The 111,970-nt window shown below is 45.2% G+C and overlaps 11 protein-coding genes and 1 pseudogene across 20 annotated transcripts; 2 read left to right on the top strand and 10 right to left on the bottom strand.

The window, feature by feature from the left end:
• Nucleotides 1–9,189: 9,189 nt before the first annotated feature.
• LOC133902339 (beta-glucosidase 29-like) lies at nt 9,190–11,922 on the bottom strand. The gene is made up of 8 exons (XM_062343932.1): nt 11,684–11,922; nt 11,490–11,556; nt 11,317–11,375; nt 11,143–11,218; nt 10,967–11,044; nt 10,775–10,862; nt 9,958–10,682; nt 9,190–9,789 (listed from the first exon to the last, which is right to left on the bottom strand). Exons 1-8 carry the CDS (start codon nt 11,825–11,827, stop codon nt 9,512–9,514), a joined length of 1,515 nt encoding a protein of 504 aa, XP_062199916.1. The 5' UTR covers nt 11,828–11,922; the 3' UTR covers nt 9,190–9,511.
• A 21,002-nt stretch (nt 11,923–32,924) lies between these two features.
• LOC133902254 (squamosa promoter-binding-like protein 17) lies at nt 32,925–36,453 on the bottom strand. The gene is made up of 3 exons (XM_062343868.1): nt 35,720–36,453; nt 33,892–34,028; nt 32,925–33,801 (listed from the first exon to the last, which is right to left on the bottom strand). The coding sequence occupies exons 1-3, from the start codon at nt 36,052–36,054 to the stop codon at nt 33,197–33,199; spliced, it is 1,077 nt and encodes a 358-aa protein (XP_062199852.1). The 5' UTR covers nt 36,055–36,453; the 3' UTR covers nt 32,925–33,196.
• A 6,139-nt stretch (nt 36,454–42,592) lies between these two features.
• On the bottom strand, nt 42,593–44,333 carry LOC133902517 (uncharacterized). 3 transcript variants are annotated; one of them, XM_062344132.1, is made up of 3 exons: nt 43,844–44,333; nt 42,939–43,410; nt 42,593–42,846 (listed from the first exon to the last, which is right to left on the bottom strand). In XM_062344132.1, the coding sequence occupies exon 2, from the start codon at nt 43,329–43,331 to the stop codon at nt 42,942–42,944; it is 390 nt and encodes a 129-aa protein (XP_062200116.1). In that variant the 5' UTR covers nt 43,332–43,410; nt 43,844–44,333; the 3' UTR covers nt 42,593–42,846; nt 42,939–42,941. The 3 variants fall into 3 exon arrangements, with proteins under 3 accessions (XP_062200116.1, XP_062200115.1, XP_062200117.1); XM_062344131.1 differs by having other exon boundaries at nt 42,593–43,410; XM_062344133.1 differs by lacking the exon at nt 43,844–44,333 and adding an exon at nt 43,680–43,837 and having other exon boundaries at nt 42,593–43,410.
• A 10,622-nt stretch (nt 44,334–54,955) lies between these two features.
• Nucleotides 54,956–55,984, bottom strand: LOC133902364 (polygalacturonase inhibitor 1-like). Its single transcript, XM_062343951.1, has one exon. The coding sequence runs from the start codon at nt 55,973–55,975 to the stop codon at nt 54,956–54,958; it is 1,020 nt and encodes a 339-aa protein (XP_062199935.1). The 5' UTR covers nt 55,976–55,984.
• A 1,574-nt stretch (nt 55,985–57,558) lies between these two features.
• On the top strand, nt 57,559–61,911 carry LOC133901971 (protein EMSY-LIKE 3-like). Of its 5 annotated transcripts, none has more exons than XM_062343533.1 (10): nt 57,559–57,909; nt 58,588–58,787; nt 58,893–59,002; nt 59,099–59,312; nt 59,396–59,518; nt 59,608–59,676; nt 60,200–60,445; nt 60,524–60,586; nt 60,670–60,733; nt 61,777–61,911. In XM_062343533.1, the coding sequence occupies exons 1-10, from the start codon at nt 57,873–57,875 to the stop codon at nt 61,824–61,826; spliced, it is 1,176 nt and encodes a 391-aa protein (XP_062199517.1). In that variant the 5' UTR covers nt 57,559–57,872; the 3' UTR covers nt 61,827–61,911. The 5 variants fall into 5 exon arrangements, with proteins under 5 accessions (XP_062199517.1, XP_062199516.1, XP_062199515.1 ...); XM_062343532.1 differs by lacking the exon at nt 61,777–61,911 and adding an exon at nt 61,026–61,533 and having other exon boundaries at nt 58,594–58,787; XM_062343531.1 differs by lacking the exon at nt 61,777–61,911 and adding an exon at nt 61,029–61,533.
• Nucleotides 61,897–65,396, bottom strand: LOC133901970 (uncharacterized). Its single transcript, XM_062343529.1, has 3 exons — nt 64,828–65,396; nt 64,258–64,684; nt 61,897–63,050 (listed from the first exon to the last, which is right to left on the bottom strand). The coding sequence occupies exons 1-3, from the start codon at nt 65,202–65,204 to the stop codon at nt 62,076–62,078; spliced, it is 1,779 nt and encodes a 592-aa protein (XP_062199513.1). The 5' UTR covers nt 65,205–65,396; the 3' UTR covers nt 61,897–62,075.
• Nucleotides 65,397–66,393: 997 nt separating this feature from the next.
• LOC133902363 (uncharacterized) lies at nt 66,394–67,247 on the bottom strand (annotated as a pseudogene).
• Nucleotides 67,248–68,728: 1,481 nt separating this feature from the next.
• Nucleotides 68,729–69,583, bottom strand: LOC133901164 (uncharacterized). Its single transcript, XM_062342437.1, has one exon. It carries the CDS (start codon nt 69,237–69,239, stop codon nt 68,910–68,912), a length of 330 nt encoding a protein of 109 aa, XP_062198421.1. The 5' UTR covers nt 69,240–69,583; the 3' UTR covers nt 68,729–68,909.
• Nucleotides 69,584–70,570: 987 nt separating this feature from the next.
• Nucleotides 70,571–73,366, bottom strand: LOC133902435 (uncharacterized). Of its 2 annotated transcripts, XM_062344024.1 has the most exons (3): nt 72,943–73,366; nt 70,796–70,972; nt 70,571–70,683 (listed from the first exon to the last, which is right to left on the bottom strand). In XM_062344024.1, exons 1-2 carry the CDS (start codon nt 73,120–73,122, stop codon nt 70,799–70,801), a joined length of 354 nt encoding a protein of 117 aa, XP_062200008.1. In that variant the 5' UTR covers nt 73,123–73,366; the 3' UTR covers nt 70,571–70,683; nt 70,796–70,798. The 2 variants fall into 2 exon arrangements, with proteins under 2 accessions (XP_062200008.1, XP_062200007.1); XM_062344023.1 differs by having other exon boundaries at nt 70,571–70,972; nt 72,943–73,365.
• Nucleotides 73,367–73,826: 460 nt separating this feature from the next.
• Nucleotides 73,827–77,462, bottom strand: LOC133901694 (AT-hook motif nuclear-localized protein 10-like). Its single transcript, XM_062343145.1, has 5 exons — nt 76,188–77,462; nt 75,649–75,701; nt 74,895–75,026; nt 74,516–74,677; nt 73,827–74,365 (listed from the first exon to the last, which is right to left on the bottom strand). The coding sequence occupies exons 1-5, from the start codon at nt 76,708–76,710 to the stop codon at nt 74,108–74,110; spliced, it is 1,128 nt and encodes a 375-aa protein (XP_062199129.1). The 5' UTR covers nt 76,711–77,462; the 3' UTR covers nt 73,827–74,107.
• A 24,558-nt stretch (nt 77,463–102,020) lies between these two features.
• Nucleotides 102,021–106,882, bottom strand: LOC133902097 (protein PIN-LIKES 3-like). The gene is made up of 11 exons (XM_062343673.1): nt 106,654–106,882; nt 105,336–105,510; nt 105,064–105,143; nt 104,799–104,923; nt 103,596–103,717; nt 103,276–103,497; nt 103,084–103,176; nt 102,914–103,014; nt 102,691–102,743; nt 102,432–102,620; nt 102,021–102,315 (listed from the first exon to the last, which is right to left on the bottom strand). The coding sequence occupies exons 2-11, from the start codon at nt 105,468–105,470 to the stop codon at nt 102,188–102,190; spliced, it is 1,248 nt and encodes a 415-aa protein (XP_062199657.1). The 5' UTR covers nt 105,471–105,510; nt 106,654–106,882; the 3' UTR covers nt 102,021–102,187.
• Nucleotides 106,883–108,548: 1,666 nt separating this feature from the next.
• Nucleotides 108,549–110,255, top strand: LOC133902118 (splicing factor U2af small subunit A-like). Of its 3 annotated transcripts, none has more exons than XM_062343701.1 (3): nt 108,549–108,697; nt 108,856–109,040; nt 109,128–110,255. In XM_062343701.1, exon 3 carries the CDS (start codon nt 109,178–109,180, stop codon nt 110,030–110,032), a length of 855 nt encoding a protein of 284 aa, XP_062199685.1. In that variant the 5' UTR covers nt 108,549–108,697; nt 108,856–109,040; nt 109,128–109,177; the 3' UTR covers nt 110,033–110,255. The 3 variants fall into 3 exon arrangements, with proteins under 3 accessions (XP_062199685.1, XP_062199686.1, XP_062199687.1); XM_062343703.1 differs by having other exon boundaries at nt 108,614–108,697; nt 108,976–109,042; XM_062343702.1 differs by lacking the exon at nt 108,856–109,040 and having other exon boundaries at nt 108,550–108,697.
• Nucleotides 110,256–111,970: the final 1,715 nt, after the last annotated feature.

The following is a 111,970-nucleotide window of genomic DNA, read 5'->3' as shown; positions in this document are numbered from 1 at the left end:
CGTGACTTCTATGACTACTATTTATCCCTATCTTCACCTCCGGTGAAGTCAGAATTGGCTTCCTCATCTGAATGACAGCAAGAGTGAGTACAGAAGGTACTCATCAAGCCCTATACTATTTCAAGGTGTTTGATAGATGCATAAAGGGATAATTAAAGGATAGGGCTTTATGGTTTAGTTTTAAGCGTAAAATAGTTTATTCAGGTATCCAATTGTTTCATCTATGATTGACTTTGAAACAGTTTAAATAGTTAAAAACCAGGTAACAAGCTATATCTAGGGATTTCTCGGTCCTGGGAGGGGCTACACCTCACTCCATAGTCCCTATCATCTTCCATATATTAACAATAGATGACGCCTTGATATCTAGCATGCTTAGGATTGAATACATCTTCTCGGAGATGTCACTTTTAAAACACTTCTCTTCGGAGACAAGATTTACTATTATCAATGATAACTCATATACCATGATTCCTTGATGGTTGTGAGTTCCAAGATGGTCGGGAAATCCTTGATGTCATGTGGTACATGAAAGGTGACGTGTAAAAATAGATGAAAATTGTTTTGGCGCTGGCAGGTAGAGTAGTCCCCTAGGGAGGATGCTCTTGGTGGCTTGAGTTACATTATGGTATTCATTGCCCATGAAGATGCCTAGCCCGGCCGCTTAAGGACCGAGTTTTGTGTCGTCATGCTTAGCCACCCCGTGCAACCATGCGTCCTGTATGGGCAGGATTTGACTTTTTCTTCACTGGACTGAGTTGGGCATCATACCAGGAGGCTGAGAGCAACGAGCAGCCAAGGGTATATCTGTCCCACTGTTTGGAGGTTCACAGACCGGCTTAGGCTTAAAAAGGGAGGCTGGCCTTCGGAACATGCAGCTCTGGAACTTAGCGTGTCTCGTGGAAAAGCCCGGCAGGAAAGGTGTTTGGAGAGTCTCGGTATGATTCGCTCCTCCGCTAGCTATGGTTGGAGGCTGAGCATATCGTATGGGCAAAACTGTACAATCTCTGCAGAGTGTAAACCTATTCGAATAGCCGTATTCACGATCATGGATATGCGAAGGCATGGTCACGCTTGAATAGACTTCTGATGAGTGAGGTTTGATGAGTGAGTGTGTGTGGACTAGATGTCCGTGTGATATGGTTCCTGGCTCACTTCGTCAGAAGCTATGTGGTACTAGATGTACACTAGATGTGATAAAAAGGGACTGCGGAGTGAGGTGTAGCCCCTCCCAGGACTGAGAAACCCCAGAAATAGCTCGTCATTGGTTTCGAACTACTTAAAATATCTTGAAATCAATCATAATTGATACAATTGGTAATCTGCATAAAACCTGCTTCTCGCTTAAAACTATGCCGTAAAGCCTTATCCTTGAAATATCCAATATGCATCTATCAACCCCTTGAAGTAGTATAGAACTTGTTGAGTACCTTCCGTACTCACTCTTGCTATCGTCCAGATGAAGAACCTAATGCTGAATCCGCTGGAGTTGAAGCCGGGGATGAAGAATAGTCTCTGAGGTCGCGTTCGCTCCCTCGCTGCTTGTGGCTTGGGTTTTTGGCTTCCGTTATGTATTCTGCTGGTCGCTAGGCCAGGTGTGTAATATTCAGTATTATTTGTAAGTCTTTTGTACCTAGAACCTTGTTATTTACATACAAAGTTTGACTGTGATATTACAACTGTTGTACTGTGCGTATCAGCTACTTAATCCAGGGACTGATACAGAGGGCACAGGAGATCCCGGTGATTGGGGTCCTACAGGAGTGGTATCAGAGCCATGCTTGGCTGTAGGGCGTGACCTTAGAATAGACTAACACGTGTCTGTCTAATTGTTCAATATATATATTAAGCAAAATAAAATAATAATTCTATACTTACCTCCCGTCTTGTTGCCCTTGAAAGCTGGGTACTGGGTACTAAGCTATTCCCCTTTTTCTGGCAGATGGAAGATGAGAATTGGAACACAGTACGATGTCTACAAGTGAAGGGCTTTCCCAAGCTGTTGTGGGAAGCTTGTTGCCGCCTGGGGTACACCCGACGCCCAGAGTATACCGGGCGCGAGTACAACGACAATGGATCCCAGAAGTGCCAAGTTTATCTGCAGGTTTTCGATTGTCCAAGGCACCCCAGTTGGCGACCGTGGCACGTCAGCACCACTGGAGTGCGGTACCCTAACACATACTAGTTGGTGGCCTACGAGGCACTTCAGCACTTGTGTGGGAGGCGTGTCAGAGAGGTGGCACACACTCCTATGAGTTACTTTCCAGCTACTTAATCCAGGGACTGATACAGAGGGCACAAGAGATCCCGATGATTGGGGTCCTACACTGCTAGAGCTGTTGACCAACGCTGGTAAGCCTGATAGACCCTCTGCGGGCCGCGGAGGCAATCTGGCGGTTATCGATGGAAGAGATGACCACACTTTCTCCACCGCTGGGGGCTTAGGCGCTTCATCGCTGAAACTTCATCAACAGCTTGGTCGATGATCTCGTCAGGATCACCACCGACTTCATCCCTCTCTTGTGTCATTCACATTGCTTGTCGCGTGGCATAAGCGGAAATGAAGCGATGCATCCGTCAGGAGAGGGGTTGGCCATCCCTAGGAAGAAATGATGATGACGTTAGGTGGAACCATGGGGAGAGGCTTTGGGGAGAGAATTCCCTCTCCTCTAGTTTCTGAGCTCGACTTGGGAGACGGCGATGAAGTGGAGGCCATGGCTTCAAGCTCTACAAGTTCTACTAGGTAAGGCAAAGGAAGAAAGGGAGGAGACAGAGTGAAGATAAACGGCCTCAGGTTCCCTCTATTTATAGATGTGGAAACGGATCATACTATGTAAATGGAGCTGTCAAGATTTGAAATGATGGTGTGTTCAAGAATGCCTCGGTCGCGATGCACGCCCGACAGAAGTTGAGGCATCGTGGGAGTGTTATGACCCGTCTAATATCTGCAAAGAGGGATGGATGGTCATTATGACGCGTCAAATCAAAGGTTGCAGTGAAAACGAGCACGAATGGGAGTGGGTTTTTATTGCTCGCTTACCCGTCCGCTCGAGTTTACTCAGTGACCACATCATACTTGTAACCCAAAACTCAGGGGCTAAGGCCATCGAGTTTACGGTTGAGAACAGTGTGTTGATGCTTACACTCTACTCTCCACTCGATTTCCACATTGAGCAGAGAGTCAGAGGCTACATCACATACTTTTTATGCTTATGCTCTACTCTCCACTCGATTATCGCATCGAGTGCAGAGTGGGGGGCTATACATTTTTGATGCTTTTGCTTCACTTTTTGTCTATGGTTATCACACCATTGAAAAGGCTAGGAGTTACATCGTATAATATTAGCGCTTATGCTCCACTATCTAATCAAATCCAGTCATTAAGTAAGAGACATGAGACAAGTCAAGTATGACGCATATGCTCTACTCTCTGTTTTGATTATCACATCAAACAGAGGGTCGGGGCTACATCGCATACTTTCGATGATAAGACTTTACTCTTCATTATGTTCAATCATCGAGTAGAAAGTCGAGGGCTACGGTATATTCCTTCAATGTTACATGTATGTTATTTTCTTACTATCTACTCGAGAATTTTTCTCCTCGACCAGATAATCGAGGACTACATAATAATACCATATTCTTTTGTAAGTATTTTTCTTGTCTAATACGCTATATTCCTTCAAAGGCTTTTAACCGTGTGGTCATGGGTTCAAATCCCACAGACGGTTTCATAAGTTATCACCTAAGTAAGAAGGAACCTATATAGCAATTGAAGTTACTCGACCTGGATCAGTACGATTATCTACTCCAAACAGTGAGATACTCGAGAACTCGTGGAATATCGATCAACTCTGACAGTTTCATTCATAGATAAGGTAAGTTACATGTAAGTCAATTACATTCGATCATATTAACTAACCTATTACGTAATTCATTGATAAGGAAATAGTCGGCAGTATCATATTAGATAAGCAAAATAATAGCAGTATTTATAGACATATGTAGAGTACAGATCAAATCTAAATGTTTCGAGTCTCGCACTACAGACCATCAACTAGAAGGACTACCTTCGCTTTCGCTGTTGGAGAGGTTAAGCCTCAAAGACTTGACGAAAGCAGGGATCAGAGGTTTGACGCTTTCCATAATTTTTGCTGCCTCCTCTACAAGGCATCCGAAACCTGTCGTCACCATCGAGGGTCGAGATTGGGATCATAGATCTTGAGGAGACCAAGCATTGTTTTGGCATTGAGGGAGGCCGATTGGATCATGCGATCGAGGGTCTGCTCCTCTAGCTCTTGAAACACTATAACTGTAGCTCCCCGACTGGCAATCGTAGTGTCTTGTTCAACCTCTGATTTTTTTTTTTTGAAATTTTGACCATTGCGTCCTGATCCGCTTTCGCCTTCTTCAAAGCATTAGCCATGGCTTTTCGGTCAGTTCTGGCCTGCTTCAGGTCGCCTTGGAATTTTCCTAGATATTTGTCTTTGTTCTCGATGGTTTTTGATTGCTCATTAACGAGGGCATTTTTGTCCCTAATTACGGATTCGAGAACTGGAAAGAATAGACATGGATCGATTAGTAGCTACTCAATGAACAAATCACTTACTGGTGATCAAGGGGAGCACTATCGTTCGATTCTTGCCAAGTGAGAGGCGAGCTCCACACCCTTTTCCATTTAGCAGTTGTTGTGGTCAACTTCTAAATATCGGGCCTTGGCAGCAACTACCTGAGCGCTTGCAGCCTTAATGAGGTACTCTAAAGCCGCAAAAGGATCTTCCATTGAGGTTGATGCCAGTACTTTAGTCTTGTCGGTTTGTAGGCTTGACCCAGAAACATCCATTGAGGATTTCTTTGCTTGAGGAGACAATGGCAGAATAATTGTTGAGGCCGAAGCCGAGTCGATGACTGGGTCACTTGCGATTTGCTCCTTTGACTTCTCTAGAAGTGGCAAACTGAAACAATTCCGCTTTGGAACACGTCCTCGATCGGCATGAAAGGCGAAGTGATGATATCGTGCGAATCTATACACATATTGAATGCGCCTATACCCATTGATTCAAATTTCAAAAGATTTTTTTAACTCTACTCAGAATCATGTGTCAACTAATTGAGCTTTTAGTTCTTTCTTGAGCTTCGAGTGCGATCAACAACAGGGCGCTCGACTCAATTGTGTTTCCACTTAATACTCGGAATAGAATCCATTATTACTTGATTCTTTCGACTGCAAATCTGAACCACCTTACTCGACCAGGCTTAGACTTGACGGTACTCGAGTGAAAAATTGTAGAAACCCTTCCTCTCGAGCAGAGTTAGTAGGCTACTGTCGAATATCTAACTATATGGTATATACACATAAAGAGTATACTATATATGAATAAGATATGCCGTGTACATGTTTAATAACTCCAAATATTATGGAACCAAATCTGAATCTGCTGTACTTGATACTTTCAGAAATCTAGTAGGCATATACTAGGAAGATCTCGATTGATTACTCAACTTGAGAACAACTAGTATCCTAACCGGATTTATCTAATCTTTCTTAGCGTACAAGATGAAGAATTTCTTATCGACTATGACTAGATAAGAGATGTTACCGGACCCCTTATATAAAGCGGAGATCTAGACCCCAAAGGAGACTCTTTTTCCGAAAGAGTATAACTCATCTGTGACGCAAGCTAATTCAAAGGAAGAAAACATAGCATCTCACCGCAGGGCCACAAGAACTGCACCCTCGCATCTCTCCGCAGAAGGATCCTGTCCTGCGGTCAGCGATGATGCATCCGTACCGTGCTCACTGAACACGACCGGGGAGGCGCACCCTGCTGTGTCGTGCCGATTCTACTCACCCATCGTGCTCCGAGCCTTTCAAGTCCGTGCCCCGTGCGTGCGCAACCAAGTCACCGAGCACTCAGCGCAGCCGTTCTCTATTATGATTTCCTTGGCACGCAGCGACACGACAGTGCAAGTGACGGGCACTTCCGTACTGGTCACAACACGTACTTGTGTTGTGTCCGGACAGTACAGTCCGGCTGGTTCTTTTCCCTCTTCGGCTAAATTTTCCGTCTTCTGCAGTAAGCTCAACAGAGCTAAAAAACTAGTACTACTAGAATATTGAGGTGTAATTGTTTATCTATATGAGTTTTATAAGTATAAACCGTATATACATGTTACGGTGAAGAAGACTAAATAGAATTATATTTATTGAAAAGAAAAATATTTAATTGGTTAGATCTGACTAGATAGTCCGAGCTGAGTTTTTTAGTTAATCAAATATGAGATTTTATGAGTAGATGTAAGAGTTGAGACTATGATTGGTTACTCGTATGAAGATGTTTTTGTCATATTAATAAGTGAACCCGCTTGCAAGAGTAGATATAGGAGCATGCATTCGTCGTAACAGGCTATAGGCGTACATTTGCATCCATCGGTTCAAACTGAATCAATACATATGGATAACCAAACGTACTTCTCTGAGATTATATGTATCCGTCAGATCAGATTGCTCTCGTACCGACAGCCAATAATATCCTTAGTTTATGAGAGTTTCTTTTGGCGAAGAAGTTTATGGAATAATTAAGATGTTAATCCAAGACCCAATTGAGTAACCCAAGACTGCAGCGAAGAGGCGTAAGAGGCTATGGATGATACAGTTGCTGCTTGTTTGTCCATTCATGCGTGCATGTATGGTAGTGGTGGCCGGCCAGGTTCCCTGAACGAGCAGGTTCATTGAACGTGGACCTCGCCGTCAACGCCAAGAAAGCCGTCCAGTTCACGGTACAGATCACCAACTAATGCGTTGCTCGGCTGGGCCGAGAAGCGATTATGTTGTAGAAATCCTACGGGGCTAGCCAAGATCTGACCTAAACGGGGCGAGGATCAGCTCCCAATTCGGAGAACGCGCGGATTGGACCCGTTGTTGAGGCTGATTCGAAGGTGGCCCGGATCGTTTCTATCGAGCTGGCTGATCAAGTTGATATTGTCTATATTTTCTATTCTGTTTGCTGGTTTTTTTTAAGGCATTTTACCAGTCGATTTGCACCGAATCTAGCTAAATAATTTTTCCCTTAAAATATCCATGCGATTTTCAACATGTAATTAAATAAATTAAGCTGCAGCAGAAAGTTTGTAGTTTTCGTGTTGTGTTCCCTTGCTCTGTAAAATCTAATAGTTAAGGAGAAGCACTTAATAAATTCTAGGTGAATTCATAAGCTCCAAAAATGCACTGTTAACGGGAAATTATTCGGTGGAAACCTCTTCTCGGTGAAATCGTGAAAAAAAAACCCCACGAAAACAAGAGGTGCTGACATACAAGTATATAAAATTTCAAGACCATACTTAGCTTCGTTTGTGAGTTATGAAATTAACAAATCACAGAAGAAAAGACAAAAATTACAGCACATGTATTGTTTGTCTTTTTCTTCGCTCTTTCTCCCGGATTTTTCAATTCGAAATCAATCGGTTAAGATGCCTGATCACATAACAAGTAGCTTTATTTTGCTTAAGACAAATTCAACCGAATTACATTTTGAACCGGGAAACAGCTCGGCTGTGAGCTTTATTTTCCTTCCGCTAACCACACAACTACAGATCGGCTGTGAGCTTTATTTTCCTTCCGCTAACCACACAACTACAGCAATGCAACGACGAGCAAATTATACTTGGCATACACCGATCACTCTGGAAACAAATATCGTCCGGTCCCTCGGCAGATCGATCAAACACACTGCAGGCAGCCGTCCTTGAGCGATCAAACGTCCACGTGAAGTAGCCCTTCACGTTCACGCCGTTCCTGATGGCGTGCTTCACGAACTGCAGGTGCTTGGAGTGGAACTTGGCTGTGTCCTGCCAAACAGATCCCTTATTCTGTTGCTGTGAGTGTGACTATGCTGCTGCCGATCGACAAGGGCACGCATGCAGGACAGCTCTGCCGGGATCTGGATCGGGATCCGGACGCAGCAGGCCAGGCATCCATAAGGGATCACAATCTAACTTGTTATCGTTGGCAAATTTGTGTCAAAAAATTAATGGTGTCAAACTAGTCGAACCTGATAAACTGGGAGCACAATAAGGGATCTGTTTTGCCCAACAAAGAGCGTGACTAAATACTGAGTAAAGCCAAAGTTAGTTAATTTTAGCCCAAGCTCAATCAAGTGTATGGCTACCAATAGATTTTTGCCTGTGTAGCTCAATATTTGTATACCCCGTCCTGTCAATCTAGCAAACAAAAACACATCTGTCAAAATTGTTTGTGGTTCCTTTCCGGACATTACATGTAGAAACGTTCTAAATAGCCAAACAAAACTCTCATTTAGTATCTATTTGTTTCCTTGAAAATGTCTAAAATATAGCAAAGGTCATGCCAAAATTTTTCCTCATTTTTACAAATATTTCCCCTTATGTATGATATGTGTAAGGAGTAGATAGTATGATTAAACAAAACACAGCAAATCTCATGTTATATTTGTTTCTATTTTTTCTAACTTTTTTGATATTTTTAATGATTTTTTTGTGATTTTCCTTGAACTTCATGAAAATTCAAATAATGTGTTCGTAACCGCCAAAATTAGATCAGTTATCGTCAAAAAATACTCGAATTTTGACTAGTTCGGTTATCATCAAAATCGGTCGATAAATCGTAGAAACCGCTCGGTTACCGGTCCAATTCGCTCGGTAACCGACGGTCCAATTCGACCGGATTTTGGTACCAATTTGCAAATTTGCCCATTAAATTTGTACAAATTTTTATCAAATTTCGAGAGATTATCACGATAACTGCGGTTTTTCGGTAACCGTCAGGTCTCGGTTTTCGTCCGCTAAATGAATTTATAAACCTTGATTGTATCCCAAACTATAAGTACTCTTGTTGGTATGATTTGGTGGTCAAGGATCGTAACAGTGGTGCCGTGCGGTGCAGCGCAGCGGTTTTTCGGTAACCATCAACTATAAATGTACCCTATGCAAGGACTAACACAAGTCAAATCGTGAAAAAAAAAACCGCAAGAAAACAGGAGGTGCTGACATACAAGTATATAAAATTTCAAGACCACACTTAGCTTCGTTTGTGAGTTATGAAATTGACAAATCACAGAAGAAAAGACAAAAAATACAGCACATGTATTGTTTGTCCCTTTCTTCGCTCTTTCTCCCGGATTTTTCAATTCGAAATCAATCGGTTAAGATGCCTGATCACAAACAAGTAGCTTTATTTTGCTTATTAAGATAAATTCAACCGAATTACATTTTGAACCGGGAAACAGCTCGGCTGTGAGCTTTATTTCCCTTCCGCTAACCACACAACCACAGCAATGCAATGACGAGCAAATTATACTTGGCATACACCGATCACTCTGGAAACAAATATCGTCCGCTCCCTCGGCAGATCGATCAAACACACGCAGAAGATAGATATATCTTTATGTGCGCGCGCCCATCTCGTGGCAACGACGTAGCACCAGCTAATTAAAACCGGCGATATAATCGAGCGCGCGATGGGTCGACGATGCATCTATCGCTTGAGGAAGCTCTCGATCCAGTAGGTGGACTGCTTGCGGTAGCGCTTGAGGCCGTTGAGGCGGTCGATGTAGATGAGGCCGAAGCGGTCCAGGTAGCCGTCCCCCCACTCGAAGCAGTCCATGAACGTCCACGTGAAGTAGCCCTTCACGTTCACGCCGTTCCTGATGGCGTGCTTCACGAACTGCAGGTGCTTGGAGTGGAACTCGATCCTGTGCCCGTCCTTGAGCGCCTCCTTGATCGGGATGCTCTTGTTGTTCGCCTCGGCGATGCCTGCACAGCCACAGCACACCACAGGGTCGTTTCAATTTAATTCAAGCATGCGGCAGCTGCAGGTTAATTGTATATATATCATGCTTCCAAATGATGGATCATCCAACATTGAAGTCGTCGTAGTTAGCTAGTAGCCGCTGCATGCAGTGTCGAGCGAGGCAGTTTTACCGTTCTCTGTGACGTAGATGACCGGGTTGTTGTACCGCCGGTTGGTGTAGAGCAGGAGCTCGCGGAGCCCCGCCGGAGTGTTGAAGAAGATGGGCACGAACTCCGTCGGGCCGATGGGCACGCCGTTGCGGAACCCGGACGTGTTGGCGCGGATGTCGCCGTTGTAGGACTGCTCGAGCGCGTTCGGCGGCGGGATGTCGGTGGTGAAATAGGAGGTGTAGTAGTTGACGCCGATGAAGTCGTAGGAGCCCTTCAACATCTTCACCTGCTCGGGCGTGAACCTCGGCAGCCGCGCGCCGAGCCACGCCCTCATGGTGCCCGGGTAGTCGCCGTGCACGATGGGGTCTAGGAACCAGCCGAACATGAAGTCCAGGCTGCGCTGCACGGCGCGCCTGTCGGCGAGCGTGTCGCTGTTGGGCACGAACCAGTGCGACACCGCCGTGATGCCGATCTGCCCCCGCTGCGCATGCTGGTACTTGGCGCGGTACAGCCGCACGGCCTCGGCGTGGGCGAGGAGGATGTGGTGCGTGACGATGTAAGGCTCGCGGCCGGAGTCGCCGGGGGTGCAGGACTTGGAGACGTGCGGCGAGCACCGACCCGGGGCGTGGGCGCCCGTGCCGTACCCCAGCGACGCGTACGTCCATGGCTCGTTGAACGTGGTCCAGAACTTGACACGGTCGCCGAACTCCCGGAAGCACACCTCGGCGAAGTCCGCGTAGTCCTTACTGCGCTTGCACGTAAACGTGCCCATGCAAACGGTTAATCAACTAGAGTCTCTCGTGTAATCAGGCTAGTGATTAAGCAACTGATGACATACATGATGTTTTCACTGAGGAAGCCTCCATACTTGCTCTCCAGGGCCTGGGGCGTGTCCCAGTGGAATATTGTGACGAATGGTTTCAGCCCTACCATGAGTTTTTTTTTAAGGAGTATATATGTTATCATTGACGATGAATTTATATATCTGCTGCATGAATGCAAAGGACAATTGATTATATTATTCAAGTACCATTTGCTATGACCTCATTGATCAAGTTGTTGTAAAAAGCGACCCCTTCCTTGTTGATTCCTCCGCTCAGGGACCCAGCTACAGAAATCACGTGGTGACACACAGCACGAAGATAAGTTAGTGCTGGATCAAACTTCAGTCGTGAGCCTGTGAAAAAAAACTTCAGCAACACTAACTTGGCAGGATCCTGGTCCAGGCAATGGAGAACCGGAAGGCATCCAGGTTCATGTCCTTCAAGAGCTTCACATCCTCCTGCAATTCGGCCAGGTTTCATCAGTTAGTACATAGCTCCTCGACTCGATCAGCACAACTTCAAAATGCTCGAGCGGAGCTGGTAGTAATCCAGTCACCTTGTACCGATGATAAAAGTCATCTGCTACATCGCCAGTATCGTTGTTCAAAATTTTACCTGCAATCATACACAGTTTTTCTACCTGTCAGATCCCGGTCGCCGGTCGGTCACTGCAGTTCATCTTGCAGATACAGGGACAGGGAGACATATGCGTGTCGAGTTCATCCAGACCTGGAATGTGGCTGAAGGTGTCCCATACGCTAGGGCCTTTGCCTCCTTCCTTGTAGGCGCCCTCGTACTGCAAGTGATCAAAATGCAAGCCACGAACTTGCTCAGTTACAGGCCTCCCCAAGAATCAACAGTGACAGCATACAGATACTTGTGCATAGACAGATAGGAGATAGGATCAAAACGTGCAGAGTCACCTGGTACGACGCGGAGCCGGTGCCGAAGACGAAGTCCTTGGGGAAGCTGTGCCTGCTGAACGATGCGTGAGCGCCGTTGCACAATAGAGCTGCGAGAAGCAAAGCAGAGAGAATCCGCTTTCCCATTCCAGTTCCGAGACCCATTTCAGGACTGGAATTGGGATGGTTCCAGATTACTACCGGAGCTGGATCGACGCAACACTTTCAGTTCCAAGCGCTTAACTTATAGAGTGTGTTTGTTCCCCACATGAGGTTTTATATATCTATATTATATAAATATACTGAGCGGTTGGGTTGAGTTTTTTTCGGTTGATTGAATTTGAGGTCTGGATGTAATAATTAAGATTATGATTGTTTATTTGTATAAAAATAATTTTATAATACTGATAAGTAGATCTGTTTGTATAAGCAGATACAACATCTGCATCAACTAGATCAGACTGCAGAGTAAAACTCGAATTGATCATCACTCATGAGCCTTGATAGGGTCGTATAGTTACACCTACCGAATCGAGCTTTGTTTTGAAATTCTACTTATCCGCAAGATCAAAATAGGGACATCGGGGAACCAAAAGCATCTACAGAGGATAGGGTAGGAGTGCCCCTGTCTCTGTCCTCCATTCCCTGTCCCAAAGAGGCACTAGACGTCGAGACGGGTTGTTTATTTAGCATGAGGTTCACGTTGGCGCTGTTAATACCTTTTTATTCGCGCGCAAATTCGCATTCTTGATACGGCCCCAGATCATCAGAAGGCTACGCGCGAACTACTTCAATGATGAGCTAGCTTGTGGTGATGGGCGAGCCGTTCCGGATAGCGGCTACTCGAGCGATGAGTGAGTGGTGGGCGATGCTGAGATCGTACAGCGCTTGCGTGTTTCTCCTGTGTCCACTGCAGGTGGCACAGTGGCACACCAACGCCGACACCGTGCAGAGTGAACGCAGAGTTATGCGACGTCATTTCAGGGCAACTGGGCATTTGACTCGGATATTGTGTATTTGGAGGTTCAGATGTGCGCATCAGAATTGGAGCTTTAAAACGGAGGACAATGACTATGGGTTTGGTTTTGCGCGCATCTCGAAAGAGAGTTCAGTCGATCAAAGGCAGAGAGTTGGTATTCTCAAAAAAAGAAACTGTATTTCGACGGATGGTAATGGAATTCATTAAGTAGGAACAGTTCAAATTAAGCATCAAGACCGTACGTGCCCAACGCCGTACAGAGTGCGGTGCCGCCCCTGTTCAGGTCCTGAGCTCCACCGCGTCTCTCCGTAGCCGTCTAGCGGAACCGACGAGAGCAGAGCGCTACCAGCAAATAGACGGGCCAAGCCAAGCGACCTGCCGTGTTTCGCGGCCCGCTCAAATCACCCGTTTTCTGGGCTCAACATGCCCGAGTTTTCTTTATTTTTATATTTTATTTTTTATATTTGCAAAAATACACGGTTATTTTCAAAATATTGCACATCTAGATTACTGTCGCCCGTTGGATGGGCGACAGCAAGATGCCGCACTTGCTACAAGCGATACCTTTTAAAAAATAAAGATGTCGCCGATTCAAAGAGCGGCACCTTTAAAAAAATAAAAAAAAACATGACATTCTATTACTCTCAAAATTCAAAATAATATAGAAATAGTTATAAAAAAGTCTGAAAAAAATGTATATTGTATAGTATACTATGATCTAGCTTTTTAAAAAAAATCAGATAAAACTATGATTTGTACAATAAAAAATAAAAAAGACAAATTTTATTGTACGTAGTTTGACAAACTGCATACAATGAAATTTGTCTTTTTTTTCTCATTGTACAAATTATTGTTTGAATTGAATTTTTTTTAGAGATAGATTATAGAATCCTCTATAACATACTTTTTTAGAATTGTTAATGATAATTTCGATATTGTTTTGAATTTTGAGAGCAATGAAACACAGTATTTTTTGATTTTTTTAAAGGTATCGTCTATCCAACGAGCGACGGTAGCCTAGATGTACAATATTTTTAATAATAGTGTATTTTTCAAATATTAGAATATAAAAATATAAAAGTAAAGAAAATTCCACCATGCAGGTCGGGCATTTTCGTGGATCAATCGTCGCCGGTGCGGACGGCCCAAATATGGCTGGTTTTGAGCCCAAAACTGGTGAAAATTTTCTGGTCGGCAGAATCTTTCGTGCTGGGCTGTTAAAGATTAATTTGGTGAGCCTGTAAGGTAACTAAAAATCTACCTCCAAAGCCCATTTGCAACCCTAAAAAAGAGCAGATTTCTTAATCTGAGATTACCCTCTTGGTTTTCTCCTAGAGGTTAGACCTCTGCACGCGACACATGGGCACAAGATGGCCCAGATGAACGACACATGTTGCATCCTCCTTTCCCTTGGGGATGCAAGCGGGTGGGCCTGTGGGCTTTGAGGCCTGTTTAATCACAATTGTAACTATATTAGTTGAGTATCCGTGTATTGCGATAAAAATATAAAAATATTCATGATAGTACGTGTGCTTACTCTTTGTATTATATGAAAACTAAAGTTTATACAAAAATACATCAAACTGAAGATTATACCTCACTTCTCTACTTAGGAACTCTGACATTATGTAAAATACAAAATGATGATACATGCATAGCCATAATTCATTCTAGACATTTGATCTATTTGTGGAAGACAAATAGTGTTCCCAATTCTACGAGTCGACAAAACACTAGTCCCTTTCCCGTTACCATTAAGCTTGCGCAAACAAAAAAATGCACGAGCATCACATCAAAGATAAGCGAAGTATAGCCAACAGCCACAAATCGATAAATAAGTAATAAAATACCTGACTATGGTGTGAGAACCTCTCTATAGATGCTATTCTTAATGCACGTCATACTCTACTTTGAGCGCTTCTCCTTTTTCTTACCTTCATCCGGGGCTGCGAGGATCTTGATATTCCTTCTGACAGTGGCTCTAGATAGCACGATGTATAGCTGGCCATGAGAGAACACTGGCTGGGGAAGGTACACGTCGATGTTCGGGATGGTCTATACCTACGCCTTGTTGATTGTCATGGCGAAACTGAGCCTGACAGGAAACTACTTCCATTTGAACCGGAAAAAGAATATCTCATCATTAGAGGGACAAAGGGGGATACGAGGTAGGAAAATCCTCTTCCTAGCATGTTGTCCGAGCATGATCTCTGCGTCAATAATATTTCTTTGGAACCCCCGAACCACAAACCTTGTCCTGTTGCAAAGTCTATTGGTGGAATCAATGTTTCTGAGCAGTATGACAGGACAGTTAACCTTGAGCTGTAGCACATGCGGAGGCAGCTCATTTGGGATAAGAGAGTTAACGAATTCTAGAGGGTAGTAGCTGTGGGGGTCATCTTCAGTGCGATCAAAGCTATGGTACACCATCTTGTCCTCCCGAAAACAACCAATCATCTTCATGTTAATCGTATCCACGCACTCGTTTCGTGTGGATAGAATGGCTCTCGACGTGATGTAATTTGGGTTAGCCAGGTTAGAGTCGAGCATTGGAAACACGCTATCTATAAATTTATCGAGGTCTACATCCTTTCTTGTTTACAACACACATATATCATCAGGAAGTCGTATGTTGCCATCACCATCAGCCTCCTCGGTGTCATTACTGTTGCGCAGCAGGTATTCCACAAACCTTGGGTTGCTCGAAACCCTCATGTTACGCATGAGACTTAGGTGTTGCATGCGCTCCCACATGTAGGACCTGCATAGCGTCGAATCAACTATTTGAGACCTTGACTCCTTTCAGACAACAGGGAGGACCTGTCTAAAGTCACCACCAGACACAACCGTCTTCTCACCGAACAGGGCATCTGGCCAGCCCATTATGTCGTGCATGCTGTTGTCCAAGGCCCCCACCGCCTACCTCTTAGACATGGAGGCTTCATCCCACATAATCAATGACGCCGCTTGCAGAAGCTTAGCCGTCCCACTCTGCTTTGTGAAACTACAACCCCCCATCATCAATGCTCAGAGGTATCTTTAATCGTGAGTGCGGAGTTCTTCCTTTGGGCATTATAGAAGTGGCAACACTAGATGTAGCTGTCGCCATGGTGATCTTCCCCTGGTCGCGGACCATAGCAGCAGTGCCTTATAAAGAAAAGTCTTCCCCGTGCCTCCCGAGCCATCAACGAAGAACATGCCTCCTTCGTCATTGTCAACTGTTGCTAGAATCTCATCATAGGCAACCCTCTGCTCAATGTTGAGAGAGCCGGATAAGGTTATGTGCTCATGGTTCACACTAATCATAGACTACTCGAATATCTCTCTTGGCACACCATTTGCCATGTCAAGTGCCTCATCTATCTCAGGAAGAGGGAAAGATCTTATATCCTTCTCCATCGACTGCAGCATGTTCTTGACATCTATCAAAACCTTATGCTCGATTATGTGTGCACATTGATCGGTGCGGTGGTAGTCATCCGATATTGCCTCAATGTGTCTGTTCTAGAGGCCACACACGTTGTTGGGCTCATAAAATACCAATATTATTGCAAATAGCATTCAGAGCGATGATGGCATCTAGAACAACTTAGCCTCCGTGAGACACTCGTCTAACATATTGTCTGCCTCAATCAGACCCCTTCTCTCCACGACATCATGAAAGGACGGTAGGATCTCGCCATCAATTGTCCTCAGGTCCTCATAGGATGTGGCATCCGTCACGTGGTTCAGGAGAACCCAGAAGTAGTAGTGTTCCCCCTCGACTGGATGGGCCGGCACGATTCTACCAACTTGTCCACCTTGTTCCCTCGGTTTCCAAAACTTTTTGTTTTTCCCTATTTACCAAGTAAACCACTCGGAGAAGTCACAATAGAGGATGCCTCTTGCTTGCTCGTGTACTCTGTTTTCCTCGAAGTACTCTGTCAACATTGACTTCTCAGCATCATCACAGTCGAGCACCTCTTGTATGTCCTGCCCCCCTCGGTACAAAACCATGTGCTTGTTCGGGAGATAAAGTTGCAGTTACATCACAAGTGGAGAGTTCTTACTCAGGTCAAAGCCATATATCCTCCACAAGGCTTCTAGGGGTAACCCACCTTGCCTCCCTGTATTGCTTGATCTCGTCAATGTCATTGTTGTTGGCCTCATTCATAGATACGAACACTCGGTCATGGCCCTTGTATAGGTACTTGAACAGGCACTTGACAACCTTTATGCTCAAGTAGACCTCGACATTGATATGGTAGTTGAACAACCGTAAGAGGTAAGGGTTTAAGGGATGACCCACCTGTTGTCTAGCTGGTATTTTCAAACCATTGCATGGTGACTGTCATCGCATCTCCTGTACACCGGGTAGAAATCCTTGCCTTACATGGTAGCCGCATTGAAAGGACACGAATAATGGTTCTTGCATGATCCATGATCCTTTATGCACGGGTACTGGGAGTTCAGCACACCACAAGGACTATGCATCATGTGCTTGATGATAATCTTGTATAGCTCTAGGTACTTGTGCTTGTCCAGAAGCTTGGTAGAGATGATACAATTATACTGCTTGGGGCACACGAGCTTGTATTTGCCATGCATGATCAGCAAGAAGTGGGCATGTGACAATCCACTCTTCTGAAACTCCACAAAAGACATAGGCCTAGACCTTGCCGACAAAAGACATAGGCCTAGACCTTGCCGAGCATGTGCTTCTCAAACAACTGTTTCTTTAGTTCCTCGAGCTTCACCCTGAAAACACGCACAACAAGATCCGGACGATCCTAGGATATCTGGCCATACTCGAGCTCACGCATGATCTCTTCCCAGTTAGGGTTCCCGGTCATCGTAAGGAAGATAGTCAGCTTCCCGTACTTTCGCACCAATGCCATAACATCCATGCATCGACGCATCCTATCTTGAGGTCCTTCGATAAACGATGTTGCCAGTACGATCTGTTTACCGACCGTGTCCACTCTGCTCTCTCCAACATTAATGTTGTTCACCAAGCCTTGATAGATGTCCGCCCTTATCTCATTCTGATGATTCTATATGTAGTCTAACCAAAAACTCTTGATCTTGATGTAAGTATTGATTGAGAACTGCCAGAAAAGATGCTTGCCAAACAATATCAAGTTGAATATCCTTGACCTCATCTGGAATTTGTAGCAGTAATAATCCCTCACAGAGATGCACAACCTGCTATTTGAATTTGCGTGGAGCGTAGGACGACATATGTTAGTACGAGATATAAACGAATGAAAAGGCAAAACCTGTGCTAAAAATATTAATTGTGTGAGAATATCAACTCTGATCTTCGTTATTTATACCATGAGCCACACGAGCCGCCCTAACCGCATCCATGGAGATGCCAACCTTTGGGATATCGGGATGCCAACCAATTCTGCCTCTAGGGAAGAAGAGAGGGTATGACAGGGGGTCATAACACGCATGATACGGCCGGATGCCATACATCTCGTTGTTGTTCCCATGCAGGATAATGCTACAGTTGAAGTTTTTCCATTGCTCGCTGCCCTCGACCCACATGACTACCACCTCTGAAGTGAGCGGTACGTTATACGTCCTCTGGTCGAGCCTATTATTAAGATTTAGTATCACATGGTAATCCTCAAGGTCTTCGACCTGTGCCATACTCCTGAACTGCTGATAGCATGGGTTGTCACGAAGTATGCCAACCAGCCTCGCAATGATTTCTTGGTCTTGCCGATATTGCTTCTCGTGACATCGCTGATATCGGTGCTCTAGACTTGGGTCGTCATCATAGAAGTACATCTCTAGATGCTGGGGTCCAAGCCATTAGTTCCAAATGAATGTATGTTGTGATATATTTGTCCGTGAGCTCGAAACGTGTAGATACCACTGCTTGCCATGTTGGTAGTGTCGCTGTCAAGGCGACAATAAAGAGAAGTGAATAAGAAATAGCCATTGAAGAACCTAATGTTGTCCTGAAAACGCTTGGCATCCGAGTCTGCACTTTGACCATAGTCTCATAAGTTTGGGTGGTGTATTTGAATTGGATAGATTGATCTTTCTGTTACAGTAGCAAAACCCTTTAGGCTGACACTCGAACTTCTTCACATCACAGAATTCATAGTTCAATTGGGGCTTAAGCACATGCGTGCTTTAGGGTATATTGCTATACACGTGGTCGTACGGATCGGGGACACTTGAGGCCACGACAGTGGAATCATCAGCTTCATCAAATTTGACATCCTCATCATTGTCCGCATCTGAAGAGATTTTGCATCAAGGGGTTAGAAGAGGCTTAGTATGATACTAACAAGGGATGCGACCAGTGCAAAAAGTACCTTGACCAGCGAACATGTATTCCTCCTTGTCCGTGTCCTCTTCGAATATGGATTCATCATCACCTGTGGAACATTACGGTAAACAATGGTTCCTTCTGTATTGTATTCCAAAAGTAAACAAGTACAACCAAGAACTTTATCGTCTTCATTAACAAATGAGCATGTTGGAGATATTGTGATGTTGGTAGGATGAGAGGTTGAAGAGGTGTTTTCTGTCAAAGGAACATGAGTTCACGTACATGAGGGTAGGTTTTGCATTGAAAATACAAGAGGAAATTATACACAATTGAGGGAATTACCGTTATTCGCAACACCTGACTATGTTGGAGGGTCCACACAGCTGGTGGCATGTGTTTCTGCTATAGGATTTTCTTCGGTTGCAACAGAAGCTCTCGTGTCTTGTCTAGTTGCGAAGGCTACATTACGATGGGCAAGCAAGGTTTGCCTTTCTACTTGTATTACACGCTGTCTATGTGATCCTTAACAATCATTCACATCTCGAATCTCCACCTCTACAGGAGAGCCTTCAACACCAGGTGTGGGATAGTTGCAAGAGATTACACCATCAAAGGTAGACGCGCTAAGCGAAAGGGGCACATCTAATTGGTTATACAAAGGGTTCTCCGTTGTAATGGAATATTTGCTTGGAGTGTTGCGTTGCAATACACGACATGCATTTTCATGGTCTCTCTTAGACTGCATCTGCTTGGGTGTTTTTTGGCATAATGTGCCATATCACTTGCATGCCTTGCTTTGATTTCCTCGGCTATTAGTACTTGCTTTGTCGTTGCAGCTTTCTTTTGCTTACGAGCTTCATGACATTTTTTTTTCTGCTGGTCAAACATATGCGCATATCGGTCCCTATCCCTTTGTCTCTTGCGTTCTTTGGGATCTACAAGCGGTGGTTGAGCACTAGATGTCATGGATCCACCAACATTGCTAATTATAATGCCATCTTAAAAATTACAACACTTACTTAGTCATGGACTGCAAGCTATAACGTCTGAAATTATTACATACGATACAAACTCATGCGTTCACTTTTTTCGTTACGATACACCGATTTTAGATTTTGAATCAAAATATTAAAATATAGCTACAGATTATTGTTCAATGTACCTAGGATAGAGCAAGTTAGGGATTGACTGCAGTTTAAGATGCTTTCCTAGCCAACATTTTTCAAGCAGGTGGTGTGAAGTCACCAGCATCTGTTTCGCATTGCAACAAAATCTAAGTCATATAGTCTTCAATTTAAATTGCGTAGTGGACGCACTTGACAATCACGACAAGATGTTTTCTTAGCCCTCGAATGATATATTCACTTGTTGCCTCTGGTACATATCATTTCTGCGCAGTCAATCAATACTTCCGATAGGAGACATGTTTTCCTAGTTGATTGTGGTGGCTCCTTCTAACAGTTTGGTGCACTTACTCTGGTATGTATCGTTTCTATGTAGCCAATCAATACTTCCTATAGGAGGCATATTTCCCTGTATGCTTGTGGTGGCTCCTTCTAACAGTTTGGTGTACTTAATTAGAGCATGTAAAGATTATGCTTGCAGATAATATAGTGATTTGTGTTGAAGCGATACCTTTTGAAGTTTGAGTGTATCGTAGTTTACTGAGTGCAGATTGACCTGATTGATGGCGTTCAACATTGCTAATGGTTGCAAGTTTCTTTTGCTGACGGGCTTCATGACACTTCTTTAATAATTTTCTTTCCATTTGATCGACATTTATGCATATCGATCCCTGTCCCTTTGACTTTTACGTTCTTTTGGATCTAAGAGTTGAGGTTGTTGTGTATTGTATGTCGTGTGTTCACCAACATTGATTGTGTTGATGGTATTAGTTAGGTCTCTAAATGTTGTGGATCCACTAGTTCCATCCAAAGAGACCATTTATGAGGAAGATGAACAACATTTGGAATTGATCAAATACTAACTTACAAAAAAAAGTCACACGTCCTTCTCTTTTATCAAATAAAAAGGTAATTTTGTAGCTAAGATCTTAGATTTTTGCAGTGTAGTAGGATTGTGCCTTTTAAGCATGACACAATGGGATCTTGATCCTAAAACCTAGGTGCAAACTTAATAAAATCCAAGATCAATTTGGAACCTTGACGAGGTATTGCATCAAGAGAATGGCACCAAGAGAAAATGCAAGAGCAAACAAAAACCAACTAATTTCATTTTAATATAAATCTGTACAAAAACAATCTCTCTAATAAAGAAAATGTTTAGCTAACTAATCATATCATTGTTCTACCATCGAAAGTCATTACTTGTAGCATGGAATTTGCAAATGCCAGCTAATACGACGGAATTTGCTGGAATCAAGACGATAATGCTACATCCTAAAGCTACTCCCTTTGCAATGCTCAAACGGAAAAGGAAAAAGGAGAGATTTTACAGGTCTTGTTCTAGCACATGCTATGAAACATCTTCCCTATCCGCGCTAGAACATGCCTGATTCAAAAACAACAAATATGCAGCCTCAGTGGAAGTAATTCTGAAACAAAAGGGCAGCACACAGGTTTGTCTTTCTGCGAAGCAACAGGATCAGACCAAGGTTCATAGCTGACCCGGAGATAAATAATTATATTGTACATAAGGAAATACTCAACTGAAATGAGTAAGCAGTGAATTTTGTATTCAGTACTGAAGAAAGATATGCAATTTTCATACTCTGTTCTTGTGGTAGACATCGACAGCTGCAGAAACCTCTTGTGACACCAGCATCTCTAGAGTATATATCACAGCATATAATTTCTAATATATGCTACTGCCTTCTAATGATCACACATCAGTAAGTTTTTTTTGTTTCAATTCTGATTTAGCACTGTGATTTGACAATGTATGCCTTCCTAGAAATGTAATGTAAAACAAAAGGTGTAACATTGGACATCAGATCAATTTCCAATGGGTCATACAGTACAGAAAAAGGAAAGCAAAACTGGACATCAGTGATATGGACACATGATGTATTTTTTCCTCTATCTATATATATTCATCATACGATTTTAGTACTTCTGATATTTCAGTACAGAGTCATAACACAATAGATGACGCTACATATGATGGTATAACTGAAGGAGTGGCAACTTACACAATAACCAATCATACTTCTTTCTTCTTTCTGTTGGCTTCCTAGTGACTAAAAAGGTATTGTCCGTCCAACTAATTATTAGTCTCTTCTTTCCACTCTTCTACAGAAATAAGGTGCAGAGTTGGAAAGAGAAGAAAACTGAGAAGAAAGCCACAGCCAAAAGAGATCCAGCAAAAGCACAAGGTCCACCTGTCAAAGAACATATCATAGATGAAAAAGAGAGTAAGAATGAAGCATGTACTTGAGGGACCTTTTGTCATCATATATAACTATTACTACAAAATGTTTGGGATTTACCATCTACTCTATCTATTAGCCACACTAAAGATGTGTCTACCCTTGATCAGTCCCTGCTAAAGAGAATCGGACAGAGAGAACTGATTGGATTCCCCACCTGTATTCCTGCTTCTCAAGATAACACCGGACTGAACCAAGGGCAGAGTCAGCCCACTCCACAGCATAACCTGTGTGGCCGGATGGTTCGGTGAGGACAAATTTCTAAGTGTCGGGACATCCGGCGAGTTCAACTCGGCTAGACCTCGAATTCTTTCCTGATATACACCGGATAGTCTGGCGTTGAAAATGAACTCACCAGAGTATTTGTCGGACTAATATTTGCAGAGAGCAAACTCTCTACGAGTACTTATTCACACCGGATAGTCTGATGTTTGCGAATGAACTCATCGGAGTATTCGTTAGACTAAATTTTTCAGAGAGCAAATTTTATTGCAAGATTTGAAATACATGCACCGGATGATTTGATGTTGACACTGGAACTCTTACCGGACTATTTCTTGCAGAGAGCAATTTTTCCTAAAAAATCAATCTTAACTCATCGGATAATCCGACGTTTAACCGAGTGTATGTCGAAGCAATTTTTACAAAAAGCATGCTTTCTACACGAATCAATCCTATAAACATCGGATAGTCTGACGATTATCCGGCTCCTTCGCTGGACTATCCGCATTAAAAAAAAAACCTAGATTATGTTATTTTTTTATCAACACAAGGGAAGATGAAGGGGTACGAGAGGGCAGAGACACGTGGCTGATACACAGGGTGCTCGCTGGCTCGGGCCGCGGCTAACCGCGGAATAGAGCCTCCCCCAATAAAAGATCCCGAGCCCCTTATAAATTCACATTACTTATACGGAGCAGAATCTAGGTTTTTTAACAACATAATAAGATCATCTAGGATCATTAATGCACATAGGCGTTCATTATTTTAAAAAAATAGAAAACCCGACTTGCCAGGTTGGAACGGGAAAATCTCAAGCATGGCTAGAGTGTTCAAAAGTCAATTCTATTACTGAACCGTTACTAAGGCATGGTGGAGAATCTAGGTGGCTGGTCTTAGAAAATACTGAGTACTTCTGATTTCTTGTTGACAGCATCAATTTTTCAGTTGTTATTTATTGCCTTCCCCTAACAATCAATAACATGCATGGGTAACACTAACGTGGCCCTTAATCACAATCACATCACACGGATAATTCTAACGTGGCCTCTAATCACCATCATCTCACCTAATCAGAAGCTTGCATTACACTTGTCCAAGAACCGAGAATACGATGTGCAAGGAGTAGGGAAAAAAGGGGTCAATCTAGTAGAACAGAACTACTAGTCTAGTAGTCTACTACCACGGCAGCCAGCCTTCCCATCTCTTCTCCGCGTTCGCCGCGGCCGGGCGTACCATCGGCACCGGGTTGTGCACCCTGAACAGCCGGCCGCAGAAGCCGCAGACCCTGCCCACGTCCAAGTCCACCGTGGGCACGACGCAGAAGTTGCACCCGCAGTAGGCGCACGAGCCTATCACCCGGGTGTCCATCGCGTCCCGCACCTTCCGGCACAGCTCGTCGTCGGGCAAGCCCAGACACGCCGACGCGCGGCGCCGCTCGACATACTCGGCGCCGATGCTCAGGTGGGCGAGGGCGCGACGGCGGCGGAACATGGCCGCCGAGATGGAGCGCAGCCCGCTGGCGGCGCGGATGGCGTCCACCTCCGCGTCCAGCGTCTCGCGGATTGGGACCGCGTCCGCCTGCAGGAAGCACGCAGGGTCGCCCGCCGGCGGCGCGGACACGAACTCATAGTCGATGGCGTCCCGGCTGCCCTTGCTGCTCCCGCCGTGCGAATCGTCCATGGCCGGCGCCAAACACATCGCAGATGAACCAACTCTCCGAGGTTTCGACCGATCGACACGGTGCAACCGATGATCAGCAGGCGCCGTGGTCGAGTACGAGATGCCATGAACTCTTTATAGAGCTATACCCGTTGCTGGATCGCGACGAGGTATCCGAAGCGGACAAGATCCCGACACCGAGCTGGACTCGGGATCATCCTCGGAAATAGTATGGGACGTACGGAACGGCCGACGGCGCAGGTTCAGTTTGGAATCTTTTCTTGACCGTATTGAACACTGATTATTTTACTTCTGGAGAGGATTTTGATTCTAATTCTGACAGGCCACTACATTTCTCGGATCGGATTCGGACTCGGACTCGGACTCATTTTCTGCTGCTCGAGTGAATGTGTGAATGGTTACGAAAACCAAATTAAAATTTTAATTTACTCTAAACAAAAGACACAATTTAATCTTGTAATCAATACAAGATAGACTGATATCACAGTCGATGATCAGGGATTTTTGATTGACAATGTGTTCGGATCAGAGATCGAGCACAAAATAAGACACGCGATGTAGATAGGTTTGAGACTTTAGCTGAAGTAATACCCTACGTTATGTATGGAGGTTGATGTATTTGTAATCCTTTCTCCAACAATTTCATGTATGGACAATTTCTTTTATGCCATTGAAAAGTTATCCAATCTTGAAATGTCATCAAAAACTGGCTAATACTTTAGATGCCACTCTTCTTAAACTTTAGCCTTAGAAATACCATTTTGACCATTTTTCAGCAATCGAGCCGTGACGAACATGTGAAAAGACCATATTGCCCTTATGACCCACATGTCAGTGACTTCTTCATCTATTCTCTGTCTCTTGCTCATCTGCCCTGAGAAGATGTCAACTGTATTGCCCACATCGTGCTCGCCATCCTAAGATCCGCCCCTCTCGCTGGCTTGCTATCGACCCGCACGACTTTTTCAATTCCATGTTCTGGAACCTCAACTACTGGGACAAGGCCTGCACGCTCGCCAACGAGGTCGAGGAGCCGAGGAAGACGTTCCCCAAGGCAGTGTTTGGCGTATACCTCATCCCGCAGTTGGCTGGCACCAGCACGCTACCTTCAGAGATGGTGGTGGAGTGGACCAACGGCTTCTTCTCCAAAGTTGAGTAGAGGATTGGTGGGCCCTAGTTACACGTGTGGATCTAGACCACCGCCACCATGTCCAACATGGGACTCTTTGAGGATGATATGAGAAGCGACTCCTTCCAGCTCCTCGGCATGGCTGGGATGGGCATGATCCCCACCATCTTCGCTCATAGGTGACCAACCCGAACCTGCGAGCCTTGACCAGCCTGTCCAAAATCGTGTTGCACATCGACAAAGCTGGCAGTGTCCGCAGGCGACGGAAGATGGTTAGCGCCTCATTGAGTAGCCCCATCCAGGAGCGGGGTGTTGGAGGGTCACGCACCGGTGTGCGTGGCCGAGGAGGGCAGGCCCATCGAGTGCTTCGCTGTGCGCGTCAAGCTGCTCAGAGACCCGACCTTTGTGGCGCTGCTCCGCCAAGCCTCCTGGTTGGCCTCTCTGTGTAAGAGTATGGCTACGGCCACCCCGGTGTGCTCCACATCCCGTGCCCTGTTGCCAAGTTCCAACGCCTCCTGCTAGGCCTCTCTGATGACCCCACCGTCATCGGGGGCTCCATCTCCGGCAGGACCGTTGCCTACATTTGGGGTCACAATAGCAGATTGTGAAGAGATGACAATTGGGGAAGGAGACGAAGAAAAATGAAGGGTAGGATGGGTATTTTCAAAGTTGACTGATAGTTAAAACCAAATGAAGTGACGACAGTGGCAATTACAGGCATAAAGTTTAAGAATAGTGGCACTGAAGGAATATGCCAGTTTTTAATGGTGTAACAAGGATATGGCAAGTTTCTAGTGGCATAAACGGGATTATCCCCTATTTATTCTTTTGATGAGAGTTTCGCCATTCAACATTTTCGACTTCTATAGCTTGCTTGCCTTAGAATTTTTCTGTCGTTGCCTCTTTCTCTAGCACCACCGCTTTACTTAGAAACTCATCCTTTAGCCTGAATATAATGGAGGGGGCCTTTGATTGGGCGGCCTTGCCATTGAGGGTGCTCGATGCCATCTCCATCAAGTTACTGCATCTGAAAGACTTCGCCTTCTTCCGCTCCGTCTGCACCACCTGGCGTGAAGTGCACATAGTAGCAGAATTTGCGCCTTGGATCTTGAAAGGTCCTTTCATGCATGGGGACGATGTGGTAGAGATACAGTGCCTAGGGAGCGATGTAGTTTTCTATCTTCATCTTTGGGGTTTGGCTAGTGATAGTTGGGAGATGATTGGTGCCTCGAACAGGCTTCTGATCATCGTCGAATGGGGGCGTCAAATCAAGGCCAAAGTAGTAAATCCAGTGATTGGATGGTTCTCTGATCTACCTCCGCTCTCCTATGACGCATTCTAGGTGAATCTAGAAGTGTAACACCCAAAAATTCAATATTTGTAATAATTTAAAATTTTGCTAGAAATTAATCAGGTGTTGCAACTTAGCTCAATAGGAAATTAATTTCTAAAATTAACTTGGCCTAGAAAAAAAATTGATTGCATTCATGCCATTGTAGATGCAATAAGGTTTTATTGGGTGGAAAAAGTTTGTAAATTTCGCTAGGTTTCACCGCTTTAAAACCTCATTTGGAATTGATTTGAAATCAAATTGGAAAAAGAATTCCTAAAAAGAAAAATGCTCTCAGGCCGAATTCTCTTTTCCCGACCCAAATCCCCTCCTCCCCTCTTCTTTCTCTCCCGCATGGGCCGCCGACCTCCCTTTCCCCGTGCCGGCCCGCAGGCTGAGCCGGCCTGCTGGCGTCCTGAGCCGGTCGCCTCCCTCTGCCGCGTGGGCCCCACCCGAGCCGAAGCCAGTCACCGAGCCACGCGCCGAATCGAGCCGACGGCTCTCCTTCTCCCACCTCCATCCGCCCGCCTCCCTGTTTAACGCCGTCGCCGCCATTTTCAATTGCGGCCTCCCCCGTTCATCTCCCCGCCCCGAATCGCCTCCGCCGCGTGCGCGTAACCCTCCCCCTTCTTTTCCCTTCTTCAATTTGGTGAAACGGGCGTCCGTTGCCGTTTCCGACCGTATGGAGCTAGCTCCGGCATTGAAGTCCGGCTGGCCGTGCGTCCCTCCCCCTTCCTTCCCCTCTATAAAATCCAAAGCCACTGAGTTCGCCGTTCTCTTGCGCGCCCCGTCCAACCCTCTATGCCCTTTCTTCTCTCTCTCGGATTGCCATCGCCATTGTCTCCGGTGAGGAGCTCCGCCGACACCGACCTTCGTGACCAAACATCTCCGGCCAATTTGACCCGTCCATCATCTTCGCAGGACCCTCCGGTGTCGGTTTCGCGGTTCGCCGTCGTCGTTCGAGCGTCGGAGCTTCCCTTCCACCGCTACACCGACAGCTGTCGCCGCCCTCGTCGTCGCCCGGTCACCCCGACGCCACTCCGGCCTTCCTTTTGCTCGAGGTGAGTTCGTCGGGCTCCCCTCAGTCCTTTCCGCCGCTCGTCAGAGCAGCCCGGCCGCCGGAGCCTGATTCGGTTAACTCCGGCCGCACTCCGACCACCCCGCCGCCGTCGGCCGCCGTTCGCGCCGCCGTACCGAACCCGGATCAACCTCGGCCGTCCGATCTCCCTTCTATGGCCAGGATTAAAACCCCTTTGTTTTTAAAGTTCGGACCACCATGGACTCGTGGACCGGCCATCCGGCCTTGGTCCATGGGCTCATGAACCAATTTCATATCCTTTTCTAATAGAAGAATAAATCAATAAATGTTTATGACATCATAAATCCAATTTCCAGTATAAAAACAATTCGGATTTTCTTTGATAATAAGAAAAATTACAAAAACACCCCTGGAACTTCAAACGCTCACAACTTCTTGCTCGTAGCTCCGATTTAGACGATCTTTACACTCATATTCTCGTAGCGACATGTAGATTTTGTTTATAGGGTTTTTTCCCCTAGTTTTAGGACTATTTGGTGTACTGTTCTTATGTATGATTGTGTGCTCGTGTAGACGATTCAGTCTAGGAGTTCGGAAACTTTCAAGAAGAAGATTTTGAAGGACCTGTGCATCACTTCGACAAAGGCAAGTGTCTTGACCATGTTGCAAACCCAATTTTTATATAAAGATAGTCGTTATCCAATATGCATGCTATTTTACAAAATGGGTAGTATAGCAAATACTAGTGTTAGTTTTAGATGTTTTATCCTTAAAATAACATCATGTTTATGCTTAGTCATGCTTTTAGATGAACATGTAGTATGTAGGTGATGAATCATGAGTTATGAACTAAAAGTTGATATAGGAAATATGACATGAAAACTGATGTTGTTAAGGGAGTTAACAACAAAGATAATTGGGGTTTTGGGCAAGAAAGGGCTATTTTTCCCGGCATGGTTGGTTGTTTGGAAATGTTTGGTAATCTATCCTCATGGGGTTATTGGCGGACTTGCCCAGACCATTTTAAGGACCGGTTCGTGGAGCGATCATCCATGGCAAACAGAACAACCACGAGACCAATATGGTACGACTTGGCCTAGTAATTGATGTTCTTCCAGAGTTGTATGAGCCAATTGGATTTGTAGATAAGGAAGGGTTACTTCCCGATTCTACCCAGCACAAGAGGGGGCTTCTGGGGTGGAGGGTTACTCCACTTATGTACGGTGGTGAAACCTCAGTGGGCAAGTGCATACTGGGAGACTCTTTGGAAAAAGCCTCTTAGTGATCTCTTGGCGCACACCTCGGAAATGTGTAAGGTACCGGCAGATACCGACAACAGAGAAGATCACGACTCGTGGGTAAAGTGTACAAACTTTGCAGAGTGTCAAACTGAATATTCAGTCGTGCTCACGGTTATGAGCAGCATGGACCCTCACATGATTAGTCGGGTGGTTGTTTTTTTTCATGGTTGAGAATTGGTTTAATTCTTGGAGGTTAAAGAAAATCTTTTGTACATATTTTCCTTTTTAAAATAAAATTTGCTTTTCCATAGTTCAGGGATAAAATCAGCTTTTATGCAAATGAAAACCCTAGAGAATAGGAAACCTTGGTTCAAGCCACCAAATCAAATTTAATTTTTCCCCACTTGTTGAGTATTAGAAATACTCACGCTTGCTGTTTCAAAAGGTGAAACTTTTGAAGAATTCCCTGAGGATGATTTCCCTGAAGATGATGCCGAGTTCTAGGATTGTGGAGCTCCCGGTCGGCTTCCTGTTGGCATGGAGCTACGCTGTTCTTTTCCGCTGTGATGTTTTTTTTCTTTAGACCCGGGTGTGGTCATTTTGTATTAATTAGCATTGTAATAAGAAACATTGTGTCTGTTATGCACTAATGAAGTCGCTATATGTATGAATAAACTGATCCTGGTATACATATGGTTTACATCTGGTTTTAGTCTTAAAACCGGGTGTGACAAGAAAGATGTGCAGTGCAAAGGGATAGGAAACTATCTATCATTGTCGCTTCGTGGATGCCATGTTTTCATCTCCATATGACAAAGGGAGTTTAGGTTTGTATTATGGACCACCACAATAGTTTTGGATTTCCAGTAGCATGTTCTGGTGGGATATCGTAGGTTTTCCGGATGGAATTGCTTTTGAGAATCCATCATTAGCCATAATGGCACTGGAATAGTCAATACCTGAGTTCAAGTCCTAGCAGTCTGGACTAGGGGAGGTCGACTCATCTTCTCCAGAACCCATGCACTCTTCCTAAAGATCAATGACCAAGTTGATGATCTAGCTAAACACATCGCTCTAGTGTCGACCTCTCTTCATGCCTTCAATAATAACGTTTGGGAACTGCTGAGATGGGAATCTGTTCCTTTGGTGACGGAAAGAACAATCCTACTGGGTATGACGTCCGAGGCCATGCCACCAATTTCTGGAATCACCACACATGGCCAAATTCTCTGTTTTCGTCAAGCAAACCTAGCACCCGACTGGGATGGATGTACAATTCTCCTTGAACCTAGTCCCGATCCTATCACCGAGCACGTCTGCCCTCATGATACAGCTGCACATACACAAACCAACCAATTCTGAGCACAAATTCTCACAAACTTAGACTCATGTCAATACACACAAAACTACTCACGCGATTGTATTTCATATATAAAAACTACAAATATCATTATGCAATCACAAGCATATCCAAACAACATATTTAGCAACATATGTGTTTTGCGAATTCGATAGAAACTCACGTCGTCAAGTTGTATTATATAACTTTGAATATAATATTATGGGCGTGCCAGTATACAGAGTATACGAAAGACGGGAGGATGTAACAATCGAAAACATTTAAAATTTATTCATTTGTGTCAAAATCATAAAGTACAAGTTTCTCTTATACATGTCACTCCACAATGCACACTCTATCTGACTATCTCATACGATTTGGCGATTGCTTCATCTTGGTTCACAGGGCTTTGTGAAGCAACTCCGGTTAATTATGCCCATCCTTCGGGCTACCTCCAATTAAGCAGCATTGGCGGTCATCAACTCAAGGTCGTCTCCAAGTCGGCAAGGTTGTAGTCGCATGCAACAAAGTCCAAGCAACGTAAGCATTAGAAATAACAGTAATAAAGAACAGGATAACAGTCTAGCATGAGCTTTTTAGACTGTTTATGTATCTTAGGTCATCATCGGCCACGTATGGACCTCAGAATTGTATATGTAAGAAAAGGCAAGCTAGGAGCGCGACACAACGCGTAGTTTCTACCAGAAACGGTAGAGTGGCCACAACTAGGAGCTCTGACACCATGCTTAACTCACTAATTCCATCTTCAGGCCTCAAACTTGTCCTCATCGGCCGTCTCCAAAGGCAATAGGCAATGAGCCACATAGGCAAAGCTACAAAGGTGAGGGTGATCACTTGTGGGCCACGCAGGCTCCTGTCGCAATAGCACATATTTTCTGCGATAATCAGCATGAAGGCTCAGCACAGAGTACGCCACATAGGCAGGAGCAGCCCCAAAGGTCGGGTGATAACAAGTGAGACACAAAGGCTTTATGAGAGAACAGTGGCAACCGACAATAGCGACATCATTATTGTTTAATGAAGCCTCACAAAGTAATCTATAAGCCACATCATTAGCAGTGATGCAAACAACCATCAACATAGACAGGGCAGGATCAGCAATAGGGCAAGGTCAAGCCACATTTATGATACACAACAGAAGGGCAGTGGACCATTAGCAGCCTCATCTCGTAATAAGCAGCATTAACTAGGACAGAAGAATGACAACCACCTCAGATTGAGCCCATCATCATAGCAACAACGTGATGGCTTGGTCATCATCGGCAATGTCAACAGGCTGGCCTAACAAGGGCAGTAGCACGACAGTAAGTCACCACTAGATAGAGCATCAATAGATCGATAGTAGCTCCACATGATCAGCTTTAGATCAGCAGTAGTAGGCTAACAAAGCATCAAGCCACTGTGCCGCCCCATCGAATTGGTAATAGCACGGCACGGGCAACACCGGCAGCATGGCAGCGGCTTCACGCACGACACGAGATCCACGACATGGCACTGGCATTGTCAGAGGCTCGTCGACTTGGCCATGGCCAGGGATCAAGTTGAGCATAGTGTGGCACCGGCTGGCCTCAATGGCACAACAACAAGCACATAGAGCAAGAGCGCACCGACGCGAAGGTCGGAGACCAAAGTGTGCCAAATAGCAGTATATGCACGACACAACGACCAGCCATCATAGAGCATCACCATTGGATCCAAACTAAAGGAACAGAATGAGGGAGAGGGCACGCCTACAACTCACCAGCGAGGGCCATGACAGCAGCGGACCTCTGGCCGGCCATCCACACAGCTAGAGTTGAGGGTGGTGCGGTTCGGTGACGTCGAGCTTATGTGGTGGCGATGAATCGTTGTTGCAATAGAACTTCCTCACCGAAAACCAAAAGTCAATCCCCTTGGGCACCCACTCCCTCCTCCTTACATAGGAGCAACCCGGGGCTCCCTCAAAGGAGATAAGCATGAGTTCGGTTGGGATTTGGAGAAGCTTGCGGCGACCGGACTCATCTCAAACAAAATTCGAACCGAATCGAGTAAGAGGTAGAGGGGCAACAGTTGGGGGATCAAAGGGAAACCGAGCGACTCACGCGAGGGAAGGCCGGCGAACTCGAGCCTAGGAGAAGCGGCTAGCGAGCCCAGGCCCAAGGGACAGGAGGAGGAGAAGGCGACACGTTCAGGGAAAAATCGTAGGCACGAGGCGACGCTTGGCTGGCAGTGCGGCTGGTTGAGGAAGAGGAATAGGGGCGCCCGCCTAGGGTAGCTCGGGTGCGAGAGAGGATAAGGAGTGGGGAGCTAGGCCTTGGGCCGGCTCAGTGGCAAGAGAGAGGGAAAAAGGGCCAAGCCAGCCAAAAGGAAAAATGATCAGATGAGGCTTCTCTTTTTTCTTCGTCTTCTTTATATTTATATATATGAATTGCACATACATATGATAGAACATTGTTGTACAATATGCACATCATCATCAAAATACCAAACATTTTTTCAATTTCACAATAACGGCAATTTTTCAGCATTCATGATTTCACATGTGGTCACTCGAAAAAATTTACAAGCAGAAACGAACCAACGATTTTTTATTAAAAGACACTGAACTCCAACTAAGGAAAGATAGAAGCAGTAACATGAGGAATAAATAGCAGGTCACTTGACAAGCATATTCATAATTGAATAGTTCAAGTTACGGAGTTCTACATTGACAGGATCAGATCAGGTGTTTGATCGATTCATGGACGCATTGGGCTACACGGGAAGGGAATTCACGATCTACCAGTTAGGAATTCCCTTTCCACCCTGAAATCTGATACGGCAAGGTAAGGCGCACAAAACCAGGCCGCCCAAGTGCTCCATGTCTCTTGGCGTGGCGACCGGAGGCAGTTGCTGGGAAAGGGCCCGTATCCGTCCCTACAGGGACCAGTTCATTGCATTGCTGGACTGGCTGAAGGTGCTGCCGGAGCCATGATCGACATGCGGCGGGTTCGGCGGCCCGCTTCCCTGCAGCGCAAGCTCGAGCTCGCCGGAGAAGTGGCCGTGGTGGACCGAGCCTGGATGGACCAGGTTCAGAGCATCCTCAGCATGGCCCCGGGAGCTAGTCCAGGTGCTTGCTGCCGCAGTGTAGTTGCTCGCCATGACTGAGGGCGTCACCGAGGTGCCTTCAAAGGCGCTGGCCGTGGACATTGCCAGGGACCGGTTGTGGCTCGCACTTTGGGTAGTATCCCATGGCTGAGTTGACAGAAGAGAGAGAGCACAGCTGGAGTCGGTGGCAGCTCCTGCAACACATCCGCCGGGAGGAAGCTCGAAGGCAGGGAGCACTGGTGCCCCCGCCACCGAGCCACCCTGGCCGTTGTATGCATGGTCGCTGTATCCCACAACTGCGCTGCGGTGAGGATAAAGTTCATGGCTCCCTTGCCACTGGATAGTACCCGGCATACGGTCGCCGGGCTGAATAGCTGTCCACCCATCCCTTGGGTGCGAGAAATCCAACAGGAGGCTTCTGAACCTGCCAGGCTCTTATGAAACAAAAGATTCGAGAAACAGCAGATTAGCATATGCATTTGAAAAGAAAGTATGAGTTCATAACAACATGCGGCATGTGATACCTTGAAATGATGCAGCAAGCCGGCCATAGCGTGAAGTGAGAGGTCCAGGTGGTGGCTTCCTCCGGCGCTCATTGTGACCAGCAAGGCGTCTGCGGCAGCTACGTTTTCCTTGGTCAAATTCAGATAACTGGTGGAACCTGTGATAAGCGTGAATAAAAGTTACTCACGGTACAAACTTAACAAGTTACCATGTTACTGAAGCAGTGGCACAAGAGAGCCAATATAGTATGTCAACTGGTGTAGTATCACCAAAAAAAATGTCAATAAAATAGGCAGTGGTCTTGTAAGTTATCTGATTTCAGAATGAAATTGGGAGTAAAAACTCCATTTCTAAATAAATAAAATAGGCAGCATCTGTGAATCAGGCAAATTAATCTGAAATGAATAATGTTATAATCCTACAAACATTATGATCACAATGCACAATAGCTTGAATGTTGCATAACAAAAGCAGACCGAAGAATATTCACCGATCAATTGCGTACTGCAGTGATTTCTTACCGTAAAAAATTGGTTGCACATGGAAAGAGGAATTGTTAACTCAGTAATCAAGACTCTGCTACTAACTGATATCTTAATAACAAAGCAAACCACATGTCATACAAAAAGCTGCCTTGGTACAAGCAATACATTTGTTTTTCTAATCCTGAACTAACTTTTTTTTTTACGTAGCGACATTAACCAAAGAAACGCCTTTCATGATTAGATCCATACATCAGGGCACTAGGAAAAGAAAATACTCCTAAAAGGTTAACATGTGGAAAGAGCATTGCAATCATTCACGGGGTGCAGACACGCGTAAAGCCCTAGAAAGTGATGTTTTATCTATGAACAGCAGGTTTATCTATAAATGAACGGTCAGAACCTTCAGCTTTTCTAGTGTTGCAAAAGGCAATACAAGCCACCAAACAATGTGAGTATGGCCGTGGCACAATATTGTTTCCCCCAAAGAATTCATCAAAGTAGCATTCAGGACTAGATGGGCGCGTGTACCCTTACACTTGATACAAATGTAAATTAAACAAAAGTTAACCAACATTATTGACCTACAAGCAAGAACCATAAGTGACCACAGATGAACTGAACTAAATAATAATCACCCTTAGTTTGCTACAAGAAGTTTCAGCATCGGCACAGCTAGTAAATTCATTGCAATTTAATTTGTACTTGTTACATTCCACCCCTGTTTCTCTCAGATCAACTTCTGTTCCATTTCATTAGGGCATTAAATAGTGTCTTACAGGTACTAGTGTACTAGCCATTCACATAGCCTACCTACAGTAGAATAAGAAAAAGGGAAATCTAGGCTTGCTATATCTGTGCTACTCAGACAAGATACTATGAATGTTCACATCTATGTCCCTTACTATTCTGGTCCGATTCCACTTGCCCAAATTTTACATCAAGTTGACATCCACCAAATTCGCATCAACGGTACACTACATCCAGCATCCCATGAACGCTATCACGAATGCATGAACACAGCAGCAGAATTTGTGAAGTGTTCAGTGAAGAGCAGTACAGTTACTGGCACGAACACTGCAACATGGCTAAAAATATTCAGAACTCGTTGTCTTTCAGTTAAAGAGAGTTAGAGGAACCAATTGCAGAGAATGGCTTCTGAATTTATTTTCCTAAAGCTACATGCAGTACATTAATTCAGACACTGACGAGCCTGGCTAGCTCCCAAGGTACCACGAGTGGAACGGTAGGCCGAAGCAGCAGGAGGAGGAGCTCCACGGCAAACAGAATAATTGGAGGCGCAAGAGAGCCAATTCTTGGAACCCAATTTGGGTTGGGACTGATGGAGTACGCGTTTAATGATTACCTGCTGCACTGTTGGCAGAAGCGCTGCTCGATGCCGGCGACGACGACGCGCGGCGCCTTGGAGTGCATGGAGCACACCTTGTGCCGGCAGTAGTACGCCTTCGCGCCGCTCAGATCCAAGCCGCACCCCTCCACCTGGCACCTCGGCGGCTGCGTGGCCGCGACCGCTGCCGAGGACGCTGCCCCGCCTCCCGCCGCGCCCTTCCCCTTCCTGCCACCCGCCCCCGCCGTCCCGCTCCCGCCAGCCGCGTCCTGCTCGAAGTAGATCTTCTTGCCGAACTTGAGCCCGTGGACGTCGTCTCCCCCGCCGCTTCCGCCGCTGCCACCAGTTTCCATGGCCACCCGCTACCGTGCTACCCCCTACACTTTCACCTCACCGCTGTGGCGGCTTTCTTGCCCGCCCCGCTCTGACCCGAGGCCCTCTAGCTAGAGGAAGTGAGATGAGAGAGACGGAAGAAGGCACAGAGGGAGTAGGAGGGAGGGAAGGAGGCGACAACAGTGGTGGCGCCGCCCTTAAAATAACGCTTTCGCGTGTGTGGTGCAGTGTGCGCGCGTGTGCGCCTGTGTCGTGTGGGTGGTGCCGTCTCTTTCCTCTCTCTTCCCCTTCGTGCACGCACTCCCACTACTCAGCTCAGCTCTCACTCTGTCACTCATCTACCACCACCACACCACCACGCTCTCTTTTCTAGCGCCGCTGCTACTGTTCTACGCGGCTACCACTTCCTGGTGAAACGGCTGCGCCGGCCTACGCCTTATATACGCGCGGCGCGGGTGCCAGGGGTTTTTGCTTTCGTTTGCGGGCCGGTGTCGCAGCAGCAGTGCGTTTGCTGGTGAAACAGTCCTCCATCCGTGCCGTCTTAATTCGGAGCACAGTGCCTGCCTCCGGCGATCACATCACGCGCACAGGGAAGCAGCGGCAGCGGCAGCGTCAGCGGCACTGTGCGCGCGCTGCACCGCGGCAGCAGTGCTGCTGGCCATGCACAGTGGCTGACTGGTCGATGGAGCCGTGCCTGCCTGCCCGGCTGCGTCCGCGTCGGCCTCCTCCCGCATCGGGGCTGGTAGGGCCCTTCCTGCCCGCCCTCGCTACGTGCACACCGCACCGCACGGCGGCTCCAGACCAGGCGTGCCATCAAGTCAAGTCTATCGACCAGACGCGCGAGTGTACAGGCTAGCTGAGCTAGGCGCGCTCAGGAGTGCATGGCCATTGGCCGGCGCGACCGCGACGGCTCGCTTGCACCACTGATGGTGGCCTGGTGGGTGCTGGCGTGGGTCCGGAGAGGCGGTGAACCATGGCTCCTATTATTGCGGAGGTGAGGCTCCTCTAACCCAGTGGATATTTTAGCGTGTTGCAGGATTTGAGGGAACAGCGGTTTTCGATTTGATCTAGAATGAAAGTACAGTACAACCTTTTATTCTAACTAGAGGACTAAGTACATGGTCCAATATATGGTTTCGAGTACTATATTCTTATTATAAGACCTATATATAGGTTTTATTCTAACTTATATCTAATTTTGTATGAACGTACAGTTCCTTACATATGGTGTCTTGTGATTGTTAGTTGTACTTAATATTATTAATTTTTTTATAGATAAAATCTATGTGTTGTTTGGAAAGACTACTTTGCAAGTGTACATAAGAACTTATCTTAACATCCGTTGTCTTATAATTTGGTGGTTTTATTGTGTATGTTTTTCATACTTTTAGGGTTTATTTGGTTTATGTGTAAGTTTTATAGATCTAATGTTAGTTGTATCATATGTTTTTGATAACTATTTGGTTGACTGGTATAATTATGGTAAACCATATTTTGTTAGCCTCTAACTCACACATCATACACTCAATTTTTTAATAACTCTGTCATACATGTATTAAAAATTAATTAGCCATACTTAATTAACCTTAAACATGATAAATTTTGACACGAACTAAATAGACCCTTATACTCCTTTTTAATACAATGCTGGTAGCTCCTCTCAAATTCGTTCTTCTAGCTTGATGCTCATAAACCACATCCATTAGCACCTCATTTTTCGCCAAATAAAATGCTTCGATATAGAAGACGAAATGAAATATAAGGTGAAAGTTTCCAAACAAAGTTTCCAAAGTTTGCAAGTCACTTTTAGTTAGAAATTTCACTGGTTTTTACATGACATTTTAATTTCAAGTAAGTGTTTATATTCCTCCCATTTTTACACAAGCTCTTCTTATATTGTCACTTAAAACATGTCAAAGCATTTAAACCTTTGATCGAAACTTGGCATTCTATCCATTGGAAGGTCGTAGATTCCCTTTGACTTTGAATCTAGAATTGAAGGCTAAAATTTCATAATGTAAAACATTCCCTGGTTTCCAACCTCGGTCACTCATCCGGTGGTTTCTCACGTGGACGTAGCCTTATCCCCACACCCCCCCCCCCCCCCCCAAAAAAACTAAAAAAATTGTAGGCAGTACGTACCATTAGCATAGTCTTCGGTGAGACATAACAAAACGGAGGGTTACATGGAGGCATGGGGCGATGGACGCCCTTGGCCTCTAGCTTTCCGGCGTTTCCGCTTTCGAGCTCGACAAGACGTCTCTTGCCTTAGTTTAACCGTTGGTCTAGCCCTGCGACTGAGATTGCTTTGGTGCGTTCGGATTGGTGGAGAATCTCTTCCGAGAGAGCCCATTTTTTAGGCTTTCAAAAGTTAGCAGCAGTGAGCTTTGGATTTGCCTCAAAATGCTCCAACGGATTGGTTGGGGCTGTGGGCTCGATAGCAGCTGGAGCACTACTTTATGTCACTTGCATCCTTGAAGGCTGTGGCACGTTTGGATTACCTCGGGTTAGCCCCGTCAAAGTTTGGCTGGCTAATTGTTAGCCGACGGATTTTTCGTCAGCATTCTAACCGCGAGTTAGCGAGAAAATGAACTAACGCGAGCACAAGATCATAGTCAATACATGGGCTCGCCAGCGTGTTGACGTCGGAGCAAGCAACAGTTTTGCGTGCGTGGGCAAACCAACTTTTGGCAGGACGCTGAACCAAATGAACCCTAGAATCCCTGCTGGTACTCATCTATCTGAATCTGAAGCTCACTATACGGTTAAGTAGTTTGTTCCGTACACATACATGAACAGATGCACGCGAAGTCTATAGAAGAGTTGTGGAGTACGCACGAATGTATTCATGCAGCTAAACAAAGTGCAGGACCACACGTACAGCAGACTAGAACAATAAGAGGAGATTAAAGAGTTTAAGTAGCATAGTAATGGCAGATTAACCCGTGAAAGCCATTCGGCGCAATAGAGATATGTAGCTAGTAACGGTGGCTGTTCGAGCCATGCCTCGTACTAGCCAGGTACATGGAAGAGTCAGTACAAACGTGCGTCTACCAGTTTTCAGTAAAAACACATACACAGAAATAAGACTTACAGTCTTAACTGACCTTCATCCAAACTAGCTTTTCAGCTGGCCATGTGCTCGGCAGTCGTGATGGTTTTTCGGAAGGAAATATTTAATCAGGAGCAGAAAAGTAGTACTCGCCAGCATCGTGTCTTTAGATTGGCGACACAACAATCACAGGTTATTGGCAATTCTGTCCTCTGCTTTTGTCCCTCAAGTCATTTTTGTTTCCGACATAAACATGGGCCGGTTCCCTGTACTTGGATCATATATATACTTGAGCCGTTGAGCAAGTAAAACGTTTGGAAATTAACATGGAGAATTCTCAGTTGCCTAAGCTAAGTTGCTGACACACTTTTCACGGGTGGCCCTTTGAAAATTCTCGTGACGAGAAAACATGCAGTCCCCATCGTCTGTAACCACCCTCTAGAGTTGCACGCCGTGGCACTTAACCTCTGCTCGATGATCCCGTCGTCGTCGCGCGCAACTGGCATTGTTTCACGAGCGCCCATGCGGGCGTCGTATTCGGCAAGTCCCCGGATTTTCTTTCCCATCGCGGTGACGTCGTCTGCACCGCCCTAGACAGAAGCCATGACCCAACCCTGCACCGAATCTCTCTCGCCGCTGGTACTATCGGCAGCGCCAGCGGGCGGGCGCGAGCCTCAGCTACAGAGACGCGACGGCGACGGTGGGCTACGGGGATAAGCAGGCCAGTCACCAGTGACGCACCCGCGGCAGCGCCGTGCACGAGCGCGGGACAGACGGCTGACCACACGAGGCGAGAGGGACCGGCCGGCCGGGCCTCCTGCCGCTAGTGGCAGGCGCCGGCACTGTTGCTGACGCTCACCGGTGACTGTGCGCTCTCTGGTGCGCTGGCCGGGCGGGGATGCTGGCGCACGTGGGCCTCCGCGCGCCGTGCCGGGCCCCCGCGCGCGCCGAAGGGGAGAGAGCGCTACTGTGCGCCTGTGACTGTATATCGCGTGCGTGTTGGGCCGGCCGTGGCAGCGAAGGCATTCTACCTAGAATTGTGAGTCCGTTTAGATATGACGTGACTATGGGGTTTTTACTAGCTTAAAAAAGTTATCGCCATTGAATTTTGGTAGTTGATTTTTATTATAAATTTTTAGTTTTTTAACATATTTATAAGGAAAAAAGCCAGTTAGAATCAGCTTATCAATTTGTAGTTAATTTCAGTCACAACTACTTAATCAGCTAGCTAAAAACCACCAAAAACCAACCGTTTGAATAATTTCTAGCTTTTTTGGAAAAAGCTAAAACAACCTATCCAAACATGAGGTGTATCTTGGTTTCACTCTCGTCTTCTGGCGCATCGTCCGACACATTTACCTAGCCCTGTGCCTCCTAGTAACAGTCACATCACATATCCAAACATAAGGGGCATAACACCAACATACAATCTAACCGCATCACTCACGTTTAAGTGTCTTTTACACATACTATTGATTGGAGACATCGAGACCTTTAATGCGTCGGATCTAATCCCGAGGATGAATATGTCACGTCCCAAAATACTAATTATATGATTAAACATTCATAATCAATATGGTATTATATTTATGCGTATTTATTTGATAATCTGAGTTTAAATATGTTTCAAAAATACTTTAGAGATAGTCTAGAACTTTTTAGAGAAGCACTAGATACTTTGGAGAAAAAGAAGAATAGAAAAAGTGACAAATTTAGAAACACTTAGCAAAGGATCCCTCTCGTAGTCTAACTGGGATTCCTTGTGGTCTGGCCGCTAGGCTTGCTATGTGGGCTTTCGGCAATCTGACCTCCACAGCGTAAAGGCTCCACTTAAAAAAATCGCCAAGTCTCTCACACACTCTCACTCTCACTTACTCTTTCACCCACGTCAAGATAAAGGAAGAGATCACCTCAACATCCATGATGATTGAAGATCAACGGAGGGAACGTCCTCGAGCTTCCCGAAGGCTTCGTCGGGCTCATCTCCTTCACCCTCGTCGTCAGTGAAGTTTCCATGCGAGTTCATTCATCTCAAGCCCCTACACCACTCAGAGCCCAATCTTCAAATCGAAGCTTCTCCAGAGTAAACCACTCCAGTAGAAAACTTTTCTACATTAAGGTGAGACGTCCCCTACCGATTCTCCGTCATTCCCAAACTCGAGTCGATCCCAATATCATTTAGACTCAAGTTTAACCCTAGCCTTGTGCTTATTCATAAGGTACTTTGAGTTTAGCTCGATAAATATTGTCTAAACCACTTTAGAAAAACTTCCCTAGTCTTATAGAGTATTTTTATACCTTTTGTGGTCAAAGATTTCGCTGGAGCCTTCGTCGGGAGCCTCACAAAGTGGTGTTGGTAGAGTCTCACGGTCTGCCAAACAGTGGTTTGACCACTAACGTACCATCAGCCTGATCATCAATTGTGATGTAAAATTGAATTATTGTTGATTATTTTTATATATTAACAATGTGCCTGTAATATAAATAAGTAATTTATTATTTTCGTACGTAATGTAATATTTATATATTTATATATTAATAAAAACATATGTATGTATAATATTGAGTAGTATATAATAGAGAGCGAGGACAAAGAGCGCATTCCGGTCCCGTTCTCGTATTAATTCACGAAGGTCAATTTTCCCTAATAGAGAAATTCTCTATAGGTTACCGAGGAACGTAGCTCATTGCCCTCCTTAATCCCATCTGACCCGGACGAGGAGGGCCGCGGATTGGCCCCGGACCGGAACAGTGCGGGGGCTGTGACCGCTCCGCGGAGGAGAAGTCGCTTTCCTCGGCGCCGCGTCTGATTGGGTTGGCCCGACGGTGGGGTTGGGGGGCGGGGGCGTCCCCTCCCGCCCGCCTGCCATGTTGCGTGCCCCCTGCCCCGCCCCGCCCCGCCCCGCCCCCGACTCGCAGTCTCACACGTATCGCGGCGCGGTTTTTGCCCCGATGCAGCGGCCAGGGAGCGCGTGGGGGAGGCGGTGGTACGCGTCGGTTTGGACGGTACGGGGGAGTGAAGCACTGAGGAAGGCTGGGGAAGAGAATGCCTTTCTGGCTCGGTTTTAAGCTGCGAGTTTTCTTTTCGACGTGATCTTACTGTTACCTTTTCTCGTGCACAACGATAGGCAGAGCACCAAAGCGATGCACCGCCCGCCGCCGTGTTGCGACTTGCGAGCGGCAAGTACGTGTGCTCGGATGGTGAAGGTACGCGTGGTAAGGTGGGGGCGATGGCATGTATACCTGCCAAAAGTAGCTGGACCTGGAATTCCGAACACAAACAGCCTAACAAAATGACCTTCAGAGATTGCAGAGGATGTTCAGCGATGAGAAAATTCAGTATGTGCCAGAGCTCTATGTACCAACAGTATATAGGAGTTCAGCACAATAGATCGTGTTGACATAAGTTCATCTCGTTTGCTCAAAAACAGATGGAAGAAGATGTATCTACCAAGTACATAGAGCGACCGGTTTTTATGATGCAAGCAGACTCATCCAGGCAGTGATTCAGATACAAAAATTGACTGAAAGCTAGATGGGGAACAAGAAATGGCACAGCCAGAGAAGCAGAGGTGTGGAATACACAAGCCCAATCCCTTGACGGGTCAATAGATTGTTCAGAAACTTCTACTGCACACCAGCTTGTGTATCTTGCTAATTCCAGCTTGTGATAGTAATTTGGCAGCTTATCATTAGCATTCTCACGAGTCATAGCACGCTCATGCTCTGATGGAGTGAAGTCACCATAGGCTCCTGGACACTTGATTTATACAACAACGAGTAAGACAACTAGACAAGAAAGAAAGAAAAAAAAACAATCTGCCATTGCTCGCGTAGCTCATCGGAACTCACTCGCTACTTGCACTCCACCCCTGCCTCGGCAGCTCGCCGCGGGGTGCTCTTCCGCCGGCTCCCAAGTTGCCGGAACCCGTTCTGCCTCACGTGCTCATCATCCTTCTCCTCCACCACGGAGTCGCAGCCGCGTTTCGGTTGCCGCCTCCTCTTCTTCCCTCCACTCTCAACCGAGCCCTTGCTCGGCACGGTCGGTTTGGCACCGTCACTGTCCTCCTCTACCTTGACGTCGTCCTCTTCCTCGTCAGTGTCAACCTTGAGGTGCTTCTGGGGCCTTCGCCGCCCCCTCCTATTGCAGGCTGAGATCACGGCCTCCTCGCCGCCGCTGCCGGCGTCCTCGGTTTTCGCTGCCTCAGTGGATTTTTTAGCCTTTCCTCCTCTAGGCCTGCCCATCTGTGGCCGGAGAAACTCAACCAACAAGGGGATCGTGGTCTTGTGCTGGTGCTGGTGTGCCACTCGGTCAATCAAACAACTGCAAATAGCCAAAATGGAAAATGATTCAGGCCTGAAACTAAGGCAGGAGTTCGAAAGAAAAAAAACAGAGGGGAAGAAGCAGAAAAAAGAATGTGCAGCTAGAAATGGTTAACAGAAGGTACAGAGCAATCGACTGTTCTTTGCCTATTTGATAGCATGTCCCTAAAAATGACATTCAGATATTGGGGGAGAAAGATTCGAACCACGCATATATTCTTCAAGTGATGAATACGATAGGAAAATCAAATACGAACAAGACTACTGTACCATATAATCCAGAAACTTCAGAGTTCAGACAAGGGCAAGGACGATGTCTGCAGCCTACTCTCTTGAGCTCCAACATATACGAACACATGGAGCTCGAACTCCACAGAACAGGTACTACTTGTGAAGAACAAAAACAAGAACGAGAGCAAGAAAATGGAACTGACCGGCAGTGGACCTGTGGTATAACACAGAATCTGGCAAGCTATCAGCTTCTCAGGATAAAACCCCCCTTTCGTCCGGATTAAGAGACTCCTACCTGTACCAGCCTAGCAGGCTAGCAGCAGCATGAGATCGTCGAAGGCTCGGCAAAATCTACCAAGCGGGACAAAAACAAGATAAAGAGCAGAGGAAGAGTTCGAGACTTTCAGCAGAACGGAAGGGAGCAAGATAACACTATGCTGCAGAGAGAGAGAGAGAGAGGGGTTGGCCGCCAGAAATACACTGCTCAATGAACCGCAGTCCCAGGAGTAGCGTTACAGTAGAAGCAAATTTTCCTCACTGTCTTCGCAGCTGTTACATCCGGTAAGAGATGGGTACTCTTAACACGCGACACACCAACGTGAAATGCCCCTGGTTCAGCACACGCGCTGCTCGTTATTGTCCGGAGGAAGGGTGAGAGAACAGATGGATGCGAAGCAAGAGGCCTGCCGTCTTGGTACAAGCCACCAAATGCCTGTGCCCAATTTTTTTTTTAAAAAAAATACCTGTGCCCACGGTTACCTATGGCTCGTGGGGGCGAACCAATCTAGTTGGGCTTCGATTCGTCGATGGTTTAAGCAGGTGAGCAAAACCATGTGCTACAAAACCAGACGGGAAAGGGAGAGAAATTTATTTGCCTCGCAGTTCTGGGCCATGCATGTTATTGCTAATACAAGTAATTGAGTACGAGCTGATACTGGCCGACTGCGAGTACTCGATATTCATACGGCGTCGCTGAATAGTGCTGTAGTACAAAACAGTGCAAGACCATTTTCCCCCTGAAGGAAACATACTTGCATTCCATTAACCAGTCGACAACGCTAAATCGCTGGCCAAAAGACCTAAACCAAAATCAGGAGTAAGATCAACTCACACCTGGATATTATGCTCAGACACGGCGGCACGCCGGCACGCTGCCTCGCAAGAACATGAGCTACATACACTATTTAACATTTGAATTCCCTACGACAAAGGACAGTTTAAACGGTGCAAGACCATTGATGGTACTCATGGAGTTCTTAAACAAGGCTTGGCTTTTTGACGACCCTCCATAATCGATGTGTTATGATCATGTCAACCAAACGCACCCGCTCTGATTGGAGCGGAGAACTTGTGAAAAAGGAAACGGTGAGGTGGAGCCGTGGAACGGAAGGCGCCGCCGCGCGCGCACCAACGCCGCATGGTGCGCGGCGGTCGCGTCCGGCACAAGAAAAGCCGACGGCCGCTGTGGCTTGCCTTCCCCCTCACTCCAAACCGCCCCGACCTGTCCATCATCCCCGTCCCCGGCCCGGCCTGACGCATCAGGTTCATGCTAACTTGCATGCAAGTAGCCAGAGTTACAGCTCGTTGATGATGTGGCGCTTGCTGCATGGGTGAGTTTTCGGGGGTCCGGACCCAGGAGACAAGCGGGTACAGCAGGTGGGCACGCATGCGACCAAAGGGACCATTCAGCGGCGTTGTTGGGTGGTGCCGGCCGGCCGGCCGGCCGACAGCCTCGTGCCAACGCCTGCAAGCGCGCTCGTGCTCGTCTGCCCCGCTCGGTCGCTCGGTTTGCCGGCTTCAGATTCACCATGGGACGCGCGCGCGCGCGGCCGTCCGTGTTCAAACGGTCGAGGGAAGACGAGACGCACGCATTCAGGGTCAAGGCTCCAATCATCCGGTTGGTCGCCACGACGGGTTGCAGCGGAGGGAAAAGACGGCCTTCATCCAACTCACGGCAAGCAGAAGCGTGCTGCTGGTGCCACCTCCATTTCCTTTTTCTCCCATTTTTTTGAGAGAAATTTTCTCCTACCTTTTTTTTAACCGGCCACTTTGCTGGACACTGGTGTGCTTTGAGCTATGGCCCATCTTGTACACCGCAAGAAAAGCCCACGAACTGGGGTGTATGCTGAAAAATGGCCCATTCATTGGGTTACTGTTGGTGGACGTTTTGAAAATTGTACATATATGTGCAGTTCCAATAGCCAATAGGAGTCTAGATCCGCATATTTTCAAAACGGAAGAATATATTTATAAATTTTTATTTAAAAATATATAAATAAAAAATTCTCCTGTTTTTCACTCCCTAAGTCCCTATGGTGTTGAGGGCACTCCAGGGGAGACAAATTGCTTTCATGTTGAAAGCTATTGGAGATTTCATAATATTATCATTTCTGTAGGATCGAGAATGGCGATTAGAGATGGGGCGAATAGACGTCTCACTAATTTCTTTCGAAATGGAAAGTCTTCTCCTATTTTATTATCCAACACACCTACGGATGGGACGCCCTTCCAGTATGAAAAATCACGACCTTCAAAAAGAGAGATCTTCTCATGCCTCTCTATTATCGCCTACGGATCACAAAGCCGGTGAAGATCAACAAGTGATCAAACTAACTCCGATACCAATTGTAGAACCGAAATGTCATGGCCCAAAATTTCCAAAACATATAGTTAAGTGCTAATGGACGTCATTAGCATCATTTGTTTGGTTTTGAGCAATTTTAGGCATGCAATTTTTAATTAAATAAATTGTAAAAATCAATATTAGTTGATGCGTTGTTAAGCAACTCACCATATTTCTATACAACATAGGGCTGGAAACAATTTTAGAAATTAGTAGGTGCCTGGAGGAGAATATAAATGAATTTTCCCAAATTTTTGGGAATTATTTTAAAGGCATAAAAATTAACACAAGTTAGAAAAGCTTGCCTCTTTGGAGAATTTTCATTTGAATTTGGTGCAAGCTTTTTGGGTCAAACAAGGTAAAATGGATTGTTCATGATTTATAGAAGCCAACAAAATTTGTCCCACAATTTTTAGACCACAGTAAGGCCTCCACCTTGATAACCAAAGTAGTGAAGATATTTTTGCCTGGCGGTCACTGTTCATCGGCCCCACCTGTCATCCCCTTCGCTCAGGCAGCCTCTGCTTCCCCTTCTCCCGCTCTCACAGAGCAAGGCGGCGCCGCAAATCTTGACTTCGGTGGCCAGCTCCACGTTGCCGGCCAAAAGATCGGCCCAGGCCTTATCTCCTCCTTCGCCTCTGCCTTATATCTCTCTCTCCCTCGCTTGCTCTTCCTGTCGCCCAGAGCACCACAGCGCCGAGCTGCATTGCGCCGCGCCGCTGGCCAAGCCGACGCGCCACCGGCAAGCTCCCTCGAGCCCGAGCCCAGTAGAGCCGCAGGGAAGAGCGCCCCGAGCTCCTCCGCCGTGTCCCCTCCTTCCCTGGCTGTTTCCCGCAAGGATTGGAGCCATCCACGCCTTCTTCCCCAACGGCGGCAGCCGAACTCCGCCGCCCTTCGTCGACCCGCCGTGCCCTCGCTTCTCCGGCCCAACCTGCTGCGCGGTGAGCTTCCCCATGCTCCTGTACACCTTTTGCGCACGGCGTTTTTCCTCCGTCCCGTCATCGGCGCGTGTGTCCACGATGGCCGAGCCGCCGCCGCCTCCCCGCGCGTGCCGCCAGCCGTGCCGCCGTAGAGCTCGTCGGCCGGCGAGCATGCCGTTAGGTCCACATGCTCGCGTGGAACGTGTTGGTGCATTCGGCCAGGCGTGTTATGCCGCCGTTCGTCGTCGGCGAGTCAAGACCGAGCCGCCGTCGTATAGTTTCCGCCGTCCGCCGCCGCTAGCCATTCTCCGGCCGTCGACAGTGACGGCGTGTGCCTCAAATGGATCCCCGCGCACATGCTGGAGCCGCAGCTGCCGTTGCCAGCCGCTTGGACTGCGCCGCTCGCCGCCGGCGGGCTCAAGCCGAGCCCCGGCCAGCCGTGTTGCGCTCTGTTCTGGCGCGAGTCAGTTTTGACTCGGGTCAAGATGTGCCGGCCCCGCCGGTCAGTGGCTTGGGCTAGGCCGGTGTCGGTAGAAAAAGGCGTGGGCCCATTTGAATATTAGAGAAAATCGAAAATGCGAATTAGAATATTTGTTCAATGTTAAATCAGCTGAAAACTTGAAAAATGCATAGGAAATTGTGTAGAGCTCCAAAATTCCTAAAACCAATTTTGTTGGTTTTGTTGTATCATGATCTGTCCATTAAAAATGCTAGTGGCCATGAAATGTGTGCTGTGAATTATTGAGTTAATGGTTTATGTCTAGGCTTTGATAATTCATACTTAAAGTTTGGTATTTCCAAAATTGATGAATCTAATTTTGTTGGCCTTGTATTGTCATACTCTACACATGAAAAATACTAGGTATTGTGAAAGGTATAATTACGTTTATTCAATTAATGAGTGTGTTTAATCTTCAATAATTCATAAACAATTTTTGATGAGTCCAAAATTTGCAAACCAAATTCTGTTAATCTTGTTAAATTATGCCATGTTTATTAATAATACTAGGGTTTATGAAATGATTACTGAGGATTAATAAGTTGTTAAAATGGTTTCAATCTTTAAACATTTCATAATTGGTTAGTCCATAAATTGAGTTGTGTAAATCCTGTTAGTGGGTTCCTTGTTTACTCAAAAGAGTTGCCCTCTTGTTAAGTATAGTTAACTTTCTTTTGGATTTAACCTTAGAGTAAGCTTGATCAATCTAGGAAGTTGTCAAATGTTAAACAATAATTCAGATAAGGAAATCCCTAAGGCTTTTAACTCATGGCATAAGTGCATTGCTAAAGCATCTTTCATTGCATGTCATTCATGTTCATTACATTGCACGCGTGATTCTTTTAGGGAACTTCGAACCGGCGAACGAGGCGAACGAGGCTGTCCCCGGAGGTTCCCGCAGTGGTGATCTTGACTCGGGTAACTGTGAGCAGCAGCTAGGGCAGCAAGGCAAGCATCTATCATATTGCACCGTGTCAAATTGAAATCTAATATGTTATCTACGCTTATGTATGCATTGCATGAGTCGGGTTCCGAGTTGGGTAGAACCTATGCCTATACATTCTTCCATTTCGGTCACGTGTCATGTATTATTCCATTGGAGCCTAGTGGTGTCATCGCGGTCTAATTTTAGTTCGCTATGCTTAATGGTACTTAGGCTTTCCGGTAGAAGTCGACGACGGCGTCCACCGTTGTCGCGAGCCTAGGGCTTTTTACCTGTTCACATTTGTGGTTATGTTGATGATGTGTCGGTTGCTGAGTGGTGAGTTGAGACGAGGTGTGGGCGGTGTTAGGGGTGTCATCTGCTCACGAGGAGTCCTCAGGCAGTTCGGGAAGGGAACCCGGACACCGTAGACCGCTTGCACCGGTTAAGCACCGATCATCGGTGTAGTCGGCTTTAGCACTTACCTTACTCACCACATGCTGATATAATGGTAGGCGAGCCGATTACCTTCGCAGACGTGGTCATGTGGGCCTCGTCATAGACGGTGTGAGTCCGGTTTGAGTCCGGGCTTTTAGCGGTATTAGTTTGCTCGAGGAGTAGTTCTAATACCGCCTCGCCGAGCTATGGTTGATCCACATGGTTGGGCCTGGTTGGGAAAGGTTGTCACGGGTACCCCCTTGTGCGCATCTTAGCGGGTGGCACAAGCCGTATGGTCCCTGTGTTGTGTGGGTCCAGGAGTATCCCCCTGTAGGGTGTATAATCAGTTCGAACTGCCGCGCTCTCGGTCATGAGCATCGCTATCGCTTATCTCCACCGAGCGACCATATTTTGGTCGTAGAGTTTCGATATGGGTTGTGGCATGGTTGGATTGGGGTGGTTTGGTCGGTATGTGGTCGGTGGTTTGGTGGTAATGGTTTACTTTTATACACTTGTTTACATATCTGTTGTGGTCAGTTGGTTGGCAGAGTTTGAGTCGGTGGTTGGTTAAGTTAGTTGCTTACACCTAGAGTCTAGGTTGCTTACCGCTTAATGAACTTAAACATGTCTTAATCCTTGCTACAGCTTTAAATGCATGATCCTTGGAGTCGAGAATATATATACTCATACTGTGTAAGACTTGCTAGTACCTTCGTACTAAGGGGTGCTGCCCTTAAGTTGTTTTCAGGTTCACAGGTCGGCGAGGAAGAGGCAGTTTTCGGCTACTTTTTGCCTGCCGATCCGGGTGGCGGGCAGGAGTAGCACCTTCTACTCCGAACTCCGGCGCTTTTGGTATGGAGCCTAAGGGCATACGGCTCCATACTCTTTTGTTGTATAGGTTTTTCTTCCGCTGCTTAGTTGTTGCTGTTCTTCTTTTGTTGTAAATTGTGGAAGCAGTTGCATGTTTAATAATTGTAATCCAGTTTAATTACTTGCTCTCTATTAAACTGTGTTGTGATATTTGAGTTGGAAGGCATGTGTTCCGATCCTGGGCACAAAACACGTGCCGGGACTACCGGAATGGTATTCTGGTTAATCGTCGAGGTTGTGATTATGAATAATGATCCTCCTGATGATTAATTAGAATACTATTTGGACGGTTCCTCACACGAAAATGACGACTAAAGGGGGTGAATAGGCCCATCACTAATTTCTTTCAAAATAGATGATTTTCTCCTATTTTGTCACCCAACACACCTCAAAAACTAAGAGCGAGAGTAAAACAGGAGAGAATGAAGTTGCTATAAAAATATCCAGAAAAACACATAGCTCTCGTGGATATTTATGAACCCTAGGTTCCATTGAAACTGCTCTCACGGGTCATCATCATAAAAGATAGTAACTTGAAGAAAGAAACCTTCGAATCAACAAAAATATCACTTGAAGAAGAGATTCTCTAAGTTGATGGTCTAGAAGTAAGAAAATTCAAGACCCACTTATATACATTAGTATGCAAATTTTATGTCTCTAGCAACAAGAACAACAACTTATCAATGTGGAATAGCTCAACAAATAGAAAAAAATCGCAACTAGAAAGGGAATAACTCGAAACAAAACGAAGGAACCAATAGAAAAAAAACTAGACGGAGATGAGCACACGCACAAGGAAGAACAACAACTTTATTTCATTCAGATGACATCCCTACTTTTGGCAAAATTACAAGATAGTATTATCACAAAAAACTCCCACTATTACAAAACCTAAGCTATCATCTCTCCTATCCTATAAAAGCTAGTACTCAAAGCTCAAATAGCTGACTCACCTCTCCCACACAGTCCTACCTTTCTATTTATAGACATAGAGAGATAACTTAGCCCTTAAGTTTTCTTGTTTCTAAAATACTCATATCTTTCAATGACATTCTACCTATCACCGGAGTATTCTGGTATATTTTTCGCTTCGTCTATTGAACGGTCATGGTTTTTTCAAGATTTAGCTTCATCTCGATGCAAACTTCACGATGATGCCACATGCACTCTATCCGTCCACAGATTTGAGCCCAAACCACGAAACTGCATTACACGCTTCTCAAAATATGACCCACTGCCACTTACTTAAGCCTTAAGCAAGCATCCCGATGTCGACATGTCTACTCCATCTTACGATCTTGACCGTCGGTAAGTCTCTCGCGCTCCTGATCCCTCTGGCTGCCTTGTCACTTGCACCGACATTCCCTTCATTTGACTTTGTCAACACGCCATTTTCATCCACCTTCTCACCCTTTTCTTGATCTTCATATGCACATCTTAGTACCATCCTTGACTCCGCCAAGCCTCCTCGATCATCTGGCACCAAGCACCCCACTTGGCTTCGATTATCCCGTCATCGAACACCAAGTTACATCCATCACCTGCACAACATGAGATAAATAAACACATATTTCCAATTCTATCTCCAGTTAGAAGAAATCAAAATCTATGTTGAAAGAGACATCCCATAGAAAACGTAAATACCGGATGTTCCAGTGTTGCCAAACCTCATCGCCAGACTATCCGATGCATTCAGTTCACCAGACCCTCATTCTGCACCCGCACTGCAAGAATTAGTCTAGCGTGCATTGTTTTCCATCGCTGGAGCATCCGACGAGTTTAATTTCACCAAAGTTGATTTGCAACCTCTCTGCAAGAAATGCTTTGGCATAGCATATGGCGTGTACTCCTTGAGCGTCGCTCCATCCGACGAGTGTAAATCCACCGGAGCCGATTTGCAACCTCTCTGCAAGAAATGCTACCCAGCGTTGGACCATCCGGCGTGCACTTCAACTTTCGCTTCTAAGTTGAAAAGCTCAGGCGCAAACCTCATCTGAATGCCGAACCATCTGGCGCATTCAATTTTTATAGAGCCGGATCATCCGGTGTGTGTAATTTTTCCAAACTCAAAGATAAAAATATCAAATTCATTTTCTCTACAACTTTAGTTAGTCAAGAACTTAATTACAGCACAAATGCATGCTCAATCCAAAAACTAAAATAATAACATTGTCAATCACTCATCACATATAAATCAAGACACATTTCAATTTAGTTTCTCAATTTCCCTGCATGTGAAAGTGCATCTAGGCCCCCTAAGTGGTTTTTGGCTTATTGATGACAAAACGATTAAGGAACTAACATGCTTTGCTAAGTTATGAACAGGTTTAAGCATTAGTTGTAAAGATAAATGACGTTTGACGCCCGCCGAAACAAATGGAGAATCAACGAAGAGTACTCAATATGATTTAAATTCTTTTACTTTTGAAATTGAGTCTAGGATAGCCGCTCTATTAAGAGGGTTGCATTTGATTGCTTGGTTAGTATCTCAATGCTCAAGATATTCCTTAGAACCAACTAGTTGAGAGACACAATCACTCACGGACACCGAGTTCATTCTGAAAAAATCCACCGAGTCCGGATACTCCGGTGTTCACCGGATACTCCGGTACTCAGTATTTAGCCCGGAGTCTCCGAGGTAGACTCCGGCAGAGAGTCTCGGTTACGATTTATTCTTTTTTAGAAAAAGCCCGGAGTCTCCGGTGTCCACCGGATACTCCGGTAATTTACGGGTTAATAGATCGGAGTCTCCGAGAGAGACTCCGCCAGAGAGTCTCGGTTAAGTGATTTTTTAAAAGGGGGACCGGAGTCTCCGGTGTTCACCGGATACTCCGGTAAATATTTTAGTGTTTACCGGAGTCTCCCTCCGGCAAAAACTCTCGGTTAGCGTTTAATCTTTTTTGTTAAAAGAAAAGAGAGACCGGAGTCTCCGATGTACACCGGATACTCCGGTACCTGGAGAGGCCGGAGGGTCCGGCTGGTCTCCGGACTTAACGTTTTTGGAAGGACTGTCAGGATCGAAGACTCCGGTGCTTACCGGAGACTCCGGTAATTTAACAGAACTGTAACGGCTAGTTCTGACACGTTCTGTGACCGTTCTGACGCCGTTTTTGGATTTAGGGCCGGATACTCCGGTGTACACCGGACACTCCGGTAGTTCTGACAAAACAGTAACGGCTAGTTTTTTAGAGAGAGCTATAAATACCCCCACACCCCATGGCATTTAGAGCTTGCTGTTGCTGGTAAACTTTAGACCTCTTGAGCACTTTAAGAGCATTCAAAGACTCTCCAACCACCTCTAGTGCAAAGTTTGCAAATTTTTAGAGAGTTTGTGTTTGGAGAGAGTTCAAGCCAATTGAGCATTGAGTTCTTCATCGAGCATTCATTGCAATCTTTTCTCTTGAAGCTTTGTGCTTCTAGACGGAAAGGCGTCGCCCGTAGAGCACCCAAAACTTGTGGAGTGCCACGGGAAGTTTGTAAACATCTTCAAATTGAGTAAGAATTTCTAGCTTGATTTTGGTGGTCGCTAGAAAAGGATAGGGTTGGAAAAGACCCGGCTCTTTGTGAGCTTCTCAACGGAGACGTAGGCACTTCTTTGTGAGGTGGCCGAAGTCCGGGATAATCTCTCGTGTTCGTATTTGTGCTATTTGCTTTATTGTGTGAATTTTGTGATTTGTCATATAAATTGCTTTAGTGATCATCTTGCTAGTGTTAAGTGTTATTCTAGCTCTGTGATATCCAATAGACCTAGCGTAAACCTTAGACTCTAGCTATTAGCTTTAATTCGCAGTTGTTCTAAAATTCCTGTATAGACCGGAGACTCCGGACCATACCGGAGTATCCGACCTTCACCGGAGTATCCGGCAGATTTAATCTGTTGTTTTTAGTTTTAATTTTCAGAAAAGCCTATTCACCCCCCCTCTAGGCACTTTCAGCATGCCCTTGGCTGTTCCTGCTGAAAATCGTATTCTAATTGACGAGCTATCGTCATAGGCTCAAATCCAAAATTAGACAACATATGCGATCGTATTTACCGAAATAGACAATATATCATTGTATTTACAATTTTAGCATCCGTATTCGGCACTTCATAACATTGTCAATCACTCATCACATATAAATCAAGACGCATTTCAACTTAGTTTCTCAATTTCCCTGCATGCCCTTGACTGTTCCTGCTGAAAATCGTATTCTAATTGACGAGCTATCGTCACAGGCTCAAATCCAAAAGTAGACAACATATGCGATCGTATTTGCCGAAATAGATAATATATTATTGTATTTACAATTTTAGCATCCGTATTCGGCACTTCATTTACTGAAAACTGACTTTCGGTACACCGTACGCCAAAAAAACACGGGCCTGACCAAGGTGCTGAATATGGCACTGTGGCTTATATTCGGCACCTTATATACCGAAAATCAGGTGTATTTTGCACCTCGTATGCCTACTATAGCATGTATTGACACATGAGGTTTTCGACATAAAATGACAGCATCAAAGTGTCTGCAACGATATAGGTCATATTCGACACACAAAGTGTCGAATACGTCACTGTAGCCCATCGGTACCTTATGTGTTGAATACACCTAATTTTGGTGTATGAGGTGTCGAATATGTCATATTAGACACCTCATGTGCTAAATATGGTCGGATCCGTGTTTTTCGGTGTACGGTGTACCGAAAGTCAGTTTTCGGTAAATGACATATTGAATACGGATGATAAAATTGTAAATACGATAATATATTATGTATTTTGATAAATACGATTATATATATTGTCTAATTTTAAATTTTGAGCGTCGTCACAAGGTTAGGCCTGTGTCACACCATCGGCTTCGTCCCCATCCGTGCTGCACTGCTGCTACGTGGAACAGTTCTCAACGACGGGGAGAGGTGTTCAGTGGATCAGTCGCTGTACGTGCAGACCAGCACCCTAGCCCCTCGTGAAGATCTTGCCAACGAACTGATCGTTGTAACTTCATGGTTCAGATAACAAAGACCACTGATATGATCATTCACGCATAAACCTGAACTGCGAATCATGACGACATGCCCGTGCTGTTGCAGGGAGGCAGCGGCGTGCCGCACAGGCACTTGTTGTGCGCGTAGCAATCAGCCCCGTGCTCCGACATGAACCGCCCCGCCGGGATCTCGCCGCAGAGGTCGTTGTAGCTGACGTCGAAGTGCTCGAGCTTGACGTCCATCAGCGACTTGGCCACACCTCCCCTGATCCTGTTGTGGCTCAGGTCCAGGAACCTGAGGTGGTGAGGGAACCTGACCTCCGTCATGTCGAACTCGAGCTCGTTCCACGACAGGTCGATCTTGACGGTCGGCTTCGTGATGTCGAACAGGAACGGCGACGGGTCGCCGGTGAACCAGTTGTGCGAGAGGTCGAGCGTGTCGACGTCGCCGTCGCCGTAGTCCGCCGGTATCTCCCCGGTGAGCTGGTTGTTGGAAAGGAGCAAGAACCTGAAGCTCCCGTGCAGCAGCCCCCGCGGGATGGCGCCGGTGAGCATGTTGCCGCTGAGGTCCACGTACCTGAGGTTGGGGAGGCTGGCCAGGGACCCGGGAATGGGCCCGGCGAGTTTGCTGTTGGCAATGACGAGCGTGCTGAGGTTGGTGGCGCCGGCGAGGAAGCTCGGCACGGGCCCGGAGATGGAGGTGCCGTTGATGTCGAGGTCGAGGAGACGCGTGAGGTTGCCGAAGGAGGCCGGGATGGGGCCCGAAAGGCCGGGGACGGAGTCGACCTGGAGGATCTCGAGCGCGGTGAGCTCGCCGAGCGCCGTCGGCACGGGCGTCGAGACGGCACCGAGGGAGAAGAGGGCCAGCCCCGTGATGCGGCCGGCCTGGTTGCAGAACACTGCGGGGTCCCACGCGCAACAGTTGGTGGACGGTAGCCACGAGGACAGCCGGACGGGGTGGCCGAGCTCCGCCTTGACCATTAGCAACGCGTCACGGTCGTCGGGGTTGCAGTCCATGGCGGAGGACGGGGCGTTGTAGGCGGAGAAGAGGAGGAGCAGGGAAAGCAACAACATAGAGCAGAGTGGTGCCCTCGACATTGCCCTCGCCTCTGCCATTGTTTGATCTGTGCTGTGCTTGATATAGCAGACCCGAAAGTGGCGGGTCAGAACTGAGAGGGACTAGCAGAAAGCATGCATGGTGCATGATTTTGCATCAAGATCGTGTAGCGCGTGATCTTGTCAGTCGTATTTCTTCGTTTGCATGCTGATTATTGGCAAGTGAAACATTCTCTCTCTTTTTTCAACTTTAATGCCCGTGAACATATATATCCCTCCAGATAAGCCAAGAGTTTGCAGTGGCCGCGAGTAGGACAATTAAAGCCCGCTTAAAAATCTAACTTTGCTAGTACAATACAGTAGGTCAGTGACATACCACTCCCTATCTTCTCCAGTCTATTCGACGTACCAGCAGAAAGAAAACCGCTCCGGGCCGTGCATGGCTCCACAAAGATGCTTGAGCACGCTCCTGAAGTACACGAAACCAGAGGTCGGTTAGTTCTTCGAGCACCAGCTGCTCGGCACAGAGATAAAAAGCTTCGACACTTTCTGTTTCTGGTCTTCCTAGTAACAGAATCCAATAATTGTCGAGACTGCCTTCGGGGCTGTTACATACGCGCAGCGTGCAGGAGGCTGGAGGCCCGTGATGAACACGGAGGAGACATATCGGTGTCAGTTCATCGGCGGCGGCGGTGGCGGCGGCGGTCGGAAGGATGACGCAAAACGGGTCGGGTCGGGTCGTGTTTGTGTAGGACTTACAGGCCTGCGGACCGGACAAACGAGACGGGCCGTGGTTGATGCGCGACGCAAGGGGCCCAGACCTTGCCCGCCCACCAAACAATTCTTCTCCTCAAGGTTCGTGCTCTGGATTTTTTTTATTTTAAGTTTTTTAAATAAAAAAATAGTAAATATATATGTTAGCTTTGAAAAATTGCAAATATATATTATTTCAATAGTTTTTTGAAATTTGATAGCATTAAAACGTAATATTTTTATTTTTATATATATCAACGGATCAACCATTGGAAAGGTAACAGACGGCTGTATTGATTCTACGTGACGGGACTCCCTCCGAACTCGGAAGTCCGATCCGTGGGTGATTTCGAATTTTCAGCCGAAGTTGGAATCTCCCTGCGCCAGCCGCCTGTTGCCATCCATGCTCGTGTTATTTTCTGGACGTGACAACCAAAAAGGAACCGAGTTCCCGTGCCAACGTTCCTTCTCCAAGTTCAAATTCTACTTGGAACTGCTTGTTAGGTCCTACTTAACACACATGAACTTCCAATATTTCGGCCATGGTCAAATTGTTTTGTATGATACCCAAATGGAGTCTAATTGTTGTATTTCTTACCAAAGTATTTTTTTTGGAATGCATCTCATTCCATCAACCAAATAGCACAGCCAAATCGCTGCCCAACTTGGCTACAAAGTTCTACGCATCATCATCGCACTTGACAAATTTAAGTGTTCCAAATGGAGTCTGATTGTTATATTCCTTACCAAAAATATTCTTGGAGCTGGTGTAAACAATAAGAACCAAAATACGATTCGTATTTTTATTCCCTTGCACGCGTGACCGCCTATAAAAGGGTACAACCGCCTCGTGGAGTCGTGGTATATATACAGAAAACCCCCGAAAACTATATACAGAAAACCCCCGAAAACTTGTAGCGACAAGAAGTGAAAACACTAACGCGGAAAAAGCAAATTCTTCAGGGGTGTAATAGAAAAAGTCACCTCCTAATTTCCCCATCTCCTTGAACCCTAACCTCTCGACCCCCTCGACCCCCCGCGTTCCCCAACTCTCATCCGACCGCGCTCCACCCCTGATTCGGCCTCGGAGCGCCCCGCAGGCCGCAGGGTTTGAGCCAGGCGGACCGGGGCCGTCCAGATCCGGGGTAATCGCCGTAGATTTCTGCGGTTTCCTCCCCGCGGGGTTATGAAGGCAGCGGGCTATGACCCCTACGATAGCAGCGGTGAGTTCCCCGAATCGAGCGGTGTGTTAGGCTGATTGATTTTTTGTGGTGGGGAATCCCCGTTCTGTGGGATAACTCGTAATTTTTAGCTTGGTTGTGTGTTGACCCGCTTCGATAATAATGTGTGAATAGATGCGTAGGCGCTGTCAGAAAAAAAATGTTGCAATTTGCCATGAATTTGTAATCAAGACTATAATAAAATAATGGACGGTCACTTTAGTAATGTAAATGCCCTAAGCTGCTTTCTTATAAAGATAGGACAATGGATAGCTTGCTGAAGTTTTTTTTAGGAAAATTAGCCAGGGACTTTTTCGTTGGGGTTTCACAGATAGAGGCTACAGAATAATCTAAATCGACGCTGTAAGTAGTTTTGTTTAATAAGTTGGACGCATCAAAAAAGATTTTCAGCTTTGCATTTATTGGTAGCCCAGGTTTGTGTTGATGATATCATGTCGCTTGCCTTCCCTTAGTAGCTCTGGGCTTCAGGCACAGTATGCCAAATTGTAAATTCTAGTTATAATCATAGTTGGTGCAGCAATCTTTTGGTTATTTACACAAGACATTTACATCTCACTTTGTGGTCCTTTGCTGGATTTCATGGTGTGATAAAGTTGATGACATGCAATCAACTTGTGCACTTCAGTTACTACAGTATTGATTCCTTTCCACTGGTTGTAGGGACAGATGATGATCTCCCCCCAGTCCAAAATAGGGGACTAAGAGGACGATCTTTCAGTGGGAATGGCCGAGTGCCTATCGGGACATTTCCTTACATGAAGGCACATCATGATTTGGAGAGCGAAATACACCGGGTTGAGCAAGATGCATATACCGGGGTTCTTAGAGCATTCAAAGTGCAATCTGATGCGATATCATGGGTATAACCACAATATGAAAGTTGTGCTGACAGTTTCCGCAATCACAACCTGGCCTGCCTTTTGTGCTGAGAATAAAATTAGTAAAATTAATATGCTTCTGTGTAGGAAAAAGAAAGTTTGATTACTGAACTCAGGAAAGAACTGAGGGTTTCTGATGAGGAGCACAGGGAGCTATTGAACAAAGTCAATGAAGATGGGTCCATCCGTCGAATGAGGTATTTCCAACTTTGTATATATGTGAGTGTTTACCTTTATCATCATGAGATAATCCTTAGTTAATTGTTTACACCAAAAAAAAAAAAACTCTTCAGGGAGTTGAGACAGGGAGGTGGAACTCAGAGTGGTCTGCATCGTGGCAGCAGGGCTCTATATGACGCAGAACCTGGGTCCAGTGCCAAGAGGCAAAAGACATCTCATTTGATTCCTTCGCAATCTGCAAGCCTTCAGTCTCCTATCATGCATTCCCACTCAGTTCCATCTGCAAAATGGGGGCCATTGTCAGCAAGGAGCAAGAAGGCAAAGACGGTAATGTTTGGAAAGTAGAATATTATGCATCATGTTCCTTGCATTCTGAGAACAAGTTTATGATGGTTTCTTGACTTGTACAGCCCATGCCACCGGCACTACCGTCTGTGGATCCAAGTTCATTAATCAACCGCAAAATTTATACAAGGTGGCCAGAAGACAACAACTTCTATGAGGCCACCATAACCAATTATAATCCCACGACGGTTTGTTCCAAATTTCACTGCTATTTGCTCCTTGATGCAGATAGGCATCTGTGTCAAGTAATCTCACCTACTCTCCCGATCCCTTTTAGGGTGAACACGCTCTTGTCTATGACATGGGCACACAAGCCGAGACTTGGGAGTCGGTCAGGCTTTGTGATGTAAGCACTGTTTGCCTGTAATGCTTATATTGTTTTCTATAACCCCTTTTCTTACACTTTGCCTCCATATTTGGTTGTGTGCTCTGCTTTCTGTACTGTTTTGAGTGTTTCTTTTTAGGTTATTTTTTCATTCCATTGGTCAGATGTTTTCTTCTAGACTTGGCTATGAATAATTCATATTTCTCATATGGTACCTGTGCTAGTCTCTGTTGATTGACTCCAACCAGTCACTGTGTGCTCATATACTGATGGTACCCCAATAAGCCTAAAATATAAAGATGAAAGAAATCATTGCTGCAGTTCTCTTGCCACAGTTATGTTTACAATGGTACCGTACCCTAAATATTAATATGTTTACTGATATATGGGGGTTGAATTTACTACTCAGAGAATCTAGGGTATGGAAATTTGTTGAATTAACATGTTTCATCTGTAGAAGAATTAAATTTTACCTGTTGAATTAGCCTGGCTGATTGCCACCAGATAATTATTCAATAGAAGATTGATAAACACTCCTTTGCAGATGGCACCTGAAGATATAAGATGGGATTTTGAAGGTCACGGGATTTCAAATCGAGATGGCTGGGGTCCTTCTGGTCCTGCGTTGAAGAGGCACCCAAGCAACAATGGTGCCATGGCAGGCAGGAGCAGAGGGAGAGGCAGGTTTTCAACAAATGATGCCATAAAGGATTACGTTCCACCTCAAAATGGCATCGATAGTAATATCGATCACATTGACATACCTAACACTGAAAGTGTTGTGATAGAGGTAAATTTCAATCAAGAAGTCAGACATCAAAAGGTAGCCATATATTTTCCCCCTCATAGTTGTATGTTCCCAACACAGGTGGAGAGAGTATTGTCCAATCCAAATATGCGTGAAATTGAAAAGGCAAGGAAACTGCTGAAAGTGAGTTGACTCTTGCTGTTAGATGGTACCATCCCTTCTATTCTTTACTTGAGAATTCTGATGCAAAATGGTTGTCTTTGTAGGATCAGGAGCAGTCATTACTCGATGCAATTGCCAGACTTGACGAGGCATCGGATAGTGAAAGTGGTAAGTTACTGGCCGTTTTCACCTTTGGATTACACTGTAGTAATAGCATCATTGAAGGGCAAGTAATATTAATCACGAGTGTAGTAGGTTTTCGGAACTGATACCACATCTCAATCATTAGAAAACATGATCCTTGGATGATTTTTATGGGAGATGTGGTTTTAACTGGAACATTGAAAGTCTTTGTAGATACAGTTACTAGTGGATGGCAGAAGCGTATATTCCTGGGTTGATGCATCAAACTTTGCGATTGCTACTTCACGTACTTTCCTAACCAGTTTTTGTATAACAGTAGATATGGCCACGGAAGGCCGAATGGGTTCTGCTGGTGACCACATGGGTAGGAATGGCATTGCTTGTTAATCGTTACAGCCAATGACTGTGGACGACCTACCTCGATTACTGAACAAAGAAACCATGTGATGGGAGATCTGTCATGCCAAAAAAAGTGTGTACTGGAAACAGTTGCTCCCTGAGAAGGTATTCTTTGGCTACTATACATTGCACACGAGAGGCAGGGAGATGCAACTGAAAGAAAAAGAAACTTTTCCGGCACCATTCCTTCAGGTGATTAGGGTGGTGGTATTTCCTGTGTAATAGACTAGAAGTAATTGTAATCTTTTAGAAATGATTATTAACACGAATATCCAAGATTCCAGAATTTAGTGCCAACAGATGTCTAACCCTGGTGTAGTACCAATCGTACCATAATGACTCATGGATGTACACTGAATTTTGCTGTGACCATGTCCCATTACCATTGTGTGTTGTAATGTAAAAAGGGAATTGTTTGTTTCCAAGTATTCACGCGTAAGGGGGGTGGCACATTGAGATCTGTCTGGCAGTATTGAAGGTCGCCTATTCGATCCACTCTCACCGCAAGATTCTGCTTTGCTTCACCTAAATATATTTTGTTTCCTCTAGATAACGTATTCTGTTTCTGTTTTCCAGTGGACCTGCGTAACTAGTTGTCGATCTTTTTGTTCTTCAATTTTTCTATGTGCGCTATAAATTCATTCTGGCATTGCATCATTTGCTACCAGGATCAAGCACGGGGAAAAGGAAGAAACACCAATACGTTCTTGAAAATTGAAGGAGAGGCGAGCCTTTCGATGGATGTATGATTGATTAAGCGATCCCTGATCAGTTGAAGCAGACCAAGATGAGAACCAAAAACATCATTGATTCATGCAACCATTACAGCATGCTACTAGTCGCACTAAAACTCTCCAAAAGCTGCAATTAACCTGCAAACGCAGGTGATGTACACACAGCTGAAACTGCAACTTCACTTGCTAGCTGCTACCAAGTACCGACTACTCTGCATCTACCATCGTCATTCCTACCTTCTCCCTCCACGCTTGGACGCCGGCGGTGGCTTCTCCGACCTGTTCGTCTTCGCCCTCTTGGACGGCGGCGGCGTTGCCGGCTCAGGGCCTCGTTTCAACGGCCGCCCCACGCTTCTCTTCGTCGCGCCAGCCTTACCGCCCCTCTTGGAGCCAGCGCGGCCGGCGCTCTCCTTCCGGCCAGATCCTCTCTTCCGGGTCTTCTGCTGCTCCGCCGCCGCTGCCGACCGCTTCCGAGTAGTCCCCAGCGGCGACCCCCTCTTCTTTGAGGGCGACGAGCCCTGGTTCAGCCGTTTCAGGAAGTCCACGGCGTTGCGCTTCTTCGCGAGGCCGCCTGCGGCCGCGGCGACGCCGCCTTTCTTGTCAGCCTTCCTTGCTCCTTCCGTCGCTGCCGCGTCATCCGCCTCCTTTGCCGGATTCAGGCTTAGAGCCATCGAGTTCTTGGCGGCGCCCCGGCTCTTCTTCGTCCTCAACCCCCAAGCCTTGTCCTTGGTCGCTGTCGCCACGGCCTTCTTCTCCCCCTCGCTCTCCTCTTCACCCTCAGCGTCACCCTTTTCAGCGCTCTCCTCCTTCCTGACGGCCGCCGCGGCCTTAGTGATGGAGCTTCGCTTGCGGCAAACAATCAGCGGCTTCCCCTTCTCGATTAGCGACCCGACGATGTCAGCGCCCGCCGGCGCCGGCCCCACCGCGGCCGCCGGCACAGCAACATGTTCTTGCTTCGGCTCACGGAGCAACGCCGCAGCGTGCTCGGTGACGAGCGCGCGGGCCTCGACTGCCGCGGCGTGCTCCGGGACGGAGCGCGGGAAGAAGACGACGGCGTTGGTGCAGAGGAGGAGCAGGTCGCGGTAGAACTCGTGCGCGGGGTAGCAGTAGTCGTCGTGGGCGCGCGAACCGGTCGACGCGTCCAGCTTGCCCCGCACGAGCTCCAGGTCCACGTGGCGCCTGATCGTGCCTCGATACGCGGCGCCCTCCTGCAAGTGGATTGGATTGACCCGGACATAAACAAAAGCTACGGGGCAAAAAAAAAAAAGAAAAGAAAATAACGGGCAACAAAAATATCTGTGAGCATCGTGACATCATCAAGATACATCCGATTGATTGCTACGCTGCACCCAAGCGAAAAAGTTGGCAACTTTCCTTTCTTCTGAATTTTCACACGATTGGTAAATCAACAACCACTCGACGTTTGTATTTATAAAAAGACTCTCCATTTACAATCCTGTTTGAAAATAAGAAATTTCACATGAATTTTATAAGAAACCGGTTGGTTATTGTATGGACAGGGAAAAATCACACGTTCTATTCTGATGTTGATTATTGAAGTTGGAACCAAAACAGGCTGAAACAGTACAGAGGAAGTAGTGCACACTCCTCTTCCCATCCATTCGCCGTTACCAACAGTGGCAGGCGCAAGATGGAGTACTCTCTCCGCCCATCTCTTCTTTTCTCCGTGAAGCCCCGCGCACCTCTCAAATCCGTCCCTGCCTTTTTTTTTTCTTAAAGAGAAGACACACTCAGGGCGAAATCAGATCCAAATCGAGAGGTATACGTACGGTTACTATTTATAAAATTACTGTTTATCACTCTTATGTTTAATAATAATTTTAGATAGGAGAGGGTGTATGTACACTCATCAGCTACAACGTAACTTCGCCCCTGCACTCACACAGCTAGACAGTAGTTGCACGAACGTCTTCAGAGGAACGCTAGGCTTAAACCTGAATCGCTCCTCCAAAAACTGCACATGAGCTACACGAGCATCTTAGAGGAAGCGCTAAAGCTTAAACCTAAATCGCTCTCCCAAAAACCGCCTCAAGAAACAGTTGGCTCGGCGCCTACCTACCGCAACAAACTTGGACTCATCCAAGTCAGCAAGGCATATGCCATTTCACAAGTAAGCGCGCTCCCAGTCCCAGCTCAAACAAGTATGTTGCACGAAAATCAGGTAGGTCACGGATTAGCGCGGCCATCATGCATGCCACATGCGTGCCTAAACTTATCCATAATAATTCCATATAATCCAGAGACCCGTTAATCAAGGGTGGGACCCAAAGCCTGACAGGTTACAAGAGTCAGCCCTTTTTACACCGGCTTTTACGATTTTACCCCCACCGAATTTTTAACCTGGTAACGTCCCGCGGGTGAAAACGGCGAGCAGAACGGTGAGATTTACTGTACCTCGCTTTCGTGTTCGTGTAGCCGCTGCAGCACGGAACCGAGCTTGGCCGTGACCGCGTCGAGCAGGGCGGCCAACGGCTGCGATTGAGCGGGGAGGCGGCGCGCCGACGCCGCCTCCTCGTCGGTGGCACCTGCCTTCCACCGCCGGAGGCACAGGCTCGCCGAGCTCCGCACGTCGCTGCTCTCCTTGGACGCGGCCGCTGACTCGCCGGACGCCTCCTGCTTCGCCACCTCCTCCTCCTTGACGCCGCCCTGGTGGCCGAGGTGCTTGGGGGGCTTCAGATCTGTGGAGTTGGACTCCCGGCACGACCGTCCGGGCTCCTCGCCGGAGAGCAGGTTGTTCCCGCTAACCTCGTCCGGCTTGGCCTCGCCAGAGACGCTCCGCTCCCTCTCCTCTCTGAGCCGTTTCACTTTCGACTGCAGCGTCCTGCGCGAATTAAAAAAACCGAACTTTTTCCATTAAAAAAGTGGCGAACTCGATCGCCATCAAACGGCTAGGAAAACGGGGGGAGGGTTTTCAAAAGGTAGTTTTTCTAGTTTGGATTTTTTTTTTCTCTTTCGATTCCATACCCGATTGAGAGATCGCATCGCTCGACGTCGCGCCGGAGCTCGGCGACGCGCAGCCGCCGGAGCTCGTCCACCCACCCCTCGGCGGCGGAGGCGTCGGGGTCCTCCTCCTCCTCCCCCTCCCCGCCGCTGCCGACGGTGGAGAAGCGGCGGTGGAGGTGGCGGAAGCGGAGGCGGCAGCTGTTCGGCGTGAGGCCGGGCCGGGCCGCGAGGGGGCTCCGCGTCTGCACCTCCATGGCCACCGAGTCCCAGCTCGCCGTGCCGTGCCGGGTCACGGCGCACGCCAGGAGGAGCTCCTCCAGCGTCCCCCAGATCTCCCCGCCCCGCACCGCCGCCTCTGGCTCCGGCGACACGTCGGTGCCGTCCGACCCGTCTGCCATCCTGTGTGCTCGCCCCGTAAGGCGGTGGTGCTAGTGGTGGTGTGGTCTCAGCCTGCGTCCCTTCCTGCTCCGTTGCTTTCCCCCGTCACTTTTCTCCTCGGCCCGGTTTGATTTTTATTGGTAAAGAAAATGGCATGCTGGTCATGGCGGCCAGCGCGCGTCCTCGCACTCGCAGGCAATTCCTGCGTTCCCCGGGGGTGGTTTTGGAAGGAGGAGGAGGGAGCTGTTTTCAAACTGGGACCCACACGCATCTATTTTCCATTAATTCTCATATTGCCTCCAGTTTGTTTCCACTTATCAATAGTTTTTTTCTTAAAAACTGATAAACTGAAACAAACATCAAATTTATTATTAGTTTATAGTTCTTCTAATAAGCTGATTTTTTATGAAATAAATTAAAAGCTAATAAACTAACTGAGATCAACTTTTAAAAAAAACTGGTGTGCTAAGAGACTACAAATTAAGCTCATAAGTTAACCGTTTTCTCAAAAACTATAAACAATTTATTAGATAAATTTTTTTTTTAAAATCTATAAATTTTAGCTATATCAAACACGACCTATGTAATTACACTTGGGCATATACATGCGACACCTCTAAGTGGACCGCGTGTCAGCCAGAACGGCTTCGCAGCTGCTACTGGTGGTCTATGTCGGTTAGCTTGGCAGGCACAAGCTACACGACTACACTACGCAACAGAATAAACTGATGGAGCTAAGCTAGGTCAAAAGCATCCAAGATCCAATCATGGGAAAGCTTCAACTTCAAGGTGGATCCTGGCGAGTTTGCGAGTAGCTTGGCAAGCTAGCTTTAAATTTAAATCCGTCGACTGTCGTGTTGGACCGAATTGATTTGGTGCATGTGAATGTTTTCGACTGCAGCAGTTCAATTTGGACACATGTGCCGAATCTAACATCGATCCTAGCCCCGAATGGGTGGTGAAGAGGGATGGTGTTGAATTGAACAGGGCATTTGCATAGTCTGAATTGAACGGTTTGGAGATTTGAAGGAACTGGGCATGACAGACCATTCTTTTCCTAATTCGAATTTTCAGGAGCCTTTATTCCTACTTTAGGAACCAAATAGCAAAAGATGGCTTGGAATTTACTTTAGGAGCTTCAAGGGGAATGAGTGTGAAGTCTACCAATACTTGTCTCACGTGTCACCTCCAGTTACCTCAACCTCAGAGTCAGAGGAACAGTGTCCGTTGCGGAGGAAGCAGTGTTGCTGCCAACCTTCGAGCGTCGCCTTTACCGGCCAGCGAAATACCGCCACTGATATTGACATGCAGGTCCTCAACGGCATGCCGCAGCATGATGCTCTCTGCATTCAGCGCGTCCAGCTGCATCCTCATGAGTGAGAATTCCTCTCCATCACCAGCCGGTGCCGTCTCTTTTCTTCATCTTGTCCGCTTCAGACTGAGAAGATGCGTGCGACGTATGCTAAATGGTGATCCTGTTCATCACCAGCAGCAACAGCTTGCTGATGGTGAGGCTCCCTGCCTTGCACCCGCACCCATCGTTGACGTTCGCCGCAAACCCGTTCACACCAAACGAGAACGCCGTGTGCGTGTCGCGGTCGAGGTCGCGGTCATTGCCATTGGTGGTGAGGTTGGCCATCTTGATTGCTAGCGGCACCAGGAAGGGGCGGGGGCGGGGGGCAGGGGCAAGCGGGCGAAGGCGGGGAGCGGATGACAATGGCGAAGTCCTCGATGCAAAGCTTTAAGAGGAGCGAGAATGCAGGCATGTTGGAGGAGAGGAAGTTGAACTCGGCGTCGAGCGTGAAAGGCATGCGGGGCGGGGGACCCCAGTGGCCCCAGCCCCGTGCGGACGGAGAGCACGAAGGGCTGGAGCGGGTTGTTGGGTTGTACGAGAGGCGGAGGGATGGGTTGCTGGGGAACGCTGTGGAGAGGTTGAAGCGGGAGATCCTTGGCGTCGCCCCCACTGTGAGGCCCAAGAGGAAGGGGAGACCGAGCACACCGACCGGCACCTTGGCGTGCAGCAGCGGACGGTCGTCGTCACGGAATTTGATTGACGCCTTCATGGTGGGCGCGCCTAAGGTTAGGGCTTGGGGTGCTTGGATTGTGGATTTGCATCATTGGTGAGGAGGCGAGGGAATTGGGGGTAGAGGTTACGCCATCACGGAGGTCGGGGAGACGGCGGCGGTCGTGGCCGAATATAATTAGGGGAGTAGGTCGGGAGGGGACTAGAGTTTGGACTTTCACGGCTCGGTCTGTTGTGTCTTGTGTCACATCGCACCATATTCACTAGGTAGCCTATCGTGTCATGCCGTGTCAGCACGAGTCAACTCTAAGAAGGTCTAAGTAAAGCCCTCGGTACATCATGTTGTCGTCGTGTCGTACCAAGTTAGGTATGGCCCTGCTTCATGTCGCCTGATATTGCTTACATATTTATCTTTTTATCATCTTATACTTGTGTTTCTCGTGCTCATCCATCTCTCTCATGCTCATCCATCTCTCTCATGCTCTATATCGTTAGACAATTCTTACATATTTATATTTTATCATTTCACACTTGTGTCTCTCATGCTTATATATTTATATCTTATCATCTCTCACCAAACGAACAACCCTTTAGTGTGTCACACTTTGTATCAGAGAGATTAGAGGATAAACACAAGAAAATGATCATATAGATTGTGTCGTGCACTTTTCGTGTTGCGTCGGCACGAGCACGATCCAACTATCATGCCATATTGTCACGCCCACCGTACCAGGGTCCTAGGCATGGTATTTCACTCATTTTCGTGTCGTACCGGCCTATTTCAAAATATTTTGTGCATGTCATGTTTTGAGCTACGCCAAAATATCGTGCCATGAGCGGCCTAGAAATGGCACGACTCAAATCCCAGAGGGGACTGATTGAAATGGGGAGGAGGTGGGAATGGGAATGGGATTGGATTGCGTGTGGAGCTGGACCGACCGTTTGTTTTCTCTTTTACCTCGCCGCTTTTTTCATTTTTACCGCTGATTTAGCTCATTTAGGTTTTTTACCGGAAGCTCATTTAGGTGTTTTAGCGGAGGAAGATAATTTAGTTGGGGGGACAGTAAAGTGCTTTGTTTTGGTTATAGAATGGCAAAATTTCAAAACGGACTTTATATTTGTAAGTTTTGAATTTAAAAGTATAAAAATAAAAAGATTCATAAAATGTTATGTTTTGGGCTCTGGGGCCGGCTCTATTAATGATTCCCGAGCGAGACGGGCCACGTCCACATTCGGTCCGCGCAACTGAGAAGCCTGCTGCAGGAAAAAAAAAAGGTTGGTAACTCGCAGGCCAGCTTCCACAAGGTTGGGCTAGGCCCAGACAAAGGTCTCGCTCTCAAATTCCTTAATCACCATTCTCTCTAAAAAAAATCATTAATCGCCATTCGCTCTAGAGAAATCCTTAATCACCATGCTTGCAAAACTTCCTTCGACGAGAAAATTTTGGAAACCTCGTCCATCTATTCCTTTTTCTTCTCTTATTCACCTCAAATCTGTCATATTATATTTTAAATTACTGTATCCTACATTGATTCTAGATGTGCAGTTGCTAATCTTATATGGTACATATGTACATAGTACAAACAAACTGTCCAACTCGCTACAAATCAATTCTAAACACAATTTTAAAAAACAATAAATTCTAAACAAACAATCAGTCTCTACTTCACAAATGCAAAGATGAAAGGGAAGCTCCTATAAATCACTGGACAGTAGCGTGCCTGCACGACCGCGCTTGCCAGGACACGCCCTCCTCGGCCATCCACGCCCCGTCGTCGAAGTTGCGCGCGTAGCTGGCCGAATCGTACTTGAACCCCGGCGCCGCCACCTCCGCGCGCCGCGCCGCGGCGGCCACCCTCCCGCCCCGCAGCCTCCACCGCCGGCGCGCGGCGTACAGCCGGGCGACCCCCGCCGCGGCCCGCTTCAGCGCCACCCACGCCCTCGCGGCCCGCTTCAGCGCCGCCCACGCCCTCACGGCCGCGCACGCGCCTCCCTCGGCCTGCGACAGCCTCCGGTAGTACGTGACGCCCATCGCCGCACGAGAGCTTCAGCCTTCTCTGCTTCGTTCCTCGCGACGTGCACACGCCGAGCTGCTTGGTTTGGTGGTGATCGCGGACTCGCGAGGGTCCTTTGTAACCGTGGCGCGAAGGCCTAGGAAATGACCTTGATGCCATCGCAATGCGCGCGTGTTTCGAGGGTATTTTGGGGTTCTCCGGGCGGGCATTTCGTGGAGTTGGATCGCACAACGTTTTCGGTCCAGCCGGGCAGTGGGGCCTCCGGCTTTCTCTTCGGCTCCCCAGCTGCCAAATGGACCCACCACTACGGATGGTTTTCCGTATACTCTAATCAATGCTCATCGCTGGCATTTCGAGGCTAAAGTATAGTTATTTTCCAAGATGGCATAACTCAAAGTTACAGCTTCTAATTTTATATCAGATTTTATGTTTGTAGGTTTAAATAAAACGATTTAAATATATTTTTAGATTAAAATATAATTCAAATAATTTATCTAAATATTTTTAGTGTATCTAAAGCTCTAGCTCTATGATTTTTTAAGTTAATAATATTCAGGTCTAAGGACTTTTGAAGTTAGAGCTTAGATAAATAGAACTAGACGTGCATAAGCTGGGATAAACTACGGGCTGGCTGATTTGCGTTAGTTGAACTGAACCGGGAATGCCAGTTGCTGCACTAAGCTTTGTTTGAACATTCTTGGGAAGTTCCAAACTAGCTGTTATGAACGAAAGAGTTTTGTTTATAACTTGGCAGGGGTGTTTAAAGGTGGCGTCAGACCATACTAAGCCACTGACAGCTTCTGGCGTCTAATTAGCTGGAACACCGACACAATCTGATACACCCACTAGGCCACTACAGAATAGTTGACCAATTATACTCTCATATTCATAAATTCATAGAGCATGCACTGAGTTGTTTACCGGGCAATAACCCGTAAACGTATCTGGGAGGAAGAACAAGTAATGGCAACTGACAACAATCTTCCATCATCACCGAGTCCCATTGCAGCTGGTCGCCCATTTTTAATGAACAAACAAGACAGGCTTTAACGTCAGCAGATATATTACTCTGTCTACACACATTTCAGGATTTCCTGTACAAGAAAAAAAAAATCCAATTCGAATCAAAATATGATCTTAGCAAGACTAAGGGTCTATCTTAATTCCAGCTGAGTACACGCCCAGTTCACCTCTCATTTCTTTGCCTTGGAGAAAAGAAGGCAATTATACGAATTCATATTCTGAAATTCATAGTGCCTGCACTGAGCTGGTTTTCCGGGCAATAACCTGTAAACATTTCTTGGACGAAGAACAAGAGCAAGGCATCGCAACTGACAGCAATCTTCCATCATCACTAAGTCCTGTTGCAGCTGGTCTAGTTGCCCATCTTTAATGAACAAATCAAGATAGTCTTTACCACCAGTAGATATAGTATTCTGACTATGCACATTTCAGGATTTCCTGTACAATAAAAAAAAGAATCCAAAACGAATAAAAATAAGGGCTTAGCGAGACTATGGTTCTATCTTAAGTCCAGCTGAGTACACAAGCTAGCTCCTCGGTGACAGTTCACCTCTCATTTCTTTGCCTTGGAGAAACGAAGGCACCTGTACTTCTCGCCACTGACGGTGATTTCTAGGGCTCCATCTTGGTTGTCTTGGCTGGAGGCAGTTCCCATGAGGACACTCTTTTCCTTCTCCAAGTTCTCCTTCTCCATCTTCAGCCTGGCTTCTTGCCGCGCAATCTCAGCCTGTTAGAGATGCAACTGAAGAAGTCATGTTGCAGGTCCCTAAATCACAGTTAATATTGAGGAACTGGGAAACATAGTAAATCAGATACGCTTGACTTTCACTATCAAAATGATTCTTAACATAAGGAAGATACAGGTAGGTCCAGAATAGAATATTACACAAGATTCTGCTAAAATTCATACTGCTCTAACACAGTTCAAACACATTGAAAGAGTACGTGCTTTAAATTATCTCGATCCTAATCAGACAAAAGAGAGACAACTTTAACACGTCACACTACAATACCACAGGGCATGAAATCACTGTTAATGCTGATGATCCAGAAAGCTACCAAACGATTAAGCACTTCAATTTATCTATAAAAATAGCCTTGTTACAGTCAGAAAGTAAATTTGCACTAAATCCCCACTTAATATACACTTCAAATTAAGCTTCCGAATACAAATAACCAGTTACCATTAAACTCAATTATGGTCAGATTCTGCCAAGAGAACATATCCTTTTGGCATGACAGCACAAGGTATGAGCACTTGGACATTGCAAGTATCTCAACCACGGCCATAATATAATACCTTAGAGGTAATCGATTATTTGCCATTGAATAAGTCCCGGTTTTGTGATTTGCCATTGAATAAGTCCCGTTTCACTCCATACCATCTGGGTTTCAAATTTCCTCACTCCATGCCATCTGGCAATGGCATGGAGTGGGAAAAAATTGAAATCTTGATGGCATGAAGTGAAAGTAGACTTATCTGATGGAAAATCGTGAATTGGGAACTGCTCCCATGGCATACGGTGGATTTATTCAGTAACTTAAGAGTCAGCATAGCTGACCAGACCATAATACATGGACAAAAATGCAATGTGGTAAAGACATAACTACACTACCGAAACAATAGCAAGTAAACATGTAAGGAGCATCAAGCTAAATGGGTGTAATCAGCTTCCACAAGTGAAGCAACAAGGACTAGATATATCTTTATTGTAGCGGTACTACCATGCTAGTCATGGCAAGGAAATAAAATATTAACAGCAGGTAAAAAAAAGAAGAAGCTAAATTCAAACATGGAGTGAACCTCAACCTTTTATATCTTTGGATCTAGATCTAGTGGCTGATCTCCTCCCCTGTACAAACTCTCTACGCCCAATGCTAACTCCCCTCCCTCCTCCACTTGGCACCACCACCCCTCCATCCTCCTACTTGAACCTCTTCCTCTGCCCTGTGCCCTCAACTTCCCTCACCTTTCTTCCTCAACCTAGCAAGTCCGCGCTCCATTGCAGCGCCATCCTTCCCCGTCTTTGACGGCTCCTGCCGCCATCTCCTAACCACTCCTCTAGTCCTCTTTGTCCTGCAGACCTACACCCCTATCCTGCAAGCCATGGCTGGTGGCGCCTCAGCCACCATGCTGTGAGCCTTCCACTCATCGCCTCCTAGATAATTCTATGGGGACAGTGAACCACAACCCCAAACCGGCAACCCTGACCCTAAAGCTCGCCCAAGAAGAAGCTGGGCTCACCCGGGCACGAATCTTGGCGTGGTATCTAAGATTTGAAATTAGGATGATTTCATCAGGGTGAGAGCTATCAAAAGCGTATCTAACATGCAATGACTAATTACCGAACACTGTAGAATAGCACGCCTGAACCTCAGACCTCAGAGATCTCCACGGGAACAAGATACCGCTAGATGGGGAAAGCAGCTCCCCATGTCCTAACATGTAGTGATTACTGATAAATCAACATCATCAACCTAAACTACCTCACATCAATGGCTCCCCAACTTTGGATTTCATTTCGGAGATCGCGTGACTATATGCAGATTACAAGTACTGAATAAGTGGAAAATTAAAATGCGTCAGTACTGTGCAACAGCAACTAATCACCATCAACCATCGACAGCACCCAAGTAGCGCGCATGAGTTTTTTCAAGTTTACACGATTATGGGAGCGAGAATGTTGCGGGGATTACCTCGCGGCGGGAGAGTTCGGCCTTCCAGGCGGACTCCCGTTCGGCGACCTCGCGCTCGCGCTCCTCGATGTAGCTCTGCATCTCGCGCTCCTTCATGATGCGGTCCTGGATGTCCGCGTCCAGTGCCTCCTGCAGCTCCTTCACGAACCGGTCCACCACCGCCTTGATCCGCACCGACATCCCGCCCCGTGTCCCAGCCAAGTCACAAGGTCACCACAGCCAGCCCGCTCCCCGTATTCCCTTGCGTCTCGCTATAGGCGGCGGTCGCCGGCGATCTCCATGGGCGGGCGGGGCAGCTAGGGTTCCGAGGTGGCGAGGTGGGCGCCGGAATTTCGTGGGCCGCTGGTTCACTTTCTTGTCGTTTGGGCGCTTGCGCTGTTCCGCCGCGTCCGTGTGGAAGAGAGGAGGCGGGGCCCAGCGGCAGCGAGCCGAGTCAGCGTCTGCACGTTTCTGCAATGCTTGTTCGTCTGCACGTTTCGAAGACGTATTTCTTAGAAGCCGTAACCATCCAATGGAGACAGACAGCTCATAAAGCGGAAAGCACCCCCCCCCCCCCAACTTGGTTGGCACAATATTATGACGTTCTTTGCAGCAGGGGCAGAACCATGGCCGTCTGGGCTTCAGTTTAGACCTAAATTTGCATTGAATTTTATCATGCAAATGATAGGTTTTTAAGACTCAGTCCAAACTTGAATGAGCCAACTTGAAGCTTGGCCCGTGGCTGGTTCCGCATGGCCCTACTTTGCAGTGTAGAGTGGATAATCAATGACACCAAACAAAAGATTAGGGCATATTTGAATTACGAGAATTTCATGGGGAATAGTTCAATTCCAGCGTTCCAAATAGGACCTAAGCCGGTGATGCCCAATTGTCAACATAAAAAGTGAAGAAACGGCATGCACAACAAATATAGAAACAATGAACTTCCAACACGATGCATATAAGCACAGTTTAACAACCACCTAGTAATCCACGATTAACATTTTAACCCCTACACCGGAGCTAGAGAGTCTGACAGTGACACCACCTACAGGCTACAAGCTTTCTTCTCCCTGAGCAATTCACACATCACACTACAGAGGCGCGGCTGCTACATTCCTTCTTCTTTCTGCCAGTTCTACGACGGTCAAACGGAGTCTGGTCACTGATGCAGCCCTGCAGGGGCTCATTTCCAGGACAGGCCGAAGAAGCCCCCTGACTGCTGGCCACGGTTGCCGCCGGCGGTGGCCCCTGGGTGTGGTGGGCTCCCGGGGCCGCCGGATGATTCACTCAGGCTCATTGTGCCTCTGGACGGCGAGCTGCTCGGCCCTGCCGTGCCGCCCATCGGCGCGAGCTTTGATGGCGCCGACGATGGCTCTGACGGAGCAAACTGCTGCTGCTTTGGCTCCTTCTTTCCATTGGCGTTGAAGCTTCCCACCACGATCTGTTGAAACAACAATGGTGAGTTGGTGACTAGTACGAGATAGTAGCAAAGATTAGACAATACTAATGAAAAGATGACTTGAATAAGAAAAGAAGTTCAAGAACAAAGATGCGACTGCACATCAGATGGATCATGAGAAAGAGAGAAGACCTGTACTGGTGAAGCAGCTGTCAGAAGTCCGGCAACGCCACCACCCAGGACACGGCCATCAGGACCTGCTAGCGAGACACTGAGACCACCAGTTCGACTATGATGGCCGCCGTTCTCGGACAGAAGAAACGACCCAGACAGTGACAGTATCTCGAATCGGCCCTGTGCAGCAAACAAGATTTCATCATCACCACTATAGCAGAAAATAAACACCATCAACAGTGACAATTCTTCAACGGACTCCATGCATATCTTTGATCACATTATTTCACGCCATGAAAAGAAAGATCCTGCGTTAACGATTGCTGTTCTTTGCATTACATGGAAAGAGTTGGATTGTCTTGAATTCTCGGTAACTTCTGGCAGTAAAACTACGAACCTCGTATGTCACCGTTCCACCTGAAGTAGCAGATTGCCGGAGTGTCACATTTGATATGGCGCCATTTGCTGAAAGAACGCAAACTGCGCGTCTTCCATGCTGGGAGAATGACATGATCTTTGCCGATACGTCCTGAAAAGCAAGAATTCGAGTAATTTTCGGTGGTGAAACTCGGTTCATAAATATCTGCAACCGTAGCCTCACATCTAATCTACATACAATTGAACTCCAAAAGAACTTTTTTTTGTGACATGCAAAGAATTAACAGAAGATGGCCAATACAACTGATAATAAAACAGAAGATGATAACCAAGTCAGTAAGTCGTAACAACGCATTTGGCTCGCTACTTAACTAAAGCATCATATGATTTATATGGCGCTATGCCTTGATACAAGATTACCAGAGAGGAAAGTGTAATGAGAGAAATTGCATTCTGCTAACATAAGTTTGTGGAAGCATAGAAGTCAATGGACTAGAATACCAAATGGCCTGCTTTAGTATGTGCTCAGAATAACACTAAAAAGCAGTAAGATGATAAATGCATCTATAATTCACAGCAATTAATAGCTTAACGCAAAGGAGTGTTCCACAGTTAATAGCTGAATCAGAAAAATGGCATCTTTACTGTTAAAGTTAAACCTTACTCATAAAATCTAAACTGAGTAATGTACAACCAAATGACATAATGCAACATCCAAAGTGAGCAGACATGCGACAAGAATACACAAATGAGAAGTTGAAGGTTAGCTATACCTCTCCAGCTTTAACAAAAATAACATGAGGAGTAAATCCAGCACCTGCTGAGCCTGCAAGACATAGTTGAATCAACACCGATCAAATACACGTACACTGAAGCGCTACAGATTTTGAAACACCAGTTTTTTTCCATACTGGGATGAAGCCCGGAGTTTTAAAAGTTCAGTTAAAACAGATATGTCATACTTCAACAATGTAAGAACCAAACATTAAGCATCCTTAACCAGACGTTCCCACGGAAATAAAAGAATGATTCAATTGAAATGATCTATCTATCATGTAAACTAAACAAGAGGTTCCTGCTTTATAAAATAAGGTTGTAAAAGTACTAATTTCCTGGTACCACTCCTGCAGTCCATCATCTCAGATCTAATCAAAAGCCAGCCAGCAATTCTGAGCAAGGCCAGAGTCCAGGAAGTAATAATATTCTAATTTCTAACAGAAAATCAGAAGAAAGAAGATGAAAATTCCCCCCTAACCTCCCTGTTCTTGAGCTTCATAAAATAAGAAAACTTCAAAAAGAAAAAAGAGCATACCAAGAGCAGGCACATGCTTCTTGTTTGTGGAGCCCTTAGGCCGTCCCTTCTTCTTCGCGCCGTCCGGCGACGCTGACGGCGCAGTGTTCGGTGCCTTCGCGCCTTCAGGCGAGAAAGGCCCGGAAGCGCCGGGAGCCGCCGGCGCCGCGACCGTGGACGCAGGCACCAATGCCAGCGACATGGAGCCGTCGGGGCCATACTTTCTTGGCCGACCGCGCTTCTTCTTGGCCACCGGCTCCCCCGCGCTCCCCGGGTGCGCCGGCGCGCCACCATTGCCTCCTGCGGCAGTCATGTTCGGACCAGCCGCACCGCCGCCGCCGCCGCCCAGGGGCTGGTACGTCGCCGTCGCCGGTGGCGCGGAGCTCACCGGGGTGAAGACGGGGGTGCCGTCCGTCGTGTACGCCATGCGCACGCTCTGCAAGGCGCCAGAGGACGGCGGCGCCGGCGGGCTCTTTGGCAGCCCGAAGGGCTCCCTTCCTGCCATTACTCCTTGCTCCGAAGACGGCGTCCTCACCTCCATCATCCCACACTGAGCAAGTGAGCGGAAGCAGAAGCGGGGCTACAAATCAACAGCTCTCTCCAGCGATTTCTTGGACCAAAGGCTGCAGCGTTCCTGCTGCACAGGCAAATCTTACGAGCGGCGAAGTGAGCTACGAGCAGCAAAAACCCATAAACCCCGCGTTGCTCAAAGCTGAAATTTTTTACGATGAACAGAGGAGAACAAATTTTACAGCGTACGGTGGTGGAGTCTTGGAATGGCGGGGAATGAATGAAAAAAATGAAAATGAAAAATGGAGGAAGAAGTGGTAAAACGCAATAAAAATAGAAATAATTGGGGGGTGAAGTTAAAAATCCAAACTGTGGTCAGGATTTGGCAAATAAAGCAGAAAAATTGGAGATCCACATCTGAGAAAGGAAGCAGCAAAATTTCCCAGAAATCGCCAGAAATAAGGATAGCACTGGGAAAACAGAAACAGAAGACAAGAAAATAATCAGGGAAAAGCAAGAAGCAAGCTTGCACACTGGCAGCTGGCAGGTTGAAAGATGGAGCTCAAGAGTCCTCGCAGACCACTCAAACAACTCAACACGAGCAGCTGAGAGCTGAGATAAATCTAGGGATTTCGCTTATGTCCTACGTAATTTCCTCTCCAATTTCCTTTTTTTTTTTCTTTTCCTTTTTCTCAGCTCCCCTCTTCGCACGTAATCTTTTGTGAAAAGAAAGGGTTTTAATCGGGAAATAAAAAATAAGCAGGTAAGTGAAGCACGTCAGGATTGCATTGTAAGGGTCTACCATATTTGACCCCTATGCTTATTTTATTTACTTTGTGTCCTCTTATGCTTTTGGCTTTATCTGCTTCTGTATTTCTTTTCTTTTGCTCTGTCTGTTTTTACACTGTGCATATGGACCTAACCAGGACCATTTCCAACCCATGACAACTGGCATGCAAAACCATAAACAAAAAGAGCATGTTTTTGTTTGACCAAAGTATCAAATGCACGTGAAAACAAATTGAATTTATCAAGGGCACTGAATTGATTATTACAAATGATCTAGATTACCGTTAACTAAGCAGCATTATTGATGTAACTCAGTGCCTTCTCAATATTTGTGTAGTGCTTGAAATTCCAAAATTTCAGGATCTTTTATATGTTCTGTAACATATTTAAATTTATTATTATTTGTGGTTTGCATGTTTCAATATTTTTGGAAAACATCCAAATACTTACAAAACATTATTGAAAGTACACGAGCTCATGAGCATCCTTTTCTTCCACCGCGAAATTGAACCATGTTGACATGGAGTTCCCATTTGAAATACAGGAAATCTTACACGATCTAACAAAATCTTACATGTATGCAATCTTACATTGCTGACAATCCTTCATTTTATTACATTGTCTGTTTGAAATTTGACTTGAGAATATAAAACATCACAAACTTGTGGCTAATATGTTGGTACGGTACCATGTGTATCTAATATGAATATAAGTTATGTTAGGGTTTAACGAAAGCAACACCAAAACCGTTAAACCAAACAAACACCGAGACATGAGTTTCGGCTATCTTAGAAGTCCGACTATAATTTTATCTCTAATATTATTCAATTTAAATTCAAATATAACTGATTTTATACATATATTCAACACCTGTCTCAACAGGTTCACTAACTTTCATATCAGATGAATTAATTCACAGATCTTTTTTGCGGATTTGGTACGGAGTACTATGTACCAAAAAATTCTGTTGCTGGAGCCTTTTGTTTTCGTTAGGTGTCACAAACAAAACAGCAAAAAGTCGGCACCAAAACCACTGAACCGAGTCAGCAAAATCGGGTTCAGAGCAGAAACGAAATCGAAACGGGACACGCCATCTTTGAGAACATCACTTTGATTGCAAGGACTTTGACATAAACAGTACACTAATAGAGCAGCATGCGGGTCCCAAATTAACATTTGATCCTTTTTTCTTGTCCCATGCAATGCTTGATCCTTCACGGCAAAGCATTTTTTTTAAAAAAAAGCAAACGGCAAAGTATACATTTCTATAATTTACGCGTCGTCGTCTGAAATAATTGCAGTCACTTTGAAAGAAATTATTTGGAGCTGGAAAGAGAGAGAGAGAGAAGAATTGCTAGGCTTAAGAGATTGAGTGCATGCCAAGAATTAGCCTGCAAATGAATAAAGTTTTTGGCCACTTTTTAAATTGACTTGTCCACCACGTGTCGCTTGCATCGTCTTTAATCGCTCTCTCTTGGCTTCTTTAATTCGACCACCGCATTGGTTTGTTTGTGATTTAGCATGCGGCTCGTTTTGCCGTCCTGAAGTCGTAATTTGAGGAAGTGATTTTTGTTAGAGGAATATATGGTGGGAGTGACCCACGTGAATTTTTTATTGATTTGATAAAATCTTATAAATATTCACGTCTCAAGGTAGGATGGGGATACAACAACGTATAGAGAGAGAAATGAATTTTTAGACTGAGAAGGACAAGAAATGGTGGTTAAGTCCAAGATCCGTAGCTGGCGACGTGGAATAATTTGGGTATAAACCCCTGAAATTTGAATTAGATTTTTCCCTTCACAAAGGAAAAACAAATTATAATAGAATTCTAGTGTGATTTGATATATATCAGGCACTGATTTATCATTGATTTGTTCGATTCTGGAATAGTTTTATAGACATAAATTTACAGGTCCGTTTGATATTCTAAAATAAATAAATTTACATGCGATATGCAGTGGAAAGACTTGTTATTCAGTAAAGGGAAAGGTACAGAGAATTATAATACCCTATTATGTTGAAGAAATATATGGAGGAACTCAATACAACCTGAAATCAGGAAAGTTAATACTTCACCTAGGGGAGGATCTACAAGGGGCACCAGCCGAACTCCATTGAATATTAGATGTGGAGGATGAGGAAGGAGGAGGAAAGAAAAAGAAAGAGAATAAGGTGCATGTGGAGAAGAAGAGAGAGCCCCTATCCACTAAATTGTGTTTGCCACTGACTTCAGCTAACTAGACCATGCCAAAAAGGAGAAAACCCATAAACTCTCTCCACAAAAGTTGGAGAGAAAGATGAACTTATTGAGCCCTGCACCTACCTTGTGGCATCTACGTATCCCGAGTCTTAGGGATGACAATCCAATTCACGAGTTTAGGTATCCGCGGGTATCACACCTGATGGGCACGTATATGAGTATGCTTTTTCGCCTACGGGTATAGTGGGTTGGGTACACGAGAGAGAACGGGTTGGGTACCCACAAGAAAATAGGTCACGCACGAGTCTATATCTTCGCCCGCGGGTGCCCACGGGCAAACCCAAAATGTCATTTGCGGGTATCCCGATCTTATCTTCTCCTCTAATCCTATGCGTGTTTGTCTCTCTATATTTGCCTTTTTTTCACTCTTCTGTCATGCCGCTCAGCTCGATCATGGTGGCTGGTCGCCATGTGCTCTTGCTGCCTTCTTGATCTCTACTGCGACAGCCTCGATGGCAGCTCCGCGGCGAGGGCATCTCTCGGGGCACGTCTCCATCCGTGCGAAGAAGGGTGCATCTCCGTCCGACCTCAATGGGGATGCTCCTCAACCAGCAAATCACCATGTTGTGCCCTCCCTGTGACCCTGTCCGCTCAATCCGCTACCGCCGATGAGGGCCAAGGTTGCAAGACGGTGCCTCCGTCCACCCGTTCCCACGCACGTGATGCTGCTCTCTTCCCCTCCGACGAGCTGCTACTTCCTCGAGCTCTCCTCGATTCGCTTTTCCGCCGGCAGCCTCATGAGCGCGGCCTTCGTACTCATTCGATGGCGGTGTGGATTCATGCATGCAAACCACGACTGGATCTATGGATGGTGGATGTTATACCTGTTGCTCCCTGCCATGTGATGTGACGTCGTCTTGGGCGCCACACTCGGCCAGCCGGCCATCCTCATTCGACTCTAGCCATCGCCTCCACCTTGTCGCCATCTATCAGTCCACAGTCGGCCCCCGCCCGCTGTCCTCACCTCCCCGGGCGCTGCCCCAGGCCCTAGCCTGCTGCCGCATGAGGGCATGCAATGCTGCTGCTGCTAAAAACCTGTGAGCAACCAGCGGGTTTCGGGTACTCGACGGGTATGGACATGACAATGTTTTCTGCCCATCACTCTTCACGGGCGTGGGTCGGATAACCCAATTCGGGTCACGGGTCGGATACGGATTTGTTTCACTGCACCTGACCCGATCCGTTACCATCCCTACCAAGACTGGAACCAACAGGAATATACTCCACATTTTTTTTTGCTGAATGAAAGGAGAATATACGCAACAGTTACCTTACATGTGTCTGTGTGACTGCACCTCCTGCGTACGACGACGGAGTGTAGGACAATCACGTATCATATGCAAGCGCAGAATCACTGGATCATGGACGTCACGTGTTTCTCGTCTGAGTGGCAACTCAATACGCAGGCATGCTTTATATATATATATATATATATATATATATATATATATATAGTCAGCCGTAAATCGTCGGTTAATTTCGTTGGATTTAGATAGTTTTTGAGGCACATTTAGCTTAGATTTACGTCATGTGAAAACGGTTCCTTCGCGGAAAGCGTGCAACAATTGCACACTGTGGCGTTTTGCGTGCACCTTGGTCACCTTTTCCCCAGGCTAAACACAGAAGCAAAGTCAAAAAAATAAAGGTGGTTTAGGTGTGATCAAGCATTTGCACGAATTCTATAACATGATGGATATTCCTTGGGTTATCATGATCTGAAGTACACATTATGCTGAAAGCCAAATTCCTCACATTTCAACAGATAGGGTTTCTTTTTGTATAAAGATGTTAAGAAATTATGTGATCATTTTAGAAGTATTACTTCAGGCATCCCAGGCAATGGGACAGCTATTCTCTTATGGAAGCTATCTCAGGGGACATTTGCCAATATTATTTTCCTTTGCAAAAAATAAAAAATATCTCAGTAGCTCAATATCTGGCTGACACGTCACCTCAAACACATTTTCACACCCCTCTAACTCAACAAGCCTTTGAAGAACTGCAAGTGCTGAATCGAAAGGTTGAACGAATTCTACATAATACAAATAAAATACATGGAGTAGTTGTTGGGGAAATAATAGTTATTCTCCAAGGAAATTCTATGCAATTTCGTTTAAGTATATTACACCTCCTGGTCCTTTCTTATGGATATGAAATTCTAAGCGTAGCAAGAAAATCAAAGTTTTTTCATGGTTGCTATTCGGAGACAGACTTAATTCTAGGAATTTGTTAAGGAGAAAAAAAGGATAAAATTAAGGATGATAATTACAACTGTGTCCTATACAACCACAATATTGAAGAAATCACATATCATCTTTTTTTTAATGTCCTTTTTTTAATGTCCTTTCAGGGTTAAATGTTGGAATTTGGTTGGCATTAACTGGAATCACTCTATCAGTTTCTTCGACACTCTTCAGGAAACTAAGTGTAATCCAGCATCCCTTCTTCATCAAACTCTTCATGATTGTTGCTTGAGAAATTTGGAAGCAGAGGAATAGAAATATCTTTAAGAGAGCAACTCCTTTCCATAACTGAAAATATTATTTTATAGGTAATGTAAATCTTCGTCTGCATAGAATGAACATTTCTATTAGCGGTTTGGTTTCCTCCTGGATTGATACTGTAGTGTAGTTTTCTCCTTTCTTCTTTCCCCTTTGGGCTTTGTTCCCTTCTGTACAGTTGTTTTTTATATTAAATAAATTACAACAGTAAGGGAAGCCCTTACTGTGTCTAAAAAACACACACTACTAGCCTCCTATTTTCTGATAGCACGCCATCTTTTTCTCCTTTTTCTATTTTCGTGTATCTTCACTTTCAGACTCTCTCCCTCTCCTAGTGCGTGCAAGCTTATCCTTGAGAGGGAAAGAAATCCTTGTCAAAAGTAACCCCTGCAAATTTCATACCTCGAAGTATGCGTGTGACTGTGAGAGAGATAAGAACGAAATGCAGCCACAATTCCGAAGAAAATATCCGCTTTAGCTGACGGAATATTTTGTGTTATTTTAACAACCTAAGTGAAAGACGACACTGAACCGATAGATGAGTGGTTTCTGTGGCTCCAAATCCTCCACTGTGCTGGTGTCGCCTTGCAAATAAATTATTGGTGGATGGAAACCGGAAAAGTTGGAGAAAAATTGGCCACTTGTATTGACTATTTCCTATTTTTTACCATTTTTTTTAAATAAAAAGAAAGAGAGTGTCCAGAGGGTATGCACATGATATGAGGATTATGTACGAGAAATTAAGTTAAAATGTGTTGTTTTACTCGTGATAAGTGATTGATATTGATATTTATTTGGTTTGATGAGTTTCGGTTTTGCATAAATTTTGATGTGATTTGAATTGATTTGGGATTTCATTCGAGTATATTGATTATGGACTAACTAGAATAGGAATTAGAGATACATGTTTGCCTGCCTCATGGTGTGCAGGTGATGGATGTAACTTGGCGATCGGCGACAAATTCGATCGGGGCCAAGCAGAGTGCTTGATGCCGAATGATCAAGGAGGCCGAACAGAGTCAAGGGTGATTCTAACTGAATACATGGAGGTCAAGTAAAGCATGGAATGTGGATGGAGACGGCGTGTTGACAAAATCAAGCGAAGATGATGCCAGTGCAAATGACAGGCGTCTCGAGGGATCGGGAGCGAAAGAGATTTGCCGGCGGTCAGGATCGCAAGACGGAATACATGTGTTGACATCGGAGCGCTTGCTTAAGGTATAAGCAAAATAGGGAGTAACGCTTTGAGAAGCATGCTACGTTTTCACGGTTTGGTCTCAAAATCATGGGAGGATTAGAGAAGTACGTGACATCATCGTGAAGCTTGCGTCGAGGCAAAAGCTAAGTCGTGAAAGCACCGTGTCCATTTGATAAATCGAGAAAAAAATTAATCAAAATACCCTTGGTGGTAGGTAAAAGTGTACTACAAGAAATAAGTATTTTGGGAAAAAGCTAGGAAAAATTAGGGATCATGTTTTCTAGGCTTATAAATAGAGGGTTAGAGTTATGGAAGGAGAGGAACCAGCCATTTTGAGCCCCTTGTGCTACCCATATAAGAGTATTATGACAGGATTTTAGAGGAGAGGAAGAATAGTGCATAGCCTATGTATTAGGTGAGAGCTTTGTGAGAAAAATCTTTGTAATATGTCTAAAATAGGGCTAACCTCTGCTACAATAAAATTTATTTTTCTTCATACTATTATGCTCACATCCTTCTAGTTTCCCTCTATTGGTTCTCTTGTAAGTTTGCAAGTTTTTCAGTTTTTAGATTTGATTTTTGTTTTAATTTTTAGATTGAAATTTCAGCACATTGTGAGGCCATTCTTCTTGTTGCTAGAGGTCATTCTTCTTGTTGCTAGAGGTATATGTGATGCGATATTGAATTCTCTTGCCTCTAGACAATCAACTTGGAGATTTTCATTGCTCGGTATTATCTTTTCTTGTTTCTTTGCAAGTTATGATCTCTCGACTGCTAAGACACATAGATTGATTTTAAATGGAACCTATATTTCATATACCATCTATGGAGTCATATTGCCTCGATTTTCTCTTATTAAAATTTCTCTCTATTTTTGCTTCCGCTTGAGTTTTGAGGTGCGTTAGGTGATCCAAATAGGAGAAGACTATCGATTTCGCAAGAAATTTATTGTGGCGTCTATTCACCCCCATCTAGTCGTCAATCTCATTCCTACAATTAGTATTAGAGCCGGTTTGATCACTTGTTGACCTTTATCGGCTTTGTGATCTATAGGTGACAATGGAGAGAAATGAGAAGATTCCTCTATTTGATGGTCGAGATTTTTCATACTGAAAGGTGCGTATGGAGGCTTATATTCTAAGTAAAGGAAGTGTAATTTGGAAAATAGTTGATTCCAACTATATGATTCCTACTGCTCGCACGATTCAGATTGAAATCGAACAGTATGATGCCAACAACAAGGACACAAATATTTTGTTCATAAGTCTGAGTCGGAATGAGTTTGACAGGGTCCAGCACCTCCGTACTGTCCGGAAGATCTGGTCTACTCTGAGCGTCTTTCATAAAGGCACTAATCAGATCAAGGCTAGACGCTAAAGCACATACAACCAAGAATATCAAATATTTGTGCAAGGCCTCGGAGAGTCTTTGGATGCGATGTTTGATCTTTTTGATGGTATCATTAGCAATCTTTGATCCACTGGTGTTCTACCCTATTCTGACCATGAGAGAGCGATCAAGCTTCTCTATGCTTTTGACCGTAGCATATGTGAAGTGAAGATCTCGAGCATTAAAGAGTCACTAAGTTATGACACATTGACGTGTGATGAACTCTTCAGTAAGCTCAAGTCCATTGAGATATCTAAGGTGGCTCGGATAGGTCTTGAAAACCCTCTGTCTCAAAACATGACGTTGGTTTTCAGATCAAATGGTGGCAATCAGGCTGGCGCTAGTTTCTCTTGTGCTAACACTTCATTGAGTGGTTTTGTTTTGTCTTCTTTGTTTTCTATCGTAGAGGAGCAGGTAGACACTTTGGATTATGAGGACCTTGCTCTCATTGTGAAAAAGTTCACCCACTTCTACAACAATCGTTGACACTGGAGGAGGGGCGGTTCTCATATCTGCTTTGAGTGTGGTGATACCACTTACTTCAAGGTGGACTACCCCAATCTCAAGAAGAGGGAAGACCGCGACCATGAGCATAACAAGCACAAGATGAGGAACAAGAAGCTCTTCTTCAAAAAGAATCACGATAAGATGGCCAAGAAGGTGGCCAAGACGGCTTTTAGGGCATTCGTGGATGCTCTCAGCGACATCGACACCTATTCTAGCGAGGAGGAGAGCTCAGAGGAGGAGGAGCTACCAATGAAGGACAAGAAGAAGAAGAATAAGGACTTTACTGACCTCTGCTTCATGGCGGATGACAACAATGACAGCAACCCTGAGCTTGATCCATCTGAGATATTATCTTCCTACGACTAGCTTTCTGTCCAAGTTGATATCTCGAATGATGCTCTTATTAGCCAGGATATGTTAATTAAGAAAGCTGTGTTTGAGTTGAATGAGCTTAGGCCTAAGTATGAGTCTATTTCTTCTGAGTTTGCATTGCTTAGGTTTAGATCTGGTGATGAGGAGTGTAAGAGTTGTTTGTTGGTTATGACTGAACTTGCCGAGCTTCAGAATGTGCATGCTGAAGTCACCAGTAGGCTTGAGAATGTCGAAAAGAAGTTTTTTAAGGAGGAGTCTAGGTCTACTCTCTTAGGTGCTTGAAAGAATTGCCTTTTGCTTACAAAGGATGTTAAACTGAAAGACAAGCACCTTAAAGAGCTAGAATCTAGATTGGAGAGTGCTAGGTGTTCGAAGGATGTGCAGTCGAACTATTTCACTTACATAGTCTTTCAGGACAAGCTCAGCTGAGTTAGAGGGCAAGTTCAGAAACTCTTTGATGAGAATGATTATCTCCTTTCTCTAGTGGAGAAGTACTCAGTGGGCAAGGAAAAAATGAATTTGATCTTGGCAAAGACCAAGATGTGTGCTGACAAGGCGGGTTTAGCTATTGGGTTGGGATTGGAGAGGGTTGCTTACAATAGGGATAGTAAGACTGTTTTCACCACATCTACTACCCTTGAATTTGAGAAGTCCAAAATCAATATCACACCATAACACATTAAGAAGAAACCCACACCACAACCTACCAAAAAGAATCCAGTACCACAACCCAAGAAAACTCCACAACCTAAGGTGAGAGCCCCAGTGAGAGAGTCTAGAATGACCATCAGTCGAGTTCCCGAGAGACGCTACCACTGCATCTACTGCTAGAGAGAGTGTCACCTTGTTGGTTTTTTCTTTCATCGTAGGAGAGCTGAGCGGCGTGAGTGGGAGTGGAGTACCCGGGACATGTACCGCCCCTCTGTTGGCATACATGAGCATTTTCCTCGCTCTCGCCTACGAGTCTTAGACACTCGTCAATTTTCTTCTAAAGGTTTTGTCCAGCGTGGATTTTACCATGACTCATATAGTTTTGGTCCACATGTAAGAGGCTTTGAACCCCAACACTTTGGCGGACTACATTTTCCTCTTCGTGGTTCTCACCCCTAGCGTGCTAGTGTTGATCTGCATTCACCTGCTTTCACTGCTTCAGGACGGATGACCCAGTACTGGATTTCCAAGAGATTTCTGTCTAACCCTAGTACTAAGCCATCCACCTACTATTCTTCTCATATGTATCTAGCAGGTGTAGGCCTAGAGAACAAGTGGCTCATCGACTCCGTTTGTTCGCACCATATGACCGAAGATGCATCATGATTCTCTAGCCTCACCCCAATGAAACGGAACAAGTATATCACTTTCAGGGATGATCGGAAAGTAAGAGTGAAGGCTAAATGTATGGTAAGGGTGAATGAGAGTTTTACTCTCAAAGATGTGGCTTTGGTGGAGCATTTGGGATACAATCTTCTCTTCGTATCTCAGTTTCTAGATGAGGACTTGGAAGTGCATTTTAAACGTGATACTTCTCGAGTTCTTGATTCTTCTAGCGCTTTGATTTGTTGAATTTTCAGAGTTGAGAGAGTTTTTGGAGCTGATTTTTCTGAGTCTCTTAGTTCTTCTCGTTGTTTAATTGCACAACCTTGTTCTGAGCTTTGGATGTGGTATAGGAAACTAGGGTATATGAGCTTTGATTTGCTTACTCGTTTGAGTGCCCTAGGTTTGATCCGAGAATTGCCCAATCTCAAGTTTGAGAAGAACCTTGTTTGTGCTCCTTGTCGGCATGACAAGATGGTTACCGCTTCTCACCCATCAGTCAATCTAGTGATGACTGAACGCTTGGGAAAACTTCTCCATATGGACACTATTGGTCCTTCCCAGGTTCGTTCGGTGGGTGAAAAGTGATATGTTCTTATCATTGTTGATGACTTCTCTCGCTACTCTTGAGTCTTCTTTCTTGTGAGCAAGGATGAAGTATTTTCACACTTTTGGGGCTTAGCTTTAAGATTGTTTAAAGAACTCCCTGGTGCATTGAAAGTAATTCATAGTGATAATGGCATCGAGTTCAAAAACTATCTCTTTGATACTTTCTGTCTTAAGCATGGTATTGAACATCAATTTTCTGCCCCACGCGTTCCTCAGTAGAATGGCATGGGAGAGGAAGAATCGCACTTTGGTGGATATGGCTAGGACGATGCTCGATGAGCATAGGACTCCTAGGAAGTTTTAGGCTGAGGCCATTAGCACGACGTGCTACATCTTCAATCGAATTTTCTTACGATCAATCTTGAATTTGACTTCTTATGAGTTGCGTTTTGGGAGGAAGCCGAATGTTTCGTATTTGAGAGTTTTTGGGTGTCGGTACTTTATCCTAAAGCGTGGTAATCTTGATAAGTTCGAGTCACGTTCTTTCGATGGTATTTTCTTAGGGTATTCTCTTCATGGTCATTCTTACAGGGTCTTTAATCTTGACACTAACATCATCATGGAGTCTTGTGATGTGACCTTTGATGAATCAGCCCATTGTGTTAGCTCTGTCTTTGAGTGTACATGTGACCAGGAGATGAGCGAAAACATCTTTGTAGATGGCAACCTTCCAGCTTTCAGGGATGATGAGGATGATCCACTACTTTCTACTACTACACTTGCTTCCAAGCTAGTTACTGCCTCTTCTACACCGGCAGAGGGTCCAACAGCCTCTACTTTCACTTCAACTGCTTTAGAGCCTAACTAACAATGTTTGAGGGGGAGATCATATCGCAACGCAAAACTCCTCAACACATTCAGCGGCGATACCCTCCACAGATGATGATTTGTGACATCAATAAAAAGGTAATGAAGTCCAATTCTGCTCATTATGCTCATTTCACTGATTCTGCATTTGTTGCTTCCTTTGAGCCCCATGATATTGGACATACTTTATCTGATTCGAGTTGTGTCAATGCTATGCATGAAGATCTAGAAAACTTTGAGAGAAACCAAGTTTGGGTCCTTGTAGAGCCAACCCAAATGTTCACACCATAGACGCCAAATGAGTTTTCAAAAACAAATAGGGGGATGATGGGTTTGTAGTAAGATATAAGGCTAGATTGGTAGCTTAGGGTTTCACTCAGGTAGAGGAGATAGACTTTGCAGAGACCTTTGCACCAGTAGCTAGGCTAGAAGCCATTAGGATCCTCCTTACATTTGCGGTATCATGAAGTTTCAAGTTGTACCAAATAGATGTCAATAGTGCTTTCCGAAATGGTTTCATATAGGAAGAGGTCTATGTCAAGCAACCCCCAGACATTGAGCATCCCAAATACCCTCATAGAGTATACAAGCTTCAAAAAGCTCTGTATGGGCTTAAGTATGCACCTAAAGCTTGCTATGATAAGCTTAAATCTTTCTTACTAGGGCATGAGTATGTGATGGGGTCAGCTGATAAAACTTTGTTCACTCTCAGGCATGGTAATGATTTCTTACTTGTTTAGATTTACGTGGATGATATCATTTTTGGTAGCTCTTTTTATACACTTGTGGCCAAGTTTGCAGAAACTATGAGCAGGGAGTTCGAGATGTTGATAATGGGAGAGCTCAACTTTTTCATTGGACTTCAAATCAAGTAGTGCAAGTAAGATCTCTTCATCCACCAGGCGAAGTACGTCAAGGATCTGCTGAAGAAGTTCAATATGAGCGATGCAAAGCTATCGGTGACACCGATGGCTATCTCAACCGTGCTTGATCCAGATGAAGATGGCGAGGAGATGGACCAGCGGGAGTACAAGAGCATGATCAACTCCCTCCTATATCTGACGATGACAAGACCCGACATCCACGTCGATGTATGCTTGTGTGCTCGCTTCCAGGTTTCACTGAGGATGTCTCACCGCCAAGCGATAAAACACATTATGAGGTATCTCAAAGCACACTCTCGAGTATTGCCTTTAGTTTTCTGCATCCTTTTCAATTTCTCTTCGTGTCTTTTCGGATGCATATTTTGCTGGTTGTAGAATTGACAGGAAGAGTACCTCTTGTACTTGTTATTTCTTGGGTACTTCTCTCGTGTGTTGATCTTCTCGCAAGCAGTATAGTGCTGCGCAGTCTACTACTGAAGCTAAATATGTAGCTGCTGCTAGCTGTTGCTCACAGATTTTGTGGATGGTTGCTACTTTGAGGAATTTTGGATTACATTTCAGGAGTATGCCTCTTTTGTGTGACAATACCAGTGCCAGAAGCTTAGCCAATAACCCAGGTTAACACTCTAAAACCAAACACATAAATGTGAGATTATATTTCCTAAGAGACCACAATGAGAAAGAAGATATTGAGTTAAGCTACATAGATACCTAACACCAGCTAGCCGACATCTTTACCAAGCCTATAGATGCAACAAGGTTTGCCTTTTTGAGAGGAGAGCTTAATGTGTGCCATCCCTATAGCATTGTGTGAGGATGAGTTACCTTTGTACATACTTATCTTACTTTTATTGCATTTGCATTGGATAGCATTTCGTAAGATAATCATATTAGCAAACTTCACTTCTATGTTATTTATACTTTCTTGTACTAGTTGTGAATTTGTGTTAAGTGTAGTGGATGTATAACAATTTGTACAAGCTTAGGCTCTTAATGAAATATGACATAAAATCTGTTGAGCAAATTTGTCTTCTCTAAGAATGAACTTGAAATGTGAATATAATCTCTTGCCACCCTTGATTATTTGCTTTAGCTTGATCAATGCTTAAATTAGGGCTAGTTTTGTAAAAATTTTATGCTAAACCGCTTTGTTCAGTTCAGCGAATTGTGGGTATTTGACCTTTGTCTATGTAAGTGTTTAATCCATGATTAACCCTTAGGAGAGCATGTGCTCTTTTATGTCAAAAAACACAACTTGTTTTGTCTTTGTGAAAAATTGCATATCTTGAATTCTATATTGAGTTAATAAAATGATGATCAAGTTTTGAGCTAAAATTGAATCTAATATGGTGGCTTAAGGCTTTATGTGGTTTACCAAAGAAGTGAACCCATGGTTGCTTAAAGCTCACTTGAGGATAGTTAAATGATCAAATTAGAAAGTTAACTTGTGTTTTTTAATCCACTAAGAATGTTCTTTTTCAGGTTGTCAAACTAAGGCTTGGATTGATATATGGGTGTTTGCATAGCCTGTTGGTTTGAACTTGGTTGCGTAGTTTGAACTTGATATAGCACTAGTTTCTTTAATCTTTACACTGATAATGAAACCGTGGATGCTTTTGTAGTGATATCTTTTGGATAATTGAACAATATGATCAAAACTTGTTTCACTCCCAGTGCTTGTGATATGAACTCACTTTGAGACTTTGTGTGTCTTTGAGTTATATTGTTTAGTCCTCATAATGCTTTTACATCTTTAGTCCTTGCAAGTGCTTTGTGATCTATATGTGAAGCTTTGTAGGCTTGTATTTCATTTGCATATCTTTAGCATTGTCTTGTATCCTTAATGTTTGCATTGCCAAAGGAGGAGAAAATATGCCCAAAGATATTGTGCACAAATATTCAACAAAGGGGGAGAAATTTGCATTTATCTAGAAATGAAAGGGGAAAAAATAAAAAAAATGTGCAATCATCAAGGAGTATGTGTTTTGGGGATTTGAGTTTTTCTTGCTCTTTTAAGGTTTTGGCTCGTCTGTGACTCTCTTAGGGTTTTTGCTATCTTTATTATGCCAAGTGACATATTTTGCTCTTTCTCGAGTTTTTGGTTACTTAGATGAGCTTATCTTGTTTTAATTTCTTCAAACCAAAATCTTTGTATTTTGAGGGTTGTCAATGCACTCAATAAGGGAGAGATTTAGAAACCAAGTTGAAATGTGTCTTAGTTTACTTGTGATGAGTGATTAATATTGCTATTTATTTGGTTTGATGATCTTCGATTTTGCATGAGCTTTGATGTGATTTGAATTGATTTGAGATTTCATTTGAGCATATTGATTATGGACTAACTAGAATTGGAGTCGGAGATATGTATTTGTTTATCTCATGGTGTGCAGGTGATGGATGCAACTTGATGGTCAACAGCAGGATGATCGGGGCCAAGCAGAGTGCTTGGTGTCGGACGATCAAGGAGGCCGGGTGGAGTCAAGGTGATCCTAGCTGAATATGTGGAGGTCAAGTAAAGCATGGAAGGTGGATGAAAACAACGTGTTGACAAAATCAAGCGAAGAGGATACTGGTGCAAATGACAAGGTGACCCGAGAGTCGGGAGCGGGAGAGACTTGCCGGTGGTTAGGATCGCAAGACAGAGTACACATGTCGATATCAGAGCACTTACTTAAGGTGTAAGCAAGTGGGTAGTCACACTTTGAGAAACGTGCTAGAGTTTCACGGTTTGGCCTCAGAATCGTGGGAGGACTGGAGTAGTACATAGCACTATCGTGAAGCTTGGGTCAAGGCAAAGCTAAGTCATGAAGTCGCCGCGACCGTCCGATGAATCAAGAAGAAAATTGACCAAAATACCATCGACGGTAGGTAGGAGTGTACTATAAGAGATGAATATTTTAGAAAAAAGCTAGAAAACTTATAGGTCAAATTTTCTAGGCTATAAATAGAGGGTTAGGGCTATGGGAGAAGAGGAACTAGCTATTTTGAACCCCTTGTGCCATCCATATGAGATTATTGTGCTAGGATTTTAAAGGAGATAAAGATGAGTACTTAGCCTATGTATTAGATGAGAGTTTTGTGAGAAAAAATCTTTGTAATTTGCCTAAAATAGGACTGATGTCTGCTGCAATAAAGTTTATTTTTCTTTATGCTATTGTGCTCACATACTTTTAGTTTCGCTCTATTGGTTCCCTTGTAAGTTTGTAAGTTTTTTTATTTGATTTTTGTTTTGATTTTTTTTCTTCTGAAATTCAGTATCTTGTGAGGTCATTTTTTTTATTACTAGAGGTATAAAATTCGCATATACACACTTATATGATGGGATGTTGAATTCCCTTGCCTCTACATAATTAACTTGGAGAGTTTTATTGCTCGGTGTTTATTTTTTCTTGTTTCTTTGCAAGTTGTGATCTTTCGAGTGCTAAGACATATGGATTGATCTTAAATAAAATATATGGTTTATATACCATCCGTGGAGTCGTATTGCCTTGATTTTCCCTTATTAAAATTTATCTCTATTTTTAATTCCGCTTAAGTTTTGATATACGTTGGGTGATCCAAATAGGAGAAGATCATCGATTTTGTAAGAAATTTATTGAGCCATCTATTTATTTCCCTCTAATCATCAATCTCATTCCTACAGGGTAGTGAGCATTTCCGGTTTCTCAGGTTAGGCAGAGTTCTTTGTTTCCTGGGAACTTATGCTTATTGAAATTGACAAACACTACCAGTGTACAGTGATACATTTGGCTCACACCTTGAAAGGATATTGGGCCTGTTAGGTTAAAATATCCTGTTACATTTTAATTCAAGTGATATGAAATTGTTAATTCCTAAAAAATGAGATTATTCCTAGCAAAAGAAAAGGTGATATGAAAATTGGTGTTTGTGTTAAGCACAATAATGCTGCGCAGGGCCTTATGATGGAGCCAAGTGGCATGTCAATTTCAGAGAAATTAAAAAAAAAACTTGGTAGAGAAATGTTTCACTCAATCGTTTCAAAAGAAATGTTTCACTACATACAATTGAAGAGAAAATTCCAACACATGACTCTTTAAAGTATATGGCTATGTCAAATCACAAGAGAAAAACGAGAGCATGATTACTACCGGGGAAAAAAAAAAAGAAAAGATAAAGGAGGCAGGGCTCACCATGTGAGACCTCCCCTAAAAAACGAAACCCCATTCTCCTTTCACAATAGTTGGTTGTGATGCCTGCTGGAACCTTGTAACCCAACGATCCGTTCCGAGATACAGCAATGGACTGAGACTTGCAACTATTTGCTTTTCTTCTTTTTCTTCAAACACGCAAAAGCTCTATGCGCCCTGCATTAGTTAAGACGGCACGGAGAAAATTTATACGGCGTGTGACAAAACTTTGCTTGCTTGCAGAATACTATAGTTAGAGGTGTAGAGAACTGCAAAGTCTCGCTAGTATTCAATTATGAGAAAATCTACTATTCAGCACTGAATAAATCTCTATTCTACAATTTGTCATTGAATAGCTTCAGTTTCTTTTTATACCATTGAATAAGTTATTTTATCTACGATATACTATTGCTATCAGTTTAGCTCTGTTAAGTGCTGTAAAAAAACAAATATACTCCTGTTTCTCACCCCTTCGGTCTCTACATGCTCATTCTCCTCTACTCAGACGCACAATAAATTTTTTGCATGCATAATAAAATTTAAACTAATTCTCCTATTTTTTAAATAAGTAAAAAAATCACTGCAGGAAAAAATGTGTTGGCTTTTTAATGGAAAATATTTTCTATTTTTCTATTTTTCAATCTGCAATGAAAATATTTTCTATTTTTTTCCTGCAGTGATTTTTTACTTATTTTAAAAAAAATAGGAGAATTAGTTTAAATTTTATTGTGCATGCAAAAAATTTATTGTGCGTCTGAGTAGAGGAGAAGGAGCATGTGGAGACCGAAGGGGTGAGAACCAAGAGTATATTTGTCTTTTTATCGTATTTAACAGAGCTAAACTGATAGCAATGGTATATCGTAGACAAAATGATTTATTTAATGATATAAAAGGAAACTGAAGCTATTAGATGGTGGATTGTAGAATGGGGACTTATTTAGTGACAAATCGTAGATTTTCTCTTCAATTATCTTTGAGGTGTTTTACTGTCTTGCAAGTAATGTGGTCCATCTATTAGTCCTAATCCAACGGTCCACAATTAAAGGTTTCATAAGAAGGTACTGAAGTGGTGGGACAAGTACTTGCACAAATATAGGAAGGAAGGCTACATAAGTAATTTGATAACCTGACAAATTGAAGAGAGAAAACAATCATATCTTCATTCCCTTGCAATTACGGTCGAAAAAGGAAATTTCATGTGGACGAACAGCATGTATGGCTACAAAATAGTCCAGCCGCTTGCAAGGATCATGCCCAAGAACAACCAAAGGCCAATTCCAAAAAATCGTGTGGTTATGAAAATTGTGTTAATGTAATTAGCAACGCACGAGGGATCTAAGTGGGCGCTCCAGGCCATCGGTTTCCAACGTGATTGGCACTGGAAGTTAGCTTTTCAAGCATGATTAGCGTTGAGATTTGCAGGCGCTTAAACCAACTCTTTAGTTTTGCCAAACAAAATAAGCATCTATAAGATCATTTTCTCATTGGACGTTGAGACTCTTATACAATTGATTTGTCATTCTCTGTCTTTAAGCATCCATTTAAGCATCATTGTATTATACATACCATTAAGAGGGCGCGGATCCTCTGCTGTAACAGCACGCTCACTGCATGCATGCCTAGCCCCATGTGTTAGCAGCCGGAGGAATGGCAGAGGATCCGGCTGCCCTTAAGGGGTTCAGGATAGCAATTACTTGCATCAAATGATTTTGACATTTGGAAGCAGTTAATTACTTAATTGCTCCTTACTTTCCTTGTTTAAAAATATAATGTTGCGCCTAAGGTACCCTCAAGTAGATCAATGGTTGGCTGGCGTCTTTTACAAATCTACCTACCTAGAGGATCTAAAAACAATCTTGAAACTTTAAAACGAGCATCACCAACCTAGAAGATCCAAAATTGTTGCTCTCGCGACCTGTCGTAAATTCACCATTTGCACCGGGCGGTAGGCATGTACTGCCGTTGTGGCAGTCTGATCGGACGCTAGTAAAGAAACGAATAGAGGCAAGAGAGACCAAGACAGGGAGAGGCTCCCCATGCTTGGACCGCCGGCGTAGGGCCGTCGTCTCGTCCGCGCCGCGATGAAAGCGGTGGGGGCGCCCGGCCCCGTCGAGCTCTGTGCTGCTCCTTTCGTCCTTCGTCGTCATGAGAAAGCATAGCTGCTTGTTCCCTTCGATCGGTTCGGAGAAAACAAATACGACGGGTATGGGGTTTTAGGTTTGGTTCTGCCTCTGCGTCATCGTCTGTCTTTTTGACTAGATGGTTGTGAATGTGATAGTACCCTTTTCTCAATAGTGATCAAACTCAGGTTTGATTTTTGTGTCATACTGAAACATAATTTTCTTTCCGTGGAAAACGATGTACCTATCGATAGCGAACCGTTTATGATGACTTTATCAATTTTTAAACTTCACATCTCTAGTCTTTAATAGATACGATGTGAGTGTATGTGAGTATCTATGAGTTGTATCAGTGTTTTGAAAACAAATACGATGGATATGGGGTTTGGTTCTATCGTCCATCTTTTTCCTAGGCATGTGGTGATGCCTGGTATGTGCAAGCACTCGCCTCTGATTGCTGAGGTGCTGAGGAAATTTATGTGCAGGTGTTGCCATATTGGTTGTATATGTTGAGAAAAATATGAATATTAATGTTTTTCTTAGACTTTTTTCTTTTGTTGGACCGGTCGACCCATTTGTCCTTGTGTGGCCTAGACCTGTGCGGTCATGGTACAAGAGCTTGGCTTTGGTTCGGCTAGAGTTTATGCAATGGAAAAATAGGACACCAGAGCTGATTGTACAATACCCGCATTCCTATCAAATAGTCTCTTCGACATCTGCGTGGGGTTCGGGGAAGCACAGAAGGTATGGTCAGAGCTGAATGATAAGTATGCTGAAAGTGACAACGCCAATGAGACTTTCATGGTGGCTAGTTACTTGAACTTTCATATGGGAGATGATAGATTAGTCATGGAACAGATCCATGAGTTGTAGCTGATCGTATGAGATTTAGGCCAATATGAATGTGTCCTCCCTGAGAATTTTTAAGTTAATATCATCCTAGCCAAGCTTGCCACTTCTTGGCATGACTTTGTCACTACGCGTCGGCACTTAAAGTAGTGGTTGACTCTTAATTAGTTAATCTCTACTATAAATATCGAGGAGAAGTCCAAGGCAGGCTTTGGTGATGTGAAGGCGCTCGCTCAACCTAACCTTATCGAATACAAGAAACATCTTGGGAGGAATGCGAAGAAAGATAAGACCAAGCGTGGATTCTCAGGATAGAAGGCTAATGCTATGAAGAAAAGAAGTCTGAGATTGTCTGCTACGTCTGTGGTGGGTTAGACCACAAGGACAACAGATGCCACGATCGTAAGGGCAAGGGGCCGACACCTGAGTAGCAGAAGGCAACCAAAGCTCAAGTGCATGAGGCGGTTGCAACGGCCAAATCTCGTTTCATTCAAATCATTGACGAATGCAATTTGAATCATTCAAAATATATTCAAATGATTTCCATTTCAATCGCCACGTGATTCATTTCAATTTGATCTAAATCCTTATTCAGGTTTGAATCTCATATTTAAATCCTCATTCAAAAATCATGTCAATTCAAACTCATTTTGATTTACTCCAATCCAATTCAATTCAAGTTATTCAATTTGAATTATCATGAATCCCATTTCAAGTCAAATCCAATTTGAATTGCCACCAAATCATTTTGAATTTGAATACTTCTATTTTGAACCATCATACATCCAGTCATAATTTAATTACATCAAATTGAATTGGAATTCAAATCTTTTCTCCCAGTTCTCTCTCTCATACACAGAGCTAGCCAAACTATTTTCTCCTTCTCCCTCAGATCTTTCTCTCCCTCCCGCTCTATTCACCCTCACACGCGTGGCACCCGAGACGATCACCTGACACCACGACTTCCAGGCTGCCGCTCTGATCACCGACCAAAATCACCGCCGCTGCTCTCTTCCCACATTCACATCCCCTCTCAGATCTTTTCACCGAAGGAGATCAAACTTCCTACCATCCACTCTCCCTTCACATGCAAGCAACCATCCTCCCATGCATATACATACACACAAGCATACACACAAGCTAGCGTCCTTGCTCCACCGCGTCGTCCCACGCATTTTGCTGTCATCGTGCCACCCAGTTGTGCACACTGCCATCATGCGCGTGTCGCCGTCGCGCCATGATGTGATGCCAGTTGTTCGACTGAGGAGACCCTGCCGGACTTCGCCCTGGCCGGAGTCCTTCCACCCCGGCTCCTCCTCCCCATCGTGTGTACCATCGCGACCCGCGTCATTCACCATGGTGAGCACCACCTATCCTCCCTCCTCTATGTCCTCTTTCCTGCCCCGCATTGTCTGCGCCACCGTTGGCCACTTCAGCCATCTTCCTTAGCTCCACCAGCGCCACCTCCTCTTGTGCTGCCGCTTGGCCGCGTGCCACGACACCAGCCATTCGATCGCGCTCCAGCGCGTCACACCGCTCTCCCGCGCCATGCTACACTGCACCATCCCTTCGTGTCACCCCACGCACTGCCACTGAGCTCGTCCTACTCCAAGTCGTCGGCTAGCCCCGCCGGTTGCTCGGCCGAGAAGCCGTCGACGAGATCCCTTCTCTCCACTACCATGTCCGTGTCGTTGTCCCGACCTCCGTGTTGTGCCGTCCCGCGCACGTCGCCTTCACATCGTCGCGCAATAGCTTTGCACGTTGCTCCCTCCTCTGCATCGTTGCTTGGCCGCGCCCATCACCGGCTAGCCATGCCATGTCCTATGAGCGTGCTGTCCCGGTCTCTCCCGGTCAACGTCGTCGTGCTCTGCCCTTCCCCGCGCTCCATGCTGCATCGCCACGACGCAAGGCTGCCGCAATTGTGCCTTCCCACCGCCTTCACCTCCTCTAAGCTGTCGCCATCGAGCCGCGCCGCTCATTCACCCGGCCTTCCCCACCTGCACGCATGCCGCCAGTGAGGCTCCTCTTGGTCGGCCTCCCTTCTCCCTCGGTCACCCTCCATCCCTCTGGTCTCCCTCGCTCTCTAAGACAATCTCCAACGGTTTCCTGTCAGGGCCCAGAATCCCTTCATGAAGGGATTTTTATTCCCTTCAGCGCTCCAACGATTTCCTTTCACGGTTCCCGTCACGAAGGGATTTCCAAGGTCATTTCCTTTAGGATGGGATTCTCTCTCCTTTCCCTTCACAAATCCCTTCGAAGGGAAGCTATTGGATATGAGAGAAAATAAAGGGAATTGGAATGAGGAGGAGAATCGGGAAGGGAATGAAATGAAGGGAATATGGTTGGAGATGGTCTAAGCTCCACGTGCACGCACAAACTCCCTCCGACCTTATCCTCTCTGACTAACACTGGCATGTGGGCCCCAACTTGCCAAACCGGCCACCACCCCATGGCCATGGGTCCATGGTGCACCAGCCACTGAAGCTCCCTTTGGTCCACCAGCCCATGGACCGAATCCATCTGTGTAATACCCCCACCAGCCCACCAATTCAGCCTATGGTGCACCACACCTCACCATTCCTTCCGGTTCACAAATCTACGGACCAAGTTCACATCATAGTGTACTTTCTCTTTTTCCAGGAATATCCTTTCCGACAAATCTTTCGTCAGTCATAATTCCTCCGTTTTAACTCTGATTTTAGCTATTCTTTCATCAATATTCCTCTAAAATCATAATCTTTCTCCCTACCAAGTCTTGTAATTTTTTAAGTTCATTTAATTTTTCGTCCGGTTTTTAATTCATGTCGTGATGTTTAATCTAGATTATATGTGCTAAGTGCTATATATTAGGATAATTAATCTAACACTTAAGAACATATAATCATTTAGGGTTATTCTTACATATATATGTATATATACTCACATACATATAGATGTAAGTATCAGATATACGTTGATGTCGATACATGTGTATTCACCTGCATGTAGAAACCCTAACAGTCACCATTTGACTATTAAGCTAATAGATGTTCACCTAGTTTTTGATGACTTAATTAGGTTTTCTCTTAGATTAATAAAATAACTAGGTTAATAATTTGACTTAGCCTTGCTAGATAACCTCACTAGACTTTGTATGATAGCTCTGCTTAGCTAAGGGTTATCGATCGTCTTCTCGTTAGGTTAGCTTTTGTCATTTTCCGAGTAGTTCTTCTTCGCTTTGGTGTTTTCTTTGGTTTTATTCGGGTGTTCATTTGCTTAATCGTTGTGCATTTTTTATCATTAATATGCATAGGATCAAAGTCAAGAATCTAAGCCAAGATGCGAGGAAGGAACTGAAGGTAGAGCGTGATGATGAAGAACTCAGGAAACTCAAATGACAAGATCAATCAAGAATTTACCTTCATGAAGGCAAGTCCTATCTCCATGATCATATTGAACTTATATTTTCAAATGATCTGCATGATCAACTAAAACTAGACTTATTATCGCATATGCTATGTATTATGTTTTCTTTCAAATTACTTGTAGTAGTTAATCCTATTAAACAATTTTCATGCATAAAATATCATCATCCAGAATACATATAACTCTAGGAATTACCTATCTCTATATTAACGTCAGACGACACCTTGAAATGCATCTCTTCGGAGATATCACTTCGTTGTTTATCAAATTAACTCATATACTACGAATCCATGATGGTTGTGAAATCATTGATGTTGTGTGGGATATGGAGGGTGATGTGTGAAAATGGGTAAAAACTGTTTTGGCGAGGGCATGTAGAGTAGTCATCCGATCAAGGATGCTCTTAGGGACTTGAGTTACCTTTATGGTATTTATTGCCAGAAGATATATAACCTGGCTGTTTAAGCACCGAATCTTGTGTCGTCATGCTGAGCCACCCCCGCGTAATCATGTGTCATGTATGGACAAGACTTGACTTTTTTTTTTCATCGAACTGGGTTGGGCATCATACTAGAAGGCTGAGAGTCAGGAGCAGTTAAGTGACTATCTGGCTATCTGTTTGAATGTGTAGAGACCGACAAGTGCTTAAAAATGGAACCCGGTATTTAGTACAAGATCCTTAGTACTTGGGGGTAAATCTCGTAGAAAAGCCCGACAAGAAATGTGATTGAAGTGTCTTGGTATGATTCGCTCCTCCGCTTGCAACGGTTGAAGGCTGAATATATTGTGTGGGTATAGTGTACAACTTCTGCAGAGTGTAAAACTATTTACATAGCCGTGTCCACGGTTCTGTACATGCGAAGGCACAGTCATATTTGATTAGACTCTTGGTGCGTGTATCTTGATGAGTGAGTATATGAACTAGATGTTTGTATGATGAGGTTGTGGGTGGAGGAGCCACATTGGTTCTGGTCGGTGCTGCAGACGTCGAGGCTCGCTCACACGTGCTGACGCGGTGTGGTGAGGCTTGGGAAGATGCTTGGGTGACCCCAAAACCTTTATGTGCTCTTTTCGCAGATGTTTATGAGATCTGTGTTGATTCTGATATTCTGGTCTGCCAAGCTTTTTTGAAAAATTGGAATTTGGAATTTAGGAGATGGCTAAATAGTGAACTTTCTGACCAATGGTCCTTTGTACAAAATTTGGTGGCTCAGATCAATTTGTGTGACTCTGAGGATGTGGTCTCTTGGTCTTTTGAGAAGAAGGGTCGTTTCACTGTAAAATCTATGTATAAGTGGTTGATGAGGGGTTATCCCAATAAGTCTTTTAATCACATTTGGAATGCAAAGGTTCCTCAGAAAATCAAAATCTTTTTACGGCTATTAGAACAGCATGCTCTATTGACTAAAGACAATATGATTAAGAGAAAGTGGACTGGTGATGGTACTTTTACTTTTGTACTCAACAGGAATCACGTGTGCATTTATTTTTCCTTTGCCCAGTTGCCAAATCTGTTTGGGGTTTTGTGGCTTCCTTTCTTGGGGCAAATACTATTTCTAATTCTGTTCAGCAATATTATGTGTGGGTTCAATCTTGATTAAGCAAATGGCAAGTTTTTCATGTGGTTGGGTTGGCAACAATATGTTGGGCTATTTGGAAAGCTAGGAATAAAGCATGTTTTGAGAAAAAACTCATTCGTGATCCTAGTGAAATTATTTTTCACTCATGCTCTTTTTTGAAAATCTAGGCAGAGCTGTTAAAAGGCATGAATAAGGATGAGCTGATGAAAGGCGCTCAAGGGCTTCTCAGCACCGTTTTGGGCGTTTTGTCTTCGCAGCAACGCCAGATGCCTCCTTCTTTGTTGATTCCCAGTTCTTCAGTCGTGATCTATGAGGTTAATGCGGACGTGGGCACCTCCAACTCACCAGACGTTGATGAACTCGCTGATTAGTTTTTACTCTATTTGTTTGTGCCTCTTGGTTTTTTGTCTCTCTCGTACATGGTTAAACTTAGCTGTTCTTTTCTTAGAGTTTCCTCTTTGTCCTGGTTACTCTTTGGTCTGTAAATATTAAAGTTCTCTCGTTCTATCCCTTCAGTCAGGACTGTAATCGTCACTGCTAATTACGTTGCTCCGTTATCTGGTAATGTAAATGGGGTTTCCCGTTATAAAAAAAAAAAGAGAAAAGATAGATAATAAGACGCATTAGATAACAACATTCAAAAGTTACATTTCCCCGGCCGGCGGTACGTGCTGCGAGGGTCCGTCCAGATCGATTAATTGATTTATTCTCAGCAAGACGATGCGATATAAAGGGACAATACTACGCTTCGGCCTCGCCTTTCTGCTGCAGCAAGCTCACGTCGACAGCGTCCACATGAAGAACGCGGACCAGACGGTCACGGCGACGGACGCGAGCGCGTACAGCCAGACGAAGATCACGGAGCACTCGCTCTCCCCCACGCCAAACAGCTGCATTATAGTCCCTGAAAACAATCAACACACAACTAAGAGACCAGCCCATGAACACATACGTACACATAATCGATGAGAAAAGAGCAAGAATCTCCATCTGGTCTCTGCATGCAGGTGTGTGGCTTACCGATGTTCATCGCAGGTGGAACGGCGTACTGCAGCAGGAGGATGAACTGGTACAGGGGGTCTGGCTGGATGAGGCCGAGACGGACTGCTCCCTTGACCAGCCCGGTGCCTAGCAGAGGGAGCAGAATGTATCTGACAACGATGACGCCTAGTATGATCGACGGCGGGACACTTGCTCCACCTCGTACTCCTGGAAAGAGTTTGTCAAAGCATGATAGTACAGCATTGTATGACAGTTGCCTGTGATCAAAGCAAGTTACCATTGAGAAGGTTTCCTCCCATTATCAGTGTGACCGATGGAATCGCACCTCCACTGTGCAGCAAAAGAGCCATAAACATGATTAGATGTGCTGATTATACCCTAAGAACTCATTTGTCCTCCAACTGACGAAGATAATAAGGTAAACAACCGCATGATCAAGAGGATCAATGGTTACAACAAAGTGAAGTATGCCCACGAAATCAAGAAAGTGGAGAAATTACCCTATCAGTTCAGCTGATTCCTGGAGCACACGAAGAGGGGCATTTTCTCCGATTATAGTATTTCTAATTAGAGGTGTTCCTCCAATTATAAACCCGACTATCTACAAAATCAAGGTGGTAAATTGCCTTGAATTAAAATATAGAGTGAATATCTTCTAAAATCAGTGTACCACTGCAATGGTTGAAGGAGCAAACAATTTCTTGAGGTCAACTGTTCCAGAAATCCGTGAGAAAAAAATCCTTGCTCTCTCTGACAGTGGGATCTGTACAATTTTAAATTTATAGTGTTACAAGGCAGCAAAATAGTGTTGCATATAGAACAGCACGGCATATGGAAGAAAAGTCTTTCAGCACAAAGATACCTTATATTTGTTGGGAGGCATGTTCTTGGATATCAACGGCAGCGTGCTTTCGTTCGTATGATCATTCGAGTTTGAGCAATTCTCTTCTGAAAATGTTCCTGTAGCACTTCCTGAAATCGACACTTTTGTCTGATTTGATTGAGCATCGCCATCTCCTTCAGTCACTTTTGATGTGGCACGCACGATATTGTACACAATCGTCCACAGAAACACGGCACCAATCTGCAGTAAATCGTTCGCGATAGACAATGGTTTTAATATAACAAACATAAGTAGGCTTACGTGTTCCGAAGAATATACGGTAAAAATAATTGCCTTACAGCCATCGAGAGCGAAGAATATGATAGACCATAAGTCTGACAAACATCAGGTGCTCCAAAAGGGCTTCCCTTCTCTTTGCAAAGAGCTGGAATGACGATAAGAAAAATATTGCCCCAATTGCCTGCATCCATCCAAGAAATCAGCTGCAGTTTTTGAAAATAAAAGAGAATAACAAAACAAGGGCTATATATCCTTGAAGCTGGAGCTGCCGTTCGATCCATTCTTCAAAGTTTCTGATTTCACAGTTACTGATCAGCTTACTTCTAAACCTAGTGAGGGATTAAATGTCATACATAGCTTTTAAATTTCTTGATATCATGCATTTTTCTCATTGTCTCATCTTTGTTTCATGGAATGGTGCAAGGTGGGTGGAGGTGACAATCAGTATTGTGGCTACTACAATATCGCAACTGGGCACTAACCAATTTGTACCAGCTGAAATATTTTGAGATGAGACTTAAGTTGGCCATCCGGTCAGAGACTAACTGGTTTTGGTTTCTTTTATTTGAAACGATAAATGTCATCTTCAGTTGTACGAAATTGTGACACTCAACCTGCAACATTTTGGACCATCATGGATTTCAGCCTAGTGGCTGGGTACACCCTAAAAACTATAAATTCAATGATAGCAATTTTGATAAGATGGTGATAAACTATTTCTTTGGTTGTTGCTTTTGATTTGGTTATGACTGGTATTAGGAATTCTATATCTGACGGCATGATTGAATGAAGAAAAGATTTTTGACAGTGACACTTGATTTTTGACGGCATGATTGAATGACGGCTGGTTACTTGTATCTTGATTCTTGATTGCTCACTTGTCCTCATTTTACTTGTACCGTTGTGACTTGCATATTCATATTGACTTCTAATAAGGATTTTCAAAGGAATAAAGTGGGATAAAACACAATTTGTATACATCCAAAGGTAAGTTGAGCCCTGCACAGCAAATCTGAACTAGAATCATGAGAACAATTGCTCCTTCATAAGCACAGACCTTTAGAGCAAACAAACATGCAAATGACATACCTACGGTAAAATAAGCATGTGAAGCTCTGCCTTATGTTTATCAATAAGTCGTAGTTTACTATTATTTACTTGCAATTTCAAAGAGAAGGTATAGAAGTATTCTTAATTACCAAAAGTTAACTTATTATTTACTGAAAAGCACAAATAAAAGGTAGAGAAGTACTCTTAGTTACCAGCAGAACAACAACCCAGAATGAGGCCTCTTAGCTTTGCAGGTGCTCTGGTGACTTGTATCACGATCCACCCGAAGATTAGACCGAAGATAAAAATGAGAAGAATATTCACTGGCATGAACCACCTGTGTTAGGTAACATAAACAATCCTCTTATTTAGTTCTCATTGTTGATTAGAAGAGCACATAAAAGGTCTTTTGGTATGTCAGAACAGCATGTAACTAACATTACTGAATAAAGTTGAATGAATAAACAGACGACTCACAATTTAGTGAAGCTTTCCATGGTGATTGTTTTTGCCAAATATATTGAAACAAGGGATGGATTGAATACATAAAATACTATCTGCAGATTAAAAATATTCAGAGAAATTTCAAAAAAAAAAAAAGATGTGGTGGCCACTCCACTGGCTAGTGTAAGTAAGATAAAATTACGATAAAAGATGATAAATGGAACTCATTATTGAAGATTGATTATTTAGGTGAATTTGCTGCTTTCATGCAGCCTTCCACTTGTGCCAACATCAACATCACTTACACTGTTTAAATGTTTTCTTGCTTCTTTTCCCAATATACCAGCAAAATCACTTGCTAGGAACGACCCAACACCAGTTACCAAAAGCATGTTGAAGACCGGCACACATGCTGTGATGAAGAGCTCCAGGAGACCCATATTCTTTTTTAGGATCAACGACTATGCAGCGCTTCTTATCCTGAAAATAAACGCCAGACATGTTTAAAGGGCTAAAGAGAAGTACTAACCAACATATTCTTCCTTAAGTTTCGTGTGATCATATGGTTAAATGCACCAAAATAGAAGTACAATATATCATTGATTGTTTTTCCGGAATGACTGACCAAATGTATTTTCATGGTATAAAGAACGTAAAATACACAGCTCTTTGCATTTTTTTTCTTCACTCTTTCTTTTCTGTCATTACTCAATATATAAGCAAACATGTTTGCCTTCAGCTGCAGTTATCTGTTCTATCATTTACTCCATTATGTCGAGTAAATAACACTTTGCTGAAGCTTTTTTTCTTTTCATACAAAGACGAAATGCGTGATGAGAAGATGCATGAACAACAAGCAGCCCAAAAGACCCAACAAGAGAAAAAAGGGGATAGTTGAAGTCATGAAAAAGATAGCTACAAATCGGAAGTTTTCCTTCGTCGACAAGACAGGCAACTGCTCTGTACCTTTTTCTTTGTCACATTATCCCTCCTCCAATAAGCAACAGAAGAAGAAACAACCAAGCCTTGCTGTCATTGGAGCCCATACAAATCAGGACAGGATCCTAGCTAGTTATTTCAAACCAGCCTATGATTCTAATCCAAGGACGAAGAAGAGCAAGAGCTCTAAAAAGAGGTCAGTGATTAGTCATCGCTCGCACGATCTGTGCTTACAGTGTAGCTCGTCGCTAACTATTCTTTCGCCTGTTACTAAAGATCTGTGATTCCGGAAAGTGCAATATTTAGAGCGAGTATGGAGACCACTCGTCCTCCACTGCACTTCATAGGCAAGATGTGCACATGGCATTCGTAAATAACATCTGCTCGTCGGCACTGTGGGGTTTCAGTACTGACTAAGCTAACAGACTGCATTGAAGATTTAACTACACTTATCCAGGGAGACGCGAATTAAATTGTGCAGAGGCCGATGACTGATCTTGCCAAAGGAAGGAAGAACCAAAGCCTTGCAAACCGTAACATGCAGATAGTTTTTTTTGGGGGGGGGGAGCGGAAAATGTAGAAAGGTTTTCAAGAACAGAACTGAGATCCGTTGGATCATGGGGTGGAGGAGGGGAGACAGAACTGAGATCCTAGTGCGTGGTAGGACTAAGGACCAGTACATACCAGCTGGACTGCAACGAATCGTCCTCCAAAGCGAAGACGACGAGGCGAAAGCGAGGCTCTCTCTCTCTCTCTCTCTCTCTCTCTCTCTCTCTCTCTCTCCTCGATCAGAGGAAGAGGAATTGGCTTGTCTAGCCCGCGAGGCGGCGGTAGTGCGTAGATATAAAAAGTTGGCGGCGACGGCCTGCATGCTTCCGTGGCCGCCTTTGCTTCTCCGTCGATTGGCGGCCTCCCGGCGCGGTCTGAACTCGGAACCCTCTTCTTCTCCTATTGGACTGCCCTAGAGCGTGGGGTATGGACGACAGCCACGGGGGTTGCCGTCTCCACGTGGCATGCGCTAATGCCCCAAAATTAATTTTTCCTACGAAGTATTGCGAAGTATTGCACCGTGGATACACACCTTTTTTTTTTTTTTGCCTATGTCAGGTTCCCATACGCTCAAAATGGTGTTGGCGAGTCTGCCGAACTTTATTTAGGTTTTGGTTGCTAGCGACTTAGTGGTACATTTGTTTATTGGAATAATAACTACTCTAGGGATGAAAACGAACGAGAACGGTCGGAAAAACCTCTAACCGTTTTCATTTTCACATTTTCTCTCGAAAACGGAATCGAAAACGGGAAAGCTGGAAACGGGTACGAACTCGGGAATATCGGGATATCAAAAACGAACCAATCCGAACATAAATATGCGGGTATCAATCAGGAACCGATAATTTAAAATGAGAACACCAATCCGTATAACAATGATTTCAAGCATCGGCACGATACATAATTAATTCACACCAACAAAAGTAATTTATATCATACACAGATGAACCACGTAATGACATAAATATCAACTGAAAAACAACTATCATGTCGTAACTCGAGTACTCGATATAACATACAATCACACAAAAGTTAGGATTGTAAGTGGTGCAAGAGCTTGAACAACATCGGTAAATCAGCAGCTGATCGAGACTGGATCACTGGGATCTGGTTGAACTTTGGGATAGAGGTTATGTTTAGACTGGCCGGCCGGGCTTGCATGTAGGCTATATTGTGATTTGTCAAGTTTGATCTCAATTAGAAAAACGGAAAATTCTAGATAAAAAAAGGGGAAATTCGAAAACGGTCGGAAAAACTCCATAACCGTTTTCATTTCACATTTTCTCTCGAAAACGGACGAGAAAATGTAGAAAACGGATCGGAACGGAACGGGATTTATCCCGTCCGTTTTCATCCCTAAACTACTCCATTCAAAAACAAATCCACTTACAAATTAAAAAACTAGTCCAAGTTTGTAATTAGAGGTCACTTAGGTTCTATTTGTTTTGTTATGGATTGTCACATTCTAACTTTTATGAAAAGCTTCTTTCTATCCGATTATCTATTATGAAATTTCGTAATATAATTTGTTTTTAAATTATAACTGTTTATTTTTACTTTTATTTTTGAGCTATAATCCGTTTGGTTTTCAATCAGAGTCAAAAACAAGAAGGGCCTTAAGCTAGCTGGACGATGGCGCGTCGACGGTACCAGCGTGGCTTGGGCCTCCCACTCTTCTCAGTTCAAGAAAAGAAGCATCCGGATGCTAGCTCGATTGGTAAGGACGGCGGTAAGGACGGCGCTCGCACGACGTGAGTCCTCGAGTTAGCTTATGTTTAAGTCCGAGCGTTCGTACGGGTGTAGACGGAGCGGTCTTGCTCAACACTAACTTAAAAAAAAAGACCGTGGAATGGATCCACTGTTAAAAAAAAGTTCAAGAAACGAAAAAAAAACTTTGGGCTCCCTCCTCGTGGGCTGAAAATCTTAGAGACTTGGGCCTCACACAATCATGGGCTGGGCTGGACACGAGTGGGCTCTCCAGACGCCCCACGCTCCGTGGAAGGTTCTAGTAACTACCAGTTCATCCAACGCCCACCATCCGATTGAAAACCACCGGCCCGATGCGACTCTGCGACCTTTATATGCGCTTCTAGAGTCTACGCGACGCGAAGGAAGGATCGACCGAATCAGCCGTGCTCCAGTCCCGCTTCCCCTCCGGCCACGGCGGCGCTGCTCTCCGGTAAGCCTCCAGCCCCGCATCCATCTCGCTGCGTATTGACTTTGTTTCTCGAGAATGTGTGCGCTGATTGGATTAGAATTGGATTGCCCGTTCCTTTCGTGGTTCTCGATCCCCGTGGATTGATGCTCTTGCGTGCCTTCTTTGTCGATTCTTATCAGGCCGGAAGATTGGATCTTCCCCTACAAACCCAAGCAAAAGGATAAAGATTAGTTTTCTTTCCGTCAAATTTCTTCTATTCATTATATTTGCCCCGGAATTGAGTCCCTGCTATTTTGAAGGTTTCTTCTCCGGGTGAAATTCGAATCCCAAATCGGCTGGAATTACTGTAGCGGCTGATGCTATTGTGTATTGTCAATCGAGTTCTTGGACTCTTCAATTATTCTACTTGTTCTTGTGCCTGTGATTTCTGATTCTTGAATTGAAACCACAGAAATCTCTAGGCGACGAATCGAATCGAGCGAGTCGAGGAATTAAGAGGTCATGGCTGAGCACCTGGCGTCCATCTTTGGCACGGAGAAAGACCGCGTGAACTGCCCCTTCTACTTCAAGATCGGCGCGTGCCGCCACGGCGACCGGTGCTCCCGCCTGCACAACAAGCCGTCCATCTCGCCGACGCTGCTGCTGTGCAACATGTATCAGCGACCGGACATTATCACCCCGGGCGTGGACGCGCAGGGCAACCCCATCGACCCGGCCCGGATCCAGGAGGACTTCGAGGACTTCTATGAGGACATCTTCGAGGAGCTCAGCAAGCACGGCGAGATCGAGAGCCTCCACGTCTGCGACAACCTCGCCGACCACATGATCGGGAACGTGTACGTGCAGTTCCGTGAGGAGGAGCAGGCGGCCCGCGCGCTGCAGGCGCTGCAGGGCCGCTACTACTCTGGCCGCCCCATCATCGCCGAGTTCTCCCCGGTCACCGACTTCCGCGAGGCCACCTGCCGCCAGTTCGAGGAGAACAGCTGCAACCGCGGCGGCTACTGCAACTTCATGCACGTCAAGGAGGTCGGCAGGGACCTGAGGCGGAAGCTCTTCGGTCACCTGCACAGGTCTCGCCGGAGCCACAGCCGCAGCAGCCGGAGCCCGAGCCCGTACCGTTACCGCAGGAGCTCATCGCGGTCTAGGGACCGCAACGACGACTGCCACTACTATTACCACTACCCTAGTGGCAGTAGTGGCCGGAGGAGCAGCGAGAGGCACCGCAGCTACGACAGCGACGGCAGCCGAAGGCGGCGCGGGCGGTCGAGGAGCAGGAGCCCGGTGAGGGAGGGCAGCGAGGAGAGGAGGGCGCGGATCGAGCAGTGGAACCGCGAGAGGGAGGCGGCGCAGGTGTGAGCAGCGCGGCTGCAGGTTGCTGCAGTATTGGTGTTGGCTTGGCTTGTTTACCAGGTTGCTGAAACTGTCATCTTGCTGCAGTTAGGATCAGGGTCAGGTCTTGAATCGAACATCAAAATTGGATGTCTAATTGTGATCTCGTTGTTATTCAACTTAACTTTGGGATTGAGTTGATGGAACCTAATTGCCTGTTTGAGTATGACTTTGCGGATGGTTAAGCGGTGCTCTGTGTAATGTTCCATTTTCTCAGGAAGTACTATGTGACGCCCGTTTTCTCGCCGCGGCCCAGCCCAGCGCTGTCTGCTTCCGGCCCAGCCCACCCCGCGCGCGCGTCGCTGCCAGAGGGGCCCGCCCGTCAGCTCTGTCGTCTCCGCCGCGCCCCGCAACAACTCGCGCCCGTATCCGAACCGATCCCGAACTGCCGCGCGCCGAGTCCGATTTCGCCGCGCCGTCCGCCCTACGCGCTGCGCCCCGCAACAGCCTGCGCCCGCCCTCGCCTATATATCCCCAGCAGCGCCGCCCTGAGCTCGCACCGCCGACCCGAGAAGGAAGATTCAAGGTTAGCCGTCGGATCCCCTTTGAACGTTCCTGATTAGATCGCAAAATACCCCTTCGCTAGCCGTCCAGATTGCGCCACGTGTCCCTCTTAAACCCAGTTAGCAGTAGAGACACGTCAGTGCGCCACGTGGATGTCCCTGTCCTACGTGGCAGAGCCCAGTCAGCATTGGATGCCCAGTCAGCAGCCCAATCAGCCTGTGACGTCAGTATTGCGCATTAATCAGGATTTTCAGTATGAAAAGAATTACTCCTATTCTCGGAAAATAGGGAGATTTGCAAGGAAACCCCTAGGCTTCACTGTTTTTGCATATAGGCCCTTAGATAGTTCTGGATAATTGCAATTTGGCCCCTGGACTATAGGATAATTGCAATTAGGCCCCTGGATTTTAGGGTAATTATGTTTAGGTCCCTGAACTTTGCACTTAAGCCCCTAGAACTATCTGTTTTACAATTTAGTCCCTGCAAACTTTCAGAAAAGCCCCTGTAGAGTAGAATTAGTGTAACTTTTCCATACGACCTCCGATTTAGGTGATTTTCGCGCTCCCGAGATCGTAGCAGCGTGTACTTTCTGTTCTTAGCCTTTTTAGAATTAGTTTCTCCTGTTTAGTGTGTTGTATTTAGCTGTTTTGTTATTTCTTTCCGGTGTGTGCTTCGGCTTTAGGAGGAGAGCAGAGTGCCAGCATTCAAGATCAAGTTTTCGAAGATTCTGAGCAGCCAACTTACGAAGGCAAGTGTCCTTGATCACCTTGATTTAACCATAGATCATTATAGTTTACTTTTCCTTAGTTGCATGCTTGTCTAATTTTGAATCCCATGAATAGGGTTTACTAGAATTTGTATGGCCATTCCTTGTAGCCTCTTTTGGGGTTTTTGGGTCCTGTAAAAGGGTAGCCATGCTAGTGCAGTCATGGATTAGAATTATTATGAACTTTGATTAATAACTAAGGAACAAGTACTTGGGAGAATTGATAATCTTGTAGTAACTTGAATTTAGAGATCCCAACTGGATGGCTAGTATGTGGTGGAGCTACACAGCAGGGTTTGTGTATGTTCCTGTGTGGGATCCTAAGGACCGGTTCTTGGAGCCTGTAACCTGGCAAAACAGCACAACCATGAGGCCTATATGGGTACGGCCTGGCTAAGTAATTAGTGTTCTTCGCATTCTGTACGCACCATTGGTTGGTTCAGTGGCACAAGAGGGGGCCTCTGCAGAGGATGGGATCCCTGTTAGCGGTGAAACCTCAGTGGGTGCTTATAGATGTGGAGATACTTTGTAACAGCCTTGTAGTGAGACCCCGGCCATACACCCCGGAAGTGTAAGGCAAAAAGGGAATCACGACTCGTGGGTAAAGTGTGCAAACTCTGCAGAGTAAATAACTG

The sequence above is a fragment of the Phragmites australis genome, chromosome 20 (assembly GCF_958298935.1).
Source record: "Phragmites australis chromosome 20, lpPhrAust1.1, whole genome shotgun sequence".
Classification (NCBI taxonomy): domain Eukaryota; kingdom Viridiplantae; phylum Streptophyta; class Magnoliopsida; order Poales; family Poaceae; genus Phragmites; species Phragmites australis.
This window is presented reverse-complemented; position numbering and strand designations above follow the sequence as displayed.

Bases quoted from the DNA above. Each gene is read 5' to 3' on its own strand.
- LOC133901694 (XM_062343145.1), bottom strand. From the start codon at position 76,710: ATGATGGAGGTGAGGACGCCGTCTTCGGAGCAAGGAGTAATGGCAGGA. The intron at 75,702-76,187 runs GTATGCTCTTTT...TATGTCTTGCAG, and splicing joins GAAGCATGTGCCTGCTCTTG to GCTCAGCAGGTGCTGGATTT. The intron at 74,366-74,515 runs GTCTTCTCTCTT...TTGTTTCAACAG, and splicing joins CAGCTGCTTCACCAGTACAG to ATCGTGGTGGGAAGCTTCAA.
- LOC133902364 (XM_062343951.1), bottom strand. From the start codon at position 55,975: ATGTCGAGGGCACCACTCTGCTCTATGTTGTTGCTTTCCCTGCTCCTC.
- LOC133902517 (XM_062344131.1), bottom strand. From the start codon at position 43,331: ATGGGCAGGCCTAGAGGAGGAAAGGCTAAAAAATCCACTGAGGCAGCG.
- LOC133902118 (XM_062343701.1), top strand. From the start codon at position 109,178: ATGGCTGAGCACCTGGCGTCCATCTTTGGCACGGAGAAAGACCGCGTG.
- LOC133901971 (XM_062343530.1), top strand. From the start codon at position 57,873: ATGAAGGCAGCGGGCTATGACCCCTACGATAGCAGCG. The intron at 59,677-60,199 runs GTAAGCACTGTT...ACTCCTTTGCAG, and splicing joins AGTCGGTCAGGCTTTGTGAT to ATGGCACCTGAAGATATAAG. The intron at 60,446-60,523 runs GTAAATTTCAAT...TTCCCAACACAG, and splicing joins CTGAAAGTGTTGTGATAGAG to GTGGAGAGAGTATTGTCCAA.
- LOC133901970 (XM_062343529.1), bottom strand. From the start codon at position 65,204: ATGGCAGACGGGTCGGACGGCACCGACGTGTCGCCGGAGCCAGAGGCG. The intron at 64,685-64,827 runs GTATGGAATCGA...TAATTCGCGCAG, and splicing joins CGATGCGATCTCTCAATCGG to GACGCTGCAGTCGAAAGTGA. The intron at 63,051-64,257 runs GTACAGTAAATC...ATCCACTTGCAG, and splicing joins TACACGAACACGAAAGCGAG to GAGGGCGCCGCGTATCGAGG.
- LOC133902254 (XM_062343868.1), bottom strand. From the start codon at position 36,054: ATGGAAACTGGTGGCAGCGGCGGAAGCGGCGGGGGAGACGACGTCCAC. The intron at 34,029-35,719 runs GTAATCATTAAA...CGCTTATCACAG, and splicing joins TTCTGCCAACAGTGCAGCAG to GTTCCACCAGTTATCTGAAT. The intron at 33,802-33,891 runs GTATCACATGCC...TTGTTTCATAAG, and splicing joins GCTTGCTGCATCATTTCAAG to AGCCTGGCAGGTTCAGAAGC.
- LOC133901164 (XM_062342437.1), bottom strand. From the start codon at position 69,239: ATGGGCGTCACGTACTACCGGAGGCTGTCGCAGGCCGAGGGAGGCGCG.
- LOC133902435 (XM_062344024.1), bottom strand. From the start codon at position 73,122: ATGTCGGTGCGGATCAAGGCGGTGGTGGACCGGTTCGTGAAGGAGCTG. The intron at 70,973-72,942 runs GTAATCCCCGCA...CATCTCTAACAG, and splicing joins CCGAACTCTCCCGCCGCGAG to GCTGAGATTGCGCGGCAAGA.
- LOC133902339 (XM_062343932.1), bottom strand. From the start codon at position 11,827: ATGGGTCTCGGAACTGGAATGGGAAAGCGGATTCTCTCTGCTTTGCTT. The intron at 11,376-11,489 runs GTCTGGATGAAC...GTATGATTGCAG, and splicing joins CACCTTCAGCCACATTCCAG to GTAAAATTTTGAACAACGAT. The intron at 10,683-10,774 runs GTATGTCATCAG...GTGCAAGCGCAG, and splicing joins TTCCTCAGTGAAAACATCAT to TAAGGACTACGCGGACTTCG.
- LOC133902097 (XM_062343673.1), bottom strand. From the start codon at position 105,470: ATGGGTCTCCTGGAGCTCTTCATCACAGCATGTGTGCCGGTCTTCAAC. The intron at 103,498-103,595 runs GTAAGGCAATTA...GATTTACTGCAG, and splicing joins ATTCTTCGCTCTCGATGGCT to ATTGGTGCCGTGTTTCTGTG. The intron at 103,015-103,083 runs GTACACTGATTT...TTGATTTTGTAG, and splicing joins CTCCTTCAACCATTGCAGTG to ATAGTCGGGTTTATAATTGG.